This window comes from Carcharodon carcharias, chromosome 5 (genome assembly GCF_017639515.1).
Source record: "Carcharodon carcharias isolate sCarCar2 chromosome 5, sCarCar2.pri, whole genome shotgun sequence".
Taxonomy (NCBI): domain Eukaryota; kingdom Metazoa; phylum Chordata; class Chondrichthyes; order Lamniformes; family Lamnidae; genus Carcharodon; species Carcharodon carcharias.
In genome coordinates, this window is record NC_054471.1 from 191,680,700 (window position 1) to 191,808,593 (window position 127,894).

General features: G+C 43.5%; 1 protein-coding gene across 1 annotated transcript; it reads right to left on the reverse strand.

The window, feature by feature from the left end:
• Positions 1-290: 290 nt before the first annotated feature.
• drc1 (dynein regulatory complex subunit 1 homolog (Chlamydomonas)) lies at positions 291-107,751 on the reverse strand. The gene is made up of 17 exons (XM_041188408.1): positions 107,609-107,751; positions 91,946-92,033; positions 84,606-84,718; positions 82,584-82,767; positions 75,155-75,292; positions 69,215-69,301; positions 67,486-67,608; positions 59,121-59,260; positions 58,060-58,194; positions 55,581-55,816; positions 53,493-53,680; positions 47,403-47,492; positions 44,309-44,398; positions 33,111-33,352; positions 20,106-20,249; positions 13,231-13,333; positions 291-593 (listed from the first exon to the last, which is right to left on the reverse strand). Exons 1-17 carry the CDS (start codon positions 107,731-107,733, stop codon positions 531-533), a joined length of 2,289 nt encoding a protein of 762 aa, XP_041044342.1. The 5' UTR covers positions 107,734-107,751; the 3' UTR covers positions 291-530.
• Between the last annotated feature and the right edge of the window lie 20,143 nt (positions 107,752-127,894).

The following is a 127,894-nucleotide window of genomic DNA, read 5'->3' on the forward strand; positions in this document are numbered from 1 at the left end:
CTGGCATTGCAGGCTTGATTTCCAGGGCTTAGGTAGGTGGGGCATTTTCATGTCATGGGTTCCTGTCCCACGATAAGATTGTTGCCTTGTAATCACTACCAGGTATCAATTAACCATTACACATTTTATAAACATTAAATTTAGTATATTTTATGAATTCCATCACAGTGCCAAAAGCACTGACTTGTCTAATCATATTGCCACACAGAAAAAGTGTTGCTCAGGAATGGACTGAGCAGTAATAAAATAAACTATCAACAATATGAAAGAATCATACCTGCACTGCATAATGTTTTCAAAGCAATATTTATTTATTTTATGATTACCAATGTAATTAAAGATTAGATCTCAAGTATTAGAATACACACAAAAGAGCTGTACCTTGTCCTCATGTAGGAAAAGCTATTTAATTTGGAGTGCAATCAAAAGCATTCCACAATACGCTCTCAAAGTCCACAACAAACTAAATATCATTAATTCCTTTTCACAAGGTTTAATCATGAAAGCCGGAAATTCTTCAAGTTGGTGTCTTATGTTTGTTCAATATTAAACTGCATCAATTGTGTTGGTGGAATCTCAAGTTCATTGTTTACCTAAGAGAAAGGACAACATTTTCAGATTAACATTTAAATCCCCTTCCCCGCGTGTTCAGAGTTACACTTGGCAATTTTTTCATAACGAGCAAGGGATTTCAATTATAGCATTGTCTGAAAATCCACTATTGACAGTAACAGATAACTAATGCAACTAAATATGGTATTCCTCAATATAATAATAAAACATATAATAAAATACATATAAAACACCTATTAACACTTAGACCTGAATTTTCATAAAGATGGGAAGACTTTGTGCCTTAGCCAAACTGGCACCGGAGCCCCTATTCTGGAAGTTCCTTGCCCGAACCCAGCACCCTCTATTTTTGCCGAGCGTTGGGGGGCTGGGATGGTGAGTGGGGGCAGGTTGTACTTTGCACATCTGTAGTTCACGGAGGCAGCTGCATGTGTAAAAGTGCAGCTGCTGTCAAATAGAAGCAATTTTCGTCACTGGGATGTCCAAAACACATTTTGTGGGATTTAGGCATTTGAGGAAAAGTTCTAAAGCTGCTGGAGTTATTTGGCTAGGTAAAGTACTCTTTTGGAAAGGTAAGGTACCCTTTTGGAAAGGTAAGGTACCCCTTTGGGAGAAGTCAGGTGCCCCTTTAGGATTGTCAAGAGTAAATATGAATGTGCATATAAAGTGGATAAGCTCTGTGGAACTGTCAAGCTGTCAAGTTATTTAAATCCCCAGGCCCTACAAATTTTTGAAAGAAAACATCCAGCCTGCAGTTGAAAAAAAACAGTGCTTGCTCTTTCAATGTTTGTTGACATAAGCCTGAGGTTACTATTATAGAATTAATGTTGCTTGATTGCTTCCATAACCTTTCATCATAGTGCATAGCCTGCAAGTTCAAAGTTTAATTGACAGCTCCAAATGGCTATAAAGAGATACGCTATCTTTGATGTGGGGCCAAAAATCCAAATGTGTGCTTTCATAATGGATTAAGTACTTGAAATATATGTTTATTTTAATAAAGGATTAAGTACATGAAGGGGTTTAAATATTACCAATGAGAATGTGTTTTTTATATAGTTAAGTCTGCAATAGATACTTAGAACTTTTTTATTTTATCTCACCATGGCTTCTGAGATCTGCCCATGGTGAATACTGGGTGAGTTGTCATGGAGAGTGTAAAGGCAAAGGGTGGTGGATGGGTGCGGGGGGCATGGGTTAGCAGGAACATACGAAGTAGGAGCAGGGGTAGGCCACTCAGCCCCTCTAGCCTGATCCATCATTCAATAAGATCATAGCTGATTTTATTGTAACCTCAAATCCAGATTTCCACCTACCCCTAATAACCTTTCACTCCCTTGCTTATCAAGAATATATCTATTTCTGCCTTAAAATATTCAAAGATTCTGCCTCTCCCATCTTTTGAGGGAGAGAATTCCAAAAATTCATGACCCGTTGGCAGAAAAAATGTCTTTTCATCTCTATCTTAAATGGATGACCTTTTATCTTTAAACAGTGATGCCTGGTGCTAGATTCTCCCACAAGAGGAAATATCCTTTCCACATCCACCTGATCAAATCCCCTCAGGATCTTACATGTTTCAATCAAGTTGCCTCTTACGCTTCTAAACTCCAGTGGATATAAGTCCAAACTTTCCTCATAAAATAATCTGCTTATTCCAGATATTAGTCTAGTAAACTCTCTCTGGACTGCTTCCAATGCATTTACATCTTTCCTTAAATAAGGAGACCAATACTGTACACAGTACTCCAGATGTGGTCTCATCAATGCCCTGTATAACTGAAGCATAACTTCCCTACTTTTGTATTCAATTCCCCTTGCAATAAATGATAACATTCTATCAGCTTTCCTAATTACTTGTTGTACTCGCATACTAACCTTTTGCGATTCATGCACCAAGACACCCAGATCCCTTTGTATCTCAGAGCTCTGAAATCTCTCACCATTCAGATTAGATGCTTCTTTTTTATTCTTCCTGCCAAAATGAACAATCTCACATTTTCCCACATAATACTCCATTTGCCAGATCTTTGTCCACTCACTTAATCTCTCCATACCGCTTTGTAGCCTCATGTCCTCATCGCAACTTACTTTCCTACCTATCCTTGAGTCATCAGAAAATTTAGCAACCATACCCTTGGTTCTGTCATCCAAGTCATTTAAAGTTCCCTGTCATAACATCTTTAATAATAGCTTCGAACATTTTCCCTATGGCAGAACCCTTAAGTGCATTGACGGGCAGAGGGATCTGGGTTTACAGGTCCACAAGTCACTGAAAGTGGCAATGCATAAAGGTAATGAATAAGGTAATCAGGAAGGCATATGGCATGCTTGCCTTCATTGGCAGGGGTATTGATTATAAAAGCTGGGAAGTCATGCTGCAGCTGTATAGAACCTTGGCTAGGCCACACTTGGAATATTGTGTGCAATTCTGGTCACCACATTACCAGAAGGATATGAAGGCATTGGAGAGGGTGCAGAGGAGGTTTACCAGGATGCTACCTGGTCTGGAGGTTATTAGCTATGAGGAGAGGTTGGAGAAACTCGGATTGTTCTCACTAGAGCGAAGGAGATTGAGGGGTGACTTGATAGAAGTTTACAAAATTATGAGTGGCATGGACAGAGTAGATAGTATGAAGCTTTTTCCCAGGGTGGAAGAGTCAATTCCTAGGGGACATAGATTTAAGATGAGAGGAGAAAACTATAGAGGAGATGTGCAGAGTAAGTTTTTTACGCAGAGGGTAGTGAGTGTCTGGAATTCGCTGCCAGAGGAGGTGGTGGAAACAGGTACGATAGTGGTGTTTAAAAGGCAGCTTGACAAATACATGAATAGGATGGGAATAGAGGGATACGGACCCCAGAAGTGTAAAATGTTCTAGTTGACCGGCAATATGATCGGCGCAGGCTTGGAGGGCTGAAGGGCCTGTTCCTGTGCTGTACTTTTCTTTGTTCTTTGTTCTCTTTGTTCTATGACAGATGTTAACTAACTGACCTACAGGTTCCTGCTTCCTATCTCCCTCCCATTTTGAATAAGGGGCTCACATTCGCCACTTTCCAAACTAACGGAACCTTCCCCGAATCTAGGGAATTTTGGAAAATTAAAACCAACGTATTAACTCTCTCACTAACCACTTCTTTTAAGACCCGAGGATGAAGTCCATCAGGATCCAGGGACTTGTCAGCCCGCAGCTCCAACAATTTGCTCAGTACCATTTCCCTCTTGACTGTAATGTTCCTCAGTTCCTCCCTCCCTTCCATTTCCTGATTTACAGCTTTTTCTGAGATGTTTCTTGTATCCTCTATAGTGAAGGCTGATGCAAAAATACTTGTTCAATCCATCTGCCATCTCCTTACTTTCCATTATTAATTCCCCAGATTCACTTTCTATAGGATTAATGCTCACTTAATTAACTCTTCTCTTCTTCAAATATTTATAGAAACTCTTACTATCTGTTTTTATATTTCTAGCTAACTTTCTCTAATTTTTATCTCCTTATTAATCGTTCAGTCATTCTTTGCTTTTTTTATATTCTAAATACGAGTCTTGGACCCACTTTTCTCTCCCTCAAATTGAATGTAAAATTCATAGTATGATCACTGCAACCTAGGGCACCTTCACGATGAGGTTATTAATTAATCCTATCTCGCTGTGCAATACCTGGTCTATTATAGCCAGCTCTCTGATTGGTGGCAGAATGTGCTGTTCTAAGAAACTATCTTTGAACTCCTCATCCAGGCTACCTTTGTCCACCTGATTTTTCCAGTCTATATGTAGGTTAAAAGCCCCCCATGATTATCACCGTACCTTTCTGACAAGCTCCCACTATTTCTTCCTTTATATTCGGCCTACCATATGGTTACTGTTAGGGGTCTGTACGCCACTCCCACAAGTGACTTCTCGCCTTTATCATTTCTCATCCCTACCCAAACCACTTCTCCATTCTGGTTTCCTGAGCTTAGGTCACCCCTCCCTATTGTGCTAATACCATCATTAATTAACAGAGCCACCCCTCCACCTTTTCCTAGCTTCCTGTCCTTCCTAAGTGTCATGAACCCTTCAATATTCAGGTCTCAATCCATGTCATCCTGCAGCCATGTCTCTGTGATGTCTTTCAGATTGTACTTATTTATTTTTATTTGTGCCCTCAGTTCATCTGTTTTGTTACGAATACTATGTGCAATCAGATACAGAGCTCTTAGTTTTGTCCTTTTGTTTTTCTGTAATTTCTAGCCTTACCTGCTGATGTACTCTTAGTTTTGTACTCTCTTTCCCTTCCTGGCATGGTCTGTTTATCAATTCCCATATTAACACCTTTGTCTCTTGCCTTGTCTGTAATCCCAAATTTGATCCCTTCTCCCCACTATTTAGGTTAAAACCCACTCTACTTCCCTGGTTATGTGGCTTACTAGAACACTGATCCCAGCACGGTTCAGGTGTAGATACTGTCCCAACGGTACAGCCCCTACTTTCCCCAGTACTGATGCCAATGCCCAACAAACCAGGACTTACTTCTCCCACAGCAGTCTTTGAACTACGCATTCATCTTGCTAATGATATTTACCCTATACCAATTTGCACGTGGCTCAGCTAATAAGAGATTATTAACTTTGAGGTTCTGCTTTTTAATTTAGTGCTTAGCTCCTCATACTCTACATTCAGAACCTCTTGCCTAGTTCTACCTATGTCATTGGTACTTGCATGGACCATGATGACTGGATCTTCTCCCTCCCACTCAAGTTCTTCTCCAGCCCTGAGCAGATATCCCAAACCCTGGCACCAGGCAGACAGCACAGCCTTCTGGATTCTTGCTCCTGGCTGCAGAGAACAGTGTCTAAATCTATATCCTCATCCCCATCCCCACCACCCCCCATCCATGAGAATACTGTCTCCTATTATCACTACATTCCTTTTTGCTCCTCCTTCCCGCCCCCCCCTCTTTCCTGTACTGTTTTTCCGTACTATGGCACCATGGCCTGTCTAGTTATCCACCCTGCAAACCTCACTTTGGTCCACACAGGTTGCAAGCACCTCAAACCTGTTTGACAATTGCAAAGTCTGAGGTTCCTCCATTACTGTCTGTTCGATCCCTTTACCTGTCTTACTCACAGTCACACCCTCCTGTCCCCCACCATTGGCCAAAACAGGTGACCCTATTCTAAGAGATGTGACCGTTTTCTGGTACAAAGTGTCCAGGTATTTCTCCTCCTCCCTGACGTTGTGCAGTGTCTGCAGTTTAGCTTCCAGATCAATAATTCTAATCTAGAATTCCTCTAGCTGCTTACACTTTCTTTAGATGTGTTTATCCTGGATTGTGTTGGCATCGAGGAGGTCCCACATACCACAGCTGCAAGACAACACCTGTTCTGCCATTGTTATTTATGTTATTTAGTTAATTTATTTTAATCACTTGCTTAATTAACTTAGAATAACTCCTATGTATGTTACAATTTACTGTACTTATTAAATGCTAGTACCACCTTCAGCTAAGAGTTGTACATTTTAAAATTCCTAATTGGCTTATAAATTACTCATCAACCAGCTCCTTCCGCTGCACCAAAATAAGAGTAGAAAAATAAGAGCAACTCCTCTCTTCTCTGCAGGGACTACAACTAAATTGGACTAGTTAGCCAAATAACTAATCAGCTGCTCTCCAGTAGCTTGTTTATCCCTGCTTAAGGCTGGAAGAAACTTACTTTAGTTTATTAATTTATTTTAGTTTATCAATTTACTTCAAGTAAATACCAGTTAAATGCTAGCTGCAGACCAGATTTTTCAAAAGATATTGATAATTAAAACTCCCCACTCACTAAGCTCATATCAGCTCACTCTGCTTGCAATCTGCACTCCGTTTGGCACTATGTTGGCACTAAGTTGGCATATGGGCTATACAGGGGATGAGTGGGGGCTATGGGTTGGCATTGAGGGTATGAGGGGCCATGGGCGTGGATGGGGGGGCATAGGTTGGCAATGAGGGTAAGAGGGACCATGGAGGATATGTGGGATGGCATAGGTTCCAGACCCAGAAATCACCCCAGCTGTCATGCAAAATTTGTCATGTCAAGATTCTGTCCAATATTTCACTGTTTACCCACAATAAGGTCCCAGGTTTTGATTGCCCCTTCAACAGTTGCTCAGCTCTTGGTGTTGTACCTATTCATGATGCTGTTGCTGCTCATGGCTCTATAGGAAATTCTGTGCCCCATACCCACTCTATCACATTTCCCAGAACTCTTTTATGTGAGAAGTGGACTGCTATAGGCTTTCTTTCCAATGGAATCTCAGCGGTATCCGGAATACCTCTGGCCAAAAATAATGCCAGTTGATCAGGGTGAAAGCACGAGGTTCTATTTGTAGTCAGTTGTTTCTGGGGTTGGGCAAAGCTCGCCCTAACCAAGAGGTGATAAATGCCTTCCTTACAAGAGCAATAGCATTAACTATTAAATGGACAACCTAGTCCACTCATAGTAGCTTTAAGCACAAATAACTAAAAAAAAATCAAAATGGTGAAATGAGGCCAACCAAAATTAAATTCCATGCAATGCAGAGCCGTCATGAAAAACATCCAGTAATGCTAATAAGCACCACAGACTGTCTGTCACAAACCATATTTCATGCATGACAAAAGGATTCCTATTTTAGATAGACCACCATATTGGATGCTTCAAGTGTCTCAAACGTAACGCAGAGGGATCTTACCTTTTCGGCTAATGATATTGTGGCTTGACCCAATCTTACTGGGACACATCGACTGTTTCCTTTTAAGGAATGGATATCGCTAAAGTTGCAGGGTGAGATAGTCCACCCAAAATAATTTAAACCCAAATGCTTGGGAGATAACTTTCAGAGACATACCAGAAGTTAAAACAAATCTGGACAAAGATACTAAACTACTGCCTAAACCGAGAAAATTTCAACTGCAGGAAGTACTGAGCCAGGGATTAATTGTGGATATGGGAGATGGAGAGATATTCTAAAAGTTTTAATTGATTATCATTTATGGAACATGCCACTGGGTGACTAAATAAACTTGAGTCCAGAATAGAGAGGATTTTCGATGGTCTGTAGGAAAAAGCTGATGGGCCAAACTGTCGTTTCTAATCCACCATTTCAGACACTCTAAGCTGAATGAGTCAGTCAAGGAATAAGCATGCTGAAACATTTATTGTGGAGAAAGAAGTATGATGGGTCATTTTCCAAATATTTATAAGCGCTGAGTGGAAATAAACAAATCACAACGTAATGTGGATGAATTTAAAAAGAAGCTGTGGATTTTGAGGTCAGCATGCGGGCACTGTCGGCGGGCTCAAGAGCGTCCGTGAAACAAACAGGCCGCGGCCCGCGATCAGCCCCCAACCATGATTACCACGATTTCACGCTGGCTGGCCGATTAACGGGCAGGGGTGGGGGGGGGAGGGGAGGGCGAGCACTGAAGTCAGCGTGGGCGCTGGGGAGTACGGAATGAAAGCTCCCTGAAGGCAGAGAGCTGCCTCAGGGAGCTAAAGAATTCAAAAGCTATGGATTTTGAAACGCTAAAACAGAAACGCCCACGCATTAGGATCAGTCACCTGAACATCTGGCTGATGAAAATTCTGTCCAAACATTTTTTTTTTTTTAAATATCAGAAACCCCATCCCACCTTTGGATGAGGTTTCCTCAAAAAGGCAAAGGCCGCCTGGCCGATTCGCCCACCCTCTAACTGTAACATTGGACGGGCAAGAAGAATCACAGTTGATTACTACATTAATGGCCTTAACAGGCCGCTTAGTTGTCGGCGGGCGCACTGTCGACTCTCGCACGCACCCTCAGACCGAAATATCATGCAATGACGTCGGGACACTATTTCCCACTCAAGTGGGTCAGGCCAAAAATTCTGCCCATTGTTTTTAGACATAACTTGCCAATATTACTTTAGTCCATGGACTAGTTCAGCTGAGTGGCCTGTTTTTGTGCTGTAAATTCTACATAATTTTCTTTGTTAAATATTGTTGTTTAAGTAGGTTATCAAAGAAAATGAATTAAAGATTAATAGAGCTGAGGGACAGATCAACCATGATCTAACTGAATGAAGGAACAGGCTTGAGGGCTGAATGGCCTACTCCCATTCCAATGTTAATGATGATAAAGGATAATTTTGCTAATATTTCCTTTACCTCTTCTCAGTGACTAACACATTGGGCAGAATTTTCCATTGTGGGTGAGGGGGGGGAAGCACGGGTGTGGGCGTGGGTGGACGCGGACCCGATTGGTGCCCGTGATTGGGTCCACGCCGCCATTTTACACGGGCTGGCTAATTAAGGCTCGCCCAGCATAGTTGCCGACTCCCGTGGATAGCGGGTGTGTGCGGGTAGCGGTGGACATGTACTGGCCACTGGGTCCAATGGTGACCCGGCAGTCTGTTTAAAAGAAGGACTGGCAGCCTCCTGTAGGCTGGTGACAATGGCCAATTCAAGGCCGCACCACAGGGGGTCGGCTGAGCAGGCCAAGCTGCAGGGTCTGTCACAGGGACAGGGCCAGGCTGCAGGGTCTGTCACAGGAGCAGGGCCAGGCGCTGCAGGGTCTGTCACAGGAGCAGGGCCAGGCTGCAGGGTCTGTCACAGGAGCAGGGCCAGGCTGCAGGGTCTGTCACAGGAGCAGGGCCAGGCTGCAGGGTCTGTCACAGGAGCAGGGCCAGGCTGCAGGGTCTGTCACAGGAGCAGGGCCAGGCTGCAGGGTCTGCCACAGGAGCAGGGCCAGGCTGCAGGGTCTGCCACAGGAGCAGGGCCAGGCTGCAGGGTCTGTCACAGGAGCAGGGCCAGGCTGCAGGGTCTGTCACAGGAGCAGGGCCAGGCTGCAGGGTCTGTCACAGGAGCAGGGCCAGGCTGCAGGGTCTGCCACAGGAGCAGGACCAGGCTGCAGGGTCTGTCACAGGAGCAGGGCCAGGCTGCAGGGTCTGTCACAGGAGCAGGACCAGGCTGCAGGGTCTGTCACAGGAGCAGGCGAGGCTGCAGGGTCTGTCACAGGGACAGGGCCAGGCTGCAGGGTCTGTCACAGGAGCAGGGCCAGGCTGCAGGGTCTGTCACAGGAGCAGGGCCAGGCTGCAGGGTCTGTCACAGGAGCAGGCGAGGCTGCAGGGTCTGTCACAGGAGCAGGCGAGGCTGCAGGGTCTGTCACAGGAGCAGGGCCAGGCTGCAGGGTCTGTCACAGGAGCAGGACCAGGCTGCAGGTTCTGCCACAGGGACAGGGCCAGGCTGCAGGGTCTGTCACAGGAGCAGGGCCAGGCTGCAGGGTCTGTCCCAGGGACAGGGCCAGGCTGCAGGGTCTGTCACAGGGACAGGGCCAGGCTGCAGGGTCTGTCACAGGGACAGGGCCAAGCTGCAGGGTCTGTCCCAGGGACAGGGCCAAGCTGCAGGGTCTGTCCCAGGGACAGGGCCAGGCTGCAGGGTCTGTCACAGGAGCAGGGCCAGGCTGCAGGGTCTAGTACAGGAGCAGGCCAGGCTGCAGGGTCTGTCACAGGAGCAGGGCCAGGCTGCAGGGTCTGTCACAGGAGCAGGGCCAGGCTGCAGGGTCTGTCACAGGGACAGGGCCAGGCTGCAGGGTCTAGTACAGGAGCAGGGCCAGGCGGCAGGGTCTGGTACAGGAGCAGGCCAGGCTGCAGGGTCTATCACAGGGACAGGGCCAGGCTGCAGGGTCTGTCACAGGAGCAGGGCCAGGCTGCAGGGTCTGTCACAGGAGCAGGGCCAGGCTGCAGGGTCTAGTACAGGAGCAGGGCCAGGCTGCAGGGTCTAGTACAGGAGCAGGGCCAGGCTGCAGGGTCTGGTACAGGAGCAGGCCAGGCTGTAGGGTCTGGTACAGGAGCAGGGCCAGGCTGCAGGGTCTGCCCCAGGAACAGGCCAGGCTGCAGGGTCTGTCACAGGAGCAGGGCCAGGCTGCAGGGTCTGGTACAGGAGCAGGGCCAGGCTGCAGGGTTTGGTACAGGAGCAGGCCAGGCTGTAGGGTCTGGTACAGGAGCAGGGCCAGGCTGCAGGGTCTGTCACAGGAGCAGGGCCAGGCTGCAGGGTCTGGTACAGGAGCAGGGCCAGGCTGCAGGGTCTGGTACAGGAGCAGGGCCAGGCTGCAGGGTCTGGTACAGGAGCAGGCCAGGCTGTAGGGTCTGGTACAGGAGCAGGGCCAGGCTGCAGGGTGGGGCAGCAGGGGTGGGGTGGGGGCCAATGCACCCCTCGCTTTTCAGATGGCTGCCCTGTTGCCCTCCTCCAGAAGGTGGCAGCACAACGGGAGGTCTTGGTACCCCAGGATGGGAGGAGGAGGCCCCCCCCACATGACCAAACGTGCCTGGGAGGAGGTGGCGGAGCTGGTGAGCTCCCGCGATGTGGTGCGGTGCACCTGGATCCAGTGCCACAAGCGCTTCAACGATTTGTTGCGCTCTGGCAGGTTGATTACCATGTTGGCATTGGGCATTTAACCCAGCAGGTAGCCTTAGCATTTGAGGGCCCCCCCTCCCCCGCCAACAAGTCTCAGTGTCGTAACTGCATTGAATCATGTAGAGCATTTTTCCTACGCTGGGTGGGCGAGCAGGTAGTGCCCATGCTTAGATCAGCCTGAGTGGTTCATGAGGAGATGAGTTCTTCCCCGCACCAAGTGTTGGTCTTAGTCACACATGACTAGTCTGGGGGCGATCTGCAGGAGAGGCAGCTAGCTCATACTCAGAACTCCAGGACACGTCCTATTCACCGGTGATGAGATGGTGGAAGGGGAGCCTCAAGGTGTCGTGGCAAAGAATCATCTGCTGCCCTCAGCTGTGCATCCTCGCTGTGGGAGCAAAGACCGTGTGGTTCCTAAAATGATGTACTCAGCATGTGTTCAAAGTGGCTGTTGGGAGGGTTTGGGAGCAGGCGTACTATATTTGTGACACACAAGGGGTACTGGAGTGCGCCCCCTGAACGATCCAGGCATTGGAAGTGCATCTTGAGAAGACCGATGGTTCTCTCTACCACGGCCCTTGTGGTGCCGTGGCTCCTATTGCACCGCTGCTCAGCTTCTGTTCTTGGATGGCAGAGAGGCATCATGAGCCACCTTCTGAGGGGATAGCCCTTGTCACCCAGCAGCCATCCATCCAGCCGGGCTGGAGCACTGAAGAGCCTCGGCACCTGGGAGTGTCTGAGGATGTAGGCATCATCGGAGCTGCCTGGGTACCTTGCACAGACTTGTAGAATCAGCATCCTGTGATCACACAATATCTGCACGTTGATAGAGTGGAAGCTCTACCTGTTGACAAAGGCACCGGGCTCACCCGCTGGCGCCTTGATGGCCACATGGGTGCAGTCAATTGCACCCTGGACACGGGGGAAGCCAGCAATGGTCACGAAGCCTCTGGCTCGCTGTGCCTGGCTTGCCTGGTCCTAACAGAAGTGGATGAAGGTCGATGCACACCTGAACAGAGCGTCTGTGACCTGCTTGACACAAGTGTGGACAGCTGATTGGGAGACACCACAAAGATCACCCACTGAGCGCTGGAAGGAGCCAGAGGCAGAGAAATTGAGGGCAGCTGTGACCTTCAGAGCCACTGGCATGGGGTGTCTACCCACACAGTTAGGGGAGATCTCAGGCCCAATCATCTGACAGATAAAGTTCACTGTCTCCAAAAAGGCTTTAACTAGCCCATTAAGTGATGGAGGGCACGGGTCAAACTTCATTGTGCGCCTGCCTAGTGAAATATCGCGAGGGCGCACAGTGATGTCGGGACGCTCGCCCAACGTGTCATTTTACGCCTTGGACGTGCAGGGCTCGCCCCCCCCCCCGCCCCCCCCCCTTCAAACTGAAAATTCTGCCCATTATTATTGATCTGCATCTAAACTACAGCTTTCTTAACTCTTAACATTATCAACAGCAAACCAAAAGCATGATTGAAGAGCTTGAGGAGGGCAGGTGGTGGACAGCTGTGCTGTGTTGATGAATTCCCACAATAACTCAAAAGGGGTCTTTGCAATAATATCATTTGAATCATTGTGTGAGTCTAAAACTGAAACACAGCTTTTGTTGTCCCAGACTTTTTCAGTTTAAGATATAAACAATTTAAACTCTCAGCCACCTTGGGACTTGCATATCTTTGAATATAGCCAAGGGACCTTTTCCTTTATAATATTTCTTCTTTGTGTCGTAAAATAAGAGTTTGAAAAGATAAAAACACATTATAAAACCTTTAGCAAACACGTCAGACATACTGAGATTGGAACCAGGATACAAGAGAAAATTAATGAAACAGAGGTGAGAACTGCCAAACGGGCACTGAAACATTTACCTGTCCATTTGATACATAATATTGCCCTAAAAGCAGAAATATAATACATCTCTAAACTATTACTTGTTACTGATTACATTAACATCGGGATATTTTCAGTTTACAAAAGAATCACAATTCAAACTGGGTGAAAGTGGAGCAAAGTTTCTGATTGTTTTATAGGAAGCAATGTTGGATATGTCCATGTGTGGTCAACAGACTGGTTTCATGCCCCATAGTCAGACAGCCTGCTGAAGGATCATATAAATAATGGTGGCTTAGAAGAGACATTGAAGGGCATGTGTTATCTGTGGAACTGTAACTTTAGTAAAGGAGTCATTTCACTGTCTTCAAGAAGAGGGAAAAGGTAGAAAAGAAAATGTGTGCATTATAAATCACTTACCCTGGAATGCAAATACTGGTGAAGTAATAACTTGAACTCTGAATTTTGTTGAACAAGGCTACACCTATCAGCGTTTAAGTTTGCTCTTTTGACCAAGACTTTGCTGCAAAAGAGATGTTGAACTTTATTATACACAAAAGCCATCTTGAGCTAATATCAGTGAGGATTATCGAGATCATTACCAGACAAAATTTGACACTGAACAACATAATGAGATATGTCAAGGAAGATGTCCAGAAACTTGGTCAAGGAGCGTCTTAATGGGGAAAAGGGCGATAGCGAGGTGGAGAGGGCTAGGGAAGGAATTCTAGAGCTCAGTACCTCAGCAGCTGAATGCATAGCCGCCAATGGTGGAGAGATTAAAATCTGGAATGGCCAAGGGGTCATTGGGGGAAGCACAGATATCTCTGAGGGTTGGTGGGCTGGAGGAGGTTACAGGCATAGGGGGTTGCGATGCCATGGAGGGAACTGAAAAAAGAATGAGAATTTTTAAAACAAAGGCATTACTTAAATCCAAAACAGGTCAGTCAACAGCATCAGTAAGTTGCTACTATGTCCAAATGGTAACAAACATTATAATAATATAAAACAAAAACAGAATTACCTGGAAAAACTCAGCAGGTCTGGCAGCATCGGCGGAGAAGAAAAGAGTTGACGTTTCGAGTCCTCATGACCCTTCGACAGAACTTGAGTTCGAGTCCAGGAAAGAGCTGAAATATAAGCTGGTTTAAGGTGTGTGTGTGGGGGGCGGAGAGATAGAGAGACAGAGAGGTGGAGGGGGTTGGAGTGGTTGTAGGGACAAACAAGCAGTGATAGAGACAACACATTCGTTTAGATAATATCACCAACTTTAACTTTAACACCTATGTGTTCTATTGTACTATTGTCGTTGACATCTTTTGATGATCTGCTTCTATCACTGCTTGTTTGTCCCTACAACCACACCAACCCCCTCCACCTCTCTGTCTCTCTATCTCTCCGCCCCCCACACACACACCTTAAACCAGCTTATATTTCAGCTCTTTCCTGGACTCGAACTCAAGTTCTGTCAAAGGGTCATGAGGACTCGAAACGTCAACTCTTTTCTTCTCCGCCGATGCTGCCAGACCTGCTGAGTTTTTCCAGGTAATTCTGTTTTTGTTTTGAACAAACATTATAACCATTTACTCAAATATCCATACATTATCCTAATAATCCTCTACAAATAAAGCTTAATGGAAAGGAATAACATACATAAGTGCATAACACTGGTCCAGGACATAGGCTGATACTTCAGTGAGTGTCACTTTGTCAGAGCCATCTTTTGAATTATATAGTAAACTGAGGAGCTTTCTGCATACTCAACGCATATAAAAGATTTCAATGAACACTTCAAAGTGGTATCCGAGACAACTTCTCTAACTTAGCCAATACCACCAAAAAATATATCTAGTTATTTATTTCATGTATCAGTTGCAGAAAATTTGATGTGCATAAATCAACTGCTGCATTTGTCAACACAACAACAGTGACCCTTCAAAAGTATTTCATTAATGTGAAAGGTTTGGGAATGTTTAAGATGTGTTAAGATGTCACATTAGGCAAGTACTTTCTTAGCGCAAGGAAAGAAAATCTTTAAATTCAGGAACACTGGTATAATTTGTTTATACTTGCAAACTCTGTCTCAGTATGAAGTTACAGTAGAGTTAATAACACTACGGGCAGGGTTTTTCACTGAGCAAGCAGGTGCACGCCCGACCTGCTCGAGCATATAGTGATGCACGATGACATCGGGTGAGCGTCCCAGCGTCATTACGCACTCACAAAATATTCCGGTCAGCAGCAGCGCGCCCGCCGACAATTAAAAGGCTTATTAAGGCCGTTAAAAATGTATTTGAATTCAATTTTCCGCTGCCCGTCCAACCTTACGGTTGGCGGACAAGCGAAAAGGCCAAGCGGCCTTTGCATTTTTTGTGAAACCTCATCCATGGATGGAACTAAAAAAATAATTTTAAAATGTCATCCTAATTTCTAATATGTCCCCGCTCACGTGACCAGAGTCACATGAGGGGACATGTTTTTTTAACATTTTAAAAATCTTTATTTTTAATTTTCAAAACTTTTCATCTCCCTGAGGCAGCTTTGTGCTCCAAGGGGCTTTTCCAGCAGGCACCCGCAAGCATACGCAAATTTCCGCTCTTGCACGCCTCCCCCCCCCCCAACACTGGCAGCCTTAATTGGCCTGCCAATGTGAAATCACAGTCCGGCCCCGAATGCGGGCGGCAGTCAGCTTCCTAACTGCTTGCACCCACCCCCACTGAGCCCGCCCAGCGAGGGAAACATCTTGGCCTATAGCACTAATGAACTTTCATGAACTGTAAACGTTGCTGGCTACATTTTTGGGTTTTTGCTTACTTTCATACTCTATTTTAGCTCTCATGTCTTAGATCATTCTCAGGTGCGTCACAGCTTGCCATAACTCTAGGAATATTTATGCTTATCTCAAAATCTAAATAATCGTTTGGTAGCATGTATAAGAAATGAGCAGCAAACTATGTGGCAATTGCATTTAGCTGTTGAACTTAGCCTATGCCTCCTGAAACTCTTGTTTCATCTTCAGAAACATTAGAGAAGCATATCAATTTATTGTTTTAAAAGATGAACAAACAAATAGCTAATGCCTATAATATAGCTCCATACTTAGCTTAGACATCCTTCTGCCTTACTCAGAGGTGGGGGGGTGGGGGGGTGGAATATTAAAAGAATGGAACCCTAATAACTAAGCTCAGCCTTTGTGTAAATGGCTGGATCACCAGTTGGTCTATTCCCTGTCTGCTTTTAATTGAATAATTGTGCTCCTTTTCCTTGAATTTCTTACCATTTTGGAAGCCTAATTAATCCAGACTGTTTATCATAAATGCAAATTGAATTTTTCTCTTTCAGAAGTTTCATACTGGCTCCTCCGATTCAGCAGGTAATCAGCATTTTGGGTCCCAGAGGAATTATCTAGACTTCCTCGATTTCAAGCATCCCATCACTTAAAGATAAACAGGGAACTGTCTGTCACATGGAAACTAACCCTCAATCACACAGCATTTGAGTTATTTTTATTTCTAGTCTGTCACTGATAAAGCTTTAACATTGGATCAAACCAGCATTTGGGTTTGAGTGGAGATGAAGAATAGTGGGAGAAAAAAGTCACGAGTGGGAGTGGTCTACAGGCCGCCTAACAGTAACTACAACATAGCACAAAGTATACAAGAAGCAATATCGGGCGCTTGTGATAAAGGGATGGCAATTAATAATGGGTGACTTTAATCTACATATAAACTGGAAAAATCAGATTGGCTGTATTAGCCTGGATGAGGAGCTCCTAGAATTCTTTTGAGATAGTTTCTTAGAGCAGCACATTCTGGAACCAACCAGAGAGCAGCACGTTCTGGGGCTAACCAGAGAGCAGGTTATATTAGACTTGGTATTGTGTAATGTGACAGGGTTAATTAATGACCTCAGAGTAAAGGCACCCTTATGTAGCAGCGACCACAATATGATTGAATTTTACATCTAGCTTGAAAGGGAGAAGAGTGGGTCTAAGACAGTATTTTAAACTTAAATAAGGGCAAATATGTTAGCATGAAAGCTGAACTGGCTGAAGTGAACTGGAATATTAAGCTAGAGAATGGATCAATAGAGAAGTAACGGCAGACATTTAAGGAGATATTTCAGAATATTCAGAATAAGTATATTCCCACTACAAAGAAAAATTCTATGGGGAGGACCCACCATCCATAAAGAAGTTAAGGAAAGCATCAAATTTAAGGGAAAAGCATGTAACTGTGCAACAATGAGTGGCAGGTCAGACGATTGGTCAGAATATAAAGAAAGGCAGAGAATGACTAAAAGGTTAATCAGGAAAAAGAAATCAGAGTATGACAGGAAGCTAGCTAGAAACGTAAAAATGGATAGCAAGATTTCCTACAGGTATTTAAAAAGGAAAAGGGTAAGTAAAGTGGTTGTTGGTCCTTTAGAGAGTGACAGTGGGGAGTTAATAGTAGATAATAAGGAAATGGTAGATGAAATAAACAAATATTTTGTTTCTGTCTTCATTATAGAGGATACAAAAACATTCCAGTAATAGCTGTAAATCAGGAGGTGGAAGGGAGAGAGGAATTTGCTGAAATTACAATCACTAGGGAGGCGGTACTGAGCAAACTGATGGAGCAGTGGGCTGACAAGTCTCTGGGTCCTGGTGAACTTCATCCTCGGGACTTAAAAGAGGTGGCTGCTGAGGTAGTAGATACATTGGTGCTACTTTTCCAAAATTCACTTGATTCTGGGAAGGTTCCATCAGACTGGAAAGTAGCAAATATAACCTCTGAATTCAAGAAAAGAGGGAGGCAGAAAACAGTACACTATAGGCCAGTTAGTTTGACGTCTGTCATGGGGAAGGTGTTCGAATCGATCATTAAAGAGGTTATAGCTGGGCACTTTGAAAAACTCAAGGTAATTGGGAAGAGTCATGCTTAATCAATTTATTGGAGTTTTTTGAAAAAGTAAGGTGCTGTGGATAAAGGGGGGCCTGTAGAGATACTGCACTTGGACTTCCAGAAGGCATTTGATAAGGTGCTACATCTAAGGTTATTGTGGAAAATAATAGCTCATGGTGTAGGGGATAACATAGTAGCACGAGTAGAAGATTGTCTGGCCAGCAGAAAACAGAGAGTATGTATAAATGGGTCTTTTTCTGATTGGCAGGATGTGACGAGCGGAGTCCCACATGGGTCTGTGCCGGACCTCAAATTTTTACAATTTATATCAATGACTTAGATGAGTGAGTGAAACGTGGTAGCTAAATCTGTAGATGACACAGAGATAGGTGGGAAAGTATGCTGTGAAGAGGGCATAAGAAGGTTGCAGACAGCTATAGATAGGTTGAGTGAGTGGGCAAATCTGGCAGATGGTGTATAATGTGGGAAACAATAAAGTTGTTCACTTTGGCAGAAAAAATTAAAAAAGCAGAGTGTTACTTAAATGGAGAACGACTGCAGAATTCTGAGGCGTATAGGGAGCTAGATGTTTTCGTGCATGAGTCACAAAAAGTTAGTATGCAGGTACAGCAATTAATGAAGAAGGCTAATGGAATGCTATCCTTGATTACGAGAAGAATTGAACATTAAAGTAAGGATGTTATGCTTCAGTTATACAGGGCATTGGTGAGACCACATCTCGAAAACTGTTTGCAGTTTTTTAAGGAAGGATGCAAATACATTGGAGGCAGTTTAGAGGGGGTTTACTAAATTAATGCCTGGAATGAGTGGGTTGTCTTAAGAGGAAATATTGGACAGGCTGGGCTTGTTTCCACTGAAGTTTAGAAGAGTGAGGGGGCTACTTGACTGAAGTAAACAAGAGCCTGAACAGTCTTGACAGGGTGGACATGGAAAAGATGTTTCCTCTTGTGGGTGAGTCCAGAACTGAGGTCACAGTTTTAAAATTAGGGGTCGTCCTTTTAGGGCAGAGATGAGGGGATTTCTTTTCTTTCAGAGGATTGTGGGAGCTTGGAACTCTCTGCCTCAGAAGGCAGCAGAAGCAGGGTCATTGAATAGTTTTAAGGCAGAGGAGATAAATAAATTCTTGTTAGGCAAGAGAATAAAAGGTTATCGAGGGTAGATGGAAATGCGGAATTTGAAACACAAGCAGATCAGCCATGATCTTGTTGAATGGCGGAGCAGACTCAAGGAGCTGAACGGCCTACTTCTGCTCCTTTTTCGCATGTTCGCAAGCCTGGTACAGGAAACTGAACAGCAGATGGATTTGAACTGCTTATGTAATGTGACTGGCAATAAAGAAACAACTGCTAAACCAAAACCTAATTTCTGTTACGCTGCTCTCACGCTACTACCATGCCTTGCCAATTAGTCTAAGCCCCACCGGGTCACTTACATAAACAGCAACATGGATGCAGAGCAAAATTAATTTTTCAAGCCCCCAGTTTATTTCCTCCCTTCTCCCCCAATGAACTATGTACCCCAAATCTGAATCAACTGCAGGATATGCTAACATGCACACTTTGCACCAGGGAAGGAAAATGCAAATGTAGAAATATGGAAGTATGTAAAGTAGTGAAATTCCACTGTGAAGTTATATTATAAAAGGGAGGTAGCAAGTATGGAAAATTTATCAAAGTAGGTTGTTCAATGTTTCTTAGGGAAGGGCAGGTAAGTGAAGATGATATATAAGGTATTTTTAAATAACAAAAATATCACCTTAAGATTTTCTATGCAGAGTGCTGACATGAATTCTAAGTAGAACTATTAACCGAAGTAGTTCTATAATGTAAATCTGTGCATTAAATAATTTGTGACCTAGCTTTTCTTTAATAATGTTTTAGCATTTTGACACTATTATAAAATATGATTAAAAGACTACATTTAAAATTTAATAATACTAAGATTTAGGAAATTACAACGCATTGATGGTTCAAGGATGAGGAGTCATACCAATGTCAAGTGTTCTGTCATGGGAAAGCACTAAAGCTAAAGCCAAGTGCTTCCCCACAAAGAGCTGAAACACTCTTACTGCGTATCTTTTACTCAGACAGGGCTAGTAGTAATTCTCCTTGTGCAACCCTTGGTTGCAGAGCTGTGTGTTGCATAAGGATTCATTTAAAGATGGAGTTAAAAAAATGACATTTATTCTATAACATTCAGATTTTTAAAAAACACTGGATCAGTTTTGCAAAAGTGAGCCAAATAGATGCAAATTTTAAAAATGAGAGCCTCAGTGGCAGAAAAGATAACAATTGTATGCAGCTGTTTAGTTTCTGAGAACCAAATTTTAAAATAATGCTGTATGTTAAATATAACATTTCATGACCATTCTGTGTGCGATATACTTACTAATATTTTTCCAGTGCATCTTCCAGCCATCTCCAGGTCTTCAATTTATGTTTAGGTATGATGTTTGCCATGGCATCCCAGTAAGCACTATCCTCAGTGCTATCTCTCTCTTTCACTGTAGTCACTTTGGGCTGTGAATTTTCCCTGAAGAAAACAAACCTAATAAAATCTTGTTGGGAAATTATGCCATATTGTATTCATGTCTTTCAGCGTTGGTCATGATCAAATTGTAAAATCACTGGCAAGAAACAGCTGACAAGATCTCCTGCTGTATGCAAAATATTTTGATTTTTTTTTCTCTGATCGTTTTGAAGTGCTTGGGAAAAGCATTGTAAACATAATTAAAACTACATTGATGGACTAACTTGTATTTATTAAAAAGATGATGATACTACGGAAAATAAAAAATCAAGTCTGAAGTTTTCCCTTAATAACAGTGCAGATTAGTCCAAAAAAATGGTTATTTATGAATGGCTATTAATGAGACTACTAGCGACTGCATTAACTTTCAATGCTATTGGTTGATTATACCAATTTCAGGGGAGAAATAAACTTTGTTTACTTTCTACTTGCTATTTTGAATGCTAGTGGCCAGGAATATCTTGACTGAAATGCTTGTGTGAGATCAGTATTTGGAAGAAAGTAAACGTATATAATGACAAGGAAGCGAAGCATCAGATCAAAGGTTCTATTAGAAACTGTGACTAGGTCATAAAAATTTGAGCGAGGAGTGCTCAAACAGAAAAGCCAAATGGAAATGCTTGTAAAAAGGCTAAAAAAAAAGTTATAATCTTAAAACCAATTCATATGAAGCTTCTGAGAGTGAAATAAAGATGGCAGGGCAGATGATGTGTTGCAGCTGTACTATGGGGGTGCTGGTGGAACATCTACAGCAACCACACCTACTGTGTCTGCAGCTCAAGAAACGTTGGCTCAGTGTTGATGAGCCGGAGTCTGGGTTTCGGCACTGCGATGCATCACGGGGGGCTGGTGGGAGGGGAGTTACCAGGACACTTTGTTCCAGGAGGCAGTCACACCCCTTAGGCTAGATACTTCAGATTTCATCTGTGGTCAGGAACAGGAGGACGTGACTGCAAGAGAAACAAGTATGGGGATCCAGAAGGTAATGGAGGAACCTGAGCCCTTGCAATTTTCCAACAGATTTGATGTACTAGCACACTACCACAGTAGTGCAGGTGGCCATTCAAGTAAGGGAGAGTAAAAAGGAATGTAGTTATAGTGGGAACTGTATAGTTCGGGGGATAGATACTATTCTTTACAGCCAAGAACATGAGTCCCGAAGGCTATATTACCTGCCTGGTGCCAGGGTTAAAGGCATCTCCCCAGGGCTGAATTGGAACTTGGAGTGGAAGGGGAAGGACCCAGTTGTTGTGGTTCATGTGGGCACCAATGACATAAGTAGGACGAAGAAACAAGTTCATCTGAAGGGGTTAGAGCAGCTAGAGGCTAAATAAAAGAAGCAGAACCACAAAGGCAATAATCTCTGTATTAATACCCAAGTCACGGGCAAAATGGCAGAGGGCAAATAAAGATTAGAGAGCTGAATGCGTGGCTCAAAGACTGGCCTGGGAGAAATGGGTTTTGATTCATGGGGAACTGCCACCAGTGCTGGGAAAAGAGTGATGGCCTTCACCTAAGGCTCGCTGCAACCAGTATCCTGGCAAATTGTATAACTGAGAGGACTTTAAACTGGGAGGGTTCATGTGAGGGGAGATTTGGAAAGTTGAAAAGGGAGGACGGGGCAATAGTGCATGGCAGCAATAAAGGTAATGATAACTAGAGTCTGAAAGGAAGGGACAGAGAGCACAAACATAAGAGTGCAGCAGCAAATAGGGTCAAAGTAGAGAAAAATTGTAAAAAGACAGAAAGAAAAGCTCTTTATCTGTATGCTCAGAGCATTCACAACAAGATGGATCAATTGAAAGCACAAATAGAAATAAATGAGTATGATATGGTAGCCATTACAGAGATGTGAGGTAGAATTGACCCAGATTTGTACCAAGGTAGCAGGTGGATAAAATGACATCTTACCCGCTGGCCGCAATGGCAGCTTTTCAAGCCATATCATCCCAAACCCACTGCGTTAATTATGTATTCCCGGGAAACACGCCGTTTCCATCGCGGACGGGCTCTCATTCACCCACCATGCCATCACCTCGCCGCTTCATCATGCCAGGTGCCATATTTAAAGTCCCGCTGCGCGCTCACATCTCAGTGCTTCCAGCTCAAGAGCGTTGCAAAGATGACATGGCCCTGAAAGGCAAAAAGATTGCAGCCCCCAGGTTCAATAACCCATCCCTCGAGCACCTTCTGGGACACAGAGGAGGCTCACCATGATGTCCCTTACCCCTGATCTGGCCGCAGGATGGGCAGCAACATCACTAGTTCGGCTTGGGAGATGATGGAAGCCTTTAAAACAGAACAGCCACCCCATGCCACAAGAGGACGAATGATTTCCTCCATTCCGCCAGGGTAAGTCACTCTTCTCATCGCTCTCAACTCACGCACTCACAAACACATTTATAGCGCCTCACTCACTGCCAGTTCAAGGGACATCACCATTCACCCTCTCAAACACCTTCATTGTCTTCATCCCATCCATGGGACCACTCACCACCCGCACATGCCAAGCATACATATCATCCAGCCCAGCAGGCATTCTGCCTACACTCGCTCCATCTCTATTCATGCAGGACAAGCTGGCATCAAGACGACAACAAGAGGGAGAGGTTGCAGGCTGGTGGAGGAATGCCTGCAAGAAGGTCCTCATGGACTTTGGAAACAGAGCCATCCAGCTGGACGGCTACAATCTGGATCGTTCTTTTGCTGACAGTGAGATTGGCAGCGCTCTACTGAGTGAGGATCCGGCAATGCAACATCTATCAGGCAACCATGCTGCAGATGTGTCCTGTTTCACATGCCACTGCCGTGCACTAATTGTTTCCCCTTGCTTCCACAGGCACATCTGCCATACAGCCAATGGAGTCCTCGACACAGGACCTCCAATCAAGCCCCAAAGAAACCTCTGAAGAGGGACCTTAAGGCACCCTCCATGAGGTCCCATCACAGTGTTCATCCTCCACCAGTGCAGAGACACACACCTCGGTAGGAACTAGCTTTACAGAAGCCTCTAGTGAGCACATCACATTGCAATCTGGCTAGCAATCTGGTGAGCACATCGCATTGTCTGATCCACAGCAGGCAGTAGCAGGGATTTCCCAGGTTTCTGGCACTCGGAGGCCAGAAATTTGCTGAGTCCGAGCCTCTGGACTTGGTGATGTCAAAGTTGCTGGAGCTGCAAAGGCAAGTTCAGCAACATTAGGAAGGGATGTCCGCTGCACTCCTCAGATTGCAAGACGTGATAGAGGAGTCCGTCCCACCTTCAGGCTGAGGTGATAGCTCTGGCATGCTAACGCACCGAGGTCAATACTGGTAGGATCGCAGCCTCCATGGAGATCTTAGTCCAGGACATTGCTCCTGCACTGCTGCACGGGCTCAAGTTCATCACTGACGCCATATTTGGCCTCCAACAGTGTATATGCGAGAGGGGTGCGGGGCAGCTTGGTCTCACTCCAGCTACCCTTTCTCCTCAAGGAGTCAGCCAGGGGCCCTTAGCACCCATAAGGAGGAGGATCAGCAGCTGTACCCTCCTGGGGCCATCCATCCAGGTGACTCCAATAGTGTCCGGCCCATCTAAATCCCCTATTCCCATGACCTCAGCAGCTCCAGCTCCACTGGCCAAGGAGGGTGCCACTGCCACATAGCAGGATCCCGAAAACAGGCCGTGGCCCTCCAAGTCTCAGCCCTCCAGAGGACGCCCATCAAGGTCATCATAGACAGGGCGTCATAGTCAGCAGGCTGCCTCCACCTCCGCTGTGGATGGCCGGAGAGCACCAAGACGTAGCGCTAGGGTTAGGAACGTTAAGGAGATGTAACTCTTTTAAGTCAAAACAATTAAAGTAAATTAACAGAATCAGGGACAAAGTAAAAGGCAGCCCCTTAAAGGGAAACTTCAAAAACGAAAGACAAAATGCAAAGGAAACTTACCAACATTAAATCAAAATGTGATTAAAGAGGTCGAGTTAAGAAGATGCAGTTGCGCAGCCTTTGCACGGGTGTTAATCACTTATACATACTGTTCACTATTGTCAATAAACTCCCAGGAATGTCTCCCTACCTATGGCTCCTGGTGCTGATGTGCAGTGTTCATGAAACTCAGATGTAAAGCTTTTCTGCACAAGATAAAAGCAGGTGTCTCAGTCCAGGGCCTCTTCCCTGTGCTTTCTGCAGCTTCAGACCAAAGTGATGGTCGGGCCTCACATTCCTTGGACACATTACTGATGCCTGCACCTCGATGGTGCTTGTCATTGCTGCCAGAACGTAGTGGGCAGGCATCACAGAGTTCCATCATTCTCTCTGTGTGCTCTCAGCGCCTTTAAGGTGGGGCTGTCCCTCATCTCTTCAGCATCTTTGACCGCTGATGCTGTGCTCCTGGAGGGGTCAAGTGCTGAAGGATCAAATGCCTTTAAAGCTTCATGGCTGCTTTTCTATGATATGACCCTGATCACAGAGCACAAGCGTGCTGCCTTCGGCCAGACAGGAGTCAGAGGCTGTGTGAAGATCTATGGAGTGTCCTCACTGCATGTCGTCATCCTGGTGCAATCAAGCGACCATTAGGGTCACCGCTGCATCTCCATGACAGCGGGTAGGTGCACTGCCATCAGCCAGACTGGAATCAAATGATCATTCATGCAATGTGAGGTTTTATGGTGGTCTCCTCACTGCATGTCATCATCACCCTCTACATATTTAGCAGCTATGAGGGCCTCCCAAGCGTGACTGCCTCGTCTGGCCAGTGCGAGGGCCTCATCCCTGTCATCGTCGCCTTCGAGGACCTCCTCACCCTCATCCCCGTCGGCGTCCTCTCATCGGAGGAGACCTCCAGCTCCTGCAGCGCCTCCTCAGCCAGCTCTTCTCCTCGTTGCAGTGCCAGGTTGTAAAGGGCACAGCAGACGCCGACGATTTGTGACACCCTCTGCGAATTGTATCGCAGGTCTCCACCAGACCGGTCCAGGCACCGGAGCCTCATTTTCAGCATCCTGAAGGTGTGCTCCACCAAGTTGCGAGTCGCAGCATGAGCTTCACTCTCTGCTGCAGCCTGAGGCCGTGGCACGAGTGTCATCAGCCATGTCCTCTGCGGGTAGCCCTTGTCCCCAAGGACCCATCCCTGCAGCTTCGGTGGACCTGGGAGACCTCAAGGATCTATGACTGATTGAAAATGTAGGAGTCATGCACACTCCCTGGAAACCGTGTGCCGAACCACAGGATGCATTTGTAGCGGTCACACCACCAGCTGCACATTCAGCGAATGACCTTGTGGTTGACATATTTGACCACACGTGATGAAGGGCTGCGTGCCACGTGACTGCAGTTGATAGCACCCTGCACCCGTGGGAAAGCCAAGATCTGGGCAAATCCAATTGCTCTTGCATCCTGGCTGTCTTGGTTCCGGGTGAAATGCACAAAGTTGTGTGCCCTCGCGAAGGTGGCATCCATGACCTCATGAATGCATTTGTGGTGCATGCTTGTGATAGCCTACAGAGGTCACCTGTGTCCTAAAGGAGCCTCTGGATGCCCTCCATGTCCCCGTGGTGTCAAATCCTGCCGCAGCTGGCAGATGTGACCAACCAGTTCCCAGACATGCGTAGTCTTTGGCAACACTGGTTCTCGGTCATCTGTAGGAATGAAAGGCGGCATTCTCTAGGCCCTGGGTCTAGCTAGGCGCCAATCGGTAATGGCTTGCTGTGGCTTTTCGGCAGCGTGTGTGGGAGCCCCTGCCACCCCTTCTTCCAGAAGGTTCTGCTCTTCCTTCTGCACAGCCAGGCGCCTCAGCCACTCTCTTCTCTGTCAGCTTTGCTCTCTGTAAGCCATGAGGCATACAGATCCATGGTCCCGATGTGCTCCTCCTGCAAAGTGGAAGAGAGAGATGCATGGGTTAGCATGGGTGTACTAAGAACCTGTTCTGTTTAAATCTGAAGGCCACTTAATGCATCCCAGAGAGTGCTGGCCACCACTTGGATGGCCAGAGATTAGTACACTGCATGGATGCCTGAAACTCAACCTACCTCCGCCCCACTCCACCCTACCGATTGCCAGCAACTTTGCCCGTGGGACTGCATACTGTGCTCTCAGCTCAGGCGAAGGCATTCTCCTGACCTGCGCTGCAAGGCTGCATTGTTAGCTTGAACCATGGGGGAGACTGGTCCAAACCAGGAAGATGACATTGCAAGGGGCTGTGAGCGCCTCCCAGCAGTGACTGTTCCATGGCCAGCTTTAGCAAGGAGATTGTACAATGTGCCCAATCGTCCAACTGTTCTGCAATCCACTAAAACACTTATTAGTTTGCAGTCTGTGCCCAAGGGATGAAAAGCTCTGGAGCACTTCCTGGCACATTGATGCCTCTGCGTTGCTTGAGTGGGCAGAGAAGCTAGAGGCCCGACTCCAATCTCCTCTACATTGGAGAGACCAAACGTAAACTGGGCGACCGCTTTGCAGAACACCTGCGGTCTGTCCGCAAGAATGACCCAAACCTCCCTGTCGCTTGCCATTTCAACACTCCACCCTGCTCTCTTGCCCACATGTCTGTCCTTGGTTTGCTGCATTGTTCCAGTGAAGCCCAACGCAAACTGGAGGAACAACACCTCATCTTCCGACTAGGGACTTTACAGCCTTCTGGACTGAATATTGAATTCAACAACTTTAGGTCGTAAGCTCCCTCCCCCATCCCCACCCCCTTTCTGTTTCCCCCTTCCCTTTTTTTTCCAATAAATTATAAAGATTTTCCTTTTCCCACCTATTTCCATTATATATATAAAAAAACCCACTAGAGCTATACCTTGAGTGCCCTACCATCCATTCTTAATTAGCACATTCGTTTAGATAATATCACCAACTTTAATTTTAACACCTATGTGTTCTATTGTACTATTGTCGTTGACATCTTTTGATGATCTGCTTCTATCACTGCTTGTTTGTCCCTACAACCACACACCCCCAGCCCCCCCCTCCACCTCTTTGTCTCTCTATCTCTCCGCCCCCCACACACACACCTTAAACCAGCTTATATTTCAACTCTTTCTTGGACTTGAACGCAAGTTCTGTCGAAGGGTCATGAGGACTCGAAACGTCAACTCTTTTCTTCTCCGCCGATGCTGCCGGACCTGCTGAGTTTTTCCAGGTAATTCTGTTTTTGTTTTGGATTTCCAGCATCCGCAGTTTTTTTGTTTTTATCCAATCATATCAATGTGGCTTTGCCTGAACTGTCTCAGCTACGAGGAATGGTCACTTCATACAAGGTTTCTCTAATGCATAGCCGCTTCCCTCACCCACCCGCTCCACCCCCCCATCCTGCACATGCTTATGCGCTCCCTTCAACCGCAGGGCAGCTCTTGCCCACCCACACCCCGCCCCCTCCCCACAACCCGCCTCAACCTTGAAGTCCAACAGGCAACCCGAGTGAGCGCTCTGCAGCACTACTGTGTACTCACCTCAGAGTTCCCCTCAAAGTGCAGCCCGCCAAGTGTACACATTTTATTTGCTGTTGTGAAGCACGTCGGTGTCAGGCAGACAATCCAGCATTGGGGGGGACAATTCCGGCAGGCTGGGCTTATAATGATATGCAGATGTATTACAATGAGGTTCCCAACGCCCGATGGCAGGAAACGTGGCCCGCCATCGGCAGGCCAAGCGGTTGATCGCAAACTGATTTCACGACATCATAAAACCAATTGATGGCCTTCTTGCTGTATTGTCCGTTCATGCCACTGAACACACCCGACGCCAGCGGGCACAGAAAGTCCCGGCCATGGTTACAGAGTGACCATGGCTGGGGCCTGAACATTCGAGGACATCTAACATTTTGGAAGGGCAAAATAAAGGAAACTGGTCATTTGATAGTGCAGAACTTGAGTATTGCTGAAAAAAGAGACATGTCAAAGCTTTTCATCTTGCACTCATCAGGACACTTTGCAAGAATACCAATATAAGGGAAAAACAACAATTTATGCTGAATGAGAAGAGAGTGCTGATTGGTTGGCAAGTGGACTCTGATTGGTAGAGGTGTTGCCATGGAGAATGCACCAATTGATGGTGACTGACAGTTAACTGCCAATCATTGTTTGAAATTTAAACCAGGCAGCTTGACCCTGATCGGTCAAGTCATTGCCCTGAGGAATGAGTCAGGGAATGACTGTCACTTAATCTAGCTGAAAAAGGCGCAAGGTGTGTACATGTTCTTTCCGTCTGCAAAGAACTGGGTCATGTGTATTAATATATGTATTTTCCAATACATACATATGTGCCATACAGCGAGCCCAGCTGATAATCTTAAATTGATTCTCAGTGTAATTCTTAGTACACTGAGGATTATTTAGCAAATGTTGTCCAATCATGGAATCACATCTAATGTTGGACTCTGTGTTTTGAGTTTTGCAAGCACGGGCTGGTTGGGTATGAAAAGAAATAATTGATGGGAATCATTTATAGGCCACTGACAGTAGCTGCATTGTAGGACAAAGTATAAATCAAGCAATAATGGGAGCTTGTAAGAAAGGCACTGCAATAATCGTGGGAGATTTTAATCTTTATTTAGATTGGACAAATCAAATTGGCAAAGATAGCCTGGAGGATGAATTCATAGAGCACATTCAGGACAGTTCTTAGAACAATATGTTCTGGAACCAACCAGAGAACAGGTTATTTTAGACCTGGCAATGTGTAATGAGGCAGGATTAATTAATGACCTCATTAATTATTAGACCTCATTATTAGAGTTCTTTGAAGATGTAACAAGCAGGGTGGATAAAGGGAAACCAGTAGATGTGTTTTATTTGGATTTTCAAAAGGCATTCAGTAAGGTATTACATAAAAGGTCACTGCACAAGATAAGAGCTCTTGGTGTTGTGGATGAACTATGCATGGAAAGAGTATTGGTTAACTAACAGGAAATAGAGTTGGGATAAATGGATCATTTTCAGGTTGGCAAACTGTAACAAATGGAGTGCCACAGGGTTCTGTACTGGGGCCTCAATTATTTATGATCTACATCAATGGCTTGGATGTACAGACTGATTATACTGTAGTTAAAGTTGCTGATGATACAAAAATAGGTAGAAAAGCAAGTTTTGAAGAGGATAAAAAGAGCCTGAAAAAGTGAAATAGTTAGGTTAAGTGAGTGGGCAAAAATTTAGCAGATGGAATATAATGTGGGAAAATATGAGGTTGTCCACTTTGGCAGGAAAAATAGAAAAGCAGAATATTATTTAAATGGAGAGTGACTGCAGAATGCTACTGTACAAAGGGACCATAAAAAGTTAGCATGCAGGTACAGAAAGTAATTACGAAGACAACTGGAATGTTGGCCTTGCTTGCAAGCATGACGGGAGCATAAAAGCAGGGAAGTCTTGCTACAACAGTGTTATCACATTGAGAGACCACACCTAAAGTACTGTGTACAGTTTTGGTCTCCTTAACGATGATATACTTGCATGGGAGTCAGTTCAGCAAAGGTTAATTAGGCTGATTCCCAAGGATGAAGGGTTGTCTTATGAAGAAAGGTTGAGCAGGTTGGGCTTATATTCAGAATAACGAGATGTGATCTTATTGAAACTTTTAAGGTTCTGAGGGTGCTTGACAGGGTCAGTTCCAAGAGGATGTTTCCCCTCATGGGGAATCTAGAACTAGGGGGCGCAGTTTAAAAATAAAGGATGATCCATTTAAGATGGAGAAGAGAAGGAATTTCTTCTCTCAGAGGATCGTTAGTTTTTAGAATTTTCTTGCACAGAGAACAGTGGAAATTGGGTCATTGAGTACATTCAAGGCTGTGTTAGATAGAATTTTGATCGACAAGGGATGCAAGGATTATGAGGAACTGGCTGGAAAGTGGAATTAAGGCTACAATCAGATCAGCCATGATCCTATTGAATGGCAGAGTGGGTTCGATGGGCCAACTGGTCTATTCAAGCTCCTATTTCATATGATCTTAAGGATTTTTCCCTTACAAGGCCCAATTGATGAATCTTACAGCTTTTCTGCAACAACACACAATTTCAGTATTCTCCCCCATGTAACTACATTGTCAGTGATTTTTTTTTTGCTTTCATTCTTTCAAAATTTTTATTGGCATCTGACATGGTAAGAGCATTCAGGAAGAGGGATACTTTATGCTGCATGGCAAAATATGTTAGAATGGTAAAAAATCTTTGGCTATTCAAACTTCATATGTATCCAAACTTAGCTGCAAATAACATTACAAATCTCATCTTAAAATACAAATATACAGCATCTTGATTCATTTTACTTCTTCACAGATTAAGCTGCAGCCATGCCAATGAGCATTTGTTTTGATTTTTTTGTTAGCTCATGTCGCTACTTGCAGCTTCTATTGGCATTGTCATATATACTTTACTTTCTTTCCAATGTTGATCACACACATATGTAATATTCCTGGCCTCCAGCCCTCAAAATAGCAAGTAGAAATTAACAAAGGTTTATTTCTCTCCTGAAATTGGTGTCATCAGCCAACATTTTTGAAAAGTTAATGCGATCATCATATTTTAAAATACAGCCCTTAAGAGCTTATTTAGGCAAATAACATAATAGTGCAGTACTGAGCCATATGGTTATGTATGCTAAGTTTTTTTTTTAATTCATTTACGGGATGTGGGCTTTACTGGCTGGGTCAGCATTTATTGCCCATCCCTAGTTACCCTTGAGAAGTTGGTGGTGAGCTGCCTTCTTGAACCATTGCAGTCCATGTGGTGCAGGTAACACCCTGGAAGGGAGTTTCAGGATTTTTGGCAATACATTTCCAAGTCAAGGATGGTGAATGACTTGGAGGGGAACTTCCAGGTGGTGGTGTTCCCATCTATCTGCTGCCCTTGTCCTTCTAGATCATAGTGGTTGTGGATTTGAAAAGTGCTGTCTAAGGAACTTTGGTGAATTCCTGCAGTGCATCTTGTAGATGGTACACACTGCTGCTACTGTGAGTCAGTGGTGGAGGAAGTGAATGTTTGTGGATGTGGTGCTAATCAAGCGGGCAGCTTTGTCCTGGATGGTGTCAAGCTTCTTGAGTGTTGTAGGAGCTGCACTCATCCAGGCAAGTGGGGATTATTCCATCAAACTCCTGACTTGTGCCTTGTAGATGTGGACAGGAAGTGGGAAGTCAGGAGGTGAGTTACTCATCACAGGATTCCCAACCTCTGACCAGCTCTTGTAGCCACAGTACTTATATGGCTAGTCCAGTTCAGTTTCTGGAAAATGGTAACCCCCAGGATGTTGTTAGTGGGGGATTCAGTGATGGTAATGCCATTGAATGTCAAGGGATGATGGTTGGGTTCCTCTTGTTGGAGATTGTCATTACCTGACATTTGTGTGGCATGGATGTTACTTGCCACTTGTCAACCCAAGTCTGGATTTTGGCAAGATCTTGCTGCATTTGGACATGGACTGCTTCAGTATCTGAGAAGTCATGAATAATGCTGAACATTGTGCAATCTTCAGCGAAAATCTTCACTTCTGACCTTATGATGGAAGGAAGGTCATTAATGAAGCAGCTGAAGATGGTTGGGCTGAGGACACAACCCTGAGGAACTCCTGCAGTGATGTCCTGGAGCTGAGATGATTGACTTCCAATAACCACAAACATCTTCCTTTGTGCTAGGTATGACTCCAGCCAGTGGAGAGTTTTCCCCCAATTCCCATTGACTCCAGTTTTGTTAGGGCTTCTTGATATCATACTCGGTCAAATGCTGCCTTGATGTCAAGGGCAGCACTCTCACCTCAGAGCTCAGCTCTTTTGTCCATGTTTGAATCAAGGCTGAGTGACCCTAGCGGAACCCAATCTGAGTGTCAGTGAGCAGGCTATTGTTAAGCACGTGCCACTTGATAGCGCTGTTGATATCTCCTTCCATCACTTTACTGATCATCAAGAGTAGACTGATGGGGCTGTAATTGGCTGGGTTGGATTTGTCCTGCTTTTTGTGTGGGGGACATACCTGGGCAGTGTTGTAGCTGTACTGGAACAGCTTGGCTAGGGGCGCGGCAAGCTCTGGAGCCCAAGTCTTCAGTACTATTGCCGGAATATTGTCAGGGCCCATAGCCTTTGCAGTATCCAATGCCTTCAGCCATTTCTTGATATCACGTGGAGTGAGTCGAATTGGCTGAAGACTGGCATCTGTGATGCTGGGGACCTCTGGTGTGTGAAAGAGTGCACAGGTCTCCCTGAAGCAAAGCGCCACCTCAGGGGGATTGGTGGAGATTGTGAAAATTTTTTGAAGCGTAGAAAAAATTTTCCTGACATGTCCCCTCATGTGACACTGTCACATGAACTGGGACATGTCAATTTCTTTAATTTAAACCTTTTATAAAAATTTTAATACCCTCATGAAACCTCATCGCGGTTTCATGATTTTACTGAAGGCCATCTGGGCTTTTCGCCAGCCCGCCAACCTTAAGGTTGGACGGGCAGATCTATTAATCATTTTAATTAGTTTTTTAAGGGCCTTAATAGGCTGTGCGTCCAACGAAGTGAAAGCCTAAATGACGTGGGGTGACTTCGGGACGCACACCCGACAGCACCTCACATCACTTTACGCGTCGGCAAGCGGGCCCCGCTCCCCACTCGCCAACCGGAAGACGCAGCCCTCTGTAGTGGGTCATTCCAGAAAGTCCATGTGAATGTGAAAATTGCATCAGTCTTCTCTATGATTATCTTTGTTCCCCACTTCTTATCATATTGGGTAGTACAGAAACAACAGCCGCTTGAATAAAGTTTTAAAGGGCTGTCAGGGCCCACACACTGAAGCCTGGAATAGGGTACTGCTGCCAGAAGGCAAAAATAGAAAATAAGTGGGAAATTTTTTGGGGGGGGACAAAGGATGGTATAGAGTTATGAATTGTAACGGTTTCATAAAAACAATTACACACCTTGATTGCTGGTTTTCTTCGAGGAAAAGTCTTAGAGTTTTGAGGATGTCATTAGGGTGAACAAGTTCTAAATGCTGCTTGTTGAGCAGATCTGAGCAAGCAGCGGCCTCTTGCTCATCAGCTTCAGTTATACAAACTTCTTCCTCATCTGTTGGTTTCATACCATCTTCTTGCTTCTCTGCATTACTTTGGAACTCTTGCATTACCTCTTCATCAAGTATCTGCAACAATTCTTCTGTCTCCTAAAAGCAACCAATACACATATTTACAGAATGGAGAAAGCCATTGCTCTGATCTTGAAATGCCAATATCTTCTCAAACATCAATAAAAACAGAAAATGCTGGAAATACTCAGCAGGTCTAGCAGCTTATATGGAGAGAAAAACATTTCAGATTGTGACCGTTCACTGCTGTTTCTCCCTCCATAGATGCTGTGAGATGTGCTGATATTTCCAGCATTTCATATCTTTAATTCAGGTTTCCTGTATTGTCAGTTTATCAAAAGTGTTGTATGTTTGGAAATAGGCACCACATCAAAAATAAAAATATTTCATTACACACTAAGGTTTTCTATGGGTGGAATCGTCCCAGAATTGCACTAAGTGCATTAGCGGGTGTGAAAAACAACGCAAGGCAATGATCTCATCACTCTAAACTCACACACTCACTAGCCTATCACACATTCACTGGCATCTCACTCACTGCCAGCTCAAGGGACGTCATCACTCACTCTCTCACACACACCCTCACATCTCCATCTGGCCTCATCTCCTCTGGAGGCTGCTTCCTCAGCCCTCACCATCTTGAGGCCACATGCATAGGTCAACATGTGCCCCCACTTGCACCATGAGATACCTCCCTGCCCTAGTACAGCCCTAGCCTTGAAACCTCTTCTCTTGCCTGAGGACACTTCTCCCGCTTCCCAAAGAAAGCCCAAGCCTTACAGCCATTGAAAAACCACCCCTACCTTACAGCTGGTCTGGTCAGTAGAGACCTGTCCATGAGCTTCACTAAAAGTGATGTGGTGCCTCCTGCCAAGCCTGGCGCTGATGACTGCGAGTGCTGCCTGAAGTAAGGTAGGCAAACAAACCTCAAAGTCCCGAGCGAAGTGCAGCATGCCAGGTGCATGTCGCTGATGTACAGCTGTGAAACAAATGGATGATCCAGTGTGGAGGTATGGTTACGGTGACCAGGGATTATAATGAGATGCCAAAGTATTGAAATTAGGTTCCCACCGTGCGACGGCAGGAAACACGGCCTGACATTGATGGCTGGAGCGGACGATCACAGACTGATTTTGCAATGATGTGAGATCAATCTTTTGCCCTCTCTCCATATTGTCCGCTCACGCCGCCAAACACGCCCGCCGCCAATGGGAGCAGAAAATTCCAGCCTTACTTTCCTTGATTGATGAAATTTTTTAAAACTTTTCTTCTTTATGAAATCACAATGATAAGACCATGGCCTGAATTTTTCCCACCTTGACTGGGCTCAGCAGGAGTGGGCGGGGGGGGCAGTTGTTGCAGGCCGACCACCGCCCGCGATCGGCTCTGCAACACCATTTTACGCGGGTGGGCCAATTAAGGCCCGCCCAGTGTAATACGCGAGCGGTCGCGCTGAGCACTACTCGTGCGGGCAGGGGGAGGAGGGAGAGTCGGGTCCTGACGGGACATGCTTTTACTTTTCAGAAAATTTTTTAATTTAATTCATAAACGCTCTAGGAAACCTCATCCCACTCGTGGACGCGGTTTCCCAAGAACTGTAAAGGCCGCTTGGCCTTTTCACCTGCCCGCCAACCAGAAGGTTGGGCGGGCAGCGTAAAATGTGAAATTAATTCATTCCTTAATGGTCTTAAGGGGCCTTTCAATTATCGGCGGGCAGGCAGCCGACTCTGCCACGCGCCCAGCAAACGAAACATCGCGAGACAGCACGATGATGTCGGGGCACACGCCCAACGTCATCGCATGCTGGCATGTATGGCCCACCCCCGCACACCGACTGTAAAATCCTGGCCCATAAGGCATAGGAGCAGGAGTAGGCCCTTCGGCCCATCAAGCCTGCTCCACCATGCAATGAGATCATGGCTGATCTGATAATCCTCAACTCCACTTTCCTGCCTTTTCCCCATAACCCTTGATTCCCTTAGATAGAAGCAAAATACTGCAGATGCTGGAAATCTGAAACAAAAACAGAAAATGAAGCTCTGAAGAAGGGTCAAATGGACTCGAAACATTAACTCTATTTCTCGCTCCACAGATGCTGCTAGACCTGCTGAGTTTTTCCAGCATTTTCTGTTTTTATTGTGACCCTTGAATCCCTTACTGATTAAAAGTCTGTCTACCACGCCTTGAATATACTTAATGACCCAGCTTCTACAGCCCTCTGCGGTAATGAATTCCACAGATTCACTATCCTCTGACAGAAGAAATTCCTCCTCATCTCTCAAATGGGTGACCCCTTACTCTGAGATTATGCCCTCTGGCCCTAGACTCTCCCACAAAGGGAAACAACCTCTCAGCATCTACCCTGTCAAGCCCCCTAAGAATCTTGTATGTTTCAATAAGGTCACCTCTCATTCTTCTAAACTCCAATGAGTGCAGGCCCAACCTACTCAACCTCTCCTCATAAGAAAATTCCTCCATACCGGGGATCAACCTAGTGAACCTTCTCTGGGCTGCCACCAATGCCAGTATATCTTTCCTTAGATAAGGGGACCAAAACTGTTCACAGTATTCTAGGTGTGGTCTAACTAGTGCCTTGTATAGTTTTAGCAAGACTTCCCTATTTTTAGACTCCATTCCCTTTGAAATAAAGGCCAACATTCCATTTGCTTTCCCTATTACCTATTGAACTTGTATGTTAGCTTTTGGAATTCATTCACAAGGACTCCCAAATCCCTTGTACTGCAGCCTTCTGCACTCTTTCTCCATTTAAATAATATTCAGCTCCTCTATTCTTCCTGCCAAAGTGCATAACCTCACATTTTCCCACTCACTTAACCTGTCTATATCCCTCTGTAGGCTGATTGTGTCATCTTCACCACTTGCCTTCCCACCTATTTTTTATCATCTACAAATTTGGCAATAGTACATTCACTTCCCTCATCTAAGTCATTAATAAATATTGTAAATAATTGAGGCCCCAGCACTGATCCCTGTGACACTCCACTAGTTACAGATTGCCATCCTGAAAATGCCCCCCGTATCCCAAATCTCTATATTCTATTAGTTAGCCAATCTTCTATCCATGCTAATATACTACCCCCAACAGCATGAAGGGCTCTTATCTTATTAAGTAGACTTATGTGCAGTACCTTATCGAACGCCTTTTGGAAATCCAAATATATTACATCTACTGGTTCCCCTTTATCTATCCTGCTAGTTACCTCCTCAAAGAATTCTAATAAATTTGTCAGGCATGATTTCCCCTTCATGAAGCCATGCTGACTCTGCTTGATTAGATTATGGAGTTCTAAATGCTCTGCTACTGCATTCTTTATAACAGACCCAAACATATTCTCAATGATAGATGTTAAGCTAATTGACCTATTTGTTGTTTTCTGTTTGTTTTCTCCCTCCCTTTTTGAATAAGGGTGTCACATTCGCAGTTTTCTAATCTTCTGGGATTTTTCCAGAATCAAAGGATTTTTGGAAGATTATTACCAGTGCGTCCACTATCTCTGTAGCTACTTCCTTTAATATCCTACGATCCAACCCATCAGGTCCAGGAAACCTATCAGCCTTTAGCCCCATTAGTTTCCCTAGTACTTTTTCTCTAGTGATAGTTATTGTATTTATTTCCTCCCCCTCTTTTGCCCCTTGATTACTTAGTATTAGAACGCTATTAGTGTCTTCTACTGTGAAGACCAATGCAAAGTAGTTATTCAACTCCTTTGTCATTTCCTGGTTCCCCATTATTATTTCCCTAGCCTCATTCTCTAAGGGGCCTATGTTCACTTTGGTCTCTCTCTCTTCCTTTTTATATATTTAAAGAAGATCTTACTGTCCATTTTTATATTACTTGCTAATTTACCGTCAAAGCTTATTTTCTCCCTCTTCATTATTTTTTGGTCATCTTGTGTTGGTTTTTAAAACTTTCCCAATCCTCTGGCTTACCACTAATCTTTGCCACATTGTATCTTTTTTTCATTTAATTTGACACTTTGGGCTGTTCTTCTACTTTAAACACTGAGAAGGCTAAAGCCATCACCTTTGATCCCTTCATCACTACACTGTAGACGTAGAGACCTCGGATCAAAAACAAAAATTGCTGGAAAAACTCAGCAGGTCTGACAGCATCTGTGGAGAGAAAGACGGAGTTAACGTCTCGAGTCCGTATGGTTCTTCTTCAGAGACCTCGGATTTCCGCCTGCCTCCTGTGGTCAGTTCTGCTGGGAAACCAATCAGAAAAGACATACAAATAAAGAAAGCAGGGCTAAAAATATGCCACCATTGTTATTCAGTGCAGGGGTTACGATTCACAACTTATCCGCATCGGTTCCAGTGGAGGTAGGCAGCACACAAACTTGGGGCTGCCACCTCATTTATCTCATAGTAGAATAGGGCTCGCACCTGCCATGCTGCTGGCTGCCCCAGCAGGCAGTAAGGAGCCAAGCAGCATGTACAAATAGCTTGTGATGCAGTCAGACTTCTGTCCTTAAAGGCAGCCTGCCCCTCTTAAAAGGGAAGATGCACTGACTTACAGGAGGCTACGGCTTAATGCCATACAAGGAAAATGGAACACCAGAACAGAGAGGGCTTCAAGGGCACAGATGGTGCATTGGAAGCATTAGTGAAGGAGAGGAGCAGGGACAGGAGGAGGGACTCCATGGTTCTGTAAGGGCTTCACACGGATGGTCAAGATCAGGGAATGCTTTTTCTTATGACATTTCCTACTCATCACAACTGGTCTCTCACGTTGCTCAATGCACCACACCCCCAACACTCACCCAGCAGCATGTACAATGTCCAGATAGCTCACCTCACCCTCATGCACCTACCAATGCTGCCAGCCTCACAGCCACCTCTCACTGTCTCTGCAGACCTCCAGCTACTCAGCTACGGTAGGCACAGCACCCAAACACAGTGCAACACAATCATTGACATTTTCCCTTTCTTTCAGGGCAAGGTGGCACAAATAAAAAGGAGCAGAGCAGAGCTAGTAGAGGACAAGGATGCCTGCATCTCCTAAGCCCTACATAAGAGATGGTTTTCCACATATTGGGTCAACTGCAACTAAAGCCCATGGCATCCAGTATTGTTCAACACATTCAGGACAACAGTATGTTTCTGCCCTTTTCCCCTTCTGAACTCCCAGTTCACCCTCACCCTGCTAACTGGCATAATGAGCAAGTTTCAGATAGTTGCACCATGGTTCTCTTACTCATCACCCCATACCCTTTCCTTCAGCTCAGGCTTCCCCTTTCTGATTTTCTGCTTTCAGACACCCAAGAACAACCTGCCACCTGTCCAGCCACAGAAGCCCCAAGAGGAGGAGAGAGAGCAACAGCAAAGCACTTTTGAGGAGGCCCCGTCATTTGAACTGACATTCATAGTCACCAGCTCAGATACTGACGCTGCACATGCTTTAAAGGTCAGTACAGGGTTGGGTTCAGAATGCAATAAATCACCTGACACGGGTAGTGTGCAGCCACACCAGAGGGAAAGGATGTCTGCCAGTACATGGCAGGAGAGGTGGCAGACAAGTTCTGCAGCAGAGCATTTAGATGAGGACCTTGATTGGAATGGCATACAGGAAAATTCTGATATGCATGTATACTGAGGACGGAACTTTCCATGACCGCTGGCAGCGGGCATGATAGGTGGCATGCACGAACAATATGGCGCGATTGGTTTCATGATGGTGGGAAGGAAATTGCCTGCTCAGCCCGCCAACGGCAGGCTGCATTTCCCGCCAATGGTCATCGGGGAGCTCATTGTAATGCACTGACATATCATTAAAAGGCAATCCCGCCAGGCTCTTGCACCCCCACTGGATCACCCATCCATGTCAAGATGTTTCACGACAGCACACAGGCGATGTGCACTTGGCTGCAGAGGGACTACATCAGGAGCATGGAGCCTGGTGACCTAGCTGTATGCCTGATGGCCTAGAGAGTGGAGAAGACGGAGGAGAGAGCGACTGAGGCTTCTGGCCGCGCAAAGGCAGGAGCAGCAACCTCAGGAAGAAGGGGCAGCAGAGGTTCCCACACACAATGCCTAGGAGCGACAGCAAGTTGTGGCTGGTCAGCGACTAGCAACACCCAGGGTCTTTAGGCGCCGCCTGTCATTCCTGCAGATGACCGAGAACCAGTGATGAGAATACAGTCTGCAGAGGGTGTCACACATCGTCGTCGTCTGCTGCGCCATTTACAACCTGGTGCTGCAACAGGGAGACAAGCCAGCTGGGGACAAGATGGAGGAGCTGCACATCTCCTCCAATGAGGAGTACACCAATGGGAATGAGGCTGAGGAGGTCCTCGGAGGTGATGATGATGAGGATGAGGCCCTCTCACCGGTCAGACAAGGCAGGCACGCTCAGGAGGCCCTCATAGCTGCTAGATTTGTGGAGGACGATGATGACATGCAGTGAGGTGGCCCCATAGATCCTCACATCGCAGTTGTGAACGTTTTACTCCAGTTTGGCTTATGGCAGCGCATATACGCTCCATGAGAATGCTCCTGTCATGGAGATGCAGTGGAGGACACCCTAATAGTCGCTGAATCGCAGGAGGATGATGAAAACATGCAGTGAGGTCACTCCATAAAATCTTCACGTAGCCTCTGAGAATGTCTGACTCCTGTCTGGCCGAGGACAGCTCACTGGCGCTACGTGATCAGGTCATAACATAGAGACGCAGCCATGAAACTTTAGAAGTTCTAATGCTTTGTCTGACATCAGCACCTGTGCCTTCAGGAACTGGAGCACAGAATCAGTGATCACAGGCGCTGAAGAGATGGGGGACAGCCCCTCCTTAAAGGTGTTGAGAGCACATTGAGAGAATAAGAGAACCCTGTGGCGCCTGCCCACTACATTCTGGCAGCAATGACCAGCACCGTCGAGGTTTCCAGGGATTGTGAGGCTGGACCATCACTGTGGTCTGAAGGCTGCACAGAGCACAGGGAAGAGGCCCTGGACTGAGACACCTGCCTTTATCCTCTGCAGAAAGGTTTCACATCTGAATGACAAGAACACTGCTCATCAGAACAAGGAGCCATAGGCAGGGAGACATTCTTGGGAGTTTATTGGCAATGGTGAACAGTATGTACAAGTGACTAACACCCGTGCCTAGGCTGTGCAACAAATTATCCTTAACTTTCCTAATCCTGCTGGTATGTCTTGTTGCTCCCCGGACATCCACAGCGGAGGTGGAGGCAGCCTGGTGACTGCAATGCCCTGTCTGTGATGACTTTGGCAGGTGTCCTCTGGAGGGCCGAGACTTGGGTGGGCCCTGGCCTGCTTTTGGGATCCTGCTGTGTGGCAGTGGCACCTTCCTTGGCCTGTGAAGCTGGAGCTGCTGAGGTCACAGGAAGAGGGGAGTCGGATTGGCTGGACACTCTCAGAGTCACTTGAATGGATGGACTGGGAGTGTGCAGCTGCTGATCCCCCTCTCTGTGGGTGACTGGGGACCGCAGGCTGACTCCTTGAGGAGCAGGGATAGCTGGAATGAGATCGTGCTGCCCAGTATCCCTCTCACAGTACACATTGTTGGAGGCCAACTATGGCATCAGCGATGGAGTTGAGCCTGCGCAGCAGTGCAAGACCAAGGTGTCCATGGCAGCCACCACCCTAGCAGTTTTGATCTCAGTGCCTTGGCATGCCGACGCTATCACTCAGCCTGAAGACGAACGGAGTCTTCCATTATGCCTTGCAATCTGAAGAGTACAGAGGACGTCCCATCCTGATGTTCCTGAGCTTGCCTTTGCAGCTCCAGCAACTGTGACATGACCCAGTCCAGGGGCTTGTCATCTGACTGGGACTCAGCAAATTTCTGGCCTCCATCAGTCCTCCAAGTGCCGGACACCCTGGAAGTCCCTGCCGTCACCTGCTGTGGATCAGAGTGCAATGTGCTCACCAGATTGTGGTCCCGGGGCTACTCTAAAGCTAGGACCCACCGAGGTGTATGTCTCTGCGCTGGTGGAGGGTGTGGGTGAGCGCTGTGACAGAACTTCAGGGAGGGTGCCTGAAGTGAAACAGGACACATCACTCACAGCATGGTTGTCTGACGGATGTTGCATTGCTGGATCCTCAGTGGGTAGAGCAGCACCAACCTCACCATCAGCACAAGACCGGTCCAGATCGTGGCCGGCCAGCTGGATAGCTCTGTTTTCAAAGTCAATGAGGACCTTGATTTCAAGCATTCCTCCAACAGTCAGCGACCTCTCTCTCTTGTTGTGTACTAGCTTGTCCTGTATGGATAGAGATGGAGGAAGAGTAAGAAAGATGCCTGCCAGGCCTGTGTGGGTGGTGAGTGGTCCCATGGACGGGATGAGGACAATGAAGGTGAGTGTGAGAGAGTGAATGGTGATGTCCCTTGAGCTGGCAGTGAGTGAGGGCCCTGCAGATGTGTGATGGGTTTGTGAGTGTGTGAGTTGAGAGTGATGAGTAGAGTGACTTACCCTGACGGGAACAGAGGGGATCATTCATCCTCTTGCGACACTGAATGACTGTCCTCTTCTGAAGGGCTGACCACTGCTGCCATTGCCTCCCAAGCTGGATTGGACATGTTGCTGCCCATCCTGTGGTCAGTGTGGGGGTACTGGACATCCCAGTGGGCCTCCACAGCATTCTGCAGTCGCTCGTGGGACCCGTCATTAAAGCAGGGGGCTGCGATGTTTTTTTACTTTGCTGGCCATGTCTCCCGGGCAGCAGGGGTGAGCTGGAAGCAATAAGAACTGTGCTTGCGGCTGGACTTTAAACATGGTGTCCAGCGTGATGCCATGGCAGGGTGGTGGCCCATGGGCAAATGAGAGCCCGCCCGCCATGGAAACAGCATGTTTCCCGGGAGTGCATAAACGATGTGGAGGGTTTGGGACGATACGGTGTGAAATCCTGCCATCTCAGCTGGCGGGTAAAATGTCATCTTACCCGCCTGCTATCACACTTAGTGCAAACCTGGGAAAATTCTGCTTTGAGTTGCCAGGAGAACTGGCTGACCTGCCTGACGGCTTCCGATTGTCAAGGATCGTGGAAGTGTCCAGCTCTTACTTGGCAGAGAGCATTGTGCACAGTTTGCCTTCTTCGCAGCCTCCACTCTATCTTCCCTGTTGTCCTGCAGACAGAAGGGTAGTACCACTGTAACTCCCATACCTGTTGGTGCCTTTGTATGGACAGGTCACTTGCTTCTCTGCCTTCCCTGTGCACATACAGCAAAACTCCCTTCTCTAAATCCAGGAACTCACCACAACACGTTCAAAAAATACTCCAGACACTTTGCAGTATCAGAAGAATCCTCAAAATTATCTCATCTGCAAGGTGGATGACTGGCCCCTTAAGTATTGCTAATGCTGAGCCTCTCTTTCTGCTGAATGCTTGATCTTTGCTAAGTGACAAAGCAAATTCATCCAATGGTCTGAATTTAACATTCGGGCATCACAGCAACCAGTAAGGTTGTGGAATATCATAATAGGCCAAGTTCAGAAGCTTCTGGTGCATGCAGAGGACACCTGCACGAGTGCCTTACACTAGACGGTGCACTGCACAGGCTGCACCAGAAGTGGCTGGCAGTAGAGCGTGTACTCCTAGGAAGCGGATCAGCTTCCATAGCACCGTCACCAGTGACACAATGGATCCAAATTAACCAGGTGGCCTTCCTGCAACTGTCCAGCCTGCACGTCCCCAACCTATCCTCAATTTTACGGGAAGCGGCAAGGCCTAGGGCAGCCTGCCTGCTCTCCTCCCAGTTAATGGCCACTTAAGGGCCACTTTCTGCCTGGCCTCAACTTTTAGGCTAGAGAGGGGAGGTCAGGGGCGGGGAGGGGAGGCACTGGTAGGTCACCCTGCTCGTGCTTTGGGTGGCAAAAGGCGGAGGTGCCTCCCTCAAGGCCCCCATTTCCACAACAGGCTCTCCTCGACCCCCACTCCATCTAGACTCCCCTCCCCATCACCTCCGGGCCACACCTCCCCTCCTAGCCATGAGACTCCTCACGTTTGCCTGGTCCTGGACTCCGGGATGTAGAATCTGGAGACTAATTGTAATCCCATCAAAGCTGCTCTGAGTAAGGGCTTGCATGCATGGGGGGCAGAAGTCTTGCATCCAGCCAATTAACACTCCACAGAGCATTAATTGACTGAGGGGCAGCTGGTATCACCTGGGATGCATTCCCCTCCAATGGTGGGTCGGGAAAACCCCATCACCCATTAAATTTTGTCCAAGGTCTTACAAACAGCAATGAGTTGAAGACCAGGTAATCTGTTTTTTGGTGTCGGTTTAGGGGGTAAATATTGGCCAGGCCATGACATTGAGGGAACTCCCCTTGCTCTTCTTTGAGTTTTAACATGCAATCTTAGGTCCATTTGCAAGGGCAGACATCTTGATTTAACATCTCATTTGAAAGATGGGATCTCTGGCAGTATAGCAATTTCTCAAGACTGCAGCCTATATTACTAAGTCTCAAGAGTGGGTCTCGAATCCATGGCCATCTGATTCGGGGACGGGAGTGTTACTACTCAGCCAAGGGTGCCTACCTCACATTTTCAAATGATCCCAGAGTGTGAAATACAGGCAGAGCCAAGGGACACTCTGCCCCACTGGTGCTGGACGGGCAGAAAATCTTGGCCAATAGTCATTCAAATTTAAGTGGACAACTGACAAATTTTGCCAGCCAATTATCCAATCTAAGTTGAAATTATACTTACTTTGAAGAGGCGCCATGTCAGCCTCCTAATCGTAATCTACCTTGAATCTATGCATATAGTATATCTGTTTATATATCAAGTTAACAAATCTGCAGTTGATCACACCATCCATCCAATCAATCACAAAGTTTCACACTTTTCTGCATAAATTTAAATTTTCTGCAACAGGGCACTCTGCACATTAACGTACAAGCATAAATTAAAAAGAAATGGTTTATTCAAAAATTTCTAAAAAAAAAATCCCCAGCAAATGGAATTCCAATGCACTCCTTTTAAAGAACAATTCCGAACATAAATCGAAAGTGCACCTGGATTTGTTTCTGAAGTTACTGATATCTTACCTTATCCGATTCAGGTTTAGACGTCTTACAATGCTTTATGAAGAACTCTGTCAGTTTGATTGTATCATCTTCATTCTCTATTCCTAAAGCCTGCATTAAATGAGAAATTAATCAGAATTTCCTTTTTAATCTTTCAATTCGATATATCCCATAATAAATGCACCAAATTTCTTTCTCTCAGGTAAAGTATGACAACAGTCAGATAGCCTTAAGAAAGCACTATTTAAATTAATTCTGTTAGGCTTTCACTTCCTCCTGTACCCCAAATCACTTTATTTATATGTGATGACGCTGGTGAAGACCAAAGCCATGGTGTTCTATTAACTGATTCATTCCCTTTCCCTTTATTTGGGCTTGCTAGAGATCCATGAATTTAAATTGTGCCAGTTTTCAACCAGACAACTTGATGAGACAAGAGAAGAAAAATGTCTGTTTTGAATTACATATAGTTGGCGAACTAAGTATTGTTAATATTTCTGTCAAGCTTCCAACAGTATGCTGCTGTCCTCCCCATTGATATGTCAAATCTAACATGACAAAGGTAACGCTGTACCTTATTCTTGTACCACTCTTTGATCCAACAGAGCTTCATTATTTGAAAAAAAAGCTTTTTAGAATGGGTAGGAAATGACAAAAAGGTATGGTCCCATATCTTCACATATGATCTTTAAAAATCTGTCATAGGACTTCATAGGCTTGGAGAAATCCATACCTGTTTTCTGATTAAAATTAGGACCTCACGCCTTGGCTAAGCATTTCCGGGATGCTAAATGCGCTTGTAATATACGGGGAATATTCAAATGTTGAAGATCACAGCTCAGCTGGAAGCAGGCGACCAAATTATAATTAAAAGCACAGAAAATGTATTAAGAAAAATAAACTGCGTTTATAAATTTTAATTTTTCTTTTGTTTTTGGCCTGTGATGGTAATATATGCTTTTCATATTTCTATTGTTCATGGACTTGCCGATAGTTGCTTTTTATATCAGATGTAATTGATTCTGTGCAGCAATCACAATAAGTATAATTTAGAGGGTAATAACTCCAAAGTACATATGTCTGGGAACCTCTTGCTGAGTAAATTATAGAATTATGGTCAAACATTTATGAACAATATACTTGCGAATAGAAAGGGAGCTTTTTGAGTTGGTAATTCTCAAAATTACCAATTATAAATTAAATTTCTTTGATCCTTCCCTTTTGACCACACCTCATGGCCCTTCATGAGATTTAATCTTTGCCATCAGGAGCCTTTTCTATCAGAAAGTGGCAAACATTCCATTACGTGAATAAGTGACATCTCAACTACCAAAATGGAATTTGCTAGTCTTTTCCTTTCTTTTTGGAATTTGATTCAATGTAAAAAAAAAAATGCAGGGGTGGGATTTTCAGCACCCGCCCACCGCCAGCATCTTCCAGTCCGCCCGCAAGTCGATGGACTTCTGGCTGGGGAGCCTCGCCTGCAGCAGGTCCCGCCCATGACAGGGGGCCGGAAAATCCCGGCCTATGTTTTAATTTAATCGTGTTTTCAATCTATCTCAGCGTTATTATCTTCCCACAACTGAAGATCCAATCTGCCTTGATGGTATTAGGATATTGTAATGTTTGTGCTATTCATTTCCAAGTCTCAGTGTTCACAGTGATCTGGCCAACTGCTGTAGCCTATAATTTAGAAATAAGTGTTTTATAATTTACGCATTTAAAGGCCCAAAAAAATACAACATTAGAAACCTCCTATCAGTATTCTTAGAATGATAGATTATGCCCTTAGCAAGGCTGCCTGAGAGTTGCTACACATTGTAGAGCTTTAGCAGTCCAGTAATTAAACCCTTAAGATACTTGCTTTACATTGCTAGAATCGCACTAATCAATACTGTCACAGCACATGTAGCAAGTTGTGCCAATTTTCTGGCCAGTTTTTTGACAAGACATGAGGAGGAAATTTACTTTTTCTATTTTAGTATTCAGAGAATTATACAGCACGGAAGAAGATCAATCGGCCCATCAGGCCTTTGTTGATTCTTTGAAAGGCTATACAATTAGAGCCATTCCCTTGCTCTTTCTCCTTAGTCCTGCTAAATGTTTCTTTCCAATTATTTATCAAATTCTTTTTTGAAATTTATTATTTAATTGGCCTCCATCAACCTTACAGGCAATGCATTCCAGATCATGACAACTCATTGAATTAAAAAAATGTATTCTCTTGTCACCTCTGCTTCTTTTGGCAATTACCTTAAATCTGTGTCCTCGGTTGAACAACCCTTTGTAAATGGAAACGATTTATCCTTATTTACTCTATTAAAACCCTTTGTGATTTTGCACACATTTCCCTTTAACCTTTCCGCCGAGGAAAAATTACCACAGTTTCTTCAGTCTCTCAAAGTATTTGGTCACTCATTCTGGTGCCATTCTAGTAAGTATCCTCTGTACTCTTTCCAAGACCTTGACATGCTTTCTAAAGTATAATACCCAGAATTGGACACAATACTCCAGCTGGAACCTAACCAGGTTACTACTTCCTTTTTTACTTTATGCTTCTATTTATAAAGCAAAGGATCCTGTACTTTATAACAGCTTTCTCAATTTATCCTGCCGCTTCAAAGATTTGTGTACGTACACACCAGGTCCTTCTGTTTCTGCACCCCCTTTAAAATTACACCATTTAATTAATATTGCCTCTCCTCATTTTTCCTACCAAAATTAATTCATCAAAGACTTATAACAACATCCAAGCAGGTGCAGTAGATGATAGGGGTATTAGTTAATTGTCAGGTGAGGGCTCACAAATAACTCAATTGAAATAGTAAGTGAAGAATATTAACAGTATTGAAGAATTGTATGAATATTGTACCTGTCAGCAATAGTACCTGGCCATGCAATTATCGTTCTTTTCTAAGTACACATTTTGTACAGTAATACCACTCTAATTAAACAAGGCTTCTACTTTAAGGTACCCATTGAATTTACACTATCAATTTCATGAAGCACTGGGCCATCTTAGTAAAGTAAAAGACTAAAAAAGGTGTTTATCAAAATCAGATAGAAAATCTAAAGGCTGCATGGAAATGTCCTCTTGAAAATCTGTAGCTCTTACTGCAAATATGGCATCCAGTTTTATTAGATATTGTTCATCTTTCTTGAGGGGAGCAAGGATTTTAAGCAGCTTGCTTTCAATCAGGAAACCCTGTCAAAAGAAGAAAATGTTTCTTTATGTTCTAAATATAGCAATACAGAGGAGAATTCTATGGAAATGAATACATTACACATTGCCTTGTAACTGGTCTGGATCTGCATCTCATCTCTTTATTTTCTTACTGAAGTATTGTACCCACAGAATGATGCTAATGATTGAAAAATCCAAACTTTATCCTATTCTTCATCAAAATTCTTTATGACCTACCATTGACTTGTCACATGTACTTCATATTCAACTGAGAATTAAATTTCTTTGATCCTTCCCTTTTGACCACACCTCATCGCCTTCCACAAGATTTAATCTTTGCCGTCATGAGCCTTTTCTATAGGAAAGTGGCAAACATTCAATTACGTGAATGATTGACATCTCACCTGTCTAAATGGAACTTACTGATTTTTTTTTTGAAATTTGATTCAGTGTATTGCACTGTAAAAAAAAATCATTTTGGGTGCAATCAGGAATTGGGGAAAATATCAGTCTAGATTGGTTTTATGGTTCAAATTTCTGCTCAAAGCTATTTGTATAATAATAAACATTAAATTGTCCATGAAATAGCAAAATCAGGCAATGTTACAGATGTAACTTCTTTTGCATTAAAAAATATTCCTCAATATATGTGAGTATATAGTTAATCACCTGAGAATCTGAATTTTAAATAATTGAAAATGCATTTTAAAAAACCATACAGAATCATTTACTAGTTTCATTAGTGTACAGTAGTCATTTTTTTAATTAAGTTTAAAATCTTTTCAAAAGTGTCTATTAGTGCTCTTGTGCCTAAAAAACTCAATTTTAACAAATTCCTCAAGGCCTACTAATAGACATAATTAGCAGAAACAAGGCATGGTGATTAATTTGACCTTGGGTGTGTGATCAGTTTTATGGGCATGGTCAGCTTTCAGTATGATGTTTTTTAAGCTAGCAGCAAAGACGGTGGAAACACGATGCGTGCCGAATATAACTTGCACTCAAAATTCCTCAATTTTTCCCAGTGGTTTGGCTGATTTTGGATGAACTGCACTGGAAATATCAACACACCCTAGCTGAAACTTTACCCCATTATGTTGTATACATATCACATGCATGGGTTACCTTGTGGAAACAGTTCAATTCATACAAGAGCTTTTTAATTATCCAATACAGGACAGTGGGAGCACACTGTACTGAGTAGAGTCAAGAAAATTTTATAACCTGAGCAAAGAGATTGTATGGTGCAATTATTGTTTGGAGAAATGCCTTTGTGCATGGTTGCCTGTTGTGTACTGTGGCTTGTCATAGTCGTGTGACCTCAGAGTCATGTGAGCTCTGATGACATTCCGTTGTGAGCAAAGGATTGAGGCAGAAGCCATTTTTACCCATTACATGAAGCATGGTCTCAGGAGTGTGCAGTTGAATTTGAATGAATTTTGATAGCTGTAAGAAATAGGAGAGGATAATTAAAACTCCAGTCTTCAATTTTATACAGAACATTGACTGCTGGGTGAGACAGTATTGCATTGATACCATCTCCTGGAGATGAAGGGAGAATAGAAAATGAATTGGAAATTCTTCCAGTTTCAATGGCAGAACCATGAAATTGCCACAGAGTTAAATAAGAAACCTAAACAAATAAGAATAGCAACTCTATTATTAGTGCTGGAGAAAGAGTGTTACAAGCTGTACCGCACCCTAGACCTCACTGAGGAGCAGAAAAATCAGTCTTGTGAAATTTTGGAAGCCTTAGAGACCCACTTTGAAGTCTCTACTAATGCTAATTATGAATCTATGTGTTCAACACCAGAGTTCAGAAAGCGGGAGAGAATATTGATCAGTATGTGACTGCATTGAGACGTCCAGCTGAATCTTGTGAGTTCGAGCAACTGAAGGATGATCTGATCAGCGATTAAAAATGAAATATCCCACCATGAGAGCAAAGCGGCTGAAAGAAAAGAAATTTAATTTCAAGAAAGCTAACAAAGTGTACAGAAGTTCTGAAGTGGTCAGTCATCAGCTGAAGAATATTGATGGAAGAACTGATGAAGCTTTGCACTGTGCTGAAAAAAGACAGTTCAGGCCTTACAAGCACAAGACAATGGAGAAAAGGAAGAATTATTTACAGAAGGGCCGGCAAAAAGATCAAGGCCAGGTACTGGATGTAAATATTGTGGAGGGCGCCACACAAAAGAAAAGATAAGATCATAAGGTCGTAAGAAATAGGAGCAGGAGTAGGCCATCAGGCAAGGGGAACGGTGTTGAAAGAAGCTTGGACTGGTAACCTTCTATGTACAAAAGATGTTTTCACAGGTCTTGGACGTCTTCCTGGTGAATATCACCATGAAATAGATAAGAGTGTGAGACCAACTCAGCATCTTCCAAATAGAATTTCAGCTGCCCTCAAGTCCAGCCTGAAAGACAAGAGAGAGGAGCTTGAAAAGATGGGAGTAATCAAGAAAACGACAACTCCGACAGACTGGATTAGCAGCATGATAGCCATAAAAAAAACTGGAAAACAGAGAGTGTACATAGATCCATGAGACCTCAATAGAGCTTTGAATAGATCTCACTACCCCATGCCAACTTTTGAAGAAATTTTGCCGCAACTTCCAAGGCAAAGGTCTTTACCACCCTGGATGTGAAGGGTGGATACTGGAAAGTGAAGCTGGATGAAAGCAGCAATTTTTTGGCTATGTTCTGGACGCCATTTGGGAGGTACAGGTGTTGCACATGCCGTTTAGCATTTCTAGAGCATCAACGCCGACAGTGTGAGACAGTAAATAATTATCTTCCAGGAGTGGAAGCGATTGTGGATGATCTGATAGTCAATGGATGTGGAGATAGGATGGAAGAAGCCATTGCAGATCATGCTCCAAATCTAGTGAGACTGCAAAAGAGAGCTTGCCTGGTGAACCTGAAGTGGAACAAGAAAAACTGCAAATGAAGATGACGGAAGTCAAATACATAGGTCACGTACTAACAGCAAAAGGAATTTTGCTCTGATCCTGATAAGGTGGGAGCTGTAGCAGAAATGCAGCAAGCAACAGATGTGAAGGCGGTCCAACAATTTGTTGGATTCGTGAACTATCTAGCAAAGTTTTTGCCTAATTTGTCATTTCTACGCAAGCTTACTGCAAAAGATGTTCAGTGGTATTGGGTTACAGAATAAGGTGCAGCCTTCACTTGCATCAAGCAATTCGTGATGACATCAGTGCTGAGGTACTGTGATGCCAGCGAATCAGAACTTGGAGCAACCCTCATGCAGCAAGGACAGCTGTGTTTGCATCCAGAGCATTACCACAAACTAACAATGCTACACACGGATTGAGAAACAGTGCCTGGCTATTGTGTTTGCTTGTGAGCATTTTAATCAGTACCTGGTTGGGAGAGACAAAGTAATGGTGGAGTATGACCACAAGCCATTCAAAGCACCTTTCTCAAACCACTTATATTTGCTCCAAACTGTCTGGAAAGGATGTTCTTTTGTTTGCAGAGAAATCATCTGGAAATTAAGTACAAGCAAGAGAAGCAGATGTACGTATTTGACATGCTCCCAAGAGCTGCAATCGCTTTGAAGGAAGTTGATTACACTAGGACAGTGTGTGAAATTTTCCAGATTCAATGAGAAGCAAAGGCCTGGAAGTCATCAACCCAGAAGAGACATTGAATCTAACAGACAAACGTCTTGCTCAGATCAAGCAAGTTACACAATGAGATGCAATTCTCCTAGTGCTGCAGAAAGTAGAGATGAAAGGATAGCCTGAAACCATAAATGACACACTTAACACCTATTGCTATAAGAGAGTGTTGGGCATACAGGGATGAAGTGATTGTCCAAGATGGCAACTTGTACAAATAAACTAGAGTCATCATCCCTAAAGAGATGAGGAAAGAGATGCTGAAGAACATCCCAGCAGGCCATCAAGGATTGAGTCTAGTCTGTGAGAGTCAAGAGAAGTGCTCTAAGTACTGGCCAAACATGAGCAATGAGATCAAGGACCATATCAGCCAGTGCAGTGCTTGTAATGAACATCAAGCTAAGCAAGCTAAAGAGTTGCTTATGACTCATGACATCCCAGGAAGACCATTGATGAAGCGATGAAGCCTGGAGTTGACCTCTTCACTCTCTTTGGAATTATTTCGTCACCATCTACTCCTATTCAGACTACTGGGAGTTAGGCAAGCTGATGCCAACGACTACCAGTGAGATCGTAGAATGCCTGAACTCACACTTCAGTCGTCATGGCATTCCTAAAATTGTGATGATGGACGATGGCCCTCAGTTCACAAGTGAAGAATCAGGCATTTCATGAAAGATTGGGAAATTCAACACGACACATCATCTTACTCTATCCTCAGTCAAACGGAAAGTCTGAAGCAGCGGTGAAAATTGCCAAAGGGATCATCAGAAAATCAAGTAGATCTAGCACAGATGTGTACAAGGCAATTTTAGAGTGGAGAAACACACCTACTGAAGGCATGGGAAGTAGCCCAGTCCAGTGACTAATGTCACAACGCAGCCAAACTATTCTTCCAATAGCTAAAAAAACACTACTGAAACCAGAAGCAGTAAGAGGGAGTGAGTGATAAAATCAAAGTGAAACAACAGAAAGCCAAATTTCACTTTGAGAAAGCGGACAAATCATTGACATAGCTGAGAGTTGGAGAGCCGGTCAGAGTGCAAACATTCAACGGTCTCACCAAAAGTTAGCCTACTTGGCAACTTGGAGTCTGTGTAAATCAGTTGTCACCTCAATCGTACACAGTGAAAGTGAACAACCAGAGATATTGTTGCAAACGCAAACACATTCATGCAACCAGAGAAGCTGTTCCCTCACAGCAGACAGCTGGTGAGGAAGAGATGATTTCACCAACTGAACAAAGAACAGAACAACCATCAGTCAATTGTTCCCCAACAAATGCAACACTTGCCACAGCAACGACATTCCCTGGAGAGGTAAAGTCACCCCAGAGACCAGCAGACACTAGAGTAACAATCAATAACAACCCACATACAGATCATAAGAAGACCTGAACACTTTAAAGAGAATGGGCAGAATATTGAGCTCGGCGGGCGGGCACGCACCTGACCCGGCCGGGCGTAAAATGAATTACAGTGACGTCAGGACACTCGCCCGACATCATCGCGTAGTCCCGCAATATTTTGGAGTCGGCAGCGTGCCCACCAACAATTAAAAGGCCTAGTAAGGCCATCAAAAAGGTCACTTAATTCAAATTTACACTGCTGTCCAACCTTACAGTTGGCGGGCAGGCGAAAATGCCAAGCGGCCTTTGCACTTTTTAGGAAATCTTATCCACGGGCGGGATAAGGTTTGCTAAAGCAAATAAAAATAAAGCAAAAGTTTCACATCAGAATTAAAACATGTCCCCTCATGTGACGTGTATGACATCTTATTTTCTTCATTAGTTTTTTTAAATAGCGTTTCATCTCCCTGAGGCAGTTCCGGGAGGCCCATTCACCCTCCTCTCCCCGCCCACACTGGCAGCGCTGAGCGCTGCCACTCACGTTCCAAGCTGGGGGGCCTTAATTAGCCCGCCCACGTAAAATCGCTGTGCGGTGTCGATCGCAGGCAGCCCGCCACCACCCGCTCCCACCGGACACCCCCGCCAAGGGCAAAGTTCTGCCCTACATGTGCAATAGTATGTAGAGAGAGATGGAATTGAGGCAGGCTAGAATGAACCGTTTCCTGTTCACACGTGGTGACTTTCTTAATGGACCATGTATGTGGGTAACTTGCTACTACAAATGAGAGTGCATGCAATGTATTTTTTTTCTTTTTATGAAAAAGGGGGATGTTTGGAGAAATTCCTTTGTGCACAGTTGCTTGCTGTGTACTGTGGCCTGCCATAGTCATATGATCTGAGTCATGTGAACTCTAATGTCATTCCTTTGTGAGTAAAGGATTGAGGCAGGAGCCATTTTTACCCAATACACGAAACAATTATGTCTGATCAAATTAAATTCTGCATTCAAGGATCAACAAAAATACTCACAGACTCATCGCACAAGACTTCTAGCAATGTTTTGACTGCTGACAATGAGATATTTCCAGGTTCTCCACCACATAATTCCAATGCCTTCTCCTCACTAGCTGAATAACAAACGTTTTGGAAAACGGCATTCCACAGTGATGGTTTCTGACTTTTTTCTGTTCTTTCCCCCAAATCCCTTTCCCTTCTTTCTGTCAAAACAAGTTTGAACTTTGTTGAAGTCCACATTTTACTAATTTCTAAACCTATTCATTTGGTGCAATGATGAAGTACATTGGAGCACCAAGTTACAAAACTATAAAATGGTGAGATCCAGGTTTGATACCCCCATTTTTCCAACTTCCTGGTGTCAGGAATAATATTGCAGGGATATGACTGCCAAACCATGGCCTCCTAGAAAGAAGAAACCAGGCAGAGCAATAATGATGCAGAAATTTCGGAGCAGGCTGGCCATTCCACTCTCTGATTTTCAAGATGCACATAGGGCTGAGTTTTCACCTCAGAGTGCGGGCACGCACCTAACATGCACGAGTGTGAAATAGGGCACAATGACGTCAGGCGAGCATCCCAGCGTCATTGCGCATTTGTGCGATATTTTGGTTGGCACACGGGAGTCAGCAGCGCACCCATCAACAATTAAGAGGGCTGTTAAGCCCATTGGTTCATTAATTAAATGGAATTCTGCCCTGCCCATCCAACATTATGGTTGGCGGGCAGGCGAAAAGGCCAAGTGGCCTTTGGGTTTTTGAGGAAATGTCATTCACTGGCAGGACGAGGTTTCCAATGTTAATTAAAAAAAAAATTAAAAATATTTAAATCTCACTTCTAACACGTCCCTGCTCATGTGAAGAGTCACATGAGGGGACATGTTTTCCTTAATTTCACCATTTTTATTTGTAAAGTTAAAAATCTGCAGCCCTCTGAGGCAGCTCAGTGTCTTCAGGGACTTTTCCTGTGAGCGCGCCCACGCGCATGCGCTGATTTCCATGCTCGCCCTCCTCCCCCCCGACCCAGGCAGCGCTAAGCGTTTCTGCGGGTGATTCACACTGGCTGGCTGTTAGTTGGCCAGCCGGCGTGAAATCTCAGTCGGGGCCCGATCGTGGGCGGCAGTCCATTGCGCGGCCGCTCACGAGCCCACTCGCCACGCCTGCCTGACGAGGGGAAAATCCCCCCCCCCTTAGAAAAGGACAACCCAAGAAATGTCAGAAAACATAATCTTAACATGAAAATAAAATCTCAGCCATTGCTGACTAGGCCCAAATTATGATCCTTCACTGAGATGGGCTGAAAATGTGCTTGATTTCTTCATAGCTTCTCATACCCAAACGTCTTAAGACAGCCGCCAGTCTAGAGTGGGACTGATAAGCTGGAGGATTTTCTTTTTTTCATTACTAGGGGAAATGGCAGCATAGTGGTAATGTTACTGGACTAGTAATCCAGAAATGGAAACTTATTTTCTGGAGAAATTAGTTCAAATCCCAAGGTCGGGACTTTCAATGGGCTTTTGGCTAGGCCACCGAATTTCCCAAGAAGGGTGCAACCATGACAGTGCTGGAAAATCCCGACCCGATTCAATTAATTAATAAATCGGGAATAAACATTGGTCCATTAATAATGATCATAACACCACCAGATTGTCAGAAAAATCCTTAATGCTCTTCTGGGGAGGAATCATGCTGTCCTTACCTGGTCTGGCCTATACATGACTCCAGACCCACAGCAACGTGGTTGACTCTTAACTGACTTCTGAAATGGCCTAGCAAGCCACCCAGAGGCAATTAGGGATGGGCAATAAATGATTGCCAGCAATGCTCACCTCCCAAGAATGAATAAAAAAACTTATTTATCCGGGTCTTCGGTTTTCACATCGTAGAACACACCAAATCAAATGAAAAAAAAATCATAATACGACATATGTGATACATAAAGCACCCAATTAAGTTATTTCATTTTAATTTATCATCTGATTAATATCCTTGAAAATTATCTTGGTTATTTACAACTGACCAGTTACCATTTAAAGGTAACTACTAATCCCATGCCCACTTTTAATTTCCTTTACAATACTTACACACATTAAAGAATCCTTACCTCCTAGAATAACTTCTTCTGCCAGCTGAGCAGCTGTTTTTTTCTTCTTGGTATTGCATACTATAGGTCCAACATTATTCATAAAACACAGATCTGGACTTGTCCAACTCAAGCCCAGCTGTTGCTCATGAATTATTTGGTCAACATCAAGGGCCTTTCTGACTAGATCCTTTGCCTCTTTCTCATTCATTAACCAAATGCCTTCAAATTTCTTTGCATCAATTGCAGCAAAACGTCTGATAAACGAAAAGATAAAGTACTGATTTTCCAACATTCTAAACAAACATTTATCAAGTTTTTTTTTAGAAATGAGTTACAACAGCATGGACTGCTTCATAGTCTAGGAGACTTGCAAAGAAAAAAATCATTCCAACCTCTAGTCTTATTTGAGATCTGTTAATTTTAAACTTGCATAATTGTGTTCATATAAAAAATTATAGGACCTATTTGTTTCACTTATCTATGCTTGTTTGCATTTTATAGACACGGATCATTCCCTGCTCTCAATGTTCTTTTCCCCAATAATACCAAATCAGGTCTGTAAGCCACTCTTCATAACCTAGATGTCAAAGTCATAAAATCATCCATGTCACTCTTCTCTGAAGCTTCTCTGACAGATTAATGACCCTTGGATGCCTCATGAAATTTACAGGAGAAGAGGGCACAGATCTGAATTAAAGGGAGGTTGGAAATGGGACAATAGTTTTCACTGTACAATCTCTAGGCTTACACTCCAGTGCACTACTAAGAGATTGCTGCGCTGTCGGGGATGCCGTCGTTTGGGTGACACTTTAAGATGCTGCATTTCCTGAATTACAACAGCAGCTACACTTCAAAAGTGCATCATTGGCTGTAAAGTGCTTTGGGACATTCCAAGGTCATGAAAAATGAAAAATAAATACAAATCTTTAGTGAGATCAGAGGGTGGGTATTCAAAAAAAGGAGATATGATAGCATTTTTCAAATGAAGGACAACACCTGAGGAGAGGAAAATATTTACAATACCAGCTAAAATGAAGACTAGGAATGGCTTTGGGTAACCAGAAGTTCAGTGAAAATGCGGTTGGGAGCAGAAGCTGAGGGCCATGGATGAGATATGTTTGGAGAGGGCAAGAGGGAAATGGGGGAGAAAAGAGAGAAAGAGACAGACAATGGGCTGAATTTTTCCGTCAGCAAGCAGGGGGCGGGGCCCGCTCACCGAGGCGAAAATGACGCGGGATGACATCGGGCGGAACCCCCAACGTCATCCCGCCCCATTTAAATATTCAGGAAGGCGGAGGGGCAGCGCAATCAGCTGTCCGCCCACCGACCTGTCAATGGCCAATTGAGGCCATTGACAGGATAGTTAAATCAATTAAGGCTGGTGGGCAGGCCAGGTGCCCCAGCGGGGAATAGAAAAAACATGAAACCTCATCCACCGGCAGGATGAGGTTTCATGTCGGTTTTAAAAAAGTTTAATAAAGTTTTTGTGCACTTTAGTAACATTACCCATCTCGTGTGACATTGTCACATGAGGGGACATGTTAATGATTTTTTTATTTTTCTATTTTTAAACTTCGACAACCTTTCAGCGATCTCCCTGAGGCAGCACTTAGCCTCAGGGAGATGTGCGCTCTTTCCGCCCACACAGGGAGCGCATAGCACTTCCTGTCGGGCGTCACGCTGGGCCGGCCTTAATTGGCCCGCCTACGTAAAATGGTGGCAGGGCCCATTTCGGCGGCGGCGATCAGCTGCCCGCCCGCCGCCAAGTCGGTCAAGCCTGCCCACCTGTCAAGGGCAAAATTCAGTCCAATGATTTAGGGCTCTGGTGGGAATGGAACTTTTTGGCAAAAGAAAAAGGGAAAGCAACAAAAGCAGTTAAATAGATGACCTCCTTCATAGCAGATGAAAATTTCAATTATCTCCTTACTTAATATTGGAGATGAGGCTAGGGAGAAGAGTTTAAGGAAGTGATTGGTAGAAAAGGAATCTGAGGCAACCTTTGCCCTTCAAGGTGAATCCAGGGTAGTGGACCATTTTGCCAATAGAGGAGAGGCCTGATTAAGCTTGACATGATTAAGCCAGATCTGACTTTGCACAGCCAAAGCAGTTATGTGCCAGGCACATCCACACTTGGACCTGAAAAAGCAAAGACAGGAGCCATCCCAGAGAGAGAATGGGAAAAAAATAAATGCAGTACTTTGCTGGGAGACAGGGCATCAAAGGTGATGACAAGAGAGTGGTTGAACATATCAACTACTACAGAGGAACCGTAGTGAATAGAAGGCCAAAGGCCAGACAGTACAGTGGTCAAGAATATATTTGTAAAAGTCTTGGTAAAAGTCTGCTTTTCTCTTCTTCAGAGACATATGCAGTAGGAAGTGATATTGAAGAATGTTGAAGGAAGTAAATTTGGCTAATGAAGAATATGATGCAGTACTGAGAAATAACCTTATTGATGATATGTACAACAGATATGTTTTCAAATAGGATTCAAAACCTAATTTTCTTCTGCAGATCCTTGTATAGTTCCACAGTCCTCTTGTATTGTTCAGTTAAGTTCTGATTCTCTTCTTGATACATTTTCTCTTGTTTAGCCAATTTTTTGATCAGTTTGTTCAGAATATCATGTTGCCTGTGAAGCAATTCACATGAGACACATTTTAATTAGAGCAGTCATCTTAAGATTACATTAGTACAAGTTTGTTGGATCATCTTACGCACACCAATAACTTTTTACCTCAGGGTCCTTGGCATCCCTGAGACACAGCAGATCAGACCAGCAATTATTTGCAGCCCTTTTTTCATCATTTAACTAATTTTGGTGCCATCTTGTCTCAGTAGCAATGCTCTCACTTCATGGATTCTAATGAGTAATTCTTTCAGTCACTTCAGGGAAAGTTATACAATTTTCCATTAAAACAGTACTTTGAATGCAATGTCCTTACTGCACTTAAATAATAAGCAGCTGACATCAATCGTGTATGTTGCTTAGGACTGGTAAAAAACGTCAGCTATATCATTATTTTAATGAAATATTTAACTTTGCTAGAAGATCTTAGTGAGACCTTTCACAAGTTTGGACATTTTAAATTATTCTACTTAAAGAAAGAAGGCAGCAACATCTTATATTCATAATGTATCCTTTCATTCTAAGGCACCAAATTCCCAAATTAAGGTGACAACCACTGATATTGTTTACTGCAAATTGATCTAGAATAATCATTTTACTTAAAATTTGCTTTGCTTTAATATTTGCTTTTCTCTCTTTCTTGAATGCATTTTTCCTATGTTCCTATAAATATAAGGCAGCAAATCCAGTAGAATTCAAGAGAAACATCTTTACTCAGAGAATGGTGAGAATGTGGAATTTGCTACCATATTGAAGTGGTTGAAGCGAATAGCATCGACACATTTATGAAAGCTAGATAAGTACACAAAGGAGAAAGGAATAGAACATATTGATAGGGTGAGTTGAGGTAAGCCTCATGTGGAGAGTAAACACCTGCTGGGCCAAATGGCATGTTTCTGTGCTGTAAAATTCTAGGTAATTTATGTAACCTGGTAATCTTCCTTTTTTGTTGTGATTTTGTGACTGTGTTCTCTTCATCACGTTTCTTCAACACCTGGAAGTTGTATTCAAGCTTTTCTTGGTTTAGTTGGTATATAGCTTTCATCTGCTCCAGTTGTTGCTCTAGAATCTGAATAAATAATAAAGGTCTTAAATGGCACCATTTTATGTGTTTATTTAATATAAAAAACACCAATTTTGCCATGTGGGTTTCATGTCATTCATTGCTCATAACGTTGTCACTGGCATATTTAGTATCAGTACCTTATGAGAGAAAACCATGCACACTTCACCCCAGGAACAAGCCAAGATTAGAAGAGGAGAATCCATAACTGCACATCTCAGAGTTTTTAGAACAATAATTATATTTGCTATAATCATCTAATGGATTGTGTCTTTTGTCTCCTTGAAAATATGTAAAAACTAACTTGGTTGTTTTGTGTTAGGTACACAACCTAACCTGTGTGGTTCTTCCCAACTTATGACTTATTTTGCCCAGTCCAGTATCTATCACCACCTGAAGCCCTATAACTATTACTATCTACAGCCCTATAACCTCCAAGACCCCTGTATTCCTCCAATACTGATCTTTTGAAAACATTCCCCACTTCCTTTCCTCAACCACTGGCAGCCATGCTTGTGGCCACCTTGGCCCTAAGCTCTCTACTACCCATCCTAACCAATGTCACCATTCTACTTCTCTCTACTCTTTTAAGATCCCCCTTACAAACCATTAGTTTGTCCACATTTTTGGTCACCGGTGCTAAAGTCTCCTTTTTGGCTCAATTTTTGTCCATTTGTACCCTATAAAGAGTCTGGGGCATTTTGCTATGTTAAAGGCACTATACAAATGCAAGTTGTTACTGATCCGGGTTGCACAGAGGAAATGGAACTGTGCAATAGCAACCATGTCAGTATCAAGATGCAAATGATCTGGAACTCAGATATAACATGAGCCAAATATGTAATTTTAAAAGAGCCAACTTCAGGGAAATGTCTAACCAAATTGATTAGGATGAGAGAAGTGTCATTCAACAAAACTTCAACAAGTAGAATACATTTAAAAGCATGGGTGAGCATGCAGGATAAATGCACACACAAGACTGAAAAATCACAATCCTAAATGAATTAACAAATTCATCGAGTGAAATAAAGTAAAAAAAAACCCTCCACAAATCCTACAAGGAGAAAGACTCACTGCCAATAATGCAAGAACATGCCAAAACATATTAAAAGTGTGATCAGAGAGAGAGGGAGACCTGGAAAGAAGACATGCCTGATAATGCAAAAATGTAACAGTAACAAATTCTTCCAGTATTTTATCAATAGGACAGTAACCAGAGAAAAGGTGATAACCATAAATAATGCAAAACAAAATGAAACAGCAAAATGGTCACGGATTCATAGAATGTTGCAGCACAGAAGGAGGCCATTCAACTCATCAAGCCTTTGGCAGTTCTTTGAAAGAGCTATCCAATTAATCCCACTCTCTTGGTCTTCCCCCATAGCCTTGCAAATCTTTCCACTGAAGTAGTTATTCAATTTCATTTTGAAATTTATTGGATCCGGTTATTACACCCTTTCAGACAGTGCATTCCAAATCATAACAACTCACTGAGTATTTTTTGTACTCTGAGAGAAAGTGGGCTCCAAAGTTTTCACATGTCATGCTAGAGGCCTTGGTAGAGGAGGTGGAAAATATGAGAGATGTCCTGTATCTACAGGGGGCCAGGAGGCCCTTCAATCATATGTTCAAAAGAAGCAGGAGCAGATAGCCAAAGAGTTCAATGCCATGGGTCTGGCCCCAGTGGCCTAGATACAGTAGCAGAAAAAGTTCAATGATCTCACACAAATGGTCAACTTCAGTACCATACCATACCAACTTCAAATACCATACCCTATGAATTGCCTCTGGTTCTTTTAACAACTTTAGGTCGTGAGCTCCCTCCCCCATCCCCACCCCCTTTCTGTTTCCCCCTTCCTTTTTTTTTCAATAAATTAAAAAGATTTTACTTTTCCCACCTATTTCCATTATATAAAAAAAAACACCCCCCGCTAGAGCTATACCTTGAGTGCCCTACCATCCATTCTTCATTAGCACATTCGTTTAGATAATATCACCAACTTTAACTTTAACACCTATGTGTTCTTTTGTACCATTGTTGTTGACATCTTTTGATGATCTGCTTCTATCACTGCTTGTTTGTCCCTACAACCACACCGCCCCCCCTCCACCTCTCTCTCTCCGCCCCCCACACACACACCTTAAACCAGCTTATATTTCAACTCTTTCTTGGACTCGAACTCAAGTTCTGTCGAAGGGTCATGAGGACTCGAAACGTCAACTCTTTTCTTCTCCGCCGATGCTGCCAGACCTGCTGAGTTTTTCCAGGTAATTCTGTTTTTGTTTTTGTTCTGGTTCTTTTACCTGAAAGATGTGCCCTATGGTTACTAACCTTTCTGCCTTAGGAATCAATTTCTCCTTATTTATTTATCAAAACTCTTCATGATTTTGAACGCCTTTAACAAATCTTCCCTTAACCTTCTCTGCTGTAAGGAGAACAACCCCAGATTTCTGTAATCTTGCTAGGTAGCTGAAGTCCCATTAATCTGGGAGCATTCTAGTAAATCTCCTCCGCACTCTGTCAGAGATCTTGACACCTTTCCTAAAGCACAGTTCCCAGAATTTATCATATAGCCATCACATACGGCCCTGTTCACTGTCTGCATACATCATCAGTGGTCCCACAATCACAACTTCTTAACATCACCTAAAGCTAACTTCCATTGCTTAAAGCTAGCCTATATCTCTTGAAGGATAGCTGCTGTGTGGCTGGAGTAGTTGTTAGCAATTCTGCAGGAAGTGAATCTGTTCTGGGAAGAAGGCACTACATGGGAGAAAATGGGCTCCAAGGTTTTTGGATGCCACACTAGAGACTTTGCTGGAGGAGGTGGAGGAGGAGAGATGTCCTTCATCCACAGGGCATCAGAAGGCCCCCCAGGCATACATTCAAAAGACAGTGGGAGCAGATAGCCACAAAAGTCAATGCCAGGAATCTGGCCCCAAAGGCATAGATACAGTGCCAAAAAAAGTTCAACGACCTCACACAGTCAGTGTCAGTGAATGTACCTCCAAGTACCATGTCCTATGAATTGCACCACTGGCCTGAGAAACCACTCAACCCCCCTCCCACTAATAATCCCTGTCATTCAGAATTTAAACCTAAAATTCATATGCTTCATGTCACTTTCACCCACTTAGCACTGCTGCAAGCCCCCCACCTACACCTCACAGCATGCACACACTGTCTGCTATTCAACCGTAACAGCAACATCAGCCAACAAATTGCACAACACTCACTCACACATTTCAATCTCTCTTGCTGCATAAGGTGATGCACAACTGGAGATAGCAGCAGCTAATCAGAAGGCATTAGGACTGCACGGATGTCCTAACCTCCACGGAGGAGACAGCGCTTGCCATGTTTGGGATGTCCATAACAGAAACTGAGGCCAATGGCTGAAACTGTTGGAGATGACAATTTCTTCATAACTAATCCTCTTTCTTACATCCCACTTTCTCCTCATCTAAAGTTGTCTTCTGATTTGGGAGCTGAAGATGGTGTAACTATGCACCTCTTACTTTCCTCCCTCCCTGCACCACTTTACCCTTGTGCCTTTGTCCTTTCACTCAAGAAGTGCAACCTGGCCAGATGATGGAGGAACACACTAAAGAAGATAAAGTACAGGCACTTGGGTTCACACATGCAGCCACCAGCACAAGAGTTTGCTGCACGAGGACTGAGATGGGCAACCTACAGATGAACACTGATGTATGCACACTCAAAAACTTGGCGCATTGGCAAGCCTGTAAGAAAGCATACAGTCAATGACAAGGAACATAGAGAAATCTATGATACAGAGCTTTGCCCAGAGCTTGAAGCCAATCATTTCCAGTATGCAAATCATCCCCAGTTCGATTCGCGTACTTGTGAACCGTAATATGATGCAGCATTTGATGGTACAAGCAGCAGCTACTGCTGAGTGCTATACTGGAAGCTCAGACTGCTGCCATTCTGGTTGTAGGTTACAGAGTGCAAATGGGATTGCAGGGTGTCACAGCTGCCCAGAAATCTGTCCTGCAATAGGTTACTAAGATTGTTCAGGCATCACCAACTGCAATGGCAGTTGCTCCATGGAGTACAAACCTGCTGTTCTCCCTCATGGATTCTGCTAGTGCCCTGGCCGAAACTCATTCTATATCTCCATTAGCCATTTTTACTCCCTGTGTATGCCTCTATGCTTCTCTCCATCTCTGTATTCATGTCAGAGTTTCTCTTTGTATTTCCTTTTGTCTGAACAACTCCCTTCCTCTTAGCGTGTCCAATTTCTTTTTATTTGAGTTTCAACACTCTCTCTTCCTGTATGGCTCATCTTCTATCTTCCTCTTCTTGCATGTTTGAACTTCTTTCCCTATCATGTAGTTATGAGAAAGACCCGAGGTATTTCTTCTTGACTGACAGGAAATTTAACAGCGCCATCGCTACTTCTTTGGTTTTTCTCATTCTCATCCTATTCTCATTCTAATAGCACTTAGGTCAATTCGCAATCTCCTGATTCCCACTTGAGCTCTTTAGAGGTCATTCTGTTTACTTTCTTATGCACATACCTGCATTTCTTTCTTCTTCCTCATGTTTTGCTCCTTTTAAAATACCGTACATCTGTAATATCGTCCCATTCTGATAAAGGCTCTCTAGCTGAAACTTTAACTTGCCTGTATTCCCCAAAAACGTTACCAGACTGCTGAGTGTTTTCAGTCATTCCCACTTTTGTTTCATATTTCCAACATCTAAAGTATTTCATGTTTGTTCACAATATTTCCTATGCTGTTTTGCTCTTTTTTAGTATTGATATGGAAGTCAATAACTGCACACATTCTGGAGTCTTACAGGAATAACTTTGGGGATCAGGGAAACCTTTTGCAGAACCATCCTCTGAAGCATTAAATTATTATAGAGTAAGCAATAAAATAGACTCTTTATGAAGCAGGAGGTGGGGGGGGGGGGGGGACTGTTAATTGGCTAGAGGGCAGATTGGGCAGCCAATTATTGGCCAAAAGAGTGGGAATGGAAGCAGGACAGAAGGACAGTGGGCCCAATTTAACCCACCAACTGCAGCCATTACTATGGATGCTGTTTCACTGAATCATCTGCTGTGGTACTGTTAGTTATAGAGCAGGAGAGGCAGAGGATTATGGCCTAGGGCAGGACTGCTCCTCACTTTGTCAATGCTGAACTGGAGGTCCACCTCTATTCAGTGAGGAAGAGGGGAGGAAGTCCTCTTTCCAGAGGATGGCAGGAGAAGGCCAAACCTTCCAGATTAAGCAGGCCTGGGTAAAGGATGAGACAGTGAGCAAACCTACTGTGGCCCCCAGGAACTGGGTCTGGTGCAGGAAGAGGTTCTCACTGACCACTCAGAAAGGCTTAATTTCTGAGGATGTTTCTGAGGATCTGCCAGTGATGATACACGCAGCCTCTTATGTATATACCTCAATGGCACTGGCCATCAAGGCCAGGAGTGTCTTATCTCTCTTTTCTGTCCTTTCATGAGAAACAGGCACATGATGCCCTCCGAGGGGCCCCATAGGAGGTGGGGTTCCCTTCCCACACATCATCACCACAAGGGAAGAGGGAACCATGGAGATCACCAGGATCGCTGGCCTCAAGAAAGTCAGGAAAGGGGAGATGGCTAGCCCTGTTGGAGAGGGTGAATAGAAACAGGTATGTGTACATTAAGGAGGTGCATTACACTCCAGCTCAATCAACAGTGTGCTGAAAACAGCTGCATGGGAAAGGCTCAGCATGGCAGAGGCTTCTACTCTCCAAGGTTAGTCCTCAAATTGAAAATGCCAAGGCACAAGAGTCCAATTCCTGTACCATCGCCAGGCAAGCACTGCCGGAACAGACCTCAAAGCAAGACCATCACACATTATAAGCGCACCCTCCAATGGCACAAGATACAGTCACTTCAAAGGGTCCTTGTATGCCAATTAGATAGGGCTGAGTGATAACCAAGTGTGCAGAAGAGGTGACAGATTGAGTCAGAGGCAGCTGTCAGCAGTCCCCTTTCTCTGCTGAACACTAATGCTGAACACTAATCCTCAGTCATCACAGGAAAGGGGGTTCTACTTAGACCAGCAGCAACAAATGTACTCCCACATGTCAGAATTCCCTGAGGCAGTGCAAGATCATAGGCAGAGAATGGAGTCCAGATAGCTCATCATGATTCAGGCTTTGAATACATGAACTCTTCCATTCAGAGAGTAGCCAACCTCATGGACAGCCACATGCAACAGCATTCTGAGTGCATACAGGAACTGCACATTGTCTTTCACAGGATGCCGATCACAATATGTAGCCTTGACCATTCAGCGGTGCTGACGGCACAGAGATGTGTGGAAGGGATTCCAGTTGCACCCCAGCTGACGCTCCTCTCCAGTCATGTGGAGCAGCAGCCAAGAGCTGACGCAGTCACCAAGGAGGATGAGGGTGCCACCCATCACAGGGCATCATCATCATCACAATCAGTGGCTTCTTTGGTGTCTCTGACTGAGGGAATAGCTGTGCAGCAAGGCCCAGTGATGGAGATGCAGCAGCCTTCCACCAGCAGCTCCATAAGGAGGATGACCGTCACATGTGCACCTCAGCTGCAAGCTGAGAAAAGTGAGCAGGCTACCTCTGCCTTATCCAATACCACAAGGGGAGCACTGTATAGAGGTAGCCTCGAATTGGAGGCCAAATGGGTCATAAGGGTCTATATGACCTATAATGTGCACTTTTTCAGCACCATGTAAATATTGACATATAAAGCCAGATGTGTGATCCTCTTTTTAATTAAAGGTGGCACAGGAAAAGAGGGGTTACGTGGTGAAGTGAAGCAAGGGTCCCTGAATGTTGACATTGAAACCTCTGGACAGATGCGTGTCCTTCACTGGGAGTAAGAGCTGAGCTATTCCAAGGTGGGTCTTCAATGCAATTGTTCTTGTGGTGAGTTCCATTCCACGCTATTCATCCTAGGCTAGAGGGGCTCAGCTGAAACATGTCTGGATCAGATGAACCCTGACTTTGATGACATCCTGATGAAATCCTCGAGCCACCTCCCTGTGCAGCCAGGGAGCCCTGTGTTGTGCATTTTTCTCCTCTTCCTCTTCCTTCTCATCTTCCATCTCCTGCTTCTCCACTTCCTCCAATGAGTTGTGTCCATCTAGCACATTACTTTCAAGGTCCACACCTCTCCATGTTATGGAGAGTACAGCAGACCACCACAATGCATGAGACACTTGTTTGAGGCTGCTGCAAGGCCCTAATCGACTAATCCAGGCATTGGAATTGCATAGTCAGAAGACAGTTGGCCTGCTCGATGGTGGTCCTAGTGAACAAATAACTTTGATTGTAGCACCTATATGCCTCCGTCTCAGCTTTTCGTAGAGGAATGAGTAGCCATCTTTTCAAGGGATATCCCTCGTCCCTTAGAATTCATCTTCATGGTTTTGGGGATGGAATGAAGAGCTATGGTAGGCTGGACTGCTGGAGGATGAAGGAGTCATGGCAGCTGCCAGAAAAGTGAGTGCACACATTGTGGAAGCTCTTGTTGTGGTCACAGACCAGCTGAATGCTGAGGGACTGGAAGCCCTTCCTGTTGATGAATGTTACTGTGCCTTGATGGCCACGTGGGTGCAATCGATGATGTCCTGCACCAGGAGGCAAAGCTCATTGACCTTTGCTTCTGTAAGGCTCACCTATCTGGAACTTAATACAGTCGAGCTCTCACAAAAAGGGCATCAATGACCTGCAAGATGGAGTGGTGTGAAGCCACTTGCAAGAAACCAGCAAGGTCTGCTGCTTATCCTTGGAAAGAGCCAAAAGCAAAGAAGTTCATGGTCACAGTGACTTTGACAGCTGGAGAGTGCAGCCCATGAATCATCACCAAAATCTCAGTATAGCCCTCAATATGCTCTTAAGGAGCTCCTTAATGACCTCAATTGCAATAATTAATGATGTGGGCATGTTCCCAGGACTGTTCTCCACCCACCCCGATGAAACTCACTGGCAGCGGGAATGGTAACAGGGAACCAGCTTTTAAACCAGTGCTGGTATTTTCATGGCCTTGCCTGTCTACATTCCGCTCCTGATGGAACCTAAAAAAAATAGTTAATGGTTTGTGGGAGGAGCAGGTTTGGTGAGCCTTTTCTCATTCCATGCCCTCTTAGGTTCATAATCACCAGAATCAGAAAATTGAAACAGCACAATGGGGGTTGAGTTCTGTGAACAGAATGACACAATTCTTTAAGAATACCTCTACATCAGTCTCCAACTTAATTTTGATCATATTGTATTCCTCTGCGTCTTGAACTCTCAACTGCTGAAGCTGATTCTCATAATGCTCCACTTTCTCCATTCGGATCATCAGATATTCAATCTGAAAAAAAATAAACTCATTATAACACTTAGTGCTTTCTGTGAACACAAAGTTGTGAAAATAAGCATATTCTTTGGCTAAAAACAAAAAACTGCGGATGCTGGAAATCCAAAACAAAAACAGAATTACCTGGCAAAACTCAGCAGGTCTGGCAGCATCGGCGGAGAAGAAAAGAGTTGACGTTTCGAGTCCTCATGACCCTTCCACAGACCATGTTCTGCTGAAGGGTCATGAGGACTCGAAATGTCAACTCTTTTCTTCTCCGCCGATGCTGCCAGACATGCTGAGTTTTTCCAGGTAATTCTGTTTTTGTATTCTTTGGCTATCTTCTTTTTATTTAGAGGACAGGCAAGTAGAATCAGAGATTCTTCCTACAAACTGTGGTTTTCTTTAGCACAAGACAAGAGAGTGGTCCTCAAGATAGGAATCAACTATCATTGAAATGTAGCATCTTAAGTCTACAATGGCAAATGATGAAGAACAAATGTATACTCGAAAAGGAAAACTCGGGCTCCGTGGAACTATGATTAAAAAGGTGTTTAAATATCATACTTGAATGGTGCCAATTCTACAATAAAAAATTCAGGGATTTCATAAGTTTTTAAAGCAATCTGTCAATTCGAAAAAATCTGAATCAGTCAAGAAAGCAGAAATTTTAAAAATATCATATTATTGAGGAGCACTGCGGCTATCATGCATGTCTATGTAACAGTACCTACATTTCAAAAGTTATTAATTTGTTGTGATGTGATATTAAGGAGAAGTATATAAATGCAAGTTTCTATATTCTTTCATTTACTACATACAAAAAAAATGAAATTGCACTGTTTAGCTATCTGGAAGTAAAATGTAGGTATCTGATATAAATCAAAATAAATTCAGATAGGTTTCCAGAAATCAAAATTATCTTTCTTTTTTGGAATGAGTTTGTGTTAATCAGTTACTAATTGTCTTAAGAGTATTCTTTGCTTCACATTTGATTATAAATCAAATGTTTAAAGCTTCATACACATGAGAAAAATGTGCAAAAGTAGTAACCAGTTGGAGCATTACCACCAACCTGACAACACTGCAATGGAACTTAGCTGCTTCCGCCATCAGTAAGTCACCTTGACAACTTTCAGGCAATTCTAGTTTCTACTTACATGTTTTAAGTTCAAACAGGACTCCTGTTGGTTTCCCCGATCTCCTCCATGCTCTCAGTTTTGGTCTGGTTTTAATCTACTAATCTTAAATCAATCTCTGATTAATTAAAAACCATGTTCCAAAAGCTTTCTCTTTAAAGGCCAACCAGGAGAATTAAACTTGGAGTTTGAACTGGAAATGTCATAACAAACTGTCGCGCAGGGAACAAGGTGCAAACATAAGTTTTTAAATCCACATCAGATGAATAAGGGTAATTACTGTTGAAACTGCTTTGAGTATTTAGCATTAGGGACAGGCAGTGCACAGAGTTTAAGCAGATCAAACAAATAACCTACATCAAGTTTGAAAACAGAGCATTGCTTATGTTCATATTTTTCAAGAAGTTAAGATATTTTTGATAGCTTGCTTTGCTCAGCACACTTTAAAACATGCAACCCTTCCAGAAGTGACATTTATTTACCTCTTTGTCTCTTCGCATCTGCATTCTTTTTTCCCACATCATAAGGTTACTTTTCATTAGCTCATGACGTTCCAGCTGAAAAGCTTTCTGGTAAACACAGCAAAATAAAAATAGATAAATAACCCAGTGTCAAACAGATTTTAAATGTGAATTTACATTTGTATGATCCATCACCATAGTGCTTTAAATCATTCAACGATCAACTGAAAACTCTTCAACAAATCATCAAAAATGGCTAAAGAAATATTCTTTTCTCAGTGGTGAGGACTGCAGGGGGAATATCATGGAAACTTTTAAAAATCGTGAACAGAGAAAGAATGGAAAATCTGTCGATGCTGACGTCAAATAGGAAGAGGCAACAACAGGACCAGATATCAAGGGTCCTTCAGTAGAATCTCAGAATTGTTATGGTGTAGGAGGAGGCCAATCGGCCCATTGTGTCTGCACTGGCTCTCTGAGCATTTTAACTTACTGCCAATCTCCTGCCTTTTTCCCGTAACCTTGTACATTGTTTCTATTTAAATAATTATCCAATGCTCCCTTGAATGCCTCAATTGAACCCACCTCCAGGCAGTGCATTCCAAACCCAAACTACTCGCTGTGTGAAAAAGCTTTTTCTCACCTCACATTTGTTTCTTATGGAAAATACTTTAAAACTGTGCCCTCTGGTTCTTGATCCGTTTACGAGTGGAAACATTTTCTCCCTAACTACTCTATCCAGACCCCTCATGATTTTGAAAACTTCTTAGCCTTCTCCTCTACAAGGAAAACAGTCCCAACTTCTCAAATCTTTCCTCATAACTGAAGTGTCTCATACCTGGAACCATTCTCTTAAACCTCTTCTGCACTCTGTTCAATGCATTCACATCCTTCCTATAGTGTGGCTCCCAGAACTTAAGCAAATGTCTGTTTTTTATTGAGTGAGTTTCAGTGAGCTTTTAGAATGTGGAAGCAATCATAACCAACACTTAGATAATGTAGCTTAGATAATGTCCAAATGTACACCTTTTCAGTAGAGGGTCACTCACTTATGATTTGGAGTGAGAATCCTACTGCATTTTTAAAATTCTTCCTAGTACAATGGTGCTGCAAGAAATTATGGTGTTTCTATTGCTATCCCAGTTGAGATCAGCTAACTGATCCACCAGATGCTTACAGTTCCCATATTGCATTTCAGCCTTACCTGCCATAGTAGGGTTAGATATCTTAAGTCAATGATCTATCATTTGATGAGGCATCTTGTTATTTAATACTGCTTGGGTTTAGGTTGATAGAAAAACAATCTTTCTCACCACCATTAACAGACCTTGACAGTTCATTGAAATGGATTTTGCAGCAATCATGGAGTAATGTTCAAACAACATAAGAACAAAAAAAATAAGAGCAGGACTAGGCCATATAGCCTGTTGCGCCTTCTCCACTATTCAATGATATCATGGCTGATCTTTGGCCTTAGCTCCACTTTCCTGCCCTCTCCTCATATCCCTTGATTTCCAAAAATCTGTCTATCTCAGTTTAAATATATTCAATGCTGGAGCATCCACAACCATCTGGAGTGCAGAATTCCAAAAATTTACAATCCTTTGAATGAAGAACTTTCTCCTCATCTCGGTCTTAAATGATCGGCCCCTTATGCTTAGACTGTGCCCCCATGTTCTAGATTCCCCATCGAAGGGAAACAACTACCCAGTGTCCACCCTGTCCAGCCCTTTCAGAATCTTTCATGTTTCAGTTAGATCACCTCTCATTCTTCTAAACTCCAAACATTATAGGCCCAATTTACTCAACTTGTCATCATAAGACAACCCTCTCATCCCAGGATCCAATCTAGTGAACCTTTGCTTTACTGTTTCTAAGGTGAGTATATTTTTCCTTAGGAATAGGAACCAAAATTGCACATAGTACTAGGTGTTGCCTCACTAAAACCCTGTGCAAATGTAGCAAAACTTATTTATTCTTGTACTCCAGTACCCTTGCAATAAAGGCCAACATGGCATTTGCCTTCCTGCATGCTAACTTTCTGTGATTCATGTACAAGGACACTCAGATCCCTCTGTCCTACAGCATTCTGTGGTCTCCCTCCATTTAAATAACATTCTGCTTTTCTATTCTTACCACTAAAGGGAATAACCTCACACTTCCCCACAATATACTCCATCAACCATCTTGTTGTCCACTCACTTAACCTGCCTATATTGCTTTGCAGCCGCTATGTGTCCTCCTCATAGCTTGCTTCCATCCCCACCCAGCTTTGTACCATCAGTAAACTTAGATATATTACTCTCTACTTTTTCATCTAAGTCATTCATGTCAATTGTATATAGCTGAGGTCCCAGCATCGATTCTTGCAGCACTTCAATAGTCACAGCCTGCCAACTTGAAAATACCCCATTTATCCACATTCTTTGCTTCCTGCCAGTTAACTATTCCTCTATCCATGCTAATATATTGCTCCCGATTCCACGAATCCTAATCTTGCCGATTAATCTTTTGTGTTGCATCTTATCAAGCACATTCTGGAAATCCAGATATGCTAGATTATTGGATCCCTTTTATCTACTTTACTAGTTACATCCTCAAAGCATTCAGTAAATTTGGCAAACACAATTTCCCTTTCGTAAAACCATGTTTAATTTATCTTTTCTACTTAGTTCTGTCGAAGGGTCATGAGGACTCGAAACGTCAACTCTTTTCTTCTCCGACGATGCTCCCAGACCTGCTGAGTTTTTCCAGGTAATTCTGTTTTTGTTTTTATTATAAATCATACTATGATTTTCTAAGTGCACTGTTAAGACTTCCTTAATCATAGAATCCAGCACTTTCCTGACGATCGGTGTCAGGCTAACTAGCCTATAATTTCCCTGCTTTCTCTCTCCCTTCTTGCTTGAATCATGAAGTTACATTTGCTCACTTCCAATCCGCTATTCCAGAATCTAGGGAATTTTGAATCCTTTCTTATGACTGCCCTTCTGTCATCCTTTACTATCAGGCTACTGCCTCTCCTTTTCCATTTTGACTGTCTTTTCAAAAGGTTGTGTACCCTGAATATTTATTTTCCAACTTTGGCCACATTGTAACCATGCCTCTATAGTGACGATTAGAACAAAACCATTTATCTCTGTTTCAGCCACTAGTTCATCCATCTTATTGCGAATGCTTCGTACATTCAGATAAAGAACCTTGTCATTTTTTTTAATATGATCCTTTGCATGGACCTTTTTCGCTGATGGACTATTATCATTAAACATTCTGTCCCAGTCTGCTTGCCTTTACCCAAATCACTACACTGTTATTTTGTCTCGACATTTTTCTTTAGATTTCTAAATCTTCCTTCACCAGAACCCTCCCCACTCCTCGATGCTTCAAAGCCTATCCACAGCTCTAGTTATACAATTCACCAGGGCACTGATCCCAGCCTGGTTCAAGTGGAACCCATCCCAACAGATCTGCTCCCTCTTTCCACTGGTGCCAGTGTCTCATGAATCAAAACCCTTCTTCCCTCACCAGTCTTTGAGCTGCATGTTTAATTCTCTAATCTTCTTGACCCTATGCTAATTGGCACGAAGGTAACAGTAAGAGGTAATTAGCTTTGAGCGTCTATATTTTAATTTGGACCCTAATTATCTCAACATAACATTATTCCTAGTTCTACCTTTGTCGTTGATTCCTAAATGGAACACAACAACTGGATCCTCTGGCACCAGTTAGGTAACACAAACTTTGGAACATCTGGTCATAGCTGCAGAGAACAGTACAGAAAAATTTGTGTTACCCAGAACTCTACCTACTGGGATTCTCTACTAACCAAAATTTCTGATGATCCTCTAATCAGAATCCTCACTTCACCAATCAGAAGCAATTACATAGTTATCCGGAACCTGTACCTATATACTGTACTATTTGATACTTTAATTTATGTTTTAATGTGCTATTGAAGATTAGGAGGAAAATGAATACTGTTCTTTACTTCCTGATTAATTACCTGAGTATTAGTTGTTACGAACAGGAGAGGATTTAATTTAAATGGCCCTGATTTCTCCTCCCACCGTCTGTAAGCAGAAAGGTGTTTTGATTTTGATTTCCCCCTTCATAAGTAGTAGCGTATTTCCCAACCCCTCAGTTTTGGTGTGATCCAATTTCTATTAATAACCCCACAGCAAATTTAAGGTAGGGTGAACTCAGAGGGTTAGTTTATTTGCACACACTCAAAACAGAGGAGGGGTTGTCGCTATGTAGCCCCTGTGCATTTATACAATAACGAAAGGTAGGGAAAGAAAGATTTACAGGGCAAAGAGCACAGAATAAAGAATTATTGTTTCACATGAATCCACGGTCAAGAATCAAAGTCCAATGGTATATTCCTTTAGAGGGTAGCAGATTGAAAATTGACATTGAGTAATTCACTTTTCCAGTAGAGATGACTTCCACAATGAGATAGGCATGCAGAAATGAATTAGTATTGTAGGCAATAGTATAGAAGTTCTTAAGTTCCAGTGGAAACAGTGTAGATGGGGGTAGGCATTCAAACATGGACTGTGCCCTTTTTCTGAGCAGCTGTTTTTAGATGGAAGATGGCAGGCTGACTTGGAGCGCAGTAAGACAGTATAACTGGTTCTCCCAGCTAGAGGCAGTCATGTCACATGACTCCCACCTCTCCACTTTGGCTTTGACAAAGGGTGTATATTCCTGTGTCTGGGTTCCTGAGATTGTTAATGTTGTAACCATTAAAAATTTGAAAGGCAGGTTGCAGGATCCTTTGTCTTACCAGACATTTCAGCTCTGGTTGGCAAGGCTGGGCTTATGAAATGGAGATGGATTCCCCAACTGTCAAAGTGCTGTCTCGGGGAGATCGGTGAAAGCATTATAAACATCAAAAATAGAAAAATAAAAAAAATTATTAACATGTCCCCTTCATGTGATAATGTCACACGAGATGGGACATGTTAATAAAAAGCACAAAAACTTTATTAAACGTTTTAAAAACAGTCATGAAACCTCATCCTGCCAATGGATGAGGTTTCATGTTTTTCAGAAACCTGCTGAGGCTCTTGGCCTGCCCACCAACCTTAAGGTTGGACAGACAGGGCCTTTAATTGGGTTAACTACCCTGTCAATGGCCTCAATTGGCCATTGACAGGTCAGCGGGAAGACAGCTGATTTCGCTGTCTGCCCGCCTTCCTGAATACTTAAATGGGGCGGGATGTCATCCCACGTCATTTTCGCTTTGGCAAGCGGGCCCTGCCCCAACTCGCCGATGGAAAAATTCTGGCCAATGACTTTACTCTACAGGCTTGGAAACAAACCTGTCTTAAGGGATAGGCTGGCTTCAGACTCATTCTTTCCTCAATATATAATTATTGGATTTAACATTCCATTGCCAAATGGAGCTCTCCATTAACTAGCATTTTTGATTAACCAGCATCACTCATTCCTCACGCATGCTGGATAATAAAAATGTTACTGTATTTATCCCCATGACTATACTGTCCCCTATCACCACCACATTCCTTTTTGTTTCCCCTACTTGAATAGCTTCCTGCACTATGGTGCCATGGTCAGTTTGCTCAACCACCCTGCAGCCTTTGTTCTCATCCACATAGCAAGTACCTCAGGCCTGTTGGTCAAAATCAAGGGCTGAGGCTCTTCCATCACTATATGCTGCATACATACCTGGCTGACTCACAGTCACCCTCCTATCCCCAACCATTGATCAACTCTAAAGCTCTACTTAATCTCAGATATGTGACTGCCTCCTTCAGTTACACATGGCCATGTAACTCTCCTCCTTTCTAACGATCACAATGTCTGCAACTCAGACTCCAGCTCAGCAACAGAGCTATATGTTGTCTGAAACTGCAATACATTCCACAAATTCCCACGTGTTGCAGAGCTCTTCCAGCTAAACCATGTCTTATGGGAGAAAATCAAAACTGGCTTCACCTCTATCTGCATGATTTCCTCTCTATAGGATCTAGTTAAGGTTTTTATTTGTTCTTCCATCCGTTCCAACAACAGGTCAATGTCTTCAGCTGCTTTCTTCAGGTCTTTCACATACTGGTCATCGCTCAACTTTAGCTCCTGCAAATATAATTCAAACGCATTGAGTAATATATATAGGATTTGTGGGTTATTTAGCTGATTTTTTCTAAGCTTGCTTGCAAGAATGATAAAACAATTGCCATATTAACAGCTGCAAAATCTTGTATTAAAGATACACAACCCATAAAAAGTAATGTACAAACAACTTGACAGGACTATCATTGTGGAGTGCCAATAAAAGCCTTTACTCGGGGGGTGAGACTGGCCGAAGGCAAAAAGGTCTGAAAATTAGTGGCTGAAGGCAAAAAGGTCTGAGATTTTTTTCTGACAAGGAATCATGTAATTGTAGCACTTTTTATGATCCATAGTGAAATGCAAATACTTCTAGGCCACTTCAAATATGTGGAAATTTTAGACGTAAGTGGGTAGAAGCATTAGTTTTCTTTGTTTACTGTGTATTACCGTCAAGACTGTGGACCAATGCATTTGTATAAAATCACCAAAGTGACCTCAGCATTTCAGCATTCAGTGCAGTTAGTGCAGGTAGTACAGGATGAAGTCCATATTAACAATAGAACATGACCTTACTGGATTATGTAGATGAGCAGAGAAGCAAAGGACTGCAGCAGTGCTTCGCAAACTATTTCCAGTGTGACCCCATTTTAAATCACCACCACATTCTCAAGGGCAATTAGGGATGGGCAATAAAGGCCAGCGATGCCCTCATCCCATGAACAAATATATATACAAAAATAACTCTTGAAAATTTACGGTGACCCCAGATGCCAGCAAAAACAAAACAGCAATAAAGGCCAAGCCAGTGCTATATTCAGACTGACGTGGGAAGTCAGCCAGGTTTGGGATTTTGGTAGTTGGTTCAGAGCAGAGTTCAGAACAAACAACTCCCGCTCCGGCCTCGCACACTCCCTCCTCTGCTTATGATTTTGCATTCTTCTCCTTGGCCTCCCAGAAGATGCCAAACAAAAGTGACGAAAGTCTCCTGCATGGCGGCAGAGGGACTGGCCAGAATAACTGCCACAACTCCTCCAATCACAGGTTCCCTCCCTTCTGCCTTTGCTGCTCCTCCAAGCATAGATTCTATCTCTGGAGAAGCAGCAATAGTGGGAGGGAGGAAATCTGTGATTGGAGGAACTGGGGCAGCAGCATGGGAGAAACAGATTCTGTGATGAGAGCAGCAGCTCCTCACAGATTATGTCTCTCATGTGCTCGCTGCCCCACCAATCACATGACTTACAGTCAGTTCTCGCTCTCACTGACAGCAGAGTTGCAATTTTTTAAGCCCCATGCCAGTCCCGAAAATCGGAACATATATCTAAAATGGCAGATTTCCAAAACGCCAATGTCAGAAATCTGCACCTTTCAAAACCTGTGGCCTCTGCCACCCAGAAGAACAGTAGGAGCAAGCGCATGGAAACACCGTCACCTGCAAGTTCTCCTCCATGTCACAACCATCCTGTCTTAGAAATATATCGCCCCTCTTTCATTGGTGCTGGGACAAATTCTTGGAACCTCCTGGTTTTACCTACACCACACAGACTGCAGCAGCTCAAAAACATAAGAAATAGGAGAAGTAGGCCATTTGGCCCCTCAAGCCTGCCCCGCCATTCGATAAAATTATGGCTGATCTGCCCTAGGCTCAACTCTTCTTTCATGCCAGCGCCTCATAGCCCTCAACTCCCCAGAATTTCAAAAATCTATCTTCCTCCTCTTTAAATACTTTCAGTGATCTAGCCTCCACAACTTTCTGGGGTAGAGAATTCCAGACATTCATTACCCTTTGAGAAGAAATTCTTTTGCATCTCAATTTTAAACGAATGTCCCCTTAGTCCATTTTCCCAGCCCACTTAGACAACTCTTTCTTCATATCTCTGTAATTGTCCTTATTTAAGTTGAGGACACTGGTTTGAGACCTGAGTTGCTTGCCCTCAAACTGAATTTGAAATTCTACCATGTTGTGATCGCTACTACCTACAGGATCCTTAATTATGATATCTCTTATTAATCCCGCCATTACACATTACTAGATCCAAAATAGCCTGTTTCTGGGTAGGTTCTGCAACATATTGCTCTAAGAAACAAGAAGGCCGTTCAGCACCACCTTCTCAACAGCAATTAGTGATTGGCAATAAATGCTGGCTTTGCCATGGCACCCACATCCCATGAATAAAAAAAGTTGCCTTCAATTTGTCACTAACCTCAACTTCAGAACAATATCCCCTGTTATACAACTGCGATGTTTTTATTTTTCATACCAAACATCTTTGTGGTCTCTCATTCAGGCTTCAAATTCAGTGTCAAATTATATGCAATTTCTTGCTGTGACATTGGTCTTATGCTCAGCAGGGGACAAATTGAGTTTGTATTCAAGTTTAAGTTTTATAATTAAACTGTTTACTTGAGTCCACAGCAAAAAGATAATTCCTATAAACAGACCTTCTTCTGCCATTATATGAAATTTTCAGCATGATGAACATTGTGTACAGGACAGCAGGCTGCAAGGATAACAATGACCATTTTCTGTCATGATAGCACTGGGACTTGCTTGAATTGTCTACCCATGAGCTCCTGTCCAAATAGAAGTCACCACAGAAGACACTAATATTCAGGCTAAAACTAATGAACAAATATACTCACAAGGATTATAGTTATGGAGAAACAAAATCATTCAGCAAATCAACACACATGCTTTAAAGTGCGCCGAAAATGTCAAAAGTTTTACTGCCTTCTTCCTTGAGCCTTTGTTGAATAAAGTGTGGATAGTTCCAGTCCAGGGAGTCACTCATATGTGATTGATGTGATCGATACAGGCAAGTAAATCAGAGAATTGGGAAAAACCAAACAGGTTACGATACCTTAAATTAAACCAGTTCTTACTGATTAGGTAAAGAAACTTATTATTGATCAACTTTACGATAAAAGTAGATCGCAGATTCTGGGCATTCTTGTTGAGTTGATTGCTTTGTTATCTGATTTGCTTATCAAGAGTGACCCGAAAGTTGTAAATAGGTGCCTGAAAGTTTAACATTCATTTAATATTAGAAAGACAGAAGAGAATTGCTGGTACAATTAATTCGTGAGTGAATGCAAGTGCCTGACATATCAAGAAAGTTTAACAACCTTAGAAAGGGTATGGAAATTTACCAGGATGTTACCAGTAACAAAGGACTTCAGTTATGAGGAGAGTTGGATACGTCAGAACTGTTCTCCTTAAAACAGAGGATGTTCAGAGGTGACCTAATAGAAGTTTTCAAGATGATGAAAGGTTTCAATAGAGGAAAGAAAAAATATTTCTGAGTGTCAATAACTAGAGCTCATACATTTAAAATCATTGACTGAAGATCTAGAGGAGAGATTAGGAGAATCTTTTTCGCTTAGAGCGATGTCAGGGTCTGGAATGCTCCACCTGGTAAAAACTGATTCTGTAAATAATTTTAGAAGACTTGGACAGGTATTTGAGGATGGGGAACATACTGGGTTATGGGCAAAAAGCAGTTATGTGAGGCTAAGCACAGCTGCATTTTCAACAGTCCAAGTGGCCTCCTTCTGTGCTGAAAGTTTCTATGAATCTGTGTACTTCAGTACTAGACTTTGGCTGGCCACCTCCACTGAAATTAACAACTATCTCTAGAATAATTTGTGTGCTATGTTACTTCCCTCACATGTACAAAGGAACACTTGAGAACATAGCTAATGAAACCCATTTTAAATTTGCATTATATAGACCTATGTATGAATTCATATGCAATAGAAAAAATTTATAGTTTGAAACAAGAGAGGGAGTTCTGCCTCCACTATTGTCCAAACGCATTTCCCCATGGAATCTTACAGTTGGACAATATACTTACATTGCATTGGATTAATTTGCCAGAGGCAAAACAACAGTGTTAAACCACTATGGTTAAAAGGTCATCAACCTGAAATATATCTTTCTCTCTCTCCATAGATGGTGCCGAACCTGCTGAGTATTTCTGGCACTTCCTGTCTTTATTTCAGTATTCTAATCCATTGGGCAGAATTTTACAGGCCCCTGGATGGCAGGCTGCAATGAGGGGGCCAATAAAATTGCAGTAGGCCGCTTTGGGATGGTTCGTTGATGCAGTCCCACAACCGGAACATCCACCAGCAGCAGGGCCGGATGTGGAGCAGCTGAGCACTCTAAAGGGGCAGGCAACCGGTTAGTATAATTAAAAAGCAGTTTACTGCAGATGCTGCAAATCTAAAATAAAAACAGAAAATGCTGGAAATACTCAGCGAGTCGGGCGACATCTGTAGAGAGAGAAACAGAGCTAATACTTCAGGTAAATGGCCTTTCATCAGAGCTGTGAAAAGTTAGAGATGCAATAGATTTTGAGCAAGGGGTCGGTAGGACAAGGACAAAAGGAAGGTGTGTGGCAGGGTGGAAGACAGGAGAGATTGAATGACAGAAGAGTTAGTCTTACAGGATCCAATGAGGAAGCTGTGAGCAGGAAGGCAGTCCCCATGGACCGTATCATCTCCCTGGAGGAGATTCCCCTCTGATCCTCGACCTGCTGAATTTTAAAATTTTTTTGAACCTTGGGCGGAATCCTTCAGGGATTCCAGGTGAACGTGCACATTCCCTTCCTTCCCGAAAATTCCACCCCCGTCCACATTCACCTCCTCGACCTCCTCCTTCCCACCGCCAGGGTGTGTGTCCACCTTTGAGTACCCACCAACCATCCTTGCCACCCCACCAATACCATCAAACCCTCACTCTCCTGCCTCACTCTGCCCTCAGTCAGTCTCACCATTCCCTCATATCATGCTCACCCTCAGTCTGCTCCCCAGGAGGCAGTCAAGGAACCCTTCCCCCCCTCCGGACACCGTCCCCCCCGGAACCCCTTCCCCACTCCGGACCCCATCCCCTACCAGCCCCCATCCCCCCCAACTCCGAGTACATTCCCCCCTCCAGGCTCCTTCCTCCCCAGAACCTTTTTCTCCCTCTGGACCCCTTCCCTTCAGAACCCCTTCCCCCCCCACTCAAGCTCTCCCACCACCCCCCTGTGTCCGGACTCCCTCCTCCTTCCTGACTCACTCAGACTCCCTTACTTCTTCCTCTACTTTACTCCTTCCCCCTTCTTGACTCTTTCCTCCACCCTTACTCCCTCCCCTCTCTGCACTCCTTCCTCCCCCAAGACTCCCTCCCCTCTCCATACTCCTTTCTCCCTCTGAACTTTCTCCCTCTGAACTCCTTCCCCTCTCTGCACTTCTTTCTCCCCCTGGACTCCTTCCCCTCTCTGCATTCCTTCCCCCCTCCAAATTCCTTCCCTTACGCATCCCACACCCCCTTTATGCCTATCTCCCCAGTTGCCATCTTCTCCCCTCTTACACCCTCCTCCCACTGTACTCCGTCCTCTTCCAACCTCACTCCCATGACACCTTAATTCCTCCCCTGCCAACCTCAACCCTCCAACACTCTCATTACCCCCCTGCCAACCTCCACACCTTCATTCTCCCCACCAGCCTCACCGACCACCAACCCCCCCCCCCCCACCCCGACACCTCTTCCTCCCCTACCCCCTCGACTGTCATCTGTTGTGAGCATTAACGGTGACTTTCCACCTTCTGTGAGCTGCTTTGCAGCAGAGCCATGTCCATGAGAATCCACCCAGCATGCGATGGACATTCCTCCAAGATCCTGTTGCCGTCAGGCTCCAACATCCTTTGCTCCTCGGATGTCCACAATGTGAGCAAGGCCCTGGCGGTAAGTCCTAACTTCTGCATGTCACAGGTGTCAAGACATACTCTGCACCAGCGTGTTTTCCTGCCGATGTGGGCAGACGATCCAGTGCGGGGAGGGGGGGAATGAGTCTGGCAGGCTGGGCTAACAATGATGTGCTGATATATTACAATGAGGTTCCTGATGTCCGATGGCGGGGAACGTGTCTCGCCATCAGTGGGCGAAGTAGACGATCGCAAACTGGTTTTACAACATCGTGAAACCAATTTTTGACCTTCTCACCACATTGTCTGCTCCTGCCACCGAACACACCTGACGCCAGCGGGCACGGAAAATCCCAGCCATTACCTGTCTGAGCTCCCGAGGTCTCTTGCATATCTCAGAGCGACCACCTCTCCCAATGGTGCCGCTGAGGCTTCAAAGTTGGCAGCCCTCTGACTGGGCTTGTAACACAAAGAGCCCGCCAGCCATCCTTAATTGGGCAACAGGTCCACTGGTGACCAATTAGGAGACTGCTTTTTGTAAAATTGCTGAGGCAATCCTGCTGTCATCAAGTGTGGATTTGGGACCCCCCCTTTTCGCCCCTACATGAAAGTACCAACGTCCATGGTAAAATTTAGACTACTGGGTCACCCAGGAAAGTTCAGAATTAAGGAACTTTCTTATCATCAAAGAATTATCACTTTGGCAGCAAAAACAGAAAAGCAGCAAACTATTTAAATGGAGAGAAATTGCAAAACTCAGTGGCGTAGAGGGATCCAGGTGTCCTAGTACACAAACCACAAAAAAAGTTAGTATGCAGGTTCAGCAAGAGATTAGGAAGGCAAATGGAATGCTGGTATCTTTTTAAAGGGGAATGGAATAAAAAGTAGATAAGTTTTATTGCAGCTGTACAGGACCTTGGTGAGACCACACCTGGAGCACTGTGCATAGCTTTGGTTTCCTTATCTTAAAAAAGATAAAACTGCATTAGAAGTAATTCAGAGAAAGTTCACCCGATTCATTCCTGGGATGAAGGGCTATCTTATGAAGAAAGGTTGAACAGGTTGGGCCTATACCCATTGGAGTTTAGAAGAATGAGAGGTGATCATTTTGAAACATATAAGAACCGGAGGGGACTTGATAGAGTGGATACCAAGAGGATGTTTCCTTTTATGGGGGAGACTAGAACTAGAGGGCACAGTTTAAGAATATGAGGTCTCCCATTTAGGACAGCGATAAGGAGAAACTTTTTCCCTCAGGGGGTCATTAATCTGTGGAATTCTCTTCTCCAGAAAGCAGTGGAGGCTGGGGCATTGAATTTATTCAAGACTAGGTTAGACAGATTTTGATGGACAAGGGAGTCAAGGGTTATGAAGGGCAGACAAGAAAGCAGAGTTACGACCACAACCAGATCAGCCATGATCCTATTGAATGGCAAGCAGATTCGAAGGGCCAAATGGCCAACTCCTACTCCTAAATCCTATGTTCCTGTATTCCTAACAGTAATCACAATGTATAATCTGGTTTGAAGCAGCATTATAAGTACTGCGTTCCCAAACTGCAACAAAAAAATGCATATTTTAAAGTTAAGCTATTCAACATCATACTTCCTAGGGTATGACAATTTACCTTCTGCAAAGTGTTAATCAGCTTGTTTTTCCCTTCAATTAAGTCAGCACAGAGCTGTTGCTGTTTGATAAGAATGTCACGCAGATCCTGTGGAATCTTACGGGCCTTTGCTGTCAGCCATTTCTTTGTGATGACTTCAAATTTTTCCTCACTCAATGTTGCTTCATTCTCCAGCTTCGCAGTCCTTCAAACACCAAAATAAATTTTAAAAATCCAGCATTTTGTAAACTGGAAATAGCTTCAACCAATGTAAATATAGTTTTTTTTTATTTCATTATTATGACAATGTCAACATAAACCTTGGAGGTTTACTTGCTTTCTCTGCTGTATGTGATTTATTCTTCATACCTCACCAAGACAATTCCATTTAAGTACAAAAATCTTGTCAAGTGAATTCATAGACAGCTTGACAGCAATCTGACATTCAAACCACTACCAGACCACAGTGTAAATGTTTATGTGTATTTTTACGTCACAAATATTTTGCTTTATCTTTTCAAAAATATTGTGGGACAGAAGACTGTGCCGATACCTACCAGCTTTTACCTTGCAGGCACTGTTAGCAGAAATCATGAACAAATCAGGCACCATTCTAGTCAGGATAAGTGGAACCAGCGTCAGCTTTTGATGCCAGGTCATGGCTAAAGGACAACATACTGAGGAAGTTTCAGAAAGCTCTGAGAAGTGCAAGAAATATTCAAGTCCCAGGTCGATGTTACTTAGCCATACAGGTGAATTTTCTAGCTTTCTTCCAAGAATCTGGATCACTACCACTCCTGAATTTCCTGCTAGGGTTAGATGATTGGCTACAATTTCTGTACGTGAACCCTCAGTGAACTGGATTACTGCAAATATGTTTAAAAAAAAAGGAAGTTTAAAAGGAAAAAAAATGTTATTTTCTTAAAGTAAAAAATCAATTTAGCATTAACTGCTTTTTCCAGGCATCAGCTCCACCTACTACACTGTGCAGGGAGGAAGGTGGAAGGAAATTGAAATATTAAAGTTTCAGAAGATTAGAAACTACAAGTTAATTCTGTAATTATTGCAAACCTTGATGCTCAGTATGAAGCTAGAGCAAAATCCCATAACTTCTTTAGAATATTCAACACATATAGCAGACCATGCTCATTCACAAATTTTCCCGTGTGCATTGCTCCTTGAGTTACTGTATCGGAAAAAGATTTATTCAGAAGACATAAACATCAAGTATGATAACTGGGTATCTTTCTCCCTTCCTTATAGCCGATCTGGATTTCCAGAGATGTGTACTTGGTATACATCACTTTCTCACTTCATTAGTGATGCCAGTAAAAGTGATGCTTTTGCCTTTGCTACATGGCCTGAAGTCTCTGTAGGGTAATCAACTCTTCACCTAAAAGATGAGCAACAATAGAATCACAACCATACACCGAGTGTACTGGATAATGGGTTATCTTCAGCATAAAGAAAACCAAGTAAAATCCTTTGATGAAAAGAGATGGCGATTTGCCCATCCAACCCAAGTCTATGAAGATTAAACATCCTCTTTGTTAAAAAGCATCCAGTTCCTTAGCTTGACATAATATGAAGCAAGTGACCAACAGAACTGTAAAAGCTGAGAGAGGAGTGGGAATCTTCAAAAAGATTTGGGTCGTTGCTACTACCAGAAAAAACCCAAAGGGTTCAAAGCACTGCATTTTGCCTCCTGGACAATAAGGGATTCAATCACTAATCTGTTGTGACAATCAATATCAAAAAACTAGGGAGTGGTTGTAGGCTTGTCTTAGCATCCAGGGCTAGAAGGAGAAAATAACCAGCCAGCTATTATTAGATGCTATCAAGGAACCAGAGCTGGAACGGATGAGCTCAATGTGCCACAACGCCAACAAATTTCAAGCCCATTTTTTCTTGTGGAATTATATCCCAAGTGTCACCAAAGGGTAGAAGTCAGAAGGAAATTTTTTTTCCCCCACCAACAATTCCAAAACATCAATTTAGTGCTGGCATAAATGGCAAAGTATAAAGACAGTATAACTGACTCACCTATGCTTTTGCATTTCTCTTTCTGTGTTTCTTCGCTGTGTCTCCCTCGAGTCTTCAGCAGTTTGCACATTTGTGACCAATGATGTCCCATCTCTTTGCAGCTTAATCAGTCTCTTGAAAAACGAAAACAAACCATCAATCGCTTATGGTTCCAAACTAAAGTGCCTAACACCATCTCCCACAACTATCATGAGGACAACTTTCATTTATAAGCACCTTTAAGGTAGCAAACATCCCAAGAAGCTTTACAAAGGAGATGCAGATACAAACAGTAGTGAAGAGCTAAGAGACATGACAATGCATGGTTAAGAGCGAGTTTTGATGCATCTTTTAAAGGGAGAGAAGTAGCAAAATGGCAGAGTAGAGGAAGAAGCTCCACACAGGTAAAGCTAAAACAGATTAAGATAAAAATATTGGCCTGAATTTTGAGCTCGTCGGGCATGCGTGATTAGTGGGCCCAGGAGCAGACAGGAAACAGTGCCCCAACCGCGATTCCATGCTGGCTGGGAAATTAAGAAAGGTTCAGCACTGCCGGTGGGGCGGGAAGAGAATGGAGCCGACGTCACTGCTGGTTCCGGTGAGAGTTTCCTCTGAGCTCCCTGGAAGGTGCCTCACGGAGCCGCAAACCTCCAAATAATAAAAGAAAGCAGAAAAACGCTGCAAAAAATGTCCATGCAGCACAATCAAGCACCTGAAAGCATACCTCATAAAAATGCTGTCCCCGGATATTTCTTTTTATTTTATGTCCGAACGGAGATTTCATCCTGCCCTTGGATGAGGTTTCATAAAAAATGTCAAGCCCGCCTGGCTGATTGGCCCATCCACCAGCCATAAGGTGGGACGGGCCACGAAAGGTTGCTTACAAATGGGCCATTAATGAGCTTAATTGTCGATGGGCGCTCTTCCGACTTTTGTGCGAACCCACTGAATGAAATACCATGCAAGTGTGCAATGATGACAGGATGCTTGCCTGACGACACCTCATGCAATTTTGCACCCATTCAGGTCAGGCGCACGCCCACCCGTGGGACATAAAATTCTGGCCATTACTGAGGCCTTAGAATTTACATTTACTTACTGAATAAGATGTGTGCCGGAGGGCAGGAGAGTGGCTGTTAGTATTGATTTTTATATAGGGAGACAGAACTAAAGCAGGTAATTATACTCCGGTTAGTTTAATATCTGTGCTATATACAAGTTTTGTGCACCTAATGAAGGATGAAATTAGAATGAGCAGCTTAAAATAATAGAAAACATGAGCATGCCAAAATATGGTTTTGTGGTATTGTGAACACCATTTTAGAGAGAGATTTGCCTCCCAGAAAGAGTAAGCTAAATGAATGCAAATGATGACAATGAAATTGCAAAGAAAAGCAAAAATAATTAGAAGTAACCAGATTGGATTTCACAGCCATGCTTGAAAAGCTCAGAATTCTTTGAAGAGGTAACAGTCGTGGTAGTTCTGGGAAAACGGTGGATGCCAGGTGTGATGACTGTCACCTTGAGATCAGTCTGACTGAGTAGGGATCATGTGATTTGTTCAACCAATGTGTAGCTAGCGCTGGGGAATAAATTCTAGGGGAGGAGTTTCCTAGGAAATGGTTGTTACGAGGGGCTGGCTAGATACAAGCAGCTGCGAAAGCTCTTGAGTAAATAAAGTTTGTTTTGTTTGACTAAACCTCCCAGAGTGTGTTTCTACACCGAGTATATGCCATTTAAGAAAGCCGTTGATAAAATATTACCCAGACCACAGTATGAATGTTTTTGTCTATTTTTACGTCACAAATATTTTGCTTTCTCTTTTCAAAAAATATTGTGGGACAGAAGACTGTGCAGATACCCACAAGCTGGGATTAGGAGAAGGATAGCAAACTAAAATGAAAATTGATGAGAAAGGAGAAAATGGATAATGGGTGAAGACCAGTATTTCAGAGTGATTGGAAGTAGTTAGTGATGTCCTACAAGATTCAGTTCTGCAGCACTTCTGTTTACTGAATAAAGCAGAGACTTCAATCTGATCCTAGAAAGTGTAGTATCAAAATTGGCAAATTACATCAAAATTAAAGCTATTTAATCAAGTTATTCTGTATAGAAGGCCAAAAGCTGCAATAAGATATTAATGAGATGGGGGATTGGGATAAAAAGTAAGAGCCAGAATTCAGTGTCAGTAAAGCATGTGGTGAATTTGGCAAAACAAAAGCAGTAATTATAGTCTGAATGAAAGTAGGCTCGGTGCTGTGAAAGTAAAGGGATGACAAGGTACAAGTTATATGACATACAGTTGATAAGGCGTAAAATGCAAACAGAATTCTGGATTTTATCACAAGAAAAGAGAAAAGCTGAGACATGATAATGAAACTATACAAGACATTAATGAGACCACAGTTGAAATACTGTAACAAAAACAGAATATGTTGGAAAAACTCAGCAGGTCTAGCAGCATCTGTGGAGAGAGAAACAAAGTTAACGTTTTGAGTCAGTATGACACTTCTTCAGAGCTCTGAAGAAGGGTCATACAGACTCGAAATGGACTCGAAAGGTTAACTCTGTTTCTCTCTCCACAGATGCTTAGACCTGCTGAGTTTTCCCAGCATTTTCTGTTTTTATTTCAGATTTCCAGCACCTGTAGTATTTTGCTTTTATCTTAGTGTTGAAGTACTGTAATATGTAATCTTGCTTAATAAATTTTACTTGATTCATAAATACTAGTTATTTGTATCTTCTTAGGTCAGACACAACTGAGGACCCCTTTGTTACAAATTAAGAATTCAGGACTTAGGTATTTTAAGTAAAAGGTCTTTATACCTCAAAATCCCAGAAACTTATGATAGTGAAACATTGCAAAGCATTTCACAGGCGTTTTATCAAATAAAATTTAACACCAAGCCACATAAGGAAATATTAAGATGTATGACCAGCTCCTTCATCAAAGAGGCGGGTTTTAAGGAGTGCCTTAAAGAAGGAGAGAAAGAGCGATACAAGGGGGAATTCCAGAGCTAATGGCCCAGGCAGCTGAAAGCATGGCTGCTAATGGTGGATTGAGCAACACTGGAATGTGCAAAAGGTTAACCTCAGAGGAATGTAGTGATCTCAGAGAGTTGCAGTGCTGGGGGGGAGATAACAGAGGGACAAGGCGATGGAGCAATTTAAAAACAGGGATGAAAGCTTTAAAACTGAGGCGCTGTTGGACCGGAAGCCAGTTAGCCTCATTGTAGGTCAGCAAGTATATGGATGATGGGTGTAGGGGGCTAGGTGCAAGTTCAAATACGAATGAGCCCAAATTGATGGACGGTAGATGTTGGAAGGTCAATTGAGAGTGTGTTGGAATAGTCAAGAGGTAACTGATATCTTTGCAGGACAGAAAAGCAACAGTGTGCCACATGTTACCAACTGAAATTAGTTTATTCCAGCTTGACTATATATACATATACAAATGGCCACAAGAGGGTACAATTACAATATTACACTCCTCCCTCTTCAAAGAGAAAGTTACACAATGTTCAAATTCTACATAACTTCTAAACATTTTTTTGTTTTACATTTACAAAATCAACTTAACAAGTGGATTCCTATTCATAAGAGAATACCTCTTTTCTTGACCCAAACTTCCAGAACTTGGAGAATGGCCTGGACCCATCTCTGCCTGAGTCTGAGGAGAAGTTTTCTTCAAAAAAGATTGACTTTGTCCTTGGCCTTCAGTTGAAATTTCCACTTCATCAGGCGTGTTTGTCTGACTCTGACTTGATCTGAACCAGGTTCAGGCACAACTTGTGTTGGAGTAACTACTGGTACTCTGCTCGTATCCCAGCTATCCAATTCATCAGACTCATTCTTCCCAGCTCCCTTCTTCTTCGTGAACTTTTGAAGGTAAAATACGGTCTATATGTACAAACCTAACTTTTCCATTATCAAACATCTTGACCAAATATGTGTGAGGACCACATATTTTCATAACCCTTCCTGGTAACTACTTCAACCACTTATGATTCATCTTCTTGTTCAACTTCAGACTTCTTTCTCTCACTTACCACCACCATGACTCTCTTTCTGCCTGTTTTGTTTCTCTTCTACTGACTATGCTAAATGTGGCTTCAGCAATGAAAAACTTGCTTGAGGCTATCTTCTGAGAAACAATTCAGCTGGCGTTCTGCTGGTAGTAGTCTGAGGTGTGCTACGATAAATAAACAAAAAATTCACCAGCTTATGATTCCTTGACAACTGACATTTCTTCCCATGTGTATCTAGCATTTGTCTAAGCAACAGCATGCTCCATAATTTGTACTACGCACTCTGAAGCTCCATTTGAAGCATGGTGATATGGTAGAACTCTAGTATATTTTACCACTTTCAGTCTCATAAATTTTACAAACTCTTCTGAACAAAGCTGAGGACCCTTGTTGGGCACAATTTACTCTGGGAAACCATAAGCAACAAACTACATAAAGTATCTAGAATTTTGCTAGTTGTTGTTCGATTCATCAGAAACCCCTCAACCCACTTGAATGGCTTTCTATCACAATGATTAGCTGTTGCTGTCCTGGCTGGCCGTTACCATGGATGTAAAGTACCATTGACAGCTTCTTTTCCACTGCTTAACATGTTCTACACCGTTTCACTGTGTCTTCTACATCCTTATCTAACCCTGGCCACTAAAGAAAACTTTGCGCTAGGCTCTTCATCAAGCTCATGAAGATCACACTGACAGCAACTGTCATCTATACCTTTCAGGAATACAACAGAGGCTCCTCACATAACACAACTTTTATCAAAGGACAACTCATTCTTTAGCATAAAAAATGGCCTGATTTCCAAATCCAGCATCTGTGTTGGCCATTGGTTTGTGATGTAGTTGTCTACCCTTGCCAATACACGGTCCCTATGATTCTTCTACTGATGTCATCTGCTGTGACTGGCAACTCATCGACGTGTGAAAAGAAAAATACATTCTCCCTGTTGGGCTCTCCTTCTGAGAGGGATGGTACTCTAAAAATAACATCAGCATTACAATGATCTTCCAATCATCTGCATTGATAAACAGACAGAATCAAAGAGATAAAAACAAAAAAACTGCGGATGCTGGAAATCCAAAACAAAAACAGAATTACCTGGAAAAACTCAGCAGGTCTGGCAGCATCGGCGGAGAAGAAAAGAGTTGACGTTTCGAGTCCTCATGAGTCCTTTTTGTTTTGAGACAGAATCAAAGCCCATCTCTGCATTCAGGCTGCAGCTAAAGTGGGTATTGCAGACTTTGGAATCAAAATAGCCATCAGTAGCTTATGATCAGTTTTGATCGTGAAAATATGACCATCCAAGTATTTATCAAACCTTCTTACCCCGAAAAATCAAAGACAATCCTTTATGTTCTATTTGGCATAATTCTGCTCACTGGCACTGAGTGTATGAGGCAAATGCAAATAGTCTCTCCTCACAACACATGAGAGATCACAGCACTTATTCAGTATGGAGAGGCATCACTTGTTAGCTTATCCTTTTTGGACACATCATAATGTACAAGCATTGTAACATCTACCAATTTATTTTTACACAACTGGAATGCTTTGTCACACTCCCTTGTCCAATTCCACGAAACACCCTTCTTCAAGAGTTCATTCAATGGATGCAATAAAGTTGCCAAACTTGGTATGAGTTTACCGTAATAATTCACTAAACCCAAAAAATGTCTCAATCTTTTCAGTTCTTGATTTACTTACTCTTTTAGAGCACAGGGCACTGGATGAGACCTGCAAAAAAACTGGTCTTGTGTTTCTCTCAAATCATACTTTGGGTGTATAAATTTGAATCGGTTTGCACACACCTGAAGGAACTTGGTGATCATGTCATCTTGTGAATTGCGCACCTACGTGTAAAATCTCATCCCAATGGATCTTACGTGCTGTTAATCAGTTCCTTCCTGACAAGGCTAGTTTTTCACCCTTCACTACAATGATGGAAAATTTTGTACATTGCTTCTTGAATATGATGGGAACCAACACACTTCCCATTATGGGAATTTTCTCACCTTCAATGCATGATTTCTCCAGCTGGTTTTGACTTAACTTTTGACAGCATTGCGATTCAGGAACCACACTAACTGATGCCCCCATGTCAACACCCATATTTACTGGAACTCTATCCAATGTTACTTGAACTACAACGCTCTGCAAATTTCCACTGGTCATCCTTGTACTGCGGATTGTATGAGTCTCAACCGACCGATCATTGACCTGGTGCTGTTTGGCGACCATATGCAGTGACTGCCATTTCCTTCAGCCAACATTTTCACTGTTAACATTCTTTTGACATGCCATAACAAGATGACCCTTCTTCTTGCAGCTCTAGAACTCTAACTTCACAAATGGACAATGCTGTGCCCAATGTTTGTCTAAGCACTGGTAATAGGACTGTTAAGTATCTCTGCTATTACTAACCTGTCGTTAGGGCCTTCTCAAGTCAAGTACCAACTGAAACTAGTTTATAGGCTTGGCCTAAATAGCCAAGTGGTTATGGTACTGGGTTTGTAACCCCAAGATCAAGAGTTCAAATCTCACAATGGGAAACAATGTAACTTCATCTGAATAGGAACAGATGGAAACGTGTTTGTACTCGAAAGAGTTACAAGAACAGTCCAGATCGCTATTCTTGAGCTTGGCCTAAATAGCCAAGTGGTTATGGTACTGGGTTTGTAACCCCAAGATCAAGAGTTCAAATCTCACAATGGCAAACTATGAAACAATGTAACTTCATCTGAAACAGATGGAAACAGGTTAACTCAAAAAGAGTATCAAGAGTTCAAATCTCACAATGTTGAACACATAACCTTCAGTCAATTTGTCTGCCTTTGGTACATAATACCTGAAACTAGTTTATTCTGGTTTGACTATATATACATACAAATGGCCACAAGAGGGTGCTATTACATTATTACTGTAACAAAGGCATGGATGAAGGTTTCAGAAGCTGTGCAGTAACATTATAAATTCTTACTGCAACTGCACTGCTTATATCTATCAGGTTTAATGGAATTTCCCCAACATTACGCATATTTAGAATGGACTGAGCGAGGAGCTAATGCCCACTACGCTAGCTAAGGCAAAATTATTTAAGAAAGCAATGTATCTTCAGAGACAATATGATGCCACAGATTCAAAGACAATGGGGAGAAAATTGCAATCCATCACAAAACAGAATACATGTTCTTTTATTTTACCTATACCATAAAGATCACTCAGTCATATCACATTGATTCTGCTGTGAGTGATGGATGTGCAATATCAAGCTAAAGATAAGTAAGGGCTGGAGGGTGAACATGAACTGATGTATGTTAACATTAAATGACTGACCTGATGTGAGTCTACAACTTGCTTGCAGCCTTTACCTAGATCCTCCTTAACCTCCTCTTCAATGCCATAAATTCTCTCCATCGCTTCCCTGGAAAATGATTGAAGCACCCTTCATTTATTATGTAGATCTTTCAAATATGACAGACAAAAACATTGATAAGGCCATTTCTTGTCACTTGCTTGTATCACTCTTCACCCACATTCCTCTCCCCATCCCGCTATTACGTCTTCAATGGTGAGAGAGGCCGAAGACAAAAAAGTCTGAAAATTGTTTGTGACAGGGAATCATGTAATTACAGCCCTTTTTATGTCACCCAACTCACACCTCACAAACCCATCACACACCCACAGGGCCCTCACTCACTGCCAGTGCAAGGAACATCACCATTCACTCTTTCACACAAACCATCATTATGTAGCTAAATTAGTCCTCCCCAGCTTATTCCCACAAATAGCTTTGTGTGACTGCAATAGCTTCTTTAAATCACTTTGACACTTGTCTGGAAGGTAACTCAATATTACATTTAAATTTTCAAGTACCCTCTCATTATCCAATTTGATTAGAGGAAAATCAATTTCAGAGTCCTTCATTTCTACCTCTTTCACCTTATTTATCACCTTTTGGTCCTCTTCCCTGTCAAAGTACTTTTTAAGCATACTTACATGACACACCCTCTGCTTCTTTCTTCTATCTGGAGTATTTATTAAATAATTTACTTCACTCAGTTTCTTTTCAATCCTGTAAGGCCAACTAAACCTTGCCTTTAACGAGTCACCCAGTACTGGTAACAGAACTAACTCTTTTCCCCCAGCAACAAAACTACAAGCTGTAGTTTTCCTATCTGTCTTCGCTTCCATCACTTGCTGCAATATCTTTAAATGTTCCCTAGCTAATTCACATGCTCTGCCCAATCTTTCTCTGAAGTTTGAAACATAACCCAGGAGAGTAGTTTCTGAATTTTGGCCCACCAATTTCTCATGAATCAATTTCAGTGGTCCCCATACCTCATGGCCATAGACTAATTCAAAAGGACTAAATCCAGTCGATGCATTAGGAGTATAACTAATAGCAAACAACAAGAATGGAATTCCCCTATCCCAATCCTGTGGATAATCCTGATTATCCACCCTCATCATAGTTTTTAAAGCTTGATGCTATCTTTCCAAAGCCCCTTGTGATTCTGGATGGTAAACTGTTGACTTAAACTGTTGTATCCCTAAACTGTTCATTATTTCCTTAAACAGCTATGACATGAAATCTGAACCCTGACCTGATTGTATTTCTTTTGATAAACCATATCCTGCAAAAAAAAATTAGTCAAATCTTCCACAATTCTCTTTGTTGTAATATTTATCAAAAGTATCACTTCAGGAAACCTTATAGACACATCCATTATTGTCAATAAGTACTGATTTCCACTTTTAATCTTAGGAAGGGGTCCTACACAATCAATCATGACCCTAGTAAAATGTTCTTCAAAAACTTGAATTGGAATTAAAGGTGCCAGCTTAATCACTGCTTGTGGTTTCCCTATCACCTGACATTTGTGACATATTCTGAAGAACTTTACATCTCTATGTAATCCTGGCCAATAAAAATGTTTTTGTATTTTCGTCCGAGTCTTTCTAATTCCTAAATGTCCCCCCCCCCCCCCATTTGGAATTTCATGAGATAGTCTTAGTATCTCATTTCTATTTCCACATGATATAAAAATCTGATGTACTTCCCTCTAGTTTTCATATGCTGAAACCTGATACGGCTGCCACTTTCTCATTAACACATTACCCTTAAGGTAATACATTCTGGAATACATTCTGCCTCTCTTTCTGAGTAAGCTGTCTGAAAAAACTGTTTTATTTGTGGATCCTTTTTCTGTAACTCTACCAACTGCCTTGAGCTAAATACCTCAGCTGCATTATCTTCCATTCTTTCTTCCTGAACAATCTTATCAAAGACAGTGTCAGCTAATTGAACTTCAACACCTTTACCCTGCCTTTTAATTTCCTCTCCTTCCTGTTTCTACCTATGAGCTTGTGATCTTGTTACCACACAATCTGGAAACAATCCAGGGTGCTCTTTCTGCAAAACTTCTGTTGAAAACACCTCTACAGACTGCTCCACTCCCATAGGTATCACCCACATCTGTGACCCAGCTATATGTTTACCTAAAATAAATTGAACCCCTGCATGGGAAAATTTTTCACTACTCCAGAAATCACCTCACCTGTTTTCCACTTACTCTTGAAATTTACCGTTCACAATGGAATAGGTTTAGCATCTCCATGAATCCCACTTATTATCATCTGTTCCTGCAATACTCCTTCTGATCAGCAAATATCACTACCCCACAACAATAGGGATTGACTAGCCCCTGTGTCTCATAAAATTATAATATCTTTACCTGCTCCACTCTGTACACATGGAAAGACTCCCTTTAACTTACAAAATCTTTAAACATTTCTGCAACCTGCACCTCAGAACTCCCTGGGGAAAATTGTGAACACACTCCCACATCTTTATCTATCACTGATCCTTCCTGTTTTACTTGTACATAAACCACTGTTTTTTTCCTGTGCCTGAACCAAAGAACCCACGGTACTTATACTTCCAGAACTTTTCTGCATCCCAATAATTCCAACACATTTTCCCTGTAATCTCCAACACACTGACATTGTGTGCCCAACTTTTTATCACAATGAAAACACCTCAATTTTCAAGTGTCACTTCTACCCTCTGCACCTTCCTTTTTTACTCTGAGAAAATCTTCATGGGAATTTCCACCTACTCCTCTTCCCTCACTACCCACCTTCCTTTCACCTTCCCACTTTCTATCCTTCTCTGATGTAAAAGGGTGACAATAAAAAGATTTAGATCTATGAACTAACTCATAATCATCAGCTATCTCTGCTGCTTATCTTACCATGTTAACCCTCTGTTCCTCCACATGAGTTCTCACTAACAAAGAAATTGAATCTTTAAATTCTTCCAAAAGAATTACTCCTCTAGGAGCTGCATATGTTGTCTCGATCTTTAATGCCAGTGCCCACTGGTCAAAATTACCTTGTTCTACTCTCTCAAACTAGATATAAGTTTGCCCAGCTGTTTTCTTATCTTCCTAGGGCAGAATTTTGCCGTCGGCGAGCAAGGGGCAGGGCCCGCTTGCCGACACATAAAATGATGCGGGATTATGTCGGGCGGAACCCCCAATGTCATCCCGTTCCATTTAAATTTTCAGGAAGGCGGGGGCACAGCAAAATCAGCCATGGGCCTGCTAACCTGTCAATGGCCAATTGAGGCCATTGACAAATCAATTAAAGTGCTTAGTGTACCTGCCCATCCAACATTAAGGTTGGCAGAGAGGCCAGGAGCCCCGGCGGCAAATAGAAAAAACATGAAACCTCATCCACAGGTGGGATGAAGTTTCATGCAGGGTTTTAAATTTTTTAATAAAGGTATTATGTTAATTATGAACATGTCCCATCTCATGTTGTCACATGAGGGGGACATGTTAGGGAATTTATTTTTCTCTATTTTAAATATTTTTAAAAGTGTAAGCGATTTCCCTGAGGCAGCATTTAGCCTCAGGGAGATGTGCGCTTTTTCGTGCGTACGTGCGAAAGAGCGCACTCTCGCTTTTGGGGAATCCCCCCCACAGCCGGATGTCACGCTAATTAAGGCCCGCCCACATAAAATGGAGGCAGGGCCCACTTCTCCAGCGGGGATCAGCTCCCCAACTGCTGGAGATTGGGTCGGGCCTGCCTACCCAGCAGGCAGAAAATTCTGTCCCTAAATTTCTGCCCGTATGCCTTAGGAACCAACTCATATGCACTCAAAATAGCCTTTTTTATCACATCATAATCCATTGACATTTCTCCTGACAGTGAAGCAAACACCTCATGTGCTCTAACCACCAACCTAGACTGTAATAACAATGTCCAGTTTTCTTGTGGCCATTTCATCTGTTTAGCTCTCTTCTCAAATAAAGTAAAGAAAGCCTCAATATCTCTTTCTTCAAACTTCAGAAGAGCTTCCACAAATTTAAATATCTCCCCACTGGGTTTAAGGTTAATGGTTTTCTCATCATCAGAACTTTCCTCAGCATCTGAGGTCTCTTCTTTAAAGTCCAGCTTTTCAAGTCGGTACTCTCTGTCTCTTTCCTTTTCTCTTTCCTCCATTGCTAACTTTTCCCTCTGGAGATCAAGTTTTTGCATTTCAATTTCTTTTTGAAATAATCTCTTTTCCCCTTTCTTATTCTGCTGCCTCTAGTTACAGTTTTTTCTCTTTCCAATTCTTTCTCCTTTTTGTTTGCCTCCAATTCAAGTTTTCTCAGTTCCCTTGCTTGTTCAAATTCAAGCCTCTTCATTTCCAACTGAGGTCTCACTACCTCCAGCTGTGACTCACTAGTGTCAGGTTTCACATTCAACTTTAAATGCTGTGCTATCACTTCAACTATGTCTGCTTTCTTTGCCCCTACAGGAAACCTCAACTGCAACTTATCTATCAACTCTGTTAATTTACCCTTAGATACTTTCTGTAACCCAATCAGAGTTATATCTTCTACTTTCAAAAAGGTTTTAGCCATGGATACTGCAATTTTTGTAGTCTCAGCACTTTAAAAAATCCCTCACACCAATTCCTGAATTCAAAGTGCTTCTCGTACTCGTACCCTTAAGATTCACCAGCTCCAAACCAATCAAGGAATTTCAAATATCCCACAAAGAGCCTCCAATTTATTATGATGTAGCAGATGATGTGTGCCAGGCAGATCAAATCCACGAGGGAAACTCAGTCATGCAGTCACAACGGTTTTGCAATTTGTATTTTATTTCAAGATGCGAGCCCCTGAATTCAGAAGTGATAAGTCTACCAAGACTTCAGAGATTTTTCGAAAACTAAATTAAACATTTATTAACAAAAGATTTCAAGCACATACATAGGTCTACAAATTACCACCATAATAACTCCTAAAACCCCTAATTAATCTGGCTTCCAGTTACACCCAGCTAATGCAACAGTAAAAAAAATAGATTTTAAACCGATGCCAGCAAGTTACCACAATACCCTGGAGAGTAGAATTCAAAATGACTTTTCCCAGCTTCAGTTTCTGTAGACAGCAGGCGTAATACACAAATACTGGAGGCTTCTCACGCTGGTGTTAGATTTTACAATGTCTTCCCTGATACATCACTCATTCTCCTTTATACATGTTTCTCCCTTTTAATGTAAATTCCATTGTTCCCATATGTCTTTGGAACTTTATCTTGCTCATAATATAAATCTTTCCATGGTGCTAATGTTATCAGTAACCTTTGGGAAAAGTAAGCACACTGCTTGGCCTAGCTTCTCTGGCTAGGTGCAACATCCTACCATTTCTTTAAAATTCAAACTACCCTGATTTATCTAAAACTGCAAATTCTCCTCACCTCACATTCTAAGACTTCAGCATGTTTACACATTTAGCATTTCAAACCTAGCTGCTTTTGATGAGTCAAAGCCTCCAGACCAGCTGTCTCCAATTCAATTAAAACACACACACAGGCATATACACACACACACGTTACAAATGATCCAAACCCCACTATTAACCTACTTTAACAATAAGTCACAATAATATTATGGGAATTATTATGCTTTTATGTACAAGAACAAACAACATAACATAAACCATATTCAACTGTACATTTTCCATTTCATTTCAGTTCATTGGATGTTTGGTCCCAAATGTGAAATTAGTAAGAGGCCATTGTATTTTCAATGGGCTTATACCTACATTTATGAACTATTTAAATCTGGGGACAATTTAGCTGGCCTCAGCAAACTTCAGAAGGTACTTTGACCCTGAAAAAAGAGCATTGCTAAACCATTTAGCATTATCAAACATTGACATTTGTAATGTTTCAGCCATTACTGTGCCCTACTCTAATTAATAATCAATTCTATCTAAACACAATGGCCTGGGCATAAGTTGCTGAAGTACTGAACTATTTAGATCACAGTGATTTGTGGCCACAATGGACGAGGTCACCCACCACAGAATCACAGAATTGTTATGGTGCAGAAGGAGGCCATTCGGCCCATCGTGTCTGCACCGGCACTCTGAGCATTTTAACTTAGTGCCAATCTCCTGCCTTTTCCCCATAACCCTGCACATTGTTTCTGTTTAAATAATCATCCAATGCCCTCTTGAATGCCTCAATCGAACCTGCCCCCACCACACTTCCAGGTAGGACATTCCAAACTCAACTACACGCTGTGTGAGAAAGTTCTTTCTCATCTCACATTTGCTTCTTTTGCAAAACACTTTAAAATTGTGCCCTCTGGTTCTCAATCCGCTTACGAGCAGAAACAGTTCTTCCCTATCTACTCTTTCCAGACCCTTCATAGACTCATAGAGGTCTGTAGCACAGAAAAAGGCCCTTCGGCCCATTGAGTCTGCGCCAGTCAAACAAGTACCAAACTATTCTAACCCCATTTTCCAGCACTAGGCCCATAGCCTTGTATGCCAAGGCATCACAAATGCACATCCAAATGCTTCTTAAATGTTGAGGGTTTCTGCCTCCACCACTCTTTCCGGCAGTGAGTTCCAGATTCCCACCACCCTCTGGGTGAAAAAATTCTTCCTCACATCCCCTCTAAACCTTCTGTCCCTTACTTTAAATCATGATTATTGATCCCTCCACCAAGGGGAAATGTTCCTTCATGTCTACCCTATCCATGTCCCTCATAACTTTATACACCTCATTCATGTCCCTTCAATCTCCTCTGCGCGAGGGAAAATAACCCCAGTCTATCCAATCTCTCCTCATAACTAAAACTCTCCAGTCAGACCAAGCAACATCCTGGTAAATCTCCTCTGCACTCTCTCTAGTGCAATCACATCCTTCCTGTAATGCGGATTCCAGAACTGCACACAATACTCTAGCTGTGGCCTAACCAGCGTTTTATACAGTTCCAGCATAACCTCCCTGCTCTTATATTAGCCTCAGCTAATAAAGGCAAGTATCTTATATGCCTTCTTAACCACCTTATCTACCTGTCCTGCTACCTTAAGGGACCGGTGAACATGCACACCAAGGTCCCTCTGATCCTCGGTACTTCCCAGGGTCCTACATTCATCGTGTATTCCCGTGCCTTGTTTGTCCTGCCCAAGTGCATCACCTCATGCTTATCCGGATTAAATTCCATTTGCCACTGATCAGCCCAACTAACCAAACCATCTATATCCTCCTGTAATCTAAGGCTATCCTCCTCACTATTTACCGCCCCACCAATTTTCATGTCATCTGCGAATTTACTGATCAACCCTCCTACGATCACAATTCATGATTTTGAAAACTTCTATGAAGTCTCATCTTAGCCTTCTCCTCTCCCAGGAAAACAGTCCCAACTTCTCCAATCTTTCTGAAGTGTCTCATCCCTGAAACCATTCTCATAAACTGACTAGATCACTGTGGTCATTCAAAATCCTGCTTACATTAAGAAAAGAACCCTGCAGCAAAGGAGAGTGTAAAAACCCATCAGCTTTAAGCCAGAGAAGGAGAAAAACAGGAGAAGAAAGGAAGAGGAAATAAGACAGCTGATCTGCAAACAAACATAGGAAGAGGTGTTTGGCTGGTCACCGGCTCCACAAAACCCTCTTCACTGACGGAAGACCAACCGGGCGGGTGCTAGTGAGTATAACTGAACACCAAGTTAATTTTGTCTGTTGTAAAGAGCATTGAGAACAGGTTTACAATCAAATTATGGTGTTGGCATCTCATCTTGGAATTCTAGTGTTTAAGAACTAAAAAGGGGGAATTGAAGAGCTGCACATCAGGGACATGTAAACCAGGGGATACAGCCACACGTCAGGGACGTGTAACCCAGGGGATTTAGTCACATGTCAGGGACATGTAACCTGGTTGGGGCAGTGGGCAGGGGGCACAGGAATTCTCCCTACAAATTAAATCTATGCCACTGTTCAGAGAATAGATTACTACAATAAAAGTAAGTGAAATTACCAGCGCTTTCTGCTTCCAAATTTTGATTGAAAACTGAAGGTACTTTTGATTTATTCAATCTCAGCTGATTATTATTGAAGCTGAAAACTGCAAATCCAATATGCAGATCTATACATTGACCAAAGGTGATATTAGCAATTACTTCTATTGCAGACTACATTATCAAATATATATATCACATCATTAAGCTTGAGAGGGCAAAATTATTGTACATGAACTGTCAAACAAAAGTCAAACTGCAGCAGGTGCACAGGTGGACAGTCTCACCTCAAAATGAGATTTCCAACTATCCCCAGAAAGAAACATTAAATTTTAAAAGCAAAGCATTCACAAACCATCATCTCAGGTACCTGGATTATATTCTAGTGCACTGAGGGACTGTATGACTCACAAGGAATGTATGTACTGAAAACTAAATGTATCATAATTGTATTGAAGCACCTAAGAGCGCAACATGATCTATGTCGATAACTTAATACCATTGCACTGTCTGACTGCCTGTAATGACCATGTCGAAATGTCTGTAATGTTCGTTGATTGTACTGAAGCACCTCATGATCTATGTGGAAAAGCTGAATATGATTGCACTTTTTGTGATGGCCATTAGAAATGTTTTGTAATGTTCTTTCAGATATTTTATGAATAAAGCATATTTTTCCAAAAAACAAATTCTAGCCAGACAGCTGAGATTAAAGGCTTCTGCTGGCTTTACTGGTCCTAGTTGGAATGATCATGGGCTGTTTTATTTCACTTTGTAGTGGGTTCAGCTCAATGTTAAAATGCACTAATCTTGTTAATCTCATTCCATACAAATGGTTTATGTAGGAAATGGAAAGAAGTGCTCTCATGCTGTGGGAAGAGAACGTTCCTAAAACATGGGAATACAATGGAAAGTAGAGGCACCCATTGCTCTGTCTTTTTTTCTCCAATGTTATATCTGATATGAGAGTGTTTGATGGTGACAATAAGCAACAAAAATAGACAAGTAACCTGTTTATCAGTACAGATATTCCTAACTTTATGAGTGCAAAATTTCATCAAAAAAATCAAAACTATGCAGGGGTAGACATTCACTTTGTTTATGCTAGTATTATCAGCACAGTCAAACCAGCGGAGAATATTGGGAATTTTAAATGAGCTACATCAAAAGCTGCTTGTATTTGTGTTTTCTGCAAACTTACATGCCGGTTCAAGATTTAATTCACCCAATTGTACAAACTGGCCATTGCCCCAGGTCAAAATTGCAAGATTTTATCAATTGTATATTTGTTTGTGAAGGTTCTTGAAATTGTGCACACTTACTTAGGCACACATGCACGTCTTAATAGTTTCTTCATGTCAAGATATACTGACCCAGATTTTGCAGTGGCAATGATGTTGAAACTTTCGGCGTTCCACACCATTACTCCACTGAAACTGACAGCCATCTCAGGAGTCAGCACATGTGCAGATGATCACAGAAATCCTTAAGCTGCTGTCAATTATTCTACTCTTCTCCAGAGATTGTGGCACTGTTGAGGCAGCCCCAGGCTGCAATCAGTGGGATGAACGGTCAAGAACTTCTACTTTTATGCTGTTAGTCTCAATGTAAGAACCCTTGAAAACATTGAGGTGTACCTGGGTTTTTAACAGCATACTAACTTTATAATTGCTGTTAAACATCCTCACTGCTCTTGAAAAGCTGATATATTTGTCAAAATTTCTCTATAATGATAAGAAAATGCCACATATTTTAAAATAATAAAAAAATTAAAGCTTACATTTATTTTAATTTCTATCTTAATCTAATCATAATCATTTTCTTCGCCACCTATTATTGAATTTAAAAAGATTCAGTCCTTTTGACTTCCTGGTTTGCTGTCTGTGAGAATATTTTAATGTGAGTGGCTGCTTACCCTGCTTGCTGACATCATTGTCAGCGCGCCCAGCGATCTCAATGAGTTGGTGCCAGAATTAAACTGACATCAAGAAAGGGAAAGTCTGTGCCACAAAAATCACTAGGTCTTTGTGGACAGCTTTCTTCAAGGTCAGCAATGGGCACAATTGCTTCACCACTGATTTGTAGGGGGTGGTGGTGTGTGTCAGCTTCACCTCTGACTACTGAGCAGTCCGAATCGCTCCCACTCCCTGAGTTCTAGACCTTGGACTTATTTGGAGGTGTGGCAATGTGCTGCAGACAACTGGTTTTGATGCAAGAAAAAACTGGGTTTATTGAAGTCACAAATGAATTTATAACATTAGGATTACACTGAGATTATACGGACCTGTAAAGTGCACTTAGTTAAGAATGGGGAACACACGGCATAACGAGGGAAAATCACGCTACTAATCCGCTTACCCTTGTCTCACCCCCAAAACCTAACTAAATTGAACTAGGAGAGGTCAGGGATCATGCTCACCAACCAGGGTTCCTTGACAGTTTGAAATCCAGCCAGGTAAGCCAGTCGCAGTTTTTGGGGTACGCTCTTTGTGTCCTCTGGGGCCTGCCATCCCCACATGGTCCTGATCTGTGGAATCTGCGAAGGTTCTTCAGTTGGGTGGCGGGCGCAGTTGTGGGTGGTCGATCTTCGTGGAGGGCTGCGGTGGCGGCCTTGTTGTCTTCAGTTGAGCCTGCCATCCCGTACCCCTCGCCATGATGTTGCCTGCAGGCCTGCAAACCTCCAGATCTCCTCCCTCCGCCTGGCTCAAGTACAACCGCTCCAAACTGCTCACTGCCCAAAAACTGCCCCCTCCTGTGTCAGCCTTACCCTTCATAACTGGTGGCCCAGTTATACTGTTTTTTTCAAATTTCTTATCTGAAACCAAATCAAGGTTAGTTCTTTGTCTGATTTGGGCTTCTTCAGGTGATTGTTGCCTCGTTGTTTTTAATGGGCTCGCATGATGTTTATCGTTGTCTTCCTGCCCCGTAACTAGTTTTGAACTGAAAGCCATTGTATATGTGGAGTATTGATGGGCTCGCATAATTGCATTGATTGTTGCCTTCCTGCCTTAGTAGTTAGTAGCAATTATTTATGCAAGATTTTGATGGGCTTTAGTTTCGCGTAAGATAAAGTCTTTCTCTGGGTTGATTGTTTCAAAGGGAAGAATGCGTATTCTGTCTCCTCTCGTTGTCTGGTTACAGGCAACAATCCACAAGTCCCAGGCCTTCATGGGCTGCCTCCTGTCTGCAGGGTTCTACACTTAACTCAGCAGTCATATCCTTGTTGATGATATGAAAAATGTGGGAATTTTGAGAACCCATCAGATTGCAAAATATGGGTCATTTCGTTTACTATGCAACAATCAATCATGTTATTCATGGATGCAGGACTAGATACCCTTATTACAAATGCTTATTTTTGGTGATAAACCTATTTTCAGCTGAACTGAACAGCACTCCTAAATGCTCCAAGGAATACTTTTTAATGGAAAGGCATTAAGCAGCTATATTCTATTACAAAGCCTGATTGCAATGCTTTATGGAAAACTTTATGTTTGTTATACACATATATTTTAGCAGAAACTTGAACTGCAGCCTTACCAACATAATTTTGAGTGTGTTTTTGCTGCAATTTCCTGGTTGTGCCCAAAGCGGAAATTCTACCCCAGAACATTTAAACTGGTGTCAGTTAGCGCCTCAAAAGCATAATCAAGCAACAACTACACTCACACATACTAGAAAATGATGTTGAAAAAGAAAATGAAAAGTAATCCAATTACAACACATACAAGCATTTAAAACAAACAGGATATTACTGCTCATTGGCACTGCCATCTTGTAAATGCAACACATGCTGATCACTCACTGTGAACCATCTAAATTTAAAAGTGCTTGGAACTAACCTGTTTCTAGGACTTAATGCTCTTAAGTGGCCAGAGATACACACAGGAGTTGCCACTGATCTACACATGGTTAGAATAATTTGTTTTGCCTTACAGTCAAATACAATGAAGGTGCATTTTAGTGTTTAATTGTGTTGATAATAGTAGCATGCATCTGGAAATTTTCAATGATAAATAATTTTAAAATATTTTACATCAACGCTCATGTATCCTCCCTAATTGTGTACATATTTTATCTAGAATATATTTAATGTTTAGCATACAGAATATTTTGAAATCCCTTCTGAAAGTCAAGAGAATTACAGAGAGGCAATGGCGTAGTGGTATTGTTGCCGGACTAGTAACCCAGAGACCCAGTGTAATGCTCCAGGGACCCACGTTTGAATCCCACCAAGGCAGATGGTGGAATTTGAATCCACTAAAAATCTGCAATTAAAAGTCTAACGATGACTGTGAAATGATTGTTGTAAAAACCCAACTGGTTCACCAATACTCTTCCCCTTAGGGAAGGAAATCTGCTGTCCTCACCTGGTCTGGCCTATATGAGACTCCAGACCCACAGTGATGTGACTGATTCTTAAATGCCCTCTGAACAAGGGCAGTTAGGGATGGGCAAGAAACGCTGGCCTAGCTAGTGATGCCCACATCCCATGAATTTTTTTAAATTGCTATACTTGTTCATTATTGTTTGTTTAATCCACAAAGAATTCCAGAAACTTGAGATGTTTCATAACTTGCTAAATAAATGGTACTGTACTATTCATTATGGCTTCTCCTTTTGAGATGTGCTTTAGTCACATACTGCATCATGCTATCTTTTGCCCCATTATAAACATTAAATTAACTGATCAGAATTTCCAGATTTGTGCTTCCTCTTTTTGTATACTATATTTGTATTCTTCAGTCAGTTACTTATGCAGCTTCTGTATTATTAACCAGGGTCTATTTACTTTTCCGTCCTTGAAGATTTTAACCCATTTGTTCCAGGCATCTTAAACGACATTTAGTTATTTGAGTTTCTTCAACGACATTTAGTTATTTGAGTTTCTTCACAATACTTTATTACCAATCCCTGCTCATGTTTTAGGGATTTCTGCATTAAAATTACCTGAACTGGATTTTATTCCTATTTTAGAATTTAGAATTTGTTAAAACTGGTGTGCCTTTCATTTTCTAATCCTCTGAAATGGGCCATAAATTTGCTCCATCAGTGAAACCAACAGTAGTTGGTCCGCAGTTGGGCTTTGCCTTTGCATGTTTAGATTTCTAATTTAGAATGAAAGCAAAAAACTGCAGATGCTGGAAACCCAAAACGAAAACAAAAATAAAAATACCTAGAAAAATACAGCAGGTCTGACAGTATCTGCAGAGAGGAATACAGTTAACGTTTCGAGTCCGTATGACTCTTCAACAGAACTAAGGAAAAATAGAAGAGAGATGAAATATAAGCTGATTTAAGTGGGGAGGGGGGGTGGGGGGGTGTTGGGACAGGTAGAGCTGGATAGAGGGCCAGTGATAGGTGGAGATTGCCAAAAGATGTCACAGACAAAAGGACAAAGAGGTGTTGACAGTGGCGATATTAGCTAAGAAATGTGCTAACAGGAGACATTAAGGGTAGAAAGCAGGACGAGCATGGTACAGATAGCCCTAGTGGGAGTGGGGTTTACTTTGTCTCAGGGCGAGTTGCTGAGAGGACGAACTGATAAAGATGCAGGTGAGGGAACTGGACAAGCACCTGCACCACGTCTTAACCAATCCAACTGAAAAACTGAGAGGCTGACAGCACGAAAGGGCTGAGAAGGGAGGATAAATCAAGAGTGGGTGAATTCAGTGCCTAAGTCAGGAAGCAGATCCCCCTCCTCCTCTCCTTCCCTCCTCCATCCTCCCCCCTCCATCCTCCCTCTCCTCCCTCCCGCTCCATCCTCCCTCTCCTCCCTCCCCCTCCATCCTCCCTCTCCTCCCTCCCCCTCCATCCTCCCTCTCCTCCCTCCCCCCTCCATCCTCCCTCTCCTCCCTCCCCCCTCCATCCTCCCTCCCCCCTCCATCCTCCCTCCCCTCCCTCCTCCCTCTCCTCCCTCCCCTCCCTCCCCCCTCCATCCCCTCCCTCTCCTCTCCTCTCCATCCCCCCTCCTTCTCCTCCAACCTCCCTCCCCCTCCCCCTCCTCCTCCCCCTCCTCCTCCCCCTCCTCCTCCCCCTCCCTCTCCCCTCCATCCTCCCTCTCCTCCTCCCCGTCCCTCCCCTTCCCTCCCCTTCCATCCTCCCTCTCCCTCCCTCCCCTCCATCCTCCACCCCCTCACCCTCCATCCTCCACCTCCCTCCCCCTCCATCTTCCACCCCCTCCCTCCCCCCTCCATCCTCCACCCCCTCCCTCCCCCCTCCCTCCCTCCACCCCCTCCCTCCCCCCTCCCTCCCTCCACCCCCTCCCTCCCTCCTCCCTCCCTCCACCCCCTCCCTCCTCCACCCCCTCCCCTCCCCCTCCATCCTCCACCCCCTCCCTCCCCCTCCCCCCTTCCCTCCCCCTCCCCTCCCCCTCCATCCTCCACCCCCTCCCCCCTTCCCTCCCCCTCCCCTCCCGCTTCCCTCCCCCTCCATCCTCCACCCCCCTCCCTCCCCCCTCCATCCTCCCTCCACCCCCTCCATCCTCCCCCTCCCATCCTCCCTTCCCTCCCCTCCATCCTCCCTCCACCCTCCCCATCCTCTCCCCCTCCCTCCACCCTCCCTCTCCCCTCCCTCCCCTCCATCCTCCCTCCCCTTCCCTCCACCCCCTCCCTCCCCCTCCCTCCCCCTCCCTCCTCCACCCCCCTCCCTCCCCCTCCCTCCTCCACCCCCCTCCCTCCCCCTCCCTCCTCCACCCCCCTCCCTCCCCCTCCCTCCCCCTCCATCCTCCCTCCACCCCCTCCATCCTCCCCCTCCATCCTCCCCCTCCCATCCTCCCTTCCCTCCCCTCCATCCTCCCTCCACCCTCCCTCCATCCTCCCTCTCCCCTCCCTCCATCCTCCCTCTCCCCTCCCTCCCTCCCCTCCATCCTCCCTCCCCTCCATCCTCCCTTCCCTTCCCTCCCCCCTCCATCCTCCACCCCCTCCATCTTCCCTCTCCCATCCTCCCCCCTCCCGCTCCATCCTCCCCCCTCCCGCTCCATCCTCCCCCCTCCCGCTCCATCCTCCCTCCCTCCCCCCTCCATCCTCCCTCTCCTCCGTCTCCCACATCCTCCCTCCTCTATTTCCCTCCATCCTCCCCTCTCCTACCCCCATCCTCCACCCCCTCACCCTCCATCCTCCACCTCCCACCCCCTCCATCTTCCACCCCCTCCCTCCCCCTCCATCCTCCACCCCTCCCTCCCTCCCCCCCTCCATCCTCCCTCCATCCTCCCCCTCCCATCCTCCCTCCCCTCCCCTCCCTCCTCCCTCCCCTCCCTCCTCCCTCCCCTTCCCTCCCCCTCCCCTCCATCCCTCCACCCTCCTTCCATCCTCCCCTCCCTCCTCCCTCCTCCCTCCCTCCCTCCTCCCTCCCCTTCCCTCCCCCTCCCCTCCATCCCTCCACCCTCCTTCCATCCTCCCCCTCCCCTCCATCCTCCCTCCCCTTCCCTCCCCCTCCATCCTCCACCCCCTCCATCTTCCCTCTCCCATCCTCCCTCTCCTCCCCCCTCCATCCTCCCTCTCCTCCCCCCTCCATCCTCCCTCTCCTCCGTCTCCCACATCCTCCCTCCTCTATTTCCCTCCATCCTCCCCTCTCCTACCCCCATCCTCCCTCCCCCCCCCCATCCTCTCCCACCCTTTATCGTCTCCTCCCCTCCCCCCACTCCCCTCCGTGGCCGGACGGCCTCGGCCTGCCGCTCTCACCGTTTCTTCTCCTCCAGCCGCTCGGCGATTCGCTTCCGGCGGGCGGCGATCCTCTCCTCGGGGACATCCGAGTTCACGCTGAGGCCCTGCTCCTCCTCCACCCGCGGTACAAGCATCTCAGACATGATGGCTTGGGTAGGGTAGGTGGGCGGCCTGGGGCTCGGGGGCTCGGGGGCTCGGGGGCCTGGGGCCTCACCAGGACCTTTATCCTTGGAAACCGGAGCCGGGCCGGAGGTCGGTTGCTCCCGTTGCTAGGAGACCGCGGTTGCTAGGACGCAGGGTCATCACCTGGGCTGGAGCCCGCCGATTGGCCCGGGAGCCTTGGTGGGGGGCGGGGTTTCGAGTTACCTCCTCGGCGCATCCAATCACAAAAGCAGCAGCGACAGAGGCCAACACCCAAACTTGACAAGGAGAACATCAAGAAGCTTTTCATCCTCAAAGAGGTCCAGAAGGCTAGCAAGGAGCCGGGGGTGGGGGTGGGGGGGGGGGGTTGGTGGGCTGGTGGTTGACATCGAGGAGGACCTCCAAGAGGTGAAGAGGCACCAAGCCTCGCTCTTTGCCTCCCGAGGCCTCCAAGATCATCTTCCGCTCCAGAGTCCGCTCTCCGTGGAGCAGGGTGTCCACGTTTCGCCTTCCAAAAGGTACACACACACAGAGAGAGAGAGAGAGAGAGAGAGCTCTGCGATGACCTTGGAAGGAAGGAGACAGCTCGGCGAAGTCCTCGCGCTCCGACGTTTCGGGCATCGGCAAACCCTTTTACGCCGGGTTGTACGACTCGAGGGCCACAGGCAGCACGGCCTCCCAGCCCTCTATCACGGAGGTCTTAGATGACAGTGCACGGGAGAGTCTGGTCGAACCGCTAACTCCTGACGAGTTGACCGAGGCCCTTGAGTCCTTCGAGAAGAGCAGGACTCCCGGAAGTGACGGCTTACCGGCTGAGTTGTATTTGGCTCTATGGGACTGGATCGCCGACCGGAAGTGCACAAGAGTACGCTGCTGGACGGCAGCATGTCAGAATCCACGAGGAAAGGCATCATCACTCTCATCTACAAGCAGAAGCGGGTAAAGGAGGAAATTAGAAATTGGCGACCCATTTCACTGTTGAATGTGGAATACAAGATTCTGTCCAAGGTCATCGCCAATTGGGTCAAGTCTGCTCTGGAGTTGGTGAACCACCCTGACCAGACCTGCGCTGTACCCAGCAAAAAAATTTCTGACAGCCTTGCGCTACTCAGGGATACAATTGCCTATGTAAGGGACAAGGGTATGGACGCCTGCCTCATCAGCCTGGACCAGGAGAAGACCTTTGACAGAATATCACACACCTACATGGTGGACGTGCTCTCCAAAATGGGGTTTAGGGAGGGAATCCGCAACTGGATCCAACTGCTCTACACAAACATCTGTAGCACAGTTTCAATCAATGGCCGGGAATCAGATTAAATCTGGAGTCAGGCATGGCTGCTCTCCCCTGTCCTGTTTGTGTGTTGCATAGAATGCTTTGCTGAGTCCACAGGAAGGATCCGGGCATAAGAGGAGTGATGACACCAGGCAGTGGAGGCACTCAGGTCAAAGCCTCCCTGTACATGGACGATGTCACTGTCTTCTGCTCGGATCTGCTGTCAGTGCAAAGACTGAACCACATCTGCGACCAGTTCGAACTAGCCTCAGGAGCCAAGGTAAATCGTGGCAAGAGCAACACCATGTTCTTTGGGAACTGGGCTGACCGATCCTTTGTCCCCTTCACCGTTAGTTCAGACTGTCTGAAGGTGCTGGGGATATGGTTCAGAGGAACCAGAACATGCGTTAGACACTGGAAGGTGCGAGTGGCTATGGTAGAAAGAAAACTGGGCAATGTGGGATCAATGCTCCCTCTCCATTGCTGGTAAGAACCTGGTCATCAGGTGTGAGGCACTCTGTGTTGTTATACGTGGTACCAGTCTGGCCTATTCCTCACTTGTGCAAGGTGGCGATCACCCTTTTCACATCTTTCGCTTTATCTGGAGGTCGAAAACTTGTTCGCAGGGACATGATGTACAAGCCTCTAGATAAAGGGGGGAAAAATGTGCTCAACATCGCCCTCATCCTGATGGCCACTTTTGCGTGTGGCTGCATCAAGCAGTGTGTAGACCCTCGGTACGCAAACACCAAGTGTCACTAAATGCTGAGGTTCTACCTGTCCCCAGTGTTGCGAAGGATGGGTCTGGCCACGCTGATGCGGAACGGTCTAAGTAGTTGGACCGTGTCTTACCACCTGTCCCTCGTGGAACAATTTATACAGAAAATCACTTTTAAACACAAGTCCATCAGGCAGTGGTCGGCATGTAACATCCTAGAGACCCTGTGGGAAAAGGAGATGGTGGATACTGAAATTAGTTCCCAAGCAGACTGTCAAAGCCATTTGGCAGAATGCCTTATCGCCAGAACTTTCTAACACCAAGGCGTAGCTTGGCTGGTGGTGAGAAAGGCCCACCCTGTCAGATCTTTCCTACAAGCCAGGAGTCCACCCCTGCTGCACGTTGCTCTTGAGGTGGCTGTGGTGGGGACGAGACCATTATTCATCTCCTTGTGGAATGTTCCTTTGCAAAGAAGGTCTGGAGATAAATGCAGCAGTTTTTGTCGAGGTTCATCCCAGTTCTGTGATACAGGACTCTATGCTCTACAGGCTGTTCCCAGGGACACGCACCGAGACAAATATCAACTGCAGCTGGAGGATCATCAACTCGGTGAAAGACACTCTTTGGTCTGGCAGAAACTTGTTGGACTTCCAGTGCAAAGAATTGTCCTCAACCAAGTGTTGGAGACTGGCAAATTCCAAGGTCCAGGACTATGTGCTGAGGGATGCACTAAAGCTTGGGACAGCCACCACAAAGGTGCAATGGGGAAAGATCGCTATCTAAGACCTTTCTGCCATAGTGCTTCAACGGGCTGGGAATTGTATAGACCCCTCTGGCTGTATGACTCATATTGAATGTATGCAGTGAAAACGACATGTGTCACAATTGGATTGAAGGACCTCGGACTACAACGTGATCTATGTAGATAACTTGAATACCATTGCACTGACTGTCTGTAATGACCATGTTGAAATGTCTGTAATGTTCATTGATCACATTGAAGCACCTCATGATGTATGTGGAAAACTTGAATATGATTGCACTTTTTGTGATGGCCATTTTGAAATGTTTTGTAATATTCTTTCAGGGATTTTATGAATAAAGTATATTTTTCCCAAAAAAAATTGGTCTAAAATGTTTATCAGTCTACCTTAAACAGAATGAAGGACCCTGGTTACCATTGTTTCTTATGTCACAGGTTAATGGAAATAGGGTGCCCCAAGTTTGACTTCAAAAAAATTAAAATCATTTTTCCCCACACTCTTAGGTGTCTAAGTAAAAGCATTAATTTTTATACATAGCTATGGTGTGCAGTGCTTACTAATGTAAACTGTCCATAATGTAAATTCTGATATCAGAAGCTTTTGGAAATGGTATAACTATGCTATTACACAAATTCCTACAAATTCCACAACTGATAAAACTCACTTGAACCATGCTGGGACCAGTGTCCTGGTGAATTGAATAACTAGGACTGTAGAGAGGGCTTTAAACTAAATAGAGGGGGTGGGGAGGATTCTGTAGAGGGGATAAATAGGCTTACAAAGCAAAAGGATATGGCGGCATTGCAGGGCAGCTACTTAGATAATGATACCCAGAGTGTAACACGAAGGGACAGAGTGTACAAACATTAAAAAAAGCAGCAAATAGGCTCAAAGGAGGAAAAAATGGTAAAAAGGCACAAATAATGGCTCTTAAATGCATGTAGTATTCAGAACAAAATAAATGAATTAATGACACAAATAGAGATTAATGGGTATGATCTTATAAACAGGAGCTGGTTTGGGTACAATCAGAAGTCCCTAGATAACATGAGAGATAAAGAGCAAAATAGTGCAGAAAAAGGGCACACATGACAGATATCAGGTTGATAATAAAAGTGAGAACCAAACTGAATATGTAAAGTTCAAGGGGGAATATGAAAAAGAAAATCAGAAAAGCAGAGAAAGTTTGAGATGAGACTGGCATCTAAGGGAACCCAAAAGTCATCTGTAAGCATATAAATATTCTTTTAAAAGTGAGGAGATCTGAGAATTGAAACAATGGAGGCAGAGGGCATGGCAGAGGTACTAAATGAGTACTTTGCATCTGTCTTTACTAAGGAAGAAGATGCTGGCAAATCATAGTGTAAAATGAGGTAGCTGAGATACTGGGTGGGCTAAAAATTGATAAAGAGGAGATATTAGAAAGGTTGGCTGTACTTAGTTCATAAGTCACCAGGACCAATGGGATGCATCCAAGGATGCTGAGAGAAATGAGAGTGGAAATTGCAGTGGTATGTTCCAATCTTCCTCAGTTTCAGGGGTGCCAAATGACTGAAGAATTACACATTACACTCTTGTTCAAATAAGGGTGTAAGGATAAACACAGCAACTATAGGCCAATCAGTTTAACACTAGCGGTGGGAAAGCTTTGAGAAACAATAATCTGGGACACTAATAATAATCACTTGGACAAACACGGATTACAGATAGTCCTTTGGTAGTACAGAACTTGAATATTGCTGAAAAAAGAGACTTTTTTGTCAAAGCTTTTTGCCATGCACCCATCAGGACAAATTGCAAGAAAATACCAATGTGGGGGGGATCAGCGTATTTATACTGTATGAGAAGAGAGTGCTGATTGGTTGGCAAGTGGATTCTGATTGATAGAGTCATTGCCATGGAGAATGCACCAGTGGGTGACTGTCAGTTAATTTCCAAGCACTGTTTGTGATTTAAACCAGGCAGCTTGACTCTGGTCAAGGCATTGCCCTGGAGCATGAACCAGTGAATGGCTGTCATATATTTTGTTTAGTTGAAACAGGCATAATTTGTGTAATGTTCTTTCTGCCTGCAAAGAACAGGGCCCTGTGTATTAATATACATAGCTTCCAGTACACACAAATGTGCCACACTGCGAGCCCAACTGACAATCTCAAATTGGTTGTCAGTGTAATTCTTAGCACACTGAGGATTATTTGGTAAATGTTGTCCAATTATGGAATCATTTCTAATGTTGGACACTGTGTTTCGAGTTTTGCAAGCCCGGGCTGGTTGGGTACGGTCTGTACCTTGCCCGTTGCAAACAATGGAAGGGACATGCCATTTGATATGATCCGCTAGTCTTTGGGATGTACAGTCTACATACCTAGCACCACACAGACACTGATATTCATACACCACAATGCTTGGCAGTTAATTGTCAGTCACCATCCACTAAATAGGTGAAGGTTTCAGAGAGAATGCAGAAAAGATATATGAGAATGGTTTCAGGGATGAGGGACTTCAGTTATGTGGATAGACTGAAGAAGCTGGGGTTGTTCTCCTTAGAGAAGGGAAGGGTGTGAGGAGATTAATGGAAGTGTTTCAAATCATACTCTGTCCAGACAGAGTAGATAGAGAGAAACTTTTCCCATTGGTGGAAAAGCTGAGAACCAGAGGACACTGATTTAAGGTGGTTGGCAGAACCAATGGTAACATGAAAAGCCTTTTCACACAGTGAGTGGTTAGGATCTAGAATGCATTAATCAGGGCATTCAAAAGCAAATTGGATCAGCACCTTAAGAACAAAAATAATTTCAGAGCTTTAATGAGTACATGTCTCCATCTTCACTAAGAAAAGGGTTCATGCAGACATTCTAGTTAAGGAGGAGGAGTGTGAGATGTTAGATACAATAAGCGAAATGAGAGAGGAAGTACTGGAGGGACTGGCATCTTTGAAAGTGGACAAATCACCAGGGCTGGGTGGATTGTATGCCAGGTTGTTAAAGGGAGCCAGGGAGGAAATAACAGATGCTCTGAAGATCATTTTCCAATATTCACTAGATTCAGACAAGGCTTGAAGGTCTGCAAACATTGTACCAATATTTAAAAAGGGTGTGAGGGATAGCCCAGAAAATTACAGGCCCGTCAGTGTGACTTAGGTGGTGGGGCAAATTATTGGAATCAATTCTGAGAAAGGAAAACTGTCACTTGGAAAAGCCACAGATTGATCAGGGATAGTCAACATGGTTTTGTTAGGGGAAGATCGTGTCTTACTAATTTAATCAAATTTTTTGAGGAAGTAACAAGGAGGATTGATGAGGGTAATGCAGTGAATGTTATCTACCTGGATTTTAGTAAGGCACTTAACAAGGTCCTACGTGACATACTGGTCAGAAAAGTGAGATCTTATGGGATACCGGGGGGAGGTGGCGCATTGTTTCCTGTCACTGAGTCAATTTTAGATCCAAAGTATAATGGTCGATGGGTGTTTTTGTGAATGGAAAGCAGTTTTCAGTGGCGTTCCACATGGCTCAATGGGCCCTTGCTGTTTGTTGAATATACGCATGATTTGGAATTCAATGTGGGAGGCATGATTTGGAAATTTGCAGATGACACAAAAATTGGCCATGTAGTTGATCATGTAGAGGATAGCTGTTGTCTCCAGAATGACATCAATGGTTTAGTTGAGTGGTAAGAGAAGTGGCAAATGGAATTCAATCCGGAAAAGTACAAGTTGATACATTTGGGGGGGGCAAATAAGGCAAGGGAATGCTCAATAAATGGGAGGATAGCAAGGAGTTGAGGAAGTGAGAGACCTTAGAGTGCATGTCCACAGGTCCCTAAAGATGGCAGGACAGGTGAACTTAAGAGCACATGAAATAGGAACAGGAGTAGACCATTTGACCCCTTGAGCTTGCTCAGCCATTCAATAAGATTATGGCTGATCTTCTCGTGTTTCAATTTCCACATTCCCAGCTAACCCTGATAACCTTTGATTCCTTGGCATTACAAGAATCTATCTATCTCTGACTTAAAAATGTTCAATGACCTTCTGAGGCAGAGAGTTCCAAAGTCACACAATCCTCTCAGAGAAAATATTTCTCCTCATCTCTGTCCTAAAAATGCGGCCCATAATTTTAAAACAGTGCCTCCTAGTTTTGGACTCACCCACAAGAGGAAACATCCTTTGACATCCACCTCGTCAAGGCTATTCAGGATCTTGTATACTTCAATCAAATCATCCTTCACTCTTCTAAACTACAGTGGAAACAAGCCCAGTCAGTCCAACCTTTTCTCATAAGAAAACCCATTCATTCCAGGTATCAATCTAGTAAACCTCCTTTGAACCACCTCCAATGCATTTACATCCTTCCTTAAATAATGGAGACCAAAACTGCACACAGTATTCGAGGTGCGGTCTCACCAATGCCCTGTATAACTGAAGCACAACATCCTTACTTTTATGTTCAATCCCTCTCATAATAAAAGATAGGATTCCATTAGCCTTCTCAATTATTTACGGTACCTGCATACTAACGTTTTGTGACTCGTGTACTAGAACACTTAGATCCCTCTGCACCTCAGGATTATGCAGCTGTTCTCCATTTAAGTCATACTCTGCTTTTTGTTCTTCCTGCCAAAGTAAACAACTTCACCTTTTCCCACATTAAACTCCATTTGTCAAATCTTTGCCTATTCACTCAACCTATCTATATCCATCTGCAACCTCCTCGTGTCCTCTTCACAACAAACATTCCTACCTATTTTTGCGTCATCTGCAAATTTAGCTACCATGTCTTCACACCCCTCATCTAAGTCACTGATGTAAAAGTTGAGGCCCCAGTACAGACCCCTGTGGGATTCCACTCATCATATCCTGCTTATCCGAAAAAGACCCAATTATGCATATTCTCTGCTTTTTGCCAGCCAGCCAATCTTCTATCCATGCTAATATGTCACCTCCTACACCATGCGCTTTTATTTTCTTTCATAAACTTTGATGTGGCACCTTATCAAATGAAAGTACAGTACGCCTACAGGGTCCCCTTTATCTACTAGACATACTACTCCTTCAAAAAACTCCAATAAATTTTCTTTTCACAAAACCAAGCTGACTCTTCCCAATTGCCTTGAGCTCTTCTAAGTGTCCAGCACCTTAATGATCGATTCGAATAACATCTCCATGACAGACTTCAAGCTAACTGGCCTATAGTTTCCTGCTTTCTGCCTCTTCCCTTCTTGAATAGGGGGGTCATATTTGCTACTTTCCAATCTGATGGAACCTAGCGAATTTTGGAAAATTAACACCAGCGCATCGACTACCTCATTAGCCACCTTTTTTAAGGCCCTAGGATATAGTCCATCGGGACCAGGAGACTTGCCAGCCCTCAGCTCCATCAATTGGCTCAGTACTGTTTCCCTAATGATTTCACTTTCACCAAGTTCCTTTCTCCCGTTCACCTCCTGATTTGCAGTTATTACTGGAACATTTTTTGTATCCTCTACAGTGAACACAGTAACAAAATATTTGTTAATTTCTTCCGCTATTTCCTTATTAACTATTATTAACTCCCCACTGTCACTCAGAAGATCAACCCTCACTTTATTTATTCTTTTCCTTTTTAAATACCTGTAAAAACTCTTGCTGCCCATTTTTACGTTTCTAGCTAGCTTCCTATCATAATCTAATTTCTTTCTCCTGATTAACCTTCTGTCATTCTCTGCCATTCTTTATATTCTGCCCAATTAACTGTCCTACCACTGATCTTTGCAGAGTTGTCTGCTTTTTCCTTAAGTTTGAGGTGGATAAGGCGGTAGAGAAATCATATGGAATGCTTTCCTTTATTGGATGAGGTATTGACTACAAAAGCAGGGATTTAATGCTGGAACTGTACAACATGCTGGTTTAAGCCACAACTGGAATTTTGTGCACAGTTCTAGTCATCACATTACAGAAAAGACATAATTGCTCTGGAGAGGCTGCAGAGATTTATAAGAATGTTGCCAGGGCTGGTTCCAGGCTGTAGCTATGAGGAAAGACTAGATAGGCTAGGGTTGTTTTCCCTAGAACAGAGGAGGCTAAGGCATGGCCTAATTGAGGTGTACAAAATTAGGTGGGGTCTAAATAGGGTCAGCAGGACACACACATTTCCCCTACCTGAGGGGTCAATTACCAAGAGGGATAGATTTAAGGTGATTGGTAGATGGATTAGAGGGGACATGAGGAAACACTTATGCACCAGAGGGTGGTGGGTGTCTGGAATTCACTATCTAAATTGGTGGCTGAGGTTGAAATGCTCAACTCATTTGAAAGCTACCTGGAAAGTGGGATTAAAAATAGTAGCTAGTTTCTATTTCTCTGGCCAGCGGAGGCATGAACGGGCTGAATGGCCTCATTCCAAGTTGTAACCTTTCTACAGTTCTATGGCTACAGGAAAAGGGCAAAGGTTGCTCTTGCAGAAAGCCAGCATGTACCAGGGCAGGCCGAATGTAACCATTCCATGGTAGTACGATTCTATAAAGGAAGAACTTTCATTTTGGAAGACGTATCTGAATATGTTGGGGGTTCAAGAACATCTCCTCAGATCCAGTCAAGACTGCTTAGGCATTGTGGAAGTGCACCTGGGACATTGGAATTGCTTATGGTCCTTTCCAGTGAATATTTGGTATTTGGGGAATGGTTCAATAGAAAATATCGATTGAAATGACTTGCTTCTTCTGAATATTTCTGTTGAGCAACATTGTAAAGATAATTGAAACATACTTGAATCAGCAATGAGTAAAGGAATTATGGTTCCATGCCAAAATAATTAAAGATAATAAGTGCTGAATAATTCATTTCTCTTATTCCTAGTTGAAATGGTTAAAATTTTGATATTTGGTCCAAGTTTATTGTACTACCTATTGTAGATACACAAGTCCTATGAAGGCAAAGGGAAACATAAAATATTCTCAGTAGACTTTGAAACAGAAGCAACTACATTAAAATAATTCCTGTAGTGAACCAGCTAAAATCTTGATCTTCTGGTAGACGAGATGATGAAAAAAGCATACTTTAATGTTAACAAAATATTAATATAAATACACAGCAGATCACTCAGTATATTTAAATGAGAAAAAAAAACAGAATTACCTGGAAAAACTCAGCAGGTCCGGCAGCATCGGCGGAGAAGAAAAGAGTTGACGTTTCGAGTCCTCATGACACTTCAACAGAACTCAAGGGTCATGAGGACTCGAAAAGTCAACTCTTTTCTTCTCCGCCGATGCTGCCGGACCTGCTGAGCTTTTCCAGGTAATTCTGTTTTTGTTTTGGATTTCCGGCATCCGCAGTTTTTTTGTTTTTATTTAAATGAGATGCTGTTCCATTTTGGGCATATATCCTTCATCAGAATGAAGCTGTAAGCAATCCTGAAACTTGCACGTTTGACCATGCTTGGAGAGGTAATTTTTGATCTACTCCAAAAACAAAGAATATCTTCATATGCAAACTTCAGTGAATCCACCTGTGTCCGACACATGCTCTGTCCTGCATTATGTTAACATTTGTGCAGTACATGCTTTCATCCAATTTGTAAGTAGCCAGGGCCTTGAACTTTTAAAAGCAGAAACCATGACTTTTTCATTAAAAGGACGAAGAAAAATTTAACACTGTCCAGATAAAACATATTTGCAATTCAAACTGGAGTTAGTAGCACAGAAATTGGTCTGGTGATATTTGATGGCTTGTTGATTTATGACAATCATTTTTTGTGATACATACAAGTATAATTGCCATAATATTTTTCTGGTTTATTGTGAAGTGGGTTTATAGGGCTAAGTATAGTTGAGTCTGTCTGTGTGCAATTTAATTACATTTGGAGTCAAGTAGACTGAAAGTTTAAATCTTCAGAAGAAGCTAGGTGCTTGAGATGCTAATGTGTAACATGGACGTTGGCTTAGCATGTGAGGTGTGAAGGGAATTTGCATTTTTAGATAAATGAACAGATAGTTGGATTGCAAAAGGATCTCAGCCTATTTACAACTTGCCAGATAAGCAAGGCTAAGGAATGTGCTTATTTCCCAAAGTTACTGACAATATATAGTGACAACATGAAAGATATAGTTTCAAAGACATATGAATAGAATTTACATATTAAAAAGAGAGAAACATATTTAAAGGAGAATGAAAGGCTATGTCTTAGAAGGCCATGTAAGATCTAATAGGAGTAGGTGAAATAGCCTTAATGAAGCCTCCAGCATTTGTGCACAATTCTGCTATCTAATGAAGCTGAAGTTGAGGAAAAGCTATTTGGAAGGCCACTGTCCAGGATATTTTGTTAACTTGCTAAGTTTGTTTTAAATTGAAAATCTATTTTGGACAGTTGCCTTAAAGGGATTGTAACTGGGAATCAGGTTTATTAGGAATGTTTGAAATTATTAAAGTAGTAATTGTAATCTTATGCATATACTTGAAATCTTTTATTTTGATAATAAATATTTTAATTGTAGGAGTTCCTCAGGATAGTGTCCTAGGCCCAACCATCTTCAACTGCTTCATCAATGACCTTCCTTCCATCATAAGGTCAGAAGGGGGATGTTTGCTGGTGATTGCACAATGTTCAGCACCATATGCAACTCCTCAGATACTGAAGTAGTCCATGTCCAAATGCAGTAAGGCCTGGGTAATATCCAGGTTTGGGCTGACAAGCGGCAAGTAACATTCACACCGCACAAGTGCCAGGCAATGACCATCTCCAACAAGAGAGAATCCAACCATCACCCCTTGACATTCAATGGCATTGCCATTGCAAATCCCAACTACCAACATGCTGGGGGTTACCATTGACCAGACACTGAATTGGATGAGCCATATAAATACTGTGGCTACAAGAACAGGAGATTAGGAATCCTGTGGTGAGTAACTCACATCCTGACTTCCAAAGCCTGTCCGCCATCTACAAGGCACCCCATCCACAAACATTCATTCCCTCCACCACCAATGCACAGTAGCAGCAGTGTGTACCATCTACAAGATGCACTGCAGGAATTCACCAAACTTCCTTAGAGAGCACCTTCCAAACCCACAACCACTACCACCTAGAAGGACAAGGGCAGCAGGCACATGGGAGCACCCCTCCAAGCCACTCACCATCCTGACTTGGAAATATATTGTCGTTCCTTTACTGTCACTGGGACAAAATCCTGGAACTCCCTGCCAAACAGTGCCATAGATGTACCTACACCATATAGACTGCAGCAGTATAAAAAGGCAGCTTGCCACCACCTTCTCAAGGGCAATTAGGGATGGGCAATAAATGCTGGCCTAGCCAGTGATGCCCACGTCCCATAAATCAATTTTTAAAAAGCAGCCAAGACTAGATATTTTGACTTTGCATAATATTGTTCGTTTAGTCAAACCATTTACATCATGCCAGCAAAGTGGAACTCCACGGAGCTGAAGGACACATACTGCATGAATCCAAGATACAGACCGCAAACTATTGAGCAGATATTTTGCTTTTGTAATGTTTATTGAGGGATAAATATTAGCCAGAACACTGGGGATGACTCCGTCTCTCTTCTTCAAGTAGTGCCATGTGATCTTTTATGTCCACTGGAGGACCTCACTTTAATATCTCATGAAAAAAACAGCACCGCTGACAGTCCAGCAATTCCTCAGTATTACAGCAGAGTCTGTAAGGAACATACCTTTTTATTTCTGTTGGACTGTTGTAAAGAGCACATCTTTTATTTTCTGTTGGACTATAGATTAGAATTACAATGGCTGTAGGTTGAAAGACATGCCCACTAGAACAGGATGAGAGATATATACAATATTGCAGTCCTGGAACAGAGTGTGCCATGAAAGATAGGATGATGCCGGAAAGGAGCCCTGCACCAAGGGAACTACCTGACAACAGCATTTTAATTGGCTCCTGACCAGATGACCAAAGTTTTGTGTGATGAGCAGGGCAGCAGAATAGCTCCTAGCCTGAAAGGACAAAACCTAAAACCTCTTCTACTGTGTATGGAAGATTCCAGTAATTCCACAGTAATAGCAAGCTGTTTTTATTCCTCATATCCCTATAACTTGCACTCTCTGAAAATCCCTGTCAAGAGGCAAAGGGAAAAATCACCATTAGAAACAATGAAAGGCAAGTGCTCAACCAGTGGACTAAGTACTGGAAGACCACCTTGTGTCATCAAGAACTGAAAGGAATTTGGAAGACTTTGATCAAAAGCAATCCATTGAATCCTGTACTCCAGGATTGGTGCTATTGAACTATTTAACCCCACCCTTAAAATCCACATTTTTGAGAGTCTTATGTGTCTTGTATGGGATTTTAGAAGGGGGAGAGTTTAAGTTATAGAGTTAGAAATTAGAATTCATATTTCTTTCTTTTGTCACTAGTTAATGGCAGTTTGTTCAATAAACAATTATTTACTTACAAACCTGGTGCTTGTATTCTGTTAACCTAAATTAAACAGTTAGATAGAATTGGGGCAATCTGATGATTCGATCAAACTTTTTCACATTTGTTGCAGCTCGAGGAACAGTGGGGCTTGATATTACAGCACACTGTCCCCAGTGAGTCGTGACAAGTCTCAGCCTCAATTGTTAGAACCAAAGAAGCCATTCAGCCTACCATGTCTGCGCCAGCCGAAAAAAATAAAATAACTAGCCGTCCATTCTAATCCCATCTTCAGCATTGGTCCATAGCCTTGCAGGTTAAAGTACTTCAGGTGCAGATCCAATTACCTTTTAAAAGATTTAAGGTTTCTGCCTCCATGACCAAACCAGACAGCAAATTCCAGACACCCATCACCCACTGGGTGCAAAGGTTTTTCCTCATGTCCATTCTAATCCTCCTACCAATCACCTTAGATCCGTGCCCCCAGTAACTGACCCCTCCACTCAGGGGAACAAGTCTTTCCTGCCTACTCTATCTTGGCCCCTCATAACTTTGCACTCAATTAGGTCACCCCTCAGCTTTCTCCATTCTAAGGAAAACAACTCTAACCTACCCAATCTTTCCTCATAGCTGCAAATTTCAAGCCCTGGCAACATTCTTGTAAATCTCTTCTGTACTCTCCAGAGCAATAATGTCCTTCCTATAATGTGATGACCAGAACTGTACACAAAATTCCAGCTGTGGCCTAACCAGCATTTTATACAATCCCAGCATTACATCCTTGCTTTTGTATTCTGTACCTTCCCCAATAAAGGATAGCATTCCATATACTTTCTTTATCGCCTTATCCATCTGTCTTGCCACTTCAGGGCCTGTGGGCATGCACTCTAAGGTCTCTCACTTCTTCTACCTCTCTCAATATCTTCCCATTTATTGTGTATTTCTGAGCTTGGTTTGCCCTCCCCAGATGTATTACCTCGCACTTCTCTGGATTGAATTCTATTTGCCACTTTTCCACCTACTCAACCGAACCATTGATATAATTCTAGAGTCAACAGCTATCTCTTTCACAATCAACTACATGGCCAATTTTTGTGTCATCTGCAAATTTCCCAACCATGCCTCCCACATTTAAGTTCAAATCATTAATATATACACCAGGAAGGGACCCAACACTGAGCCCTATGGAACACGACTGGAAACTGCTTTCCATTCACAAAAATATCCATCGATCACTGCTGTGCTCAAGTCCTGTGCTAAATCGAGCCCACAATCTTTTGAGGCAAGAGTGTTATTAACTGAGCCACAATCCAGACAGCTATGATGAATTTTAACTTCTCTGTAGCTACTTTACTGGGTTTACTTTACTTGTGTATAAATTTACCTCTTGCATTAAATTTCTAGTGTATCATAAAGGCATGGTGCTTTCCCGTCTATTGGAGCAACAAGAAGAGTAAGGTGGGCATCCCATGCCCAAAAAAGATAATTGCAATCTTATAGCACACTTATCAATTCATTCCACACACATTTTCAATGTAGGTGAAGAGGTCATTCACTTTAAACCTAAAAAGAATAGAATGCAATACTTTCAAATGGTGAAAAGCTCAAAACTCTTTGGAAGTCCAAAGAGGCTGGGGTCCAGGTATATAGGAACAAAGGAACAAGAGTCGGCCATTCAGTCCATCAAGCCTGCTCCACCATTCAATTAGGTTATGGCTGATCATCTACCTCAACATCACTTTCCCACGCTATCTCCATTTCCCTGGATGTCATTAGTCTCTAGAGATCTATCGATTTAATAGGTTATTAAAATGTCATGAATAGGTACGGAAAATAATCAAAACAGCTAGAGGACTTTACATCTAGAGGACTAGATATAAACTACGGTTCCACGCAGTAGTGAGTATAGGAACAGAAAGATAGAATAAATGAATGCGTGGCTGGAGAGATGGTACAGGAGGGAAGGCTTTAGATTCCAGGGGCATTGGGACCGTTTCTCGGGGAGGTGGGACCTGTACATGTTGGATGGGTTACATCTGAACAGTAAAAAGACCAACATCCTCACGAGGAGGTTTGCCAATGCTGTTGGGGTGGATTTAAACTAAATTGGCAGGGGGATGGGATTCTGAAAAGTAGTTCAGAGAGGAGAAGCTGAGATGGAATTAGAAGCTAAAATACTAATATGAGAGTCTAGAAGGCAGAGGAACCATAGGCTAGATAAGAAAAAAGTGAGTTTAGCAAGACTAAATGGAATATATTTTAATGCAAGGAGCCTGAGGAATAAAGCAGATGAGCTGAGGGCACAGATAGACATGTGGGAGTATGATATCATAGCTACAACCAAGACTTGGCTAAAAGGACAGGATTGGCAGCTCAACATTCCTGGTTATGGGGTACTCAGGCAAGATAGAAAGGGGGATAGAAGAGGGGGCTCTCTCAATATTGACCAAGGAATCAATTATAGCAGTGAAGAGGGATGACATCTTTGGAAGGATCATCAAATGAGGCCATGTGAGTAGAAGTAAAAAACACAAAAGAGGCAAACACGCTACTGGGTGTGTACTATAGGCCCCCAAACAGTCAGGGAGAGATAGAGGATCAAATATGTATTCAAATTTCAGAGGAGTGTAAGAATAATAAGACAGTATTCGTAGGGGATTTTAACTACACAAATATTAACTGGGATAGTTTTAGTGTGCAAGGTAGGGAGGGAACCAAATTCTTAAGTTGCATCCAGGATAAATATTTTAGCCAGTACGTAGAAAGCCCAACAAGGGAGGGGACTGTTCTAGATTTAATATTCGGAAATGAGCCCGGGCAGGTGGAAGGCGTTTCAGTAGGGGGAGCATTTTGGAGATAGTGACCATAAGTCGGTTAGATTTAGCATAGTTATGGAAAAAGATAAGGTTGGGCCTGGAATAAAAGTTATAAACTGGGGAAAGGCTAATTTTACTAAGGTGGGATAGGATTTGGCCCAAGTGGACTGGGAGCAGCTGCTTGGAGATAAAACTGTGTCAGAGCAGTGGAGGCATTCAAGGAAGAAATAGCAAGAGTACAGGGCAAATATGTTACCATAAAGACAAGGCGGGGGGACCAAGTCTGGAGAACACTGGATGTTTGGGGACATAAAGGTTAGAATTAAAAAAGATAAGCTTATGGCAGATACCAAGGGCTCAATATGGCAGAGTCCCTACAGGAGTATAAAAAGTGCAGGGGGGAAAACTTAAAAAGGAAATTAGTGAAGTTATGGGAATGCATGAGAAAGCATTGGTGGGTAGAATAAAGGAAAACCCAAAAGGATTTTTTTTAATATATAAAGAGCAAGAGAATAACTAGGGAAAGAGTATGGCCAATTAGGGACCATAGAGATAATCTGTGTTTGGACCCAGGAGACATGGGTACAGTCCTCAATGAATACTTTGCATTGATCTTCACAATGGAAAAGGACGACACAGGTATAGACATCAGGGTGGAGGGCTGGGAAATATTAGAGGAAATTAACACGGAGGGGAGGTTTTAGCGGCTTTAAAAGTGGGTAGATCCTTAGGCCCAGATGAGATGTATGCCAGGCTGTTGAGGGAGGCAAGGGAAGAGATATCAGCAGCTCTGGCAGTAATTATCAAATCCTCTCTGGCCACAGGTGAGGTACCAGAGGACTGCTAACGTTGTCCCATTATTAAAAAAGGAATAGACCAGGAAATTATAGGCCAGTCAGTCTAACCTCGGTGGTGAGGAAGTTACGAGAAAGAATTCTGACGGACAGAATATATCTGCACTTGGAGAGAGACAGATTAATCAGGGATAGTCAGCATGGATTTGTTAAGGGAAGGTCATGTTTGACAAATTTGATTGAATTTTTTGCTGAGGTAACCAGGAGTGTTGATGAGGATAATGCATTTGATGTGGTCTACATGGAATTTAGCAAGGCTTTTGAGAAGGTCCATCATGGCAAACTGGGCAAGAAAGTAAGAGCCCATGGGATCCAAGGCAAAGTGGCATGTTGGATCCAAAATTGGCTGAGCAGCAGGAAACAGAGGGTGATGATAGAGGGATGTTTCTGTGATTGGAAATCTGCTTTCAGTGGTGCTCCGCAGGACTCGGTGCTGGGGCTCTTGGTGTTTGTGGTGTAAATGATTTGGACTAAAATGTAGGGGGTATGATCAAAATGTTCGCAGATGACACAAAAATTGGTAGAGTTGTAAATAGTGAGAAGGATAGCCGTAAACTGTAGGAGGATATCTCTGGACTGGTCAGGTAGGTAGAGCAGTAGCAAATTAAATTCAATCTGGAAAAGTGTGAGGTAATGCACCTGTGGAGGGCTAACAAGGCAAGGGATTACACGATGAATGGTAGGACCCTGGAAAATACTGAAGATCAGAGGGACCTTGGTGTGCATATCCAGATCTCTGAGGGTAGCAGGGCATGTACACAAGATGGTTAAAGCTTATGGCATACTTGCCTTTATTAGCCAAGGCATAGGATACAAGAGCAGGGAGGTTATGCTGGAACTGTATAAATGCTGATTAGGCCACAACTGGAGTACTGCGTGCAGTTCTGGAATCCGCATTATAGGAAGGATGTGATTGCACTGGAGATTTACCAGGATGGTGCCTGAGCTGGAGGATCTGAGCTGTGAAGAAAGATTGGATAGGCTGGGTTGTTTTCCTTGGATCAGTGAAGGTTGAGAAGGGGACCTGATAGAGTGTATAGATTATGAGAGGAATAGATAGGGTGGATAGGAAGGCACTTTTTCCATTAGTAGAGGGATCAATAGCCAACCAGGTGGCATAGGTTTAAGGTAAGAGGTATAAGGCTAAGCAGGGAGTTGAGGAAAAATTCTTTCACCTGTAGGGCAATGGGAGTCTGGAGCTCACTGCCTGAAAGGGTGGTTGAGTCAGAAACTCTCAACATTTAAGAAGCATTTAGATATTCATTTGTGTTGCCATAGCTTCCAGGGCTGTGGGCCAAGTGCTGGAAAAAGGGATTAGTCAGATCTTTGTTGACCGGTGCAGACATGATGGGCTGAATGGCCTCCTCCTGTGCTGTAAACGTCTATGAGGCTAGAATACAAGGGGGTAGAAGACATGCTTCAGCTAATCAATGCCCTGGTTATACCACACCTGGAGTACTGTGAGCATGTCACATGTTAGCCTTGGAAGGAGTGCAACATAAATTTACCAGAATAATACCAAAAGGTTAAATTCCTGAGAGGGATTAAACAACCAAGATTGCACTCCCATAATTTAGAAGGTTAAGGGGCAATTTGACCAAAGTTTTCAAGATATTAAGGGGAATAGATGGGGTAGATAGAAACTATTCTCACTATTTGGCGAGTCTAGGACTGTAGGGTGTGGTCTGAAAATTAGAGCCAGATCTTTCAGAAGTAAAATTAGAAAACACATCTACACAGAGTGGTCGAACATTGGAACAGGAGGAGGCCATTCAACCCCTCTAGCCTGCTCTGCCATTTATAAAGACCATGGGTGATCTTCTACTTCAGCACCATCTTCCCGCACTATCCCTGCATCCCTTGACGTCACTGGTATCTAGAAATCCATCAACCTCTGCATTGAACATACTTAAATGACTGAGTCTCCACAGCCCTCTTGGGTAGAGAATTCCAAAGATTCACCACCCTCTGAAGAGGTTCCTCCTAATCTCAGTTCTAAATGGCCTATCTCATATTCTGAGACTGTGTCCTCTGGTTTGAGACATCCCCAACCAGGGGAAACGTCCTTCCCTGCATCTCCCCGTCAAGCTTTGTAAGAATTTTGTTTGTTTGAATTAGATAACCTCTCATTCTTCTAAACTCTACCGGTTACAGGCCCAGTCTCTTCAATCTCTCCTCATAGGACAATCCCACCATCCCAGGGATTACCCTTTGTTGCACTCCCTCAATGGCCAGTATAACCTTCTTTAGGTAAGGAGACTAAAACTGCACAAAATACTCCAGGTGTGGTCTCACCAAGGCTCTGTGCAGCAGCAAGACTTCCTTACTCCTGTACTCAAATCTCCTTGCAATAAAGGCTAACATACCATTTGCCTTCCTAATTGCTTGTTCCACCTGCATGTTAACTTTGTGATTTATGAACAAAAACACCCAAATCCCTTTGGACATCAACACTTCCCAATCTCTTTCCATTTAAGAAATACTCTGCATTTGTTTTTCCTATCAAAGTGGATAACATTTTGACACATTACCATCTGCCACATTTTTGTCCACTCTCAGCCTATCTAAATCTCCTTGAAGCCTCCTTGCATCCTTCTCACAACTCAGGTTCCCACCAAGTTCTGCCATCAGCAAACTTAGAAGCATCCCATATGGTTCCTACATACAAATCGTTGATAAAATTGGGAATAGCTGGGGGCCTCAAGTACTGATCCTTGCGGTACACCACTAGTAACAGCCTGCCAACCTGAAAATGACCAGTTTATCCCTACTCTGTTTTCTGTCCATTAACCAATCCTCAATCCATGCCAATATATTACCCCAATCCCATGTGCTCTAATTTTGCTTACTAACTTTGTGTGGGGCCTTATCAAAAGCCTTCTGAAATTCCAAATATATCATATCCACTGGCTCCCCCTTATCTTACCTGCTGGTCACATCCTCAAAAAGCTCCAACAGGTTTGTTAAACAAGATTTTCCTTTCATAAATCCATGTTGGCTCTGTCCAATCCTACCATTATTTTCTAAGTGCCCAGTTATCAAATCCTTTATAATGGATTCTAGCATTTCTAGATTTTAGAAGTTTGGAACTCTCTTCCACAAATGGCAATTAATGCTGGGATTGATAGATTTTGGTCATCCAAAGTTACCTAAGCAATATGGGATTTAGTCATAGATGAGCCATGATCTCATTGAAAGGCAAAAAAAAAGTGCTCAAGGGGCTAAATAGTCTATTTGTGTTGTAGGAACATAGATTGACCTTTGCCTTGACCAGACTGTCACCAAATTTATTTCAGCATTAAGATATTTTCTGGTCTTCCATGACTGGTACTGAAGAAAGTAGAACAATTTTAAAGCCCAAA

Coding starts and splice junctions, on each gene's coding strand:
- drc1 (XM_041188408.1), bottom strand. CDS start 107,733: ATGTCTGAGATGCTTGTACCGCGGGTGGAGGAGGAGCAGGGCCTCAGC. Junction 53,681..55,580: donor AGAAGAAGTTATTCTAGGAG/GTAAGGATTCTT, acceptor TTGTTTTGACAG/AAAGAAGGGAAAGGGATTTG. Junction 44,399..47,402: donor AACTGGATGCCATATTTGCA/GTAAGAGCTACA, acceptor CATTTAATGCAG/GCTTTAGGAATAGAGAATGA.